The sequence below is a fragment of the Zalophus californianus genome, chromosome 4 (assembly GCF_009762305.2).
Source record: "Zalophus californianus isolate mZalCal1 chromosome 4, mZalCal1.pri.v2, whole genome shotgun sequence".
In the NCBI taxonomy this organism is placed as follows: domain Eukaryota; kingdom Metazoa; phylum Chordata; class Mammalia; order Carnivora; family Otariidae; genus Zalophus; species Zalophus californianus.
The window spans coordinates 19914529-20051523 of NC_045598.1; the positions used below are offsets into that span (position 1 = coordinate 19914529).

General features: G+C 48.8%; 4 protein-coding genes across 13 annotated transcripts; all 4 read left to right on the top strand.

The window, feature by feature from the left end:
- Window positions 1–3333: 3333 nt before the first annotated feature.
- Window positions 3334–69809, top strand: ARID1A (AT-rich interaction domain 1A). Of its 4 annotated transcripts, none has more exons than XM_027598310.2 (20): window positions 3334–5172; window positions 29427–29639; window positions 30972–31424; window positions 31877–31993; window positions 53046–53286; window positions 53570–53662; window positions 54193–54360; window positions 54999–55311; window positions 56636–56781; window positions 56877–56986; window positions 58211–58420; window positions 60916–61123; window positions 62450–62582; window positions 62754–62929; window positions 63276–63426; window positions 63508–63636; window positions 63721–63817; window positions 64291–65182; window positions 65530–65660; window positions 67663–69809. In XM_027598310.2, exons 1-20 carry the CDS (start codon window positions 4033–4035, stop codon window positions 69391–69393), a joined length of 6852 nt encoding a protein of 2283 aa, XP_027454111.1. In that variant the 5' UTR covers window positions 3334–4032; the 3' UTR covers window positions 69394–69809. The 4 variants fall into 4 exon arrangements, with proteins under 4 accessions (XP_027454111.1, XP_027454130.1, XP_027454137.1 ...); XM_027598329.2 differs by having other exon boundaries at window positions 62757–62929; XM_027598336.2 differs by having other exon boundaries at window positions 3335–5172; window positions 53573–53662; window positions 62757–62929.
- A 6915-nt stretch (window positions 69810–76724) lies between these two features.
- On the top strand, window positions 76725–86854 carry PIGV (phosphatidylinositol glycan anchor biosynthesis class V). 4 transcript variants are annotated; one of them, XM_027598659.2, is made up of 5 exons: window positions 76725–77111; window positions 78308–78403; window positions 80174–80315; window positions 83584–84705; window positions 86028–86854. In XM_027598659.2, exons 3-5 carry the CDS (start codon window positions 80238–80240, stop codon window positions 86307–86309), a joined length of 1482 nt encoding a protein of 493 aa, XP_027454460.1. In that variant the 5' UTR covers window positions 76725–77111; window positions 78308–78403; window positions 80174–80237; the 3' UTR covers window positions 86310–86854. The 4 variants fall into 4 exon arrangements, with proteins under 4 accessions (XP_027454460.1, XP_027454443.1, XP_027454470.1 ...); XM_027598642.2 differs by lacking the exon at window positions 76725–77111 and adding an exon at window positions 77256–77296; XM_027598669.2 differs by lacking the exon at window positions 76725–77111 and adding an exon at window positions 80500–80836 and having other exon boundaries at window positions 77267–78403.
- A 12981-nt stretch (window positions 86855–99835) lies between these two features.
- ZDHHC18 (zinc finger DHHC-type palmitoyltransferase 18) lies at window positions 99836–122747 on the top strand. Of its 4 annotated transcripts, XM_027598696.1 has the most exons (10): window positions 99836–100242; window positions 104469–104629; window positions 113933–114082; window positions 115592–115729; window positions 115843–115891; window positions 116431–116533; window positions 117961–118073; window positions 118967–119066; window positions 121354–121431; window positions 122009–122327. In XM_027598696.1, exons 1-9 carry the CDS (start codon window positions 99926–99928, stop codon window positions 121393–121395), a joined length of 1173 nt encoding a protein of 390 aa, XP_027454497.1. In that variant the 5' UTR covers window positions 99836–99925; the 3' UTR covers window positions 121396–121431; window positions 122009–122327. The 4 variants fall into 4 exon arrangements, with proteins under 4 accessions (XP_027454497.1, XP_027454488.1, XP_027454481.1 ...); XM_027598687.1 differs by lacking the exons at window positions 121354–121431; window positions 122009–122327 and adding an exon at window positions 122334–122747; XM_027598680.1 differs by lacking the exon at window positions 121354–121431.
- A 4472-nt stretch (window positions 122748–127219) lies between these two features.
- Window positions 127220–128587, top strand: SFN (stratifin). The gene has a single exon (XM_027619010.1). It carries the CDS (start codon window positions 127315–127317, stop codon window positions 128059–128061), a length of 747 nt encoding a protein of 248 aa, XP_027474811.1. The 5' UTR covers window positions 127220–127314; the 3' UTR covers window positions 128062–128587.
- The last annotated feature ends 8408 nt before the right edge of the window (window positions 128588–136995 follow it).

The following is a 136995-nucleotide window of genomic DNA, read 5'->3' on the forward strand; positions in this document are numbered from 1 at the left end:
GCAGCTCCAGTTCGCACTTGGGGAGAGCTCCGCTGGGTGTCTCCTGCTTTGCCGCGGCGGGGACGCGTGTGGGGCCCGCAGCCCGGCGCTCCACCGGTTCCCCGCGCCTTATTCAGAACCGAGGCACACCCTCACTAGGATCCCGGGGCTTAAAACGTCTTCCCCCGAAAGAAGTGGGTAAAGGAGAGAGCCGAGCCCGATCTTTCGTTTTTTGAGTTTTATTATTTCGGACACTTTGGAGAAGCAAATTGCGAGAAAGGAAGGGCTGTCCTCCCAGCAAACGTTTCCGTCTCTTAGCAAGCCCTCCAGGCCTCGGTTCCACATTTTGCAGTTGACTGCGTGGATTTTAATAGGTTGTTCCCTTACTTTCGGGCCCAATCCGTGCACACTGTAGAAGCCGGATAAAATGAGAGCACATACTCTGCCATTTTCAGTCGGTTTGTCCTGGCAGCCCTGCCCCCCTCCTTGGCTGCCGCAGCCGCTGGAGTTAAAGCTGAGCGCAGAAACTCCGCCTGATCCGCTGGGCGGGAGATCCAGTCCACGTTTGCCAAGTGCTATGCGGTCGGGGATGGCGATAAGAACTCTCTTGTGAGGGAGCAAGCAAGACTTTAGTCCGGTTTCCATGTCAACGATTCAGTCCATATTTGCCATCAGGCTGTTGGTGGCTGAGGCGCTTTCGTGAGGGTAGCGCTGTCCTAGTCCTAGTTCTGCAGTCTGCGCCGGGATTCCTGAGCTGCCTGGGTGTGGGGTTAAAACAGTGGGGCTGTGGGGGAGAAAACTCCACGGGGAGAACCCGCAGCCCCTAACCTGGGTCTTGGAGCTCTGGCCAGCCACGTGCCCAGCTCCTCCCCTCCCCCCCCTTTCCCGCTGCCATTGCCCCTAGGGAAAGCTGTTGGGCCAGTTTCTAAGAAAGTTCCCTTCAACTCGGCAGTCCCTGGGATAGTGGCATGGGGCTCTAAAGGCAGGGGTGGAAGAGGACCCTAAAGGATCTGAGATTTTTAAAAAAATGGTAAAGGAAAAATCCCACATTACCTCCTCCAGCCTTATCTAGCAATAAGGTAAAGTGCACAAAAATCTATCCACTTGGATAGATCTTTGTGCACTTTACCTTATTGCTAGATAAAAATGGTGGCTGTTTTCAAAACAGCGTGCCCACGTGTAGGAAAGGGATTTTGGCACTTTCCAAATTTACAGCCATTGAAAAAAAGGGGATGAGGGCTTTCTCTGGAGACAAATCCATTCTGGCTCCCAGATTTTCACTGGGCTCCAGGTTTCCCATTACACTCCAGCTCTGAGGAAAATGGCAGGGTAATTGCATGTAAAAATTCCTCATTTGTGTGCAGGACTCAGGACTGTTTGCCAGCTCAGAAGCAGTTGATTAAATAGCCAAGCTCCATTTATGAGGCAGCCTATAATTTTGTTTCGAGGACCTAATGCACTGGGAGAGTAGTTGCCCCTGAGGACTGTGAGTGAAATGAGGGCACTGGCCCATTCCAGTCAGAGCCTAGTAGTTTGGTTCTTGGCTTGAGGGGAAAAAAACCCCACCAGGCTTAGATTAACAGGAGGGTTTTGCCTTTTTAGTGTAAGATGATATTAAGTTTTCTTCGGAGTAGGAATGACTTCAGGTTTTTGGAATTATTCACGGTGACCAGTGGCATGACCAGAACTTGTCCAAAGGGCCTGCAGGATCTGGAAGTTCTAAGATAATGGATCTGTGGCTATGAAGTCTCCATTTATAAAATTTGAGGGGAGGGGCACCTGGGTGGCTCAGTCGTTAAGCGTCTGCCTTCGGCTCAGGTCATGATCCCAGGGTTCTGGGATCGAGCCCCGCATCGGGCTCTCTGCTCGGCAGGAAGCCTGCTTCTCCCTCTCCCACTCCCCCTGCTTGTGTTCCCTCTCTCGCTTTCTCTGTCAAATAAATAAATAAAATCTTTAAAAAAAAAAATCTGAGGGGAAAAGAGGCCCTGGTGTCCAGTGACTACACTGGCCTGAACCTCTCCCAAGGCAGCCTTGGGCCTGGTAAGGAGCTGGAATCCCCTCTGGCTTTTGTAGCCCTGTCACGTCAGAGCATTCCAAGTCAGCTTGAGGAGGAAAAGGTTGCTGCTGGGATTTGGTAGGGCTGTGGATCTAGTGTTTTCTATGTATGTCTCTAGCTCAATTGGCATCTTTTGGAATATAATAGTAAACTTTGAAGAATCTTTACACTGGAGGATAGAAAACAAATTTGGTTACATCCATTTCTTCAAGTGGCCTGTGAGACTGCCCCTTTTCTCTCTTTAAGTTAAGGAGAAAATGGTTTCTCTCCATGCGGCCATCCCTTTTCTGCACTGGTTCTTTTGATCACTCGGTTTCCTCCAGTCCCTGGAGCCTCTTCTGTCGACTATTCACAGTCTTACAGGTACTGTCTTTGAAGACTGGGACTATGGTCATTGTGCTCTAAGTTCTCTTAAGAGGAAAAGATTGGGCTTGGGTTCTCCTGCTAGAAGGCTGTCATATGCCCCCAAAGTAGCTTCAGTGGTGAACATTTTATGTTAGTGTCGAGATAATCCAAGGCTGAGATGATCAGCTTTGATCTCAAACCCATTATTATATCCTGATCCCATTGTTGGATATGACACGACTTGATCGCTTTTTTTTTTTTTTTTAAGGCTAAGTGGACGGGGAGGCAGGGTACTTTTTAAAATCACCCTCCTGTGCCCTCTGACAGGGCAGTCCCTTCCCCTCTGTCTTCCAATTCTATAAAATGGGGATAATGGGACCTCATGCCCCCAGGGCCTTATGAGGTCCGGCTAATGAGGGAGAGGAGTGGGAAAACGAAAAGTCTGAACAATGACCCCTCATTCCGTTGGGCTTTGCAAAGGGGGGTAAAATGCAAGGCCCTGCTCGCTCACTCAGCTGGGTCTTTAAGAGCGGGTTTGTAAAAGGCTTTGAAGAAAAGTGCTGTAGAGGTGCTAAGCAGCAGCCAAGAGACCAGGCCCGCTGCCAGGGGGTCAGGCCTGGGCCGAGGCGGCCGCGGTCTCGGGCTCAGGCCAATTTTACAGCCGCGAGTAAAGTTCACGCTGCCCGCTCCCCTCGGTGCGGCCTGGAGGGGACCGACCCGGATAGGAACGCCAGGAGGGAGGCAGCGCAGGCTCCGGAGAGGCGCAGGCTCCGGGCCGGGTTTTCCCCGAAGCCTTCGGCGGCGGCGCTGCCGAGCGAAAGCGGCAGAGGGCCTGCCGGCGCCGCGGCTCGTTCTCTCCCCTCCTCCTTTGTGAGGGGAAGGGAGCGAGTCCGTTCCATGGCCTGCGCCCGCTCCGCGCTCCGTTCCGGGTTTGCCAGGCGGCCGCGACGGCGCTGGGTAAAATGGCAGTGCTGAGCCTCGTGTCGGAGTGAGGGGGACTCGGAGGAGAGTGGGGCGCTCTAGCCGCTCAGTCCGGCCGCCCGCCCGCTCGCCAGCCCACTGCCGCGCAGCAGCCTCGGCCCGCGCCGCGGCCGGGGAGGGGAGGCAGGGCGCCCGGCCCGGTCCGCGCTCCGACTCTGCCTCCCGGCGCCGGGGCTGCTGCCGCGCGCCCTCCAGCCCGCCCGTCCCGGGTCCCCCTCCCCCCGCTCCCTCCCTCCCTCCCCGCCCCCTCCCCCTCGCCTCCCTCCCTCCCTCCCTCCTCCTTTCTCCGGCAGCAGAAAGCGGAGAGTCACAGCGGGGCCAGGCCCTGGGGAGCGGAGCCTCCACCGCCCCCCTCATTCCCAGGCAAGGGCTTGGGGGGAATGAGCCGGGAGAGCCGGGTCCCGAGCCTAGAGAGCCGGGAGCAGCTGAGCCGCCGGCGCCTCGGCCGCCGCCGCCTCCTCCTCCTCCGCCGCCGCCAGCCCGGAGCCTGAGCCGGCGGGGCGGGGGGGAGAGGAGCGAGCGAGCGAGCGCCGCGCAGCAGCGGAGCCCCGCGAGGCCCGCCCGGGCGGGTGGGGAGGGCAGCCCGGGGGACTCGGCCCCGGGGCGGGGTGGGAGGGGGGGAGAAGACGAAGACAGGGCCGGGTCTCTCCGCGGACGAGACAGCGGGGATCATGGCCGCGCAGGTCGCCCCCGCCGCCGCCAGCAGCCTGGGCAACCCGCCGCCGCCGCCCTCGGAGCTGAAGAAAGCGGAGCAGCAGCAGCGGGAGGAGGCGGGGGGCGAGGCGGCGGCGGCGGCAGTGGCCGAGCGCGGGGAAATGAAGGCAGCCGCCGGGCAGGAAAGCGAGGGCCCCGCCGTGGGGCCGCCGCAGCCGCTGGGAAAGGAGCTGCAGGACGGGGCCGAGAGCAATGGGGGTGGCGGCGGCGGCGGAGCCGGCGCCGGCGGCGGGCCCGGCGCGGAGCCGGACCTGAAGAACTCGAACGGGAACGCGGGCCCTAGGCCCGCCCTGAACAATAACCTCACGGAGCCGCCCGGCGGCGGCGGCGGCGGCAGCAGCGATGGGGTGGGGGCGCCTCCTCACTCAGCCGCGGCCGCCTTGCCGCCCCCAGCCTACGGCTTCGGGCAACCCTACGGCCGGAGCCCGTCTGCCGTCGCCGCCGCGGCGGCCGCCGTCTTCCACCAACAACATGGCGGACAACAAAGCCCTGGCCTGGCAGCGCTGCAGAGCGGCGGCGGCGGCGGGGGCCTGGAGCCCTACGCGGGGCCCCAGCAGAACTCGCACGACCACGGCTTCCCCAACCACCAGTACAACTCCTACTACCCCAACCGCAGCGCCTACCCCCCGCCCCCCCAGGCCTACGCGCTGAGCTCCCCGAGAGGTGGCACTCCGGGCTCCGGCGCGGCGGCGGCCGCCGGCTCCAAGCCGCCTCCCTCCTCCAGCGCCTCCGCCTCCTCGTCGTCTTCGTCCTTCGCTCAGCAGCGCTTCGGGGCCATGGGGGGAGGCGGCCCCTCAGCGGCCGGCGGGGGAACCCCCCAGCCCACCGCCACCCCCACCCTCAACCAACTGCTCACATCGCCCAGCTCGGCCCGGGGCTACCAGGGCTACCCCGGGGGCGACTACGGCGGCGGTCCCCAGGACGGGGGCGCCGGCAAGGGCCCGGCGGACATGGCCTCGCAGTGCTGGGGGGCTGCGGCGGCGGCGGCGGCGGCGGCAGCAGCCGCCTCGGGAGGGGCCCAACAAAGGAGCCACCACGCGCCCATGAGCCCCGGGAGCAGCGGCGGCGGGGGGCAGCCGCTCGCCCGGACCCCGCAGGTACACAGCTGAGTGGGGAGGGGGCTGGGGCGAGCGGGGTCCTGGGAGTGGGTGGCGGCTGCGGGGAGCAGGCCACAGCCTTGGGCTACCCCCAGTCCGGGGCCCCCACTGCTGGGGAGCTGCCATTGTCTGGCTCTTCTCTTAAAATGGCTGCCTGTCTGCCTTCCTCTCCTTCCCTCCTTCAGCCTTTGTGTGGGGCTTTCCCTGAGGTGTATGCTCCCCTTCTCCCTCTTCCCTGGTCCCTTCGAACTCCTGGGGTCTTCAAGGGGGTGCGGGGCAGAATGTGCGGGGAAGGGCCTGGCCCAGGGTGTGGGGGGTGCTGGGGGCTCAGGTTAGGGGTGTGCAGTGCTAGGAGCTCGGGAGTTGAGTGAACAATTCTTTGCTCACCTGCCGCTCCTCTCTGCCCGCTCTCCTGCCTTCTTCTAGGCCGTTCCCCATTTGTGCTTTCAAGGAGGGGCCCCTCGGGCTCTGGGGTACCTCGGGGGAGGGCAGGGGCCTGCTTGGGGGCAGCTAGAGGCCGGCTGCGGTTCACCCAGGGCAGCCCGGGCCATCTCCTGTCTTAGTCTCCGTCGGCCCAGTGGCCTGGGCTTCTCCCTGGAAGTGCTGGTAAACAGCTGAGTGATTGGAGTAGTAAGTGCAGATTGCTTTGGTTTGGGATTTGAATTATGGAGGTAAAATCCTTCTGTCAAAGCCAGGAGACAGTTGGTCTTAGGTTGACATCCTATCTGTGATCTGATTGGCTCCCCATCTCCTGCTCTTGGCCATTTATAATTGCCTCTGATGTAATGGTACAACAATCCTGATGAGCTCATAAACTTTTACACTCTGCTTTTCTGCCAGTGATAACCCAAACCATCGCTGCCACTATCTGCCTTTTATTCCAGAGCTGAAATTGGCTGTGACCTTGAGGAGGGAGGTTTAAGCAGCAATACTGTATCAGCAGGAGCAGAGCCCCAGACAGGCTGCCCTTGTTACATTGTGCCGAAACAAAAGAAGAGGCAGTGGCATTTTGCTTGTACCTTGGATTTATTTTGCTTGTTATGTTTTATGCAGCCTGAAATAGATTCTGTGTTGTCAGAACAGTAGCCGAGTTTTTCTCTACAATGGGTTTGCTGTTTGTTTTGGTTTTGTGACTTTCCTGATGGTATAAATGACTTCTTTGATGGCTCTGAAGATGCATTTGTCTTGAGTAATTTTGACCCTGTTCGCTTTGCAGAATTGAAATTATTTTACTGGGCTTTTTATTGAGTGACAAATGTGGGATCTTTATGGGAGGGGTAAGAGAAAACTTTTTTTTTTTTTAAGAACTGGAAGCTTTCTGAGAGAATTTCATATTAGGTTCAAGTATTCTGTTTTAAGGAAGACTGGCCTCATTTCTTTGTTTACATGTTGAATCTTGTTTACACTTTCTTTTGTTAATTGAACTTTGGGAGAGCAGCTCAATTTAAAGAGAAGCTGACATCTTTAATGATCTTGCAGGGACTTTCTCCTAAAGGCCTGGTTTGGTGAAATTTATCATTTGTTCCTGGAACATCAGAAAGGCTAGTTTTCTGTTTTGTCATCATTTTAGAGCTTTGAAATAGAGATCATCTGATTTTTTTCTTTGCATTTTAAGGTATGTTCCACTTTTTTTCCCCCCTATCTTCCAAGATAATAAAGATAGAACCTATAATGGTACTTGATATTTGTTTAGAAATGACACCTTTCAGGTACATTTTTATGCATTCTGTTTTATTTTTATTTGCTCTTAGTACCTCTTCATGTTCTTAAGTGTTTTCGTCAGGAATATTGGGTATTCTGTGGAGTCATGTATCTTTTGAAAGAGGGGAAAAGCTCTTCATGCCCCCCCCACCCCCAGCAGTACCCAGTTGTACCTTCCTGCTATGAGATTTTGTTCACTGATTAGCTGTGTTCCTTCCTCATCCTAGAACTGCTTTTCTCTTCTCTTGAGCTGGGAATTTTTAAAATAGCTGTGTTAAATGGCAGATTTAGAGCTCTGTGCCTTGACTCCACATCGTCTATAATGTTCTGTGTTTGGACAAGAAACGGGAATTTTAAATGGAATTTCTGGTGCAGGAGGATAAGTTTTGTCTTAGGAAAGAGAACATCCTCTTGTCTCCGGATAAGAGACATATTACATTTCTTTCCCCTTGAGGGGAGGGAGTCTGAGCCATTTACCTTTCTTAAATTATTAGAAGAAATAATTTGGGGTAAGTCAAGACTCATTTAAAAGCAAAAATTAATTTGAATTCTGCTGGTTTGGGGATATTCAGGCAAACACTTTGTTTTTTGGGGGGAGGGGGATAAAACCAACTTTTGCCATAGAGTGATTTCTGTTTTTCAGTCATTAAATATTTGAGCACTTTTATGTGCTAGGTACTATGCTCTGTGCAGAGTAAATGGTAGAAAAATAGATGTAGTCCCTGTCTGGAAGCTTGTTGGTGCTGCCTCTGGGTGAATTTTTGGATTCACTTTTAACATCACCATACCTAACACTTAAAACAACATAGGTTCCTGTTCAATTTCAGTTCAGTTGCCTACTCCCCTATGCCCAGAGAAGGGGGTGGTGAGCATTCACTTGTGGAAGAGACAGTACAACTTTCAGTTTTGTGGTAGTCTCCACGAAGGTTGTAGGTGGATAGATTTTGATATGAATTCCTCTTTGCTACTTAAGGATAAAGCTCTTGTCAGACCATGAAGCCTTATTCTTAAGCATTCTTAAATAACAGGGTCTTGCTCTGTCCCTTTCTCAGTCTTGGATTAAGACTGTTTTGCAGAGAATTGATTGACACAGCTAAGGTGGTAATGTTCTCATTTGACTCTGCCTTTATGAAATAAAGATTAGCTAAGTGTTTGTATTGTGGCTCTCTTTTTCACAGGAGCGGGAAGATCCTAGCAGGCAAACTTTTCTTTTATTGCTTTCCATAAGTAATACTGTGTCTCAAGGTGTTGAATCCTGCTACTGATGAAATACTTTTTGCTCACCTATGCACTTGAACCTCATGTGAAGTTTTTTATTTGGGATGCTTTTAGCTGTAGTACCTTGAGAGTAGTATCAGTTCATCAAAGTAAAAAATGAAATAGAATATGTAGTCCAGGGTCAAGATGGATTTGATTGTAGAAGTTTGGCTGTTAGTTCTTGCTATGGAAATATCAAATGATATTTCCGACTCCTGGGAAACAAATACAGGAATCTTGGGCTTATTATGGGAATGCCTACTGGCAGAAATTCTAGGCTGGCTAAAATACAGGACTCTTGGAGCTCTCTCAAGTAGGAGGGACTGGGAAAACCACACTGAGATGGCACTTAGTTTTGAGGCTTCATGTTTCTCTACTGTCCAAGAGAGAACTAAGGGTGATGGGGGTTGGGATGGTGGCAAGAGAAGAGAAAGCAGCAGGACCAAGGTTGGCTTCTTTGTATTGGGCCCTATAAGGACTTTGCAAGGTACCTTCCTTTGTGTGTGACACAGAGTAATCGTGACAAGTGGCACCTGCTGTAATAAGATGTCTTGGATTGCATTAAACATTCATCTGTTGGATTGATTCCTGTAGGGTGTGATGTCTACAGTAGGCTTTAGCAACGAGGTTAGTGAACTTTTTTTAAAATGTGGAAATAGGCTAACAAAGTATGGTTAGGGCCCTTTCCCACCCCACCCCCATCCAGGGTTGTATTGATTGGCTTCAAATCCCAAAATTCTAGAAGCCACTGAACCAAGCAGAATATGTGTTAAAATATGGTATTCAGAATAAATTGGCACTGAATTGTTCTTTCCTGCCGGTGAGCTGGGATACCTCAGTCTCTAAAATGGAGTCCTGATTACCATGGCTTTCTCCTTGTTTGGATTGGTCATTATCATTATTGATGCGCCCTGAGTTGTGTGTAACATAGTGGTGAGGGCTAAAGAGCACAAGACTTAGGAGCAAGAGGCTTTGGTTCCACATGCAGCTCTAGATTAAGCTGTGTGATTTGGGGCAAGCCATTGACCTTCTCGGTTTTATTTTCCCTTCAGTAAAGTGAAGTTGGTGGACTGCATGGTCTTCTTCCTCTCTGATGCTACACATTGGGCTGTGCTTCCATACCTGACTTATGAGGGCAACTTCTTCCTGTACATGTACCGGTAGGGGTCTTGAGACCATCTTTCTTCCCTTGGGCCTGAAGAACTCAAGGCTGTTTTCTCCTGAGGATTTACGGGAACAAGCTCTGAACAGTTGGGTACTACAATGATCTGTGGCCCTTTACAGCAAAAGCCCTACCAGACTATTTTGCTTTGAAACTGTTTATGTTTGTCATTAATCATTCCACCTGGCTGGTGGTTAAAACACTAAACATTAATTGAAAAATTGGGCAGACTCCATTAAAGCAAGACTTGAAAAATAGTTGCTTCAAAATCTCCACGAGGGGAGTTTGGGAGTAGGTTCAGGGTGGGGGAGGGAGTAGACATTCATAACATTAGCACTCTGCTGCTTTCAGGGGGGTAGGAAGGTGGGGAGAGGTAGCTTTAAGTTCTCCAGACTCTTCGGGTGTTTGGGCAGGTCTAGGTCTGGTTTGGGCAGTTGGTTGTAATCTGAGTGCCTGAACTTGCCCTGTAAGTTTTGCTGAGAGAGGAGCAAAAGTTCCTGAGACTGGAACAGGAAAAGCTAAGCATTACAGGGTCAATTTCATAGACCTATTGCCTTTTCTCATACCTTTGGCTTTTTAATCTAGGTGGTGTGATTTGCAAGTGCTCCTGGAAGTGCTATTCTTTCTCTTCTCCAGCACACCTGAATTTCCATTCTTTCTCCTTCTGGCTTAGTAGTTTAGAAGTGTAATTTAGGCATCTTAGAAGTAGGCTAGAAGGAAGCTTCCCTTTATAAAAGGGGAAAAGGTGTTTGATAATTCTCTGCTTGACACAGCAGCTTCTTCCTCTGTGAAGGAACCAAATGTTTCAGAGCTTTGTGTAAATACTTGCTGAGCTGTCAATATGTACCCAGGAGGTTTCTGTAGTAAGATATAAACGGCTCTATAGAATGTTTGACAGGCAAATTAATAAACAGTTTTCAAGCAAAGATAATGCTAGTCTGTTCTCATGCGGTAGAATAAAATAACATTGGAGAAAAGGAAATGTGGATAGAAAAGGGGGTAATACGGGGGTGTGGAGACTTGGAGATAAGGAGAGATGATCTAAAAGAGATTGGAAGTGAAAAGATGGCAGAGAAGCCTCCATGGTCCTGGCTCCAGGCTAAGTTCAGGGCACATGGAGCCCCTGTTCAAAATGGATTGCAGTTTCAGAGTGAAAATAAACAGAAGTTTGGAAAGAAGATCCTAAGTTTCATTAGTGAGGTAAGTGTGCTCCAAAAACTTGGTTTATGAGACTTTGAGTTTTAAAGCCTTGTTCTTTCGGAACGGTTTTGTAGTTTGGTGAGATGTTTTTAGGGTTGGGTTTGCATTTTTGGAATACCAGAAAGGGGGGAAAAAAGATACTACAACTTCAGCGTCGTCCTCAGCCTCTGTTTTGCTGTGGCTCTCAGGATTATAAGCCCACTTTATGGGCTGGGTTTATTTGTATAGTTTTTACCGGACTCCTTCTGTGCATCATACATATATATGTTAAAATTAATGCTCCCAGGTTCCTGGGTTAGTACAAAGTCCAAATGTTTTGGGGACTCACTAAATCCTGCCTGAAGGGTTATATGGGTAGATTCAGTCTTTGTTTTTGAAATTGCCATTTTAGGATTAAAAACATTTCTGGGTTCCTTCAGTGAAACATTCTTTTTATAGAGGAAGAAATATTTTAGAAGTATTTTAGCTGTGTGCCTGTGGCTTTGGTAGCCTTGTGAGATAACCAGATTTATCTTCTCAAAGTTTCTTTTTAAAAACAAAATCCACTGACTCTGACACCAGTTTTCATCACAAGAAGTGTTTTTATAGACCAGAGTCCTGGAAGTGCCTGTTTGACTCAGCATAGTAGTAGGGAATATGAATGTCATTATGGCCCTGACCATAATTTTTTGGTTCTGCTAACTTACCAAAAGCTATCAGCTTGTTTTAAAACAAAATACAAAAACTTGGTTTGACACAGACATTGGTTGCCCAGGCCTTTCTCATTGTTATGGTGGTAAGGGTAGTAGAACATCAGGTTCGTTGCTGAGAGTATGATTTCTAGCTCAGGGGGATTTGGAGATTCAAATGGGAGTAAGAAATAGCCGTATGTGAACACACCAGTTAGATACTAGGAAGGGACTTAAAAGAGACAGTATGTGCTTCAGAGGAATTTCGTTTTCTTGGCAAAGCATGCTTATGTGCACACATCTGGAAAACTTGCAAAGCTTATAAATGGGTATAGACCAAACTAAGAGTATGAGCTGAAGGAATTCAAGAATAAGGAGCAGTCAGAGTTGGGCAGGGTTAACCTGGGACAGCTTTTCAGAGGCAGTGATTCGTGAAGCTTAATGTTCAAGAGGGGGAAAGTTAAAATATTAATTTGCTTTTTCATAATGCTACCCTGAGTGCCATGGGCTTTATAGGATCCACATTACACAACCATCTCCAGACCTGTAGATGCTTCATTCTGGTGACTTTGAGAATTTGGACTGTAACTAAAATTCCATGAAAGAGAGTGGCTCCAGGGTCTTAGTGGTTTTTGTGGTTATGTGGGGACTTTAGTACAACCTGCCAAGTTCTTTGGCCAGTTTCAGGAGCTCTTTTGTAGTAATTTTGGGTTTGGAAGGTTGTGTCACCTTCAGAGTTGTGTGCCCTGGACAACTCTGCAGGGACGGTGGTTCAACTTTGGTTGGAGAGCTTAGGTTTTTTTTCTTTTTTTGGCGGAGTTAATCGATTTTTCTTAAACAAAGTAAGAGCCATGAGGTACCTGTCCAGACACTTAGGCTGTTGCTATTTCTAAAGTTGGTAGCTGTACTGAAGCTGAGTTGCTGATATCAGACCTTATATTGAGGGTAGATGGGTGGGTAAGCCTGCACATATGCAGTTTGCCCATCTGTTCACAGAAATGGCCTTTAATATTGTTTTTGATTAGGTTGGCTGTGGCCAAGAAGCTCATAAATGCTGCAAACACATGCTTATTCCTTACGGGAACCTTTGAAATGGCAGTGATTTTGGTTTCTCTTTATCTGCTGGTCCATGTGCAATGGGACCACACATGATTTCTGGCACTTTTCAAGGGGCTGTAAGTGGATGCTTAACAGCTGAAGATGCATGGAGAGTCCAGTGCCAGGCTACTAGAGTGCTTTCACCTGGAAGAGAAAGCTAGGTTACACTGTTCCAGTGTACAAGTATGGAGTCTTGAATACAGATTCTAGTTTAGAAATCTCTCTTCCAACTTCTTGAGCCTTGCCATTCTGGCATTTTGCAAAGCGAGTTTCCAGTAACTCAGAATTGGGGCACAGTGGCTCATCTGCCATGGATAGCAGGTGAGTAGGGGCCTGAGATGAACTCCTTAGTCTGTCTGGGTTTTAGAGGAATCCAAGTTAGGGTGAATGTTGACTTAACTACCTTGAGTATTCTCCCCCAGAATTGTTCCTCCCCCCATTCAAATGGGATAGAATTAGTTTTTATTGAATGTTAAAGGACATCTGAGTGAACTTACATTTCTTTTTGTTAGTCATTTCTGCATACCAGAAGATGGTCTTGGGACAGGTTGAGTCTTTGCAGTGGCTTCTGCATTTTCCAAGGGTGTACTGCAATGAGAGGTCTAATGCCAAGAATGCATTCCAACACGCTGCAGAGTAGGAAATTTGATCCCTAAAATGTTGACTTAGTGTTGGTTATGGTACATATTAGAAATCACCCAGTAATCCAGGACAGATTTTTGTCGCCCTCCAGGAAGCTAATGTTGATATGAAATACTAAGGGGCTTTGGGCACCGGGGCTATGTGCTCTGCAGGCCCAGAGTGCTGCTTAAATTGCCACCCATATGAAGAGGAAATGTGCCATGTGCTTTTTTTCCTCTTTTGCATTTGGGCTTCCTTATGGCTTCGTTGCTTCTGGGTTCCCAAGTCTGCAATGTTAGATATTAGACTTCCTCCTCCCTTGGCACAGGCACATTCATGATTTTCTGTGGCTCATCACCAGCAGCCAAGATTTTTGTATGCTTTTTCCCTCTTAAACTTGTTAGCTTTCAGCTTGCTTGTTTATAGACATCTCTGTTAAAAGGAACTCCCTGCTCAAGATCTAGCACCAGCATGACGGCAGCAGGGGAGTTTAGGGGTTGGTGTGATATCAGTCATTTAAAAACCCATTTGCTGTGTGCTTGGTTTTTTTTATTTTGCCTCTTGTTTTCCTTGAGGTCACAACTTGCTTACCGGGCATGAGTGCATCTGGGTCCAGCTGTTTACTCTCAATGACTGATGCCTGGTATACTTTGACTTTAAGCAGAGTGTGAGTTCAGCCACGTGGTAGATGATAAAAGACTACATATTGCTGGGCACTTCCTTTTGGAGGAAACAAATGTGTCTTTGGGCTCTTCTTGCACAGTGATTTCCCCCTTTCTCTGGGTGGACCTTATTACGGCTTTCTCTTGTCGTTAGTGAACAAGTCACCTGAGCAAAAATGCTGGGAATTCGTTGCTGTTTGTTACTGTGTCTAGTCTGCTGTGTACAGATTGCTTTCTCTCTCTTCTCATCATCAGGTGGTGGAGTTCTTGGGTTGGTCCAGCAGTAGTAGACATCTAACTTTTTACCTGTTGAGTCTGGCTGCCAAAGATAGCTCTATTATAAAGGATTTGGGGAACAGTTCTATAGGTAGTTGATCCATAACTTTGTCCTGGGCTGGGGATAGGCTTAGAATCTCACTGAGATCCCAATTTTAAAATGATGGCATACTGAGGGTGAATATTAATAGTAATAACCATGCATTTGCACACTTACAATGTGCCAATCTCTATGCTGGGTCTCTCCATGAATTTATTTATTTAATCTTCAAAACCATGAGAGCTGGGTTCTGTTGTTACTCCTCCCACTTTACAGATGAGGAAATAGAGTAAAAATGAGAAATTTGCCCTAGGGTAAAAAGCTAGTAAAAGGTAGAGTTCTGATATGAATCAAGGTTTGTCTGATTCTCTAGAGCTGTAACATTATAAAATACTAAATTTGCTTCTTCAAAATAAATTATTTAAGCACTAAGGCTTATCGGGACATTATTTTTGCAGTAGCCTGGAACTCTTAAATGGGGTGAAAGACTAAAAGCCTTTAGTTACAGTTTAACATTATGCCTAGATTTCTGTCCATCTAGAATTTTATTTAAGTTTCTGATGAATGGCCATGTGATCCCAATGGTAAGAATTGGCAGCATTTGGTCGTCAGGCCACTTTTCTCTTTGGGAGGGATTTTTGAAAAGAGTGAGGGGTAGGGGTGGATTGAGGCTCAAAGACTCCTTCACTTTGATCTAAGTGAGCGTAACTTGTATTATGAGAGTATTTACAGATTGAGTTTACTTTCTATGACTTGGAGCACTTGCAGGAGAGGCAAGGATTATTGTCTTAATTTCCACTTGGGGAAAGTGAGCACATAAAGATTAAGTACCTCACACAAAGTTTCATAGTAGAGTCAGCTCTAAAACTCTAAGGGTTTAAAGTTCCCTTAGGCTGTGTGACTTTAGGCAAGTCACTTTTCTGAATTTATATCCTCAACTATATAATGAGGAAAAAGATCTACCTTGCAGGTTTCAATAAATACTAATAACGGGGTGCCTGGGTGGCTCAGTCGTTAAGGGTCTGCCTTCGGCTCAGGTCATGGTCTCAGGGTCCTGGGATCGAGCCCCGTGTCGGGCTCCCTGCTCAGCAGGGAGCCTTCCTCTCCCTCTGCTGCTCCCCCTGCTTGTGCTGTCTGTCCCTCTCTCTGTCAAACAAATAAGGAAAATGTTTAAAAAAATGTATTAATAATATATGTGAAAGTACTATTATCAAATAAAATTTGAACATGACTCCTAGTTTGTAGAGGCCCCTGCTTGAGAGAGGGGGATAGTACTGAGTGGTTAAGGACAGTTGGTCTTCACTGAATTAAAAGCTATCCCATAGTTCTTAGCTACATGTAAGATATATTAATGCTTAAAAAAACCCAACAAATTTTATTAAGCACCTGTTGTTCTAGTTTGAGAGATAGATTAGTGCAGTGGTTCTCCGTGGGATCCCTAACCGTTAGCATCAGCATTCCCTAGGCCCTGTTTAGAAACGTAAAGGGGCGCCTGGGTGGCTCAGTCAGTTGCAGCTCTTAATTTCAGCTCAGGTCTTGATCTCGGGGTCATGAGTTCAAGCCCCACGTTGGGCTCCATGCTGGGTGTGGAGCTACTTGAAAGAAAGAAAGAAATGCAAATACTCATCCAGACCTACTGAATCCAGAACTCTAGCAGGGTGTTTTAACAAGCCCTCCAGGCCATTGTGATGCACACCCAAATTAGAACTACCAGATTTATGCATTTACAGAGTATATCTGAATTACCTGAGGGACTTCTTCCAGATTACACCATAGGCTGATATTTCAGATGTATCTGCTCTTCCCATGATGTGAGAGAGTTCCTGGATAGAGAAAAGGTTAAAAATGCTTGGGAGAAGAAAAATACTTTTAAGATGGAATCTTCTTTTCGTACTACTTAAAAAAAAAAAAAAGAAAAAAAAGGAATCTTCTACTATGCAATATTGTAAACTCCAGTCACCAAACAGGTCTATTTCTTTATAGGGCTTGGGGACTCCCTGCCTTCCATTTCTCTTTCTCTTAGCTCTTTGGTGACATGCAGCATGAAGATAATCTGAATCCGTGGTACTGGTTGTTTGATGAAGGTGGAAAAGTTCATTTTAGGATTGTGACTGTGTGGTCAGCAGGTATGACCGGCCAAGTAAATTGCCTAAGAAAGTGATTCTTGAAAACGCTGCTCAGGCCAGTTTGGGAGCTTCAGTTAAACGCCATGATGTCCCTTCTGCTCGTGATGGCCAACTGATCTGTGAACAGGGCCAGATCTGGTGGTCTCTTAGTAGGTCGTCCTTAATGACCTCCCTCCCTCTCTCACCACTTAGCCCCTAGTGGCTAGCCAGAGGTTTGCTGTGATTCCTTTCTTTGTGTCCCTTGTGAAGTCCTAGCTTCTCTAAGTCAGTTCCTGACAAGCTGCCCCTCTTTGAAGTGGATGAGGTCTCTCTCAGGAGCGGACATTTGAGCCAAGACCTGTCCCCAGTTGTATAGCTTAATAAATAATGATTGTGCTTGGCACAGAAATGGAAGTTTGAGAAATATCTGGTAATAAACAGTAACAATGCAAAGACCTAGCAGAGAACCAGTGTTCTAGTACACCTGCACTTTCTGAAAACCTGATGTGGTTTCTGTATCGTTCCCATTAAAAACAAGTTTCCTTGTACCAAGCCTCTTTTCCCTCCTGTCTGAAGAGTGAAGCTGTGATGACTGACCCGGCTCTGATGAAGGCCAAGGCTTCTAGGAGGCCATGTGCTGACAGTTTGATCTGTGATTTGACATTTGTAGATACAAATAATTCTAGTAGGGAGTCATACGTTCTTTGTGTGTGCTTGTGTGTTTTAATCTTACTTTAGCATCCCTCTGCTTTCTAGCTTGATTTTCTCTGTTTCTTGTTTTTCCCTTTTTCCATTCTCTCTTTTGATATCTAACTCTGTTGGTAGAATGCAGAGCATATGGAGGCCTAGTAACTTTACCATACTAGAGCTGGTAAAATGTCTTTAAAGTACTGGAGATGCAACTTACACCACTTTCAGATCAACTGGTATCTGTGTGCCTCTCTGTTGGAGGTACCTGCCCTAAGTAGAGGCGGGAAGTGCCTTTGTCTAATTAACTAATAAACAGAAGTTTTCCCTAAATGATCTGTATCTCTTCTATTCTCTTTCCCACTTTATTGCCTTTGGCCTGGAGACTGTTTCTTAGCCCTCCTTAATCTGTTTTTGGGGTTGTGTTGGTACAGGACAGATTGTAACATTTTTGTTTTTCTTTCTAGTCTGTGATTTGAATCCTCTGCTCTCCCAATGCAGCTTTGAATCGGTTTCTTTAAAACCCCTACATAAAACCTCAAGTGACCAATGTGTGGTCTCATTATGGTATTTTGGGTTAAAATAAAATGACATTGAGAAAGCTGGGTTCATCCACCCAGGCACATTTCACCAAAAAGAAATTCCGTGTGCCTTGAGTAAGACAATCTCCAAAGAGTGTATGAGCTAAAACTGAAACAGACTTGGGGATGGGGGGTGAGGAAAAGATAAATTTCAGCTCGATTTGCATAATTCAGCGTGCCAGGTATCCATCTCAATTTGATTATATTGGCCAGAGATAGGAAATAAAGAGGAGAGACAAACTTCAGAAAAGATAGCTTAGTAACTTTGGTCTGGTCCAGGTATATTTCTGGTATAAATGATGAAGCCAGCTGGGGTCTTCTGGTACACATTTGTGTGAACAGTGGTGTAGAGGACGTTGGTACTAATGTACTTTTGGAGCTTTGAAAAGAACTGGAGTATTTATAGGACCGTATGGCTCTTCATTCAGCAAATTGCTGACCTTAAAAACGCCTGAGGATTTGGAGGCACCTATAATCTTAATAAGGTTGGCTGTGCCCTGGGCCATTCTTTAACTTATTTGATTGTTCAGAGTGGACTTAGGGGGACCAGGTGAAAGACTGGCATTTTTGGAAAGTGGTCCAAGGCAGCCCTAGGAATTGAAAAAACACAGTGGCATTGCTGCTTCTCAGCGTCTTTACAGGACTTGATTGGATTGATGACAAACGGAATCTCCGACTGCATGTAAATCAAGTTCCTACAGCTCAGTGATGTGTCACAGATACCTTTTTTAGTACAGAAGGAGAAATTTTGGCAGGATGTAGAACTGTGCACTTAGAGAAATTTAGGATCTTTTTATATAACCCATGCAAGACCAGTCCAAGTTTGGAATTATAGATAAAGGGAGTGGGGGAAAACGAGAGCTTTTAAAGAGAAAGCAAATGAGGCCTTAAAGTTTTGCGACTAGGAGCAGTTTTTGCCTTTGCCTTTTTTGTTTGTTTTTGAGCAGTTATCTGCGAAGCAGTTTAATATGGAAGAAGGAGTATTTTAGAAACTAGGTCAGAAGAAGTAGGTGTGATTTAAAAGTGTTGTCTTTATTGAAAAGTTGCTATGTACCCTCCTGGGTGAAGCTCTGTTTATAAGGTTACATGACCCTTGGCTCTCTGTGTATTCCTTAAGTATACCATATCACCTAATGTTAAGGGACAAGTAAGCAGGGCAGAAAATGTCTACAAAACTGTGCCACTCAGTTGGGCTTGTGGTCCATCCACAGTAAGGTCCTTTCCCTAATAGAAACACCAAAGAATGGTTTGTGGGAGGAAGTACCTTTTCCTGGTGTCAACCCATACCACCTCATGTGGGTAGCAAGGTCTATACATTGTTTTTAATTATTGAGCACTACTGGGATGCAGTATCCCAACCTATCTTTCTTGCATACCATCAAGATTTCCTAGACTTTGATCATATTTCCCATTTCTCAGGAATTTTGGGGATAATAACTTTTTAGCTCACTTAATTGCCCAATCCTGTTACTGACTTACTTGCCAATATAAGAAGTCTTATGGTAGAACTTTTTTTGGAAAACCTGTGAGTACCTACCTTCCATTTGAAGGTTGCTTATAGTAATGCAACAAGTACTTAAATGAGCTTCTACAATGTATCAGTCACTGTGTTGTGAACATAGGATTCATAATTTCTGCTTCCATGGAGTACTTTCTAGTGGGGAAAGATGTAAGTAAATAATTACAAATAACCGTAATTGAATTTTAATAAATGTGCTGGAGGAGAAGTACCACCTTCAGTAAATTATCTTCCAGCTATTTTTTTAAAGTAAATTTTTATTTGTAATTACCTTGGCTACTGGGTGGCTTTATAATGTTGGGCTCTTGGGATGGGTACTGGTCAGTTCTGATTCCCTTTCCCTTCACTGCTCCAGGGTCAAGTGTTACAGGAAATTCTCCATCTAAGATTGGACTTGTAATGGGCTAGAGTCCATTGTTTCTCACCGAGGCTCTTCTTTGTGTGGAGATGCATTGCAGGACATTTGGCATCCTGCTCCCCAGGTAATAAATGCCAGTAGCACCACAGAGTTGATGTGATAACCAAAAAAAAAAAAAAAGGCACTTTCATACATTTATTTCCAAACACTTCTCAGGGGTTTGTTCTGGTTGAAAACTATTGGGCTTTACTGTCAGGATTCTTGGGAGGAGATTCTTTGGGATTCCTTTGGGAGAACAGACTGAAAGTAGGTAGAGGTTGAAAACTGGACTGATCAACCCTTTTGATGTCCGACTTGTGTGTTCTTGATTTTTAAGCAGGTATTTTGAAACTGCTTTCAACCCATTCTGCTTTTTCTCTCATTGAGGGTAAAGGGAAGTAATGTCTGTTGTACGTGTAGTTTATGAACTGGTACGTTAACAAGCATTTCACATATTTGATCATTTCAACTGTCTTTTATCTTTGTTAGACAGTTTTTAATCCCCATTTTACAGATGGTTCTGGTGCCAAGGGAAGTGACTTGCTCAGTGTAGTATCAAAGCCTGTGCTTTTTCTCTTTTTTTAAAAAGCATAATTTCAATTTATTTGTTAGCTAACCTCTGATTGACCACTTTGGGTTTCTGGTCTTGAGTATATGGGACCAGACCTTAAGTGTTCTGCTTTGCTTCTAGAAATTTGGGACTTGTGTAGGATGATAATAGCTAACATTTTGGGTGCTAGAGGATATAGCAGTCAGTTAAACACACATCCACCTCTAGTACCTCTAGACACATACCCACTAGCTTATATATTTTAGTTTAGACTATGAACATTAAACAAGATAAATAGTAAACCATAGAGTATTCTAGTGATACATGCTTGGGAGAAAGGTTAACAATGGACTAGGTCTAAGAGGTGTGCAGGATTGAAATTTTGGGTGGGTTTACCAGGGAAGGCCAAGTGAAAGTGTTACTTGATGTGGAAGAGAGCTATCCTAATACCTGAAGAAAGAGTATTCGTGGTGGAGAGATGGGTGAGGCCAGAGCATGTCCAGCTGGTTTGAAGAAGAGGGTTTTGTTTTAATGTATTAACTCATTTATTCAGCCCGGAGGGTGCTACTACTATTGTCTCTATTCTGTTGATGTAGAAACTAAGGGACAAGAGAAGTTGAAGGCCTTGCAAGGGCAGAGCTCTTAACCATTGTGTAGGACTGGCCACCCAGGGCCAAAGCATTTCCTCTGCACGACCGAGGTTAGGAATTGCAAGGCCTCTAGAATTTCACTTTCTCTTCCACAGTCCCCTTTCCTTTCCTACTTTTAAAGGAGGAAAGTTTGCTTTACACACACATCTTCACCGTCCTGGAGCTTATATGCTAGCCTGGGATACAGAACATGAGCAGGATAAGTAAAGTATATAGTATGTTAGTGATAACATGTTTAGGTGAACAAGACATCGCAGGGACTCGGTATAGGAATTTGGGAAAGCTTGGCTTTAACTGAGAATGCGGCTTATTTAGGAATCTGGGAATCTGAGGTGCATTCCTGGTGGTTTCTCTGTTGGCCACGCTCTGCCCTCTTCAGACCATTGTTTGGCTAAGGAGGCTGAACGTGCATCTGAATTCTAGAGTCACTTGGTACTGGAGATGGGAGGAGTTTTGGAAAGAGGGCACATGGCCCAAATGCTCCCAGACTGGACATGAGAATTGCCTAAGGAGATTCCTGGCCCTGTCCCAGAGCTGCTGATTCAGAATCTGGAGGGCAGGATTCCATTGTGTTGCTGAGGAGGTTAAGGTACAACCTGGCTAGTGCTTCGCTGCCACCCTTCCCCACCCCCCACAGCCCACCCCAGGGAATTGGTCAGAAAACTGGGAGGGGGACCCAGATGTCCTCTCAGTCTAGTACTTTTCACCATGTTGTGCTCCTGCCTTACTCTTGAGATTAAAAAGTTGTAAAGAAGGGGATGTTTAATTTTATCAAATGGCATTTCAGTTCCTGTTTAATCATCTTCTTGGGGCCCTCCTGTTTTTAAAACCTGGGATTGAAGCAGTACCTAAAGAGGAATTCTTTCTCAAGAAGTTGTGTGGTTTCCTCAGAGGCTTTTGTAATTCATTGGAAATGGGAGAGATTGGTTAGCTAAATTTGGTCTTCCAAAAAAGTGATCTTCATCATTTTCAGAAGAGCATTTTCTCTATGAAAGGTGGCTAATGAAAGTGCTCTGGATGAGAAGGACTTTATCATTTGTTGAGTTCATTAGCTTGGTGCTGTTGCTGCACTACTTGAAGGGCTCTTTCTGGAACCAAAGAAGAAATAAAATACCAGCACCTGGTTGTGGTTTTTCTGGCATGCCTCTTTTGGGTGGACAGCTGTGAGGTGGTTATTACAGTTGGCTCTCATAATCTGTTTTGAGTTTTGCTAGATGATTTAATGACTGTTACCCCATTGGTCTCTTTTTTTTTTTCTACCCTTAGTAAGTTTTCTCTGATCATCTCATCTGGAAGGATGGAGCACAGTAGCCTAAATATCTCTGAGCCAGGGAGAGAAGCCCCTTGTTCTCTATCAGTTTTAGAGACAGTATTGGTTGGAAGATCAAGTCTGGTTGCAACCCCTCCTAGGGGTTTGGTCAGGCTGGTGCTTCAGGTGGTGGCTTTGAAATGAGTTCTTTGTCTGCAAAGAGGAACATGCCCTAATCTTCTAGAATTATTTCTGTAAACAGAATAGGGTTGATAGAACTTTTCATTGAGTTTGGATTCTTTTTTAAGATTTTATGTATTTATTTATTTATTTATTTGAGAACACAGGTGGGCAGAGGGAGAGGAGAAATAGACTCCCCAATGAGCAGGGAGCCCGATGTGGGATTCGATCCCAGGACCTCGGGATCATGACCTGAGCTGAAGGCAGACACTTAACTGAGCTACCCAGGCGCCCCTGAATTTGGATTTTTAAATTTATATTCAATTTTGAAAGATTTTTTTTTTTAAATCTCTTTGGAGTGGTAGTTGTTAATTTCTCTCTCACCATAGGCAGATGACCAGTTTATTTAGAACTTGAATGAACTAGAACTAGAATGAATTGTTTTCCATCTCTTGTAAAGTAGAAAATGTGGGGTGTGATTATCAGGTTAAGAAAGCTAAGAATCTTAGGCCGAGTGGGTTTGATTTCCTGGGTCAGGTGCTGGTACGTCTGAAGAGATATTTTTCTTTTCCTGTCGTCAACTTAGCTTCAGAAAATCTAAAATAATGTCTCTGGTGAGGCAAAATAGGTTAAGGAATGTCTTATTGTCGTCCTAGGTCACAGACAGGGAAACCTGACTGTTTAAAATGCAAAACAAAATGAAGGAAGTCTCTTTATTTTAAGAGGCAGAGTCTGGGGATGGAACTCAAGCAGCTTTCTGGGCAGTTTCTCTTCAGTTCAGGTAGGGATCCTTGACCAGTTTTCAAAACTATGAAATACTGGAAGAGTAAGAAAAGGATGAGGAGGCTTTGGATACAGATGTTTGTGTGGCCAGGGAAGAGGGCACCGTGAGAATGATTTATTCTGACTAGCTAATGTGTACCAGGGTATAAAGGGTGATTCTTTTTAGGGGAGTCTACTCTGTCCATCCTAGGATCCCAGTGGAGCCACGTGGAGCTTGGGGGAAGCTGAAAGCGTTGATTGGGAGAGGCCTTACCTTTTATATTTGTCCCTGCCTGGACTGCCCCTCCACAGGGGAGGGTCCCAAACGGGAACTGGATCAACAGCTGCCGCCTGTCCCTGTAATCACAGGAAGCTGAGGCCGGGTGCCTTTGTATGGGAGCTCCGCAGCCAGACAATAGTTTGTGCTGGCGGGGCCATGTGGCGAGTCACGTGACCCGGGGCTGTTTTCTGCCGGGGTCCTTACCCATCTGTTCTCTCGGCTCTTTCTGGGTTATCAGGCGCCAGTCCAAGTCCTCCCAGGCAGCCAGCTTCATGGCCAGAGATTACGAGCACTAACCTTCCTGGCAGGGGCGGTGTGGCTTCGCGTTTATGCAGATTAGCCATGTGTTTCTCACTTCAAGGCGTTCCACAGGAAAAGCCTTTTCCTGTGTTTGGCTCTCAGTGGGCGGTTCCCAGCTTACTGTACTGGGACTCAGCAAGAAGCAGGCGTGCACGAGAGGGATCACAGTACACTGGCCCCCTCCCATTCCACCTCCAGTGCTACGTCACCACAACACAACCGCTCGCGCTCTCATACTGTTGGTGTCATTCATTCGGTGCCAAGATTGCTTTAAAAAATTCCCTTGGCCCCAGTTCAAACAGGAGTACAGCTGGGATGTGTTAGATTTTAGGCAGTCTGCCCTCAATTTGAGATGAGTTATAAATAGCAGTGCCGACTTCCTTAACTACCGCTCTCTGAGGTAAAATGCAGGTTAATTACTGTGGGAATCAATTAGGGGGTTCTTTCGGTTAAAGAGCCAGGGATGCTTTTTTTTTTATTGTTATTATTAAAAGTCATACAACAAATCTGGCCAGGAATGAATTGAAAGCACAAGGAGTAAGAAATAATATTTAGATGTCCAAATTCCAGGTTATGGCACTAAGTTTATTCTGGCCCCAGCTAGTTGGCATTTAGGATGACAGTACAAGTGGTAGTCAAGACTTCTCCTCTCTGATGGACAGCTTTTCCTCAGCCCTGGCCCATCCCTCTCCACTCCTGTTCTTGCCAGTCTTTGGGTACCAAATCTGGCTCCTTAGGTTTGTTGCCTGGGCACTTTCTTCCTGTATCTTTGGATTGAGACCGAAGCCTGGAGCTTTCCTCAGTTGGACTTTTATTTCAAGAAAATTAAGCTGATCTTTCTTGGTGCCACGGGAACATGGTGTGATACATTTTGGTGAATAGTATCTTTCTGTTTGGAAGTTTGAAGGAGAGGGCATTGGGGGTGGTGGTCTCTGCTCTCTTCACAGTCACTCATGGTCAGAAGTTGGAGAATTTGAAGCCCAGTTTGTTATATCTCAGCAATCCTGAGGGTTGTTATGGCTTTCCTTGGTGCAATAAGAAGTTGTCAGGGATTCTATTAGCTCATCGGTCTGGAGGGGCGTGTAATTCCTTCTGCTTGGAATAGGGGGACTCTGTGCAAATGGTTAGTCTACAAGCTGTTCTGAATATATTCAGAGGGTCCAGCCCACTAGGCATCCCTGCCTTTGATGCCCCTAAACTGCATCTTTTGATGCATTTTACTTGGCAGGCGGTTTGTAACACGGCCAGTGATCTGGAAAGAGATAATTGGTGGATGGAGATGGATTTTTTTTTCCTTATGGCTCCTCCCCCCCTCTTAAAAAATTTTTTTATGAATTCAGGAGAGTAGATAGCAAGGGGCCCAACTTCCCTGATCAAGGGGCATCATTTTCCTCTCATTTATGTGTCTTTGTGGCAGAGCCTTTGCTTTTGAAGTATCATCACAGTAATCTACTCCTGTGGTTTCCCATTGAAAGGATTTCCTCTCCATCATTCCCAGAGTGGAATCTCTGGCTCTTTGCAGCCAGAGTTTGGTGTTTCCCATTCCCTGCCTCTTCCTTGGTGCCTGCAGACTGCTGATACTGGCTTTTCTGTCTTGCATGTAGTAGGGATTTTTCTGGCTTGAAATTGCTGTTTTCCAATAAAACTGATTAGTGGTGATTTAAGGCCCCCTCTCTGTTATGAGAGATTGTAAGATGGCATTTCATCTATAACTGCAAATCACAAATCTTTCACAATGGTTTTAAATGTCAGAAGTGTGAGTTAGGTCTCTGCTTACCTCCCCTTCTAATATGAGCAGATGTTGAACTTTGACATGAGACCAGAGTAGCCAGATCGTTTGACCTGAATATGTTTTAGTTTGCAAAGCTGCATACTCTGCTGATTATAAACCTTTGGTGAGGGAGGGGGTAAGAAACCTGATGTCCAGGAAGGGGAAATGTCTTAATTTTATTTTTAAAATTAGAATTTCTTTGAGTTGCATTTATTTTTTGGTCTGCAAAGATTTCCTAAAGTTGACGAAGGAATCCTTGAAACCTTTATTAACTAGCCCCCTCTAAGTAACTGTCCTCCACTGGTAGTACAGGACCCTAGATATGACAGAGGAAAAGGTAACTTGCTTTTAGCCTTTTGTTTCTAAGCTGTGTTTGGGTATGCCTTTGCAGTTTGAAGACCTCTCTGGTATAGCATGGCACATAAGACTCTTCTCAAAAGTGTGCTTGTTCTCCCTTGGCTGTTCGTTCTACCCTGCCCTCTTTTTTTCTTTCAGTTCAGTCCACATTTTTTTTCTTCCCTCAAAGTCATAACCTGGTTTAGGGTGTGTCCCTAACCCTGTGGCTAGATGGTTTGATCTGGGCTTTCTCCCCATAGTATCCCCTACCTACTACTTACAGTAGGGCAGCCTAGCACATTGATGTTACTGAGCCCTAGCTCTGCACTTGGGGTCTGTGGCAGGGGCTGGAGGGGGATGATATTCAAGGTAAAACACCCGATCTCTGGCTTCCTAGAACATAATCTTGAGAGATGCACTCAGTTAACTAGACAACTAAATGCCAATCTTACAATTCTGACTGAATTTACTATAGGAGATTTAGAAATGTGAGAGATCAGTGTGCTGAAGAATGGCAAGTGCCTTCATGTTCAAGGATTGGGTTTCTGCTCGTGGAAGCCATTGTGGACAGGAGGGCAAGGCAGGATACCATTGTGTAGAGCTGAGCACTGACAAATGTGTAGAACTGGAGCACACTGGAGGGCTCTAGAGCCAGGCAGAAGCGCTATTTATTATTATCGATAATAGCCACTATTTACTGGGCATTTAAATGGCACTGTGTGTAGTGTGTTATGTGCATTTTATTATTTTTATTTTTTTTAAAGATTTTATTTATTTATTTGAGAGAGAGAGTGAGAGAGAGAGAGAGCACATGAGAGGGGGGAGGGTCAGAGGGAGAAGCAGACTCCCCGCCGAGCACGGAGCCCAATGCAGGACTCGATCCAGGGACTCCAGGATCATGACCTGAGCCGAAGGCAGTCGCTTAACCAACTGAGCCACCCAGGTGCCCTTTATTTTTAATATTTAGTTATTTATTTATGAGAGAGAGAGAGAGAGAGAGAGAGAGAGACAGATTGCGGGGGAGGGGCAGAAGGAGAGGGAGAGAATCCCAGACTCCCTGTTGAGTGCAGAACCTGGTGCGGGGCTGGGTCTCACAACCCTGAGATCCTGACCTGAGCTGAAACCAAGAGTCGGATGCTTAACCAGCTGAGCCACCCAGGCACTCCAAGTTATGTGTATTTTAGGTGAAAAACTTTTCACTGTTTAGATGGACTTATGCTCAAGATCAGACAGTGATAGAGTTAGGATTTGAACCCAAGTCTATAGATTTACTACATTCTTTGCACTTTTTATGCAGTACTGTACAGGATGTAGACAGGAATTTTGGAGCTATTGGTGAACAGGGAAAGATGAAAATGATTTGTGAGCACTGCTCTAAACTGTGCAGTCTAGTATGATAGTCACTAGCTACATGTGGTTATTTGAATATAATTAAAAGTAAATAAAAATAATTCAGTTCCGGGGTACCTGGGTGGCTCAGTCGGTTAAGTGTCTGCCTTTGGCTCAGGTCTTAATCCCAGGGTCCTGGGATCGAGCCCGGCGTTGGGCTCCCTGTTCAAGTGGAGTCTGCTTCTGCCTCTGTACCGTGCCCCCCACCTTGTGCTCCAGCTGGCTCTCTCTCACTCTCAAATGAATAAATAAAAAATCTTAAAAAAAAAAAATTCAGTTCCTCAGTCACACTAGCCATATATCAAGTACCTAATAGTCACATGTCACAGAAAATTTTATTGGACAGTATGTCTCTAGATCTCACTTAGTAGTATACGTTAGAATCATTCAAGGATCTTAAGGGGTGAGGGGGTCAGGGAACCCAAGCCCTTCCAGACTCACTAACTTGGAATCTGTGGGGAGACACCCAGGCATTTGTGCAGCCTCACAGAAAATTCTGATCTGTAGCCCTGGTTGATAGCTACTGCTCTAGAAGCTCCACAGTAACCATGGTAATGACTGCCCCTCTTGTGTTGTGGGGAGACCTGGATTGACAGAGATACCTAGAGTGGGCTGGTCTTTCTGTTGAGCAAATGTAGTCTCTTCACCTGGGGGCCACGTGGACAGCAGCTGCACTTGGGGATGAGCTGAGGATCTGGTGGCATAATGTGGCTGTGTAAGCCCCTGAGCTCTTTACGGGAGAGACTGGTGATGTTTTGGCTTCATTGCCAGGTGTATCTGGGGAAGATCACATGCTGTTTATTACTTAGTAGTCCAGTTGTTGTTAAATTTGAATTTCCTAAAGAGTCCCAAAAGAATTCATGTAGCTCCAAAATTAATGACTGAGATTTTATTGGAGCTTCTGATACAGAGGCAAGACTTGGGCCAAAATTTGTGGGTATGATTGTTGGAAACAGCACTTTAATAATACTGACATGTAGTAGTGATTTGGGATACAGTTTTACTGTGGTTCACTATAGTTTAGAAACTTAAAGGGTGCGTCCATCCTCCCTGTTACCTTTTTAGCTGACTTTGTTGCAGCCTAAGAATTTTGCCTCTGCTTTTTTTCCTTTTGGTGTTTAGAAGGATAGTTTCTGTGGCTTTTTGTCTTATCTATTTTCCTCATGACAGCTCAACTTTCCCTCCATTATAAAACACTTAGGTAGTACTCTGCCCCCTAAAAAAGACATGTACAGAGGGGCGCCTGGGTGGCTCAGATGGTTAAGCATCTGCCTTCGGCTCAGGTCATGATCCTAGGGTCCTGGGATCGAGCCCTGCGTCCGGCTCCCTGCTCAGTGGGGAGCCTGCTTCTGCCTCTGCCTCTCTCTCTCTCTCTCTCTCTCTCTCTGACTCTCATGAATAAATAAATTTTAAAAAATTAAAAAAAAGAAAAGAAAACATTAAAAAAAAAAGACATGTACAGAGAACCAGTTATCTGAATGTGCCTCCCCCTCCCCTTGTCTTTGAGGGCTTTTGTTGTTTTTTAAGGTCTTATCCACCTTAAATTATAGAATATTAATTACAGAAAAGCAGAACAGGAAGGGACCCTAGGTATAATCCAGACCAGTGGTTCTTAAAGTGTGGCCCCTGGACCAGCAGCATCAACCTCACTGGGGAACTATTACAACTGTGTAGCCTAGGCCCGACCCTAAACCTATAGAATCAGACACCCCGGGGGTGGGTCTCATCAGTCTGTGTTTTAAAAAGCCCTCTAGGTGATTTTGATGCATGCTAAAGTTCAAGAACCACTGAACTCCTTAATTTGAGAGCTAATGATACTCAGGCCCAGAGTGTTAATATCTATTCCCCATTCCCAATTTAAGGTTCAGTTTTCAAGTTTTGTGTTAAGTCCAGGCCTACTCTTCAACTCGGGTATATCTGTTTAAGGTTTTTAGGGGACCCCCCCCCAATAAATATAGGTAGGCATCTCTGACTGGAAAACATGCTGGGCTCTGTCATATATAGCTCCAGTAGGATAGAGTTATGTCAGAAAGTGAATGAGCTGATTGAACCTGTTGTCCCACAAAGAGCTGAAAGAAAGCTATGTTTGTAGCCAAATACTTGTGAAGTGTACTTTGAGTTTCCATTACTGGTGTACCTCTATATCTTGTCCTTTAAGGAAGCAAAAGTTCTATCCTCCTTACACATTCAAACTCTTAGGAGATGAACTTTTCAGTTGAGATGCCCAAGGCTCTAAATTCAGAGTCAACAACTATAACTTAGCCATGTTATCCATTTAGAAGAAAGCATAAATTTAAGTGCTTGTGCCATTTTGCCATAGTGTAAACAAGCTACAGATACGCAAGAAAAAAGGTTCCACTGTTGAAAGAATGGAAGCGTCTGGATGCTTATGTTTTTGAATCCCCAACCACAGTATTGAAGTATTATTAGTTTTGGTGGCGTTGAACAGGGTCATGGCAGAGTATAATAGCAGCACCGTCCTTTCCCGACTGAAGGGCCTTTGTTCTGATTTTCTGCACCAGAGAGTACATAAATTCATGTTCCACACCTGGCCTGTCCCTTGGACCTCAAATAGTACCTCACTTACAAAGTAGTACATAGCTTTCATAGTGGTATTTTCATTTCACATATGGTAAAATCAAGGTTATGAGGAAGGTTAAATGACTTGCCCAAGGATTACTGGGTCTGTACCACTACTTTCTCACAGTAACTGTTTTCCTATGTGGCATACAGACCTGTACGCTTGGGTTTATGTTCATACTGGCCAGAGGCTATCAAAGCTTCAGGTTAATGAAATGCTTTTTATTTTGTAGCCATCCAGTCCAATGGATCAGATGGGCAAGATGAGACCTCAGCCATATGGCGGGACTAACCCATACTCGCAACAACAGGGACCTTCATCAGGACCGCAGCAAGGACATGGGTACCCAGGGCAGCCATATGGGTCCCAGACCCCGCAGCGGTACCCAATGGCCATGCAGGGCCGGGCGCAGAGTGCCATGGGCAGCCTCTCTTATGCACAGCAGGTAGATGGTGACTCCAATTACCTTAACCCTTGTTGCTGTCCATGATCTGGTCTTGCGCTGTAGAATCAGAATGAGTCTTTGGCATCTAAACCTCTCAAAAGGAGCATAGGCCATTGAGCTCAGTTGTCTACAGTATGCTGCTTACAAGGCCGAGGTTGTGGGCATCATCCCATGTTTGCTCGAAGAAAGACTGTTCCCTGGCCTTAGGCTGTACATATCTGTGTCCTTTGATCTGACTGGCCTGCTTGTACCTACTGAGTAGTGATCTCCAAGGGAGGTGGGGGAAAAAAGGCAGGGGCCAGGCACCTATCCACTGCAATCAAGAAAAGCCCTTCGTGCCGTGTGCCCTGGGGATGGAAAAGGCCCTTCATGTTTCCCAAGGCCTTCGATGTATAGCTGTCTGATTTAAAATGAAAGATTAGTAGGAGGGACTGGGAATAGAAGAAAAGGGGAAGATTGAACGGTAGCGATGCTAACAGTGCTGTTATAAATGTTAAGATTTCTCTCATCTCCTTTTGTCTGGCCATCTGCACCATTATCTTTTTATTGTCATTTTTTGTTTTGACAGCATTTTCTATCATTTATATTTGAGTAATACTCATACTGAAAATGGTGATGGACAGAATATAAAACCTAACTTCTAAGACTTTAAAACAAAGTATGCCCTTAAAAATGGAAAATAGGATGCTGTCACTCTGGGGGGTTTTTTTGTTTGTTTTTTGGGGCTTGTTTGTTTGTTTGTTTTTCTAGTGAGCAGATGGAGGAGACATGGGTGGGTATTAGTGGGTTGGTTGTTTTTATTTTTGCCTACTTGCCAGATACACCCCCAGTGTCTAGAATTGAGCCTGGTACAAGTAAACAAGTAGGCTCTTAGATATTTTTTGAATGAAAAAGAGAACCAGAGTAGCTTAGTGATTTGCACACTGTCTGGGTTACTAAACCCGACGTTTTTAGTCAGCTAAGCCAGGCTGCTGTTGACCATTTGTTGTGGCTAGGATACAGATTCCTAGCACTTACAAAAACAGTCTAGGCCATGATAAAGAGGAGGTTCACTGGTGAAAACGGCTGCTCTCGAACTCTTGTAAATTGCCCAAATATTAAACTGTAAGTTTTCTGTAGATGAATGCAGTCCACTTGTAAACAAACCAACTAGTAACCCAGCTGGGCTGTCCTTCCTGGCTCAGTGTAGAGAGGGACAGTAGGAAAGACTATGGGCCTTCTAAGTGGGAAGCTTGGCTTGCCTGCTTCCTGTACCCATCCTCAGGCTGTCTTCTGACAGAATACCTTCGTCCAGAAGAGTCTGTGCTAAAAGTATCCTTTCCTTTCCTACAGATTCCTCCTTACGGACAACAAGGCCCCAGTGGGTATGGTCAGCAGGGCCAGACTCCATATTACAACCAGCAAAGTCCTCACCCCCAGCAGCAGCAGCCGCCCTACTCCCAGCAGCCGCCGTCCCAGAACCCTCACGCCCAGCCTTCCTATCAGCAGCAACCGCAGTCTCAGCCCCCACAGCTCCAGGCTTCTCAGCCTCCCTATTCCCAGCAGCCATCCCAGCCTCCACATCAGCAGTCCCCAACTCCATACCCCTCCCAGCAGTCCACCCCCCAACAGCACCCCCAGAGCCAGCCCCCTTACTCACAGCCGCAGGCACAGTCTCCCTACCAGCAGCAGCAACCTCAGCAGCCAGCCTCCTCGACGCTCTCCCAGCAGGCTGCGTACCCTCAGCCCCAGTCTCAGCAGCCACAGCAAACTGCCTATTCCCAGCAGCGCTTCCCTCCACCACAGGTAAGGTGCTCCAGCCTCCCGCCCTTCCCTGCGTGTGACCACAGACAGCTTGGGGCATGGTGTCAGGAGAACTTTGCCATACAAATTGGGTCTCTAATGTGCACTTAAAAACCAACTAAATAAACTCTGGGTAAACATGCTAACTGGATTGATTGAACTTTATTTTTAAGTTTTTATTTTAATTCCAGCTAGTTAACATACAGTGTCATATTAGTTTCAGGTGTACAGTATAGTGATTCAACCCTTCATATGTCACCTGGTGCTCATTGACCTTCTTGTCTTAAGAGCCACACCTTGTGTTTTTCTGCCTTCAGATTATATTGTGCACAATTGGGCAGTTTCTTGCTCCCACCTGCCCTCTGTGAGATAGTCTTGTAGCCCTTTCACCATGAAGCAAACTTGCCTGGTTTACCAATACCAGGCCTTCACAGCATTTGTTTTTCTTATTTTAGGAGTTATCTCAAGATTCATTTGGGTCTCAGGCATCCTCAGCCCCCTCAATGACCTCCAGTAAGGGAGGGCAAGAAGATATGAACCTGAGTCTTCAGTCAAGACCCTCAAGCTTGCCTGTGAGTATTCTTGCCAACCTCTAAAAGATGATGGGGCAGAGAGGAAAGCAAAGAAAACTGGTTTCTGGTTGGATGTTTTGGTGATATGACCTAAATAAACAATGAGCTATTCCTTGAATTCAGGTTGAAAATTCTAAATAGGAATTTATGGACTGACCTTGTGGAATGTCTGTTTTGGCTGGCTGCCTGGGGAATAGGTTTGGTGATCTCTATTTAGAGTTGTTTGGTTTTGTGTTTTATTTTTTACATCTTGGGCTCAGAGACGTGGACCCAGGTAAGGGACAGAGAAGAAGAAGATATTGTAAGCACTGTCTGCTCTCCATCAAAGTTGAGAGAAGTTTCAGGGTTGTTTTGACCTTATTTTCGAGGGTTTAATTTCTAGGTTTTTGTCTTCATATTTAGCTAGGAGGTACAATCTGGGGTGCATTCAGCATGGATTTTCCCATTGAGCATGGGCTGAGTAAAAGCAGTTTTTCTGATCATTTTTTGTGAATAGGTGCTTCTGTCTAGTAGAGTGCTTGGTGCCCAGATGCTTGATTGCTGTTCATGGATGGACTGACTGTATCCTGAGAAAGGCAGTACAGTCTGCTGATGAAGAGCTAGGGCTCTAGAGCCAGAGTTCCTGGGTCTGCATTTTGACTCAGCCACTAACTCTGTAGCCTTGGGCAAGTCACTTAACCTTCCCCTGCCTTCATTTTTGCATCCGTAAAATGAACCTAAAAGTACCCACTTCATTGAGTGGTTATTAACATGAGATAGGTTAAAATAGAGTGCTCATGCATTGTGGGCACTCCATAAATGTCAGAGATTCTAATCATCATCTCAGAGGGCATAGGGACTCTATTTGATACCTGAGAGCACCAACTAGTTAATAGACTGGTTCTGGGAACATTTACCCCTAGTCTTAGCTCTGGTTATATGTGAGCAAGTCAGGCTCTGAAAATTAATCTGCTGGGCCCAGGAATAAAATGGGCTGCTATAAAATCTGGTAAGACCGTTGGTAGCAAACCCTCCATTACAAATCCTGCTTCAATTAGTATTTAGAAATAGAAATTCAGCCACACATGTCTAAATAAAAAAGTCTTTTGAAAAAAAATTTTTTTTTTAATTTATTTATTTGACAGAGAGAGACACAGCGAGAGAGGGAACACAAGCAGGGGGAGTGGGAGGGGGAGAAGCAGGCTTCTTGCAGAGCAGGGAGCCCAGTGCGGGGCTCGATCCCAGCACCCTGGGATCATGACCTGAGCCGAAGGCAGATGCTTAATGACTGACCCACCCAGGGACCCCTCTTTTGGAATTTTTATTCTCCGATTTGAAGCCTATCTCTTCAGTTATTCTGACTTGGGAGAAAATCGTCTCTGGATCTTTAACGAATAGGTAGGAGGCAGGAACTCTCTTGATCATGAAGCCTTTCTTCATCACGAAGCCTCTCCTGGCTTCCCCTGAAGATCTCTGAGCCATAACCTGCGTAGGGCAAGGTTTCCAGAGTCCCTCAGTACCGTTGTGCAGGCATCCCAGGCCAGAATGAATAACCACTGTCAGATAGGACCCCTGAGATTGTTGACTTTCTCAGTTGAGGAATTGGGTGAGGATGTGTCTGAATAAGGCAATCCTTCTTTGTTGCCTTTTCATTAATGACTGTTGCAATCCTTTTCTGCATCCCAAACTTCACTGGGATGTGTTTTTTAACTTGATTCAGTCGGAAATGTAAAACTACTCCCTCATCATCTGTGGTCTGTAGCTAAATCTGGGTGAGGTGCTACTGTGGCAAGAAACCAAATCAGTGGATTTTTGCCAGTGCTTTAAGTTGCTCCCCATCAGAAAGTTTCTGCTTGCTCCTAGTAATCTTCCAGCAGAACTGTATTTGTTATTTTTCAATCCTGAGAAGCCTAGCATACAAACACATTGCATGTCTTCTCAGGGTTGAGAGCCTTGTGCTGTCAAATCCAGAGCTTCTGATTTGACCCGCTGAAGTGAAGGCACTGGCACCTTCGTGGGCCCAGGGGAGGATTATTCCTGGGCAGCCTATCACAAGGAGCATTCCCAAGCTCAGGCTTCTACTATAGATTCATCCAAATGGGTCATTTGCTCTGTGGTAGAAGCTCTATGTGGGAGGTAAGCTGGCTGGGTTATTGGCGTCTTGTTTGTTGAATTGCTTTTTATCCGTCTGCTATTTGGACTAAGAAACAAAAGGTGGTTATTCTTTGAAATTTTGGTTTGATGCCAGATTTGCCTAGCCAGGCTGGGAAACGGTCACATTTGAAGAAAGGAGAAGTCGGGATTCCCTAGAAGGGGCCCACTCTTTTCTGAAACAGTTGTGTCAAGGGATCCTAGGTTTGCTGGTGTATTCCTTCACTCAGCAGATGTTTATGGGGCACCTCTTCGTGTTTTCTCCAGAACAGAAGCTGGGCTGACTGGAGGACAGCCTCCAGTTTTCCACAACCCCCTCTTCACTCATTCACCTTACCCACTTAGCCCTAAGGGCTTTATGATTGTGACCCTTTATTTAAAGACTCATTATCGTTTCTGATCCTGATCATTACAAAAATTAGATTTTGAGGAGTTTTTGCTCAGCTATTAATGCCAAACCCTTTAGCTGCTATTATCCTGATTATGTTATCCCTCTACTTAAAACCTCTCAACTATTTTTCATTAATCTTAGAATAAAATCCAAAATCCTTAATATTATGTAGGCTGCCCCCCTTTCTGAATGGTCTGGAATGAGGCCTGAGACTTTGCATTTCTAACAAATTCCTTGATGCTGCTGATGTTGCTAGGCCAGGGATGGCACTGTGAGAACCTCTACTTCATCCTTTTTTGCCTTTTGCCTTGTTATTATGACTTTGTCTCAGTTTTTTAAGGCCCCATGCTTTTTTCTGCTTCTAGGCCTCTACACAGACCCTTCCCTTAGCCTAATACACATTTCCTCCTAACTCCTCTTGTTCATATTTCAGACTACATCTTCAAGATTATTTCCTCAGAAAACTTCTTAATCAAATGTCAAAACTCAGCTTAAGTAATTTCTATGATGCCCTCACTGACTAAAGTCAGTTTTTATTTAAAAAACAACAACAACAAAAAACCCTGCAGTATTTAAGACATATTAAAAGGTATAAAGAATGATTCAGTGCCTGAGGACCCATCTTTAGAAAGCAAACCTTGGTAACATAGGTAAAAGCACCTTATATAGCCCTCTGGGATCACTTCCCCATCCTTATACCAGGAGAAACACTATCCTATATCTGAGGTTTCTTTGTTTCACGTCACTAGAGCAATTTGCTGATACCTCTGCACTTGGGTCTCTCCCACTTGATGGTAAGCTTCTGGAGGGCAGTCCAGGCACTGTGTTGCTGACCTTTTTGCCCCTAACATCTTATTTCATGATGCCCCAGACCAGTGGTTTTCTACCTTGGCTGCATGTTAGAATTACCTGGGGAGCAAATATTCTTTAAAAACCAATGGCTGAGGTTCACAGAGTTCTGAATTGTTTGGGGTTGACGGGGCTTCGTCTTTGCTATGGTTAGAAGCTGCCCCTGGTGATTCTGATTTGTAGCCCTGGTAGAGATCCACTAATCCAAACTGTGTCAGGTTCCTTTGCTAAAATAGACTGTCTTAGCACCCATGTTTTTGGTCAGTATTTATCTCAAATGCAATTTCAATTACTTATTTAACACAAGTGCAGTGAGGGCTGACTGTCTTGTTCATGGCCATCATAGTGCCTGGCATAAGTTGGGCTCCAGTTCAGTGAACGAATGAACCTGAGCAGTATTTATTACGTTGTTCATTCAGAAAGTGTATGTCTGACAGGGGACAGCTTGACCATATTGTAAGATTGTTGTTTTCCAATGCGAGGGCAAGGCAGGTATCACAGCCTGTTACGAGAAGGCCTAAACTCCATTTTAGAAGATGGATTAATTCATTTGTGCTTCCTGACAGTGGCCTTAGGAAGAAGTGAGGTTAGGGTTTGTCATCTGTCTTGTAAAATAGCTACTACTTCACCTTATGGTAAGAAGGTTCTTGTAAGGGATGGGTAAGCAAATCTCTAGGTGTTTCATTAAGTCTTTAATTTCCTTTAGTTTGGAGCAAAATCTTTAAGGGTCTCATCTGAAAATTGGTATCTGACTTTTGATTATAATCATTTCTGGGAATGACTTGGAGTTGCATCTTTAAAAGCTTCTGTTTAAGTGATTCATTCAAGTGTATGTGGTTTCCCTAGAATAATGAATGCTTCCCAATTTTTTTCTTACTGAGGCACATTTGTAAATTTACATTATAATCTGAAAGTGTACTTGGGATAGAGTTTCCATTCGGTGGTGGAAAATAGATATAGGATTGAAAGCTCAGCTCTGGAAAGGTTAAGTAGATCGGTGCTTCTCAAACTTTAGCATGCACTGAGAATCATCTGGAGATTAATTAAAACACAGATTCCTGGGGCGCATGGGTGGCTGGCTCAGTCGGTTAAGCGGCTGCCTTTGGCTTGGGTCATGATCTCAGGGTCCTGGGATTGAGCCCTCCATTGTTGTCAGATTCCCTGCTCGGTGGAGAGTCTGCTTATGTCTCTCTCTCTTTCTCTGACTCTCAAATAAATATATCTTTTTTAAAAAATCTGGCAAGTTAACATTATTGCTTTAAAAACCTGGCTACCTGTTGCCAGTGGGTTTAAGCCCAAGTGTGACACAAGTTCTTTTGTGATCTGGAGGATAAGGATATTTAAAAAAAAAAAAAAAGTGGTTAAGTTTCCTGTCCCTCAAGTAAAAGCTAGTACACTGTTTGCTGTGGGTACTTTATAGAAGGCAGACAGGCATTTAGACAAGGGTTAGACTTTGATGACTTCTGAGGTCGCCTGTGATTTAAATATGACATGGTTGCTGCTCTCAAGTATTCTTCTTTGTTTCATTAGTAAAACAGGTAGAAGAATGTATGCCTGAATGTTACAATGGGTGCTTTCCTAGTTTGGTGAAGTTGGTGATCATTTATATTTAAATAGTTGAGGGAAAACATGGCAGAAGTTTAGAATGACCTAGATATGGACATACTTGGGTGGTTGGAAAGGAGAAGTATAGCCAGGGGTGGGGTATAGTATAGATGCTACTGGGGGACTGGTCAGGATCAGGCTTCTAGGGGTTGGAGAGTAACGGGAAGGAAAGCTAGATTACAGGGGTTAGGGCCCTGGTGGGCTAAGTAAGCCATTTGAATTTGACCTTAGAGGCCTGCAGATATGCTGTTAGAGCAGTAACATGATAAAACTAATGTTTAAAAAATAATCCATTCATGTATAGTGTGGTTTGAAAAGGGGAGAGTCTGGAAGCAAGGGGAGAAGTTAAACTGTTGAAATAATTCTGGCCAGAGGTGTGGAGTTGTACCCCTCTGTGTCATTTGCATAGCCAACTAGGCCCAGTTCTAAGCTGTGCAAGAGAGATTCTGTAGAACTGAGAACTGGTAGAAAATTTAATGATCTTGAAGGGGGTGGGGAGAAAGATGTCATTGACAGAAATAGAAAGGCTAATAGGAAAACTCATTTTTGGGGAAAAGTTAAGTTCCATATAGTGAAATGTTTAAAAACAAATGCTTAGCTCCTAGTTGGAAACAGAAGACTGCAACCTGGGTAAGAGCTGAGGCTGGGTTGAGTCGGAGAGTGGTCTGTGGAGTGATTCATAGTTAAACCACAGAATGAAGGAGGCCTCCCAGGCCATGGCTTATGGAGGGAGGAGCCAGTGGGAGCCCTTGACAGTGCCTGTAGTCATCAGGTAGAAGTGCCCAACAGATAGCTGGTGAGCTTGGAGGAGGACCAGGATTGTGTACTGTTTATGGAAGCCCAGTGTGTGGGGGGATGGTCCATATCACATATTTCAAAGAATATAAAGTTGGATTTGTCAGAAAGCAGGTTATGGGGTTCCTTTTTACGTGTTGAGAGGACCTGATTTCTGAGGGCTGGAGCAAAGGAAATGAACAAAGGAAAGGTGTAAATGTAAAGAACATTCTTGAACGGCATTGGAGGGAGGGGGCAGCTGAATCAGCCCAAATTCCTCCGCTTCATCTGGAGACCCGCATATGTATAAGGCAGGCAGATAGAAGGGTGAAGATGCTGGCAGAATATTAGGAGGGTATAAACAGACTTATCTTTCAGGAGTTGTGAAGAAAGGAATCAAGGGCACTCACTGGGTTAGCTCACAAAGGACACTGTACCCTTGACTGGGGAAAGTTGGAGAGGCTGCTGTTGAAGAGCTGCATCATACTTGTTTCTTCTGGTTAGGGTAAGAGTGGAGGTTGTTGACGCTGGGAATGAGGTAGAGAATAGGATTAGGATTCTTCATGTCTATTGAATTATCTACAGATTTTTTTTTTTAATCACTTGGGTTTCCAAGCCCTTCTTTAGATTTCACTTAATAAGAATGTAGCTATTAGCACTCATGTTTTACTACTTTGATGTTCTCAGACCCCGAGAGCTTGGGTTCCAGTGATCTGGAAAGACGAAATGGGAGGGAACTATGTGGTTCCTGTAGAATCCAAATCTTAAGAGGGCAGGAGAGTGAGGCCAGGAACAGAGCTTACAGGCAACACCAATCCTCCTAGAAGAGCAGGAATTGAAATATACTAAGTAACCACTCCTTTTTTATATTAGAAGAAACTAAGGGTCAGAACCAGGATTTGAATCCAGCTCTCTCTGATATTTCAGACGAAATACTTCCTCTGGCATCTCACTCAGCAGAAGAAAGACAATCTGATCCTCTCTTCAAGTTCAGCCAAAAGTCTCAACCCCTTTGCCATTTAATATTTACCAGACTTGTCCTGAAAGGATTTCCATTTCACTTTTGTTTCCCCAGGCCTTCTTGTCATGGAGGCACAGATGAGTTGTGAAAAGGACAGCCGCAGTACAGGGAGGGTGGGAGAGGGAACATGTCCAAATGTTAGGGCAGGTCTGCTGGAGGGGCTGACCAACGGGGGATGCCCTCAAAAAGTGGAAAGCTGACTAGAGTTTGGTTCTTTGGTTCCCCTTGAATTGGACAGGAGCAAGTCCTGTTCTGAGCCTTTCTTCTTAAAGCACAGTGTCCTGATTAATGCTAATGTTAATCAAGTAGAGCCTTGCTACTGAAAAAATGTGGTCTGTTATCTAGCAGCATGGACATCACCTGGGAATTGTCTTAGAAATGCAGGTTCTTGGGTCCTACCCAGCTTTATTGAATCCAACACTGTTAACAAGATCCCCAGGTGATTCATTTGTCTAATGGTTTAGAAGCAAGGAGTTAGACCCTGAGAATGGAGAGTAAAATTTTCAAATGAAATATCAAGCTGGGGACTTTGGAGTACAATGAGTTTTACTGTGTCTGGTAATGTTTAAATAATCTCTGAGTGTGGGGGATGGGAGTCGGAGACCACCACCACTTGCTTTGTGGTGCTTTGGGGGCCCTGGTTCCCCATGCCTACCGGCCAGACCCCACTGTGAGGCCATTGGCAGCTCCCAGCAGACCTGTGCAGCCTCATCTCCAGCTGCCTGGGTGTGCCTCAAGCGCCTCACAACCCCCAGTCCTTCCTGCCAATTGTCTTCGTGCCAAAGATGTCTGCCCATCTACCTTCCCGCTCTCTTAATGCCCAGCAAACTCCTACTTTGGCTTCAAAACCTAGCTGAAATACTTTCTCTGAGACTTCCCCAGTTTCTTATGTTGGCCTGGCATTATGCAGGCACCCTGCTTGTGCATCAGGTCTGCATCTAGCACCTGGGCCAGGCAGCTGGCTGAGCAGCCCCAGGTTCTTGCTGCCCACCTGAGCTTGGAGGCCAGCTTTTCGTTGTCTGTTTACTGGGGGGAGTGACAGAAACCCTCTGAAGGCTTAAAAAACTGGAATGCTTGAAGGATTTAAATTTTACACTGTGTTGCCTTTTGTCACATTTCATGGTAAAAGGAAACAGGCCAGCAGTTTTTGCCTAGGCTTTTGACGGCTTATTTTCAAGGGGCTAACAAAAATGCCACTAGCAGTTTTGGTACTCAGAGAGGCTGGGCCTTTCTGAGCTTGGTGACCTGTTTTCTTTATATATCTGACTGTGCATCTGTGCTTGCTCCCCTTGAACTGTAGCCCAGGTGCTCTCAAAAAGTCTCAGAAAGGAAATCCCCACCCCCTCTGTCATATCTGCCCAGACTGTACTTTGTGCAAGTAGCCGTCCCTGCTCGAGAACGCTGGTTCTCTGGCAGGGCTAGCCAATCCGCTTCTCCGTCTTAGTCACGCTGCTCCGGCCCTGATACCGCCTGGTGCCTGCTGGGGCCCGTGCTGCTAGTGCGCAGTACTGTATGCTTGTTCCTGGGCCCATTTCCTGTTTCTATTCTGGTCACTGGTGGCTCAGCTCTGCTTCCTGCCTGTGTGTCTCACACAGATTCCTCTTGCTAGAACCTTTTGTTTTCTTCAGAACAACTTCAGTCTGAAAACGAACGGAGCCTTACTTCTGGTGTGATGGCTCCTGGGGTCAGTTAGCTCTTCTGAGGACTGGCAGGAAGTACCTCCTTCCCACCAAGCAAACCATACCCTTTGGATTTGACCTTGTTCTTCAGTTTGTCCCCAGCCCTGCTACATACAGGAAGCTGGTGGCTCGTTGCTCAGACCAGAAATTGCTATAAGACAAAGAGCTGGGATCTTTTGCAGCCAAACCTGTCCTCACTCCTCAGCTGCTCAGGATTGTCAGGACTGGTTCTTTTTCACCTGGAGCTTATAAACATATTTCTTGCTGCTGTGGAAGATACTTGGTACCCTTTCTAGCCTAAACCTCCCTAAAGTCCAGAGAATACATATATGGGGTTGGGCAGGTAATGCTATCCTCAGCAGAGTAAAAGCTTGCAGAGAGTATAGAGATGGAAAGCAAGCATGTGCTGACTCAGCCTTCTGTCCTGTGTGAGCAGTCCAGCCCCCCCCCACCCCCACTCTGGGGTTAGAGTGGGAGGGAGAAAGTACAGAGAGGTGTAAAAAAGGGAAGAAGTAAAGGAGCTTGTTCTGGACAACTGTATTTTAAAGTTCTAAGACCCCTCCATCTTGCCCATTTTCCCCAGAAGATGCTGTCTTGGCAGAGAATATGCCTTGTGAATAACTCTGTTCTCCTCTCTCTTTCACAACTATTCTTTTGGGATCATCTGATAATCCTGTGTCAGATGGAGTGGTTTCTACAGGTATGTTTAATAGAGAGGGATTTAATATAGGGTTGTGGGCTTAACAAATTTGCTAGAAAGGTTGAGGAAGCATGCTCTAGGCTTGCCCTTCAGGAGCAGGACCTAAAACTAGATTTGACCCACCAAGGAAACTCCTACCTTTGAGCCACTATCATATTAATTGCTCTAAATCTGCTATCCAGGGATCAGTAAGTAGAGTCAAGAAGGAGCGGCTGCTGCCACCAGAACCAGCACCCAGTTTACTGGAAGAGGAAGCCAGAATGCTGTTGCAGGAACAAGTGAAGAAGACAGAAATATGGTCTCTGCCATACTTTGATCTAATCTTGAGTTTGCTTCTAATTAGTACAACCTGAATTGTATCTAAACCCATTCACAAGGGATTCTGGGAAACATGGTTTTTAGCTTTTTAACCTCTACAATTAAGAAAAGAGTAGAATGGAGACAGCATGAGCTGGTCCATAGAATGTTCACTACACTAACACAAACATCACACCCCCTCCCCCTTACCCCCTAACCCCCTAACCTTACATATGAGGAACCTAAGACCCAGAAAGGGTAAAGGACTTGCCCAAGTCATTCGGTAAACGAGAACATTCAGTTCCTGACTTCCAGTCCAGTGCTTTTACTATTACCAACTCCTATAAAGGATCAGTAAAAAGCTCCTTTGAGAGAAAGAAGAATGCCATATTCTCTTCTGGAGAGAAGGAAGAGGTATGTAGAGATGTGGGGCTGAGATTTCTAGGCAAAGGTAGTGATACTATAGTTTCTGGATTTAGGTCTACTCTCCAGGAAGATGTAGAAGATACTCTGGAAGGAAGAAACCTCAAAAACTAGAATTTCCTGCAATTCCTGAGTCAGCGTATGGATGAACTCAGTTGCCTTGGTGACCATGGCTTTCTTCCACCACCACCCTCCACCCCACTTCCCTTTCTCTCCTATTGGTACTTCTTTTTTTTTTTTTTTTTAAGATTTTATTTATTCGAGAGAGAGAGAGCAAGCGAGCATGAGCAGAAGGGGCAGAGGGAGAAGCAGACCTCCCTGCTGAGCAGGGAGCCCGGTGCGGGGCTCAATCCCAGGATCCTGGGATCACAACCTGAGCTGAAGGCAGATGCCTAACTGACTGAGCTACCCAGGTGTCCCCCTATTGGTGCTTTTATAACCTGCAAAGCTGTTTGGGAGATTACCTCAGTGAAGTACATGCCCTGGCTTCTGCCATTGTCCTTCTCCAAAAAGACCCAACAAAATCAGAAAGCCAGGCCCCAGATGTGTGATGGCCAAGCTGTGTCTCATCTGCCCTAGGGGGCTAGAGGGGTGTTGGGCTTTTTGAACAAGAAATAAACCAAGCCCTCCTAGAAATACTATCCTTCAGAAACCCCTAGGGCCACCCTACACAAGAGTGAGAATCTGTTCCACCAAACTTGGTCCAGAGGGGAGGACCCCTGGGTATGGAGCTATGTTAACATACCTGATAGATCAAGCATAGATTTAGTTCTGTTGTCTTTCTTTCATGTTTCTAAGATATTTGGCATTCAATCTTTGGGGACCAGTGCTTGTTCTCTTGCGCCATCCACTTCCACAGGCTGACCCTCTTCCATCTTCCCCACTTGGTGTCAGCATGAAATAGGCTGGTATTGTGACATAGTCTCTGATTGCCATAGGGTGGAGCTCACCTGCAAGCGGCTTGCTTGCTTCCCATTGACCTTTCCCAAGGAAGCTAAGAAGCCATGCCTTATTGAAAGTGGAAACAGAGTTGAAGGCTCAAGCTGAGAGTCGGCAAACCTGTCCCTTAAGGCCAGCTTTGATGTGGGAGGAATGAATATTTGAATATTGTTTACAGAGATAAGTGAAGGTAATTTCCTTACATTCTGGGGAAGGTGGGAGAAAAATCAAGTTCCAAATAAACGGAATCAGTGTTCAGAGGAACTGTTATTAAAAATATTTGGTCATTTCCCCCTCATCTTCTACTTTTAGAACTTGACTGTGTCTTCCCTGTGTTCAGAGTTGTTCTTCTCGTTTTAAGGCCTTTGGGGTTGATGGCTGTCTATTCTGGTTTAAGATGCTATTCAGTCCAGGGGCGCCTGGGTGGCTCATTCGTTAAGTGTCTGCCTTCGGCTCAGGTCATGATCCCGGGGTCCTGGGATCGAGCCCCGCGTTGGGCTCCCTGCTCAGCGGGAAGCCTGCTTCTCCCTCTCCCACTCCCCCTGCTTGTGTTCCCTCTCTCACTGTCAAATAAATAATAAATAAAATCTTAAAAAAAAGAAAAAAAAGATGCTGTTTAGTCCCTACTCTCAGATCTGTTTGTTGTATACCTTCCCCAAATCTTTGAATTTTATCTAGACCAGTAGGCCATGGTAGGGAAGACCACTGGCAAATACGTATGTAGGGGTTTAAATACCAAACCAAGGAGGCCATTGAGCTCCCTAGACCTTGGCCTAAGCTGTGTTCAGTACAGTGCCAACCTTTCCTTCCCCAGTTGTGCATGTTGTATCCTTGCTTGCTTTCTGGTTGCCTATAATTCTGAGGGGCAGCTAGATGAGGTGGAAGCCTAAGGCCACACCCCATCTCCCTTACACTTCTCATTTCTAGAACTCTGCCGCCTTTTCTGTGTTTCTTTCCTCTCCCCTATTTCCCCCATCCTCCTTGCTCAAGTTCTAGGATTTCAGCTGATGATCATGGTGGAACAAGGTCTATGTGGTTGGCTTTCCTAACAGGAAATGCTTAACTTGGGGAAAAGTAGGGAGTTCCTAACTTCTTTGCTTTCTCAAGCTTTACAGTGCTTGTTTCCTGCTGGGATTAGAACAGCCTTTTCCATAAATATGCACTGTTCTTGACTGCTCTAACTCAGGCCCAGCTCTGACCCAGTTTCAGTTTTTTCAGATTTGAGTCTGTTAGCTAGTGACCCTTAAAACACTGTACATTTTTGGCCAAGAGGTGGTTTCTGACTAGATAAGACATTTCTCTCCTGGCCCAAGTGAGAAGCCTTTGCAGGGGAGGGGTGTGTGTCCAAGGCTGGTCAGGTAGGTAACATGGTATTTTACAGGCCTGGTGGGGACTGTGGCAGACTGGAAAACAAGGTTTCAACTGATGCTACACTGTGGGATCTATTTTTTTCACAAGTTGGGAAATTGGAGTTTTTAATATAAAATCTCAGAATTATTAGAAGGGTCTGTATGGGAGTGTTGTTCAGTGGGTTAAAAGGTTACCTGGCACTTGTGGGTCTGTCTCTGCAGCTTCATGTGGACTGCCCATGTAGCTTGGGCTCCCTTGGAGCTGGTATTTAGAATTTTCTGAGGGTGGGGGCCAGCTGTGGGGAGAGCCTTCTACCCATTGCCGACTCTGCTTGTGTTTGGTGTTTGTTTTATTGGTTTGGGGAGGGGGAAGTGCAGGGGAGATGTTGAGCAGAAGCACTCAATGTGATTAAACCTCTAGCCGAGCAGATCTGTGGGAGCAGAATATCGACCCCTAGAAAATCAATGGCTGCTGCAGTGGCCAAGCTGCTGTTTGCAGGGGCTCCCACCGCAGGAGGGCAGGCAGCCCCACAGTCTTTCTTCTCCCCTGTCTCACCTCAGAAACGCCCTCAGCCCCCACCCAAAGGGGCAGACCTACCTCAAGAGATTTTGCTGAGGTGGATTAGAACAGCAGGTTCTTGTATTTTTGTAATTAGATTGAAATTTCTCCAGTGACACAGAGCCCCGCCTCCCGACAGCCTCCTTTCCAGACGTTCCTTCCCTGCACTGCAGTTCCATCAAGTGCTCTTACCCAAGTGGCCGGGGCCTATTCGGGGTTGTATTTTGCAGTTTTAGACAGGAGAGTTCATTCCCTTGATGCCAGCACTCAAGAGTCCCTCCCTCCATGTGGAGGTCTAGAGCTCAGGTATGGGATTATGGTGGGGGATCAAGGTTAAAGGAAAGAGAGAAAACTAACAGAGATTGGGTCTACGGAGGATGCTTTTGAGTAGATTATTCATTGAGTAGCTTCTGAAACATGTCTTTTGTGTACCTGGCATTTTTCTGGTTACTAATAAAGTAGGAGGATCTAACCTGGTCCTGCTGTGGTCCCACAGGCAGATTCAGCACAGTGCCATCAGTCCTGCCACAGCCGGTCCAAGCATCACCTCTGGGGTGAGGGTGAAGGGCCAGGGAAGTGTGCTGATTGTGGAGGCTTTGTCCCTCCAAAGCTGTTCTTGTCTTTGAAGTCTCCAAGGCAAAAAATGATTTTAGTCTATAGCACCTATAGCTCGATTTCAAGTAATTGGCCTTCCCACCCAGTTCTCTTCAGTGACTGGGAAATGGGCCACCCTGCTGTGTTAGAGGGCTCTGGTGCCTTTCCCCCATCCCCACCCCGGGTGGATCACACCTGTGGGCAGGGGGTTGAAGCTTGTTTGGCCTCTTCCCTGCAGAAAGGAGCTTCCCCACCTAAGAGTTTGGGGAATGGGGCCCCTAAACAAAGCATAATTGTCCTGCAGTTAGGAGGGTGACTGCAGGGCTGGATGAGGGTTTGAAATCGCCTGGGATGAGGCCATCTAGAGGCCACGGGTGTTTTGACTTCTCTCTCTGGGCCACACGCCTGTGCCTGATAATAGGGGTAGAGCACATTCAGTATGAATACCAGCAGAGATCAGATACCAACCTACACGGGACTTAGCTTCCTGAGGGTCTCCCTGGATTCTGAGTCACTCTCTACTTCCCCTCCACACTCCCTGCACATTAAGTACCCTTCTGAAGACCCAGAAGTGAGAAAAAGTACTATACCATTTAGTGTAGCAAAAGTAAGTTTAAGTTGAGAATTATAGATGAAAGGGCTGATTTGAAATAAACCATGAAAGAAGGTTTAGAAAGGAAGAATGGTTTATGGGAAAAGCAACTAGGCAAGAGCGGAGTGTGTAGCATTGTAGACTTGTAGAGTTAAATTATCTAGTTTTAGTCTTTTCTCTACAGAGCCAAGCAAGGCCTAGTGAGGTTAACTTGTTAGAGCCATGGAGGTAGTCCCTCAACATGTCCAGAGGCAGGTTGTGGCCGGGCTTCAGGCTTTGTTTGGAGCATGGAACCTAGCTTCTGATAGTGGCAAGCTTCCACCTTACAGTAGAAAGAGTGCAAGCTCTGGAATCAGAGGAATGTAGGTTTGAACTCGAGTTCTTCTATGTAATAACTCTCTGTCCTTGGGCATGTCATTCAACTTCTGAGCTCTTGCTTTGGCAAAACAGGGAAGATAACTGCATCTAGAAGATGATTGTGAGAATTAAATGTAAGCCAGCCATGTTACCTGAGGGCTAAGCACATGAGAGTCACATATTTGTGTTTGTTCTGCTTCCCTTCAAGAGGGAGGTACAAAGAGACTTCCTTTATTCCTCTTTCCAGCATCCTTTGAATTTGGAGATTTGGTCTCCCTGAGTTTTATTTATGAATTCTGACGTGTATATATAAGAGATTTCCTCTTGGAGGTGGGCCCTTGAAAAGCATTCTGGAGACCAGAAGAGTTCTGACCCTTCTTTACTGTGCATCCCCCATCATGCAGCCAGAAGGTACCAGGAAGAAATGACCCATTATCCTCAGAACAATAGCCTATTGTCAAAAAAGAGAAGAGGGAGTTTAGTTAGGGGTTTTTGGAAACTTGGGGTAGGGGTTAGGAAATCAAGTTCTCTTAGCCTTTCCCAGAGCAGTTTCTGCTATTCCAAACAGTGGGTGTAGTTCAAGTAGGAGATGGTGTTTGGTCCTAAGCTAGAAAGATGGTGCTGTCTTCTGTGTCTTTCCTTTCCCCTTCTCATCCACCTGCTTATTAGCCCATGACTCGAAAGTACCACCAGTAGTAAGAGGCAGCCTGTTCTGTGTATTGATTTGTTCTTGGCATTTCAGCCAGCACAAGCTAGCCTGCTCTCTGAGCAGAGATGGCAGCTCATCTGTTGGGCTGTGACCACTCATCAGAGTTCTGTAACTCTGGAGTCAGATCACCGTTTCTTCCATTTAGCAAAGATTGTGGAAAAGAGAACCTACGAATGAAGCTTTATTGTACTGAATATTTTTTAGAAGTGTTTGGTAGAGGTAGCCTCTTCTCCCCAACCCTTGACAAATAAGTTGCTTAAGGAAGTCCTTATGAAAAACTAGGTCTCCCCAAAACTAATTTGCCTTAAGTAGTTCCTGTGTAATTATGTTTGCCATACTCCTTTTTCCTTGAAGTTTCTCTCCTTTCCAGACAGAAGTGCTGTCTGCCTTTCTTCAAGGGTCAAGTCTCCCAATCTTTTCTATGTTCTTCAGGATTTCCTCCCATTCTCCAGCATGGGAGCAGCCTCCTGCCGTGGCCATGAATCTGTTCAGTACGCTGCAGGAAAAACACTTGAGAAGTGCCAGTGCAGATCTGGTCATTTCAGGCTGTGTATTTGGGCTTTTTTTCATTCAAGGAAGTCATTTAAGTGAGTGTGGCTGAATTGCAAGGTTCCCAACACCCCCCCACACACACACACACCCCACCCCCACCCCCCACACACACACCCCACACACACACCCATAAGTATATATATAGGATTTACCTGGTTCTCTTGGTAGGTGGTTTCCCCACCAGTAGTCAGCACAACTTGGCAAAAGCTCTTCTCAACTGAAAGAGGACAAGAACTCCATCTGGGGGTTAACAAAAGCTCCATTTCTCAAGGACTCATCCAAATTTATGAGAAAACCTTGAATTGAGCATTTCCATGAGCCTGTTCTTTAGACTTGCCTGTTGATGTTATTTAATCTGCTTGGCAGAACGAACTGATGTCATCCTCAGGCTCTGTCAGGAGACCATTTAAACCCCCTTCCTCCAACCCTGATCTGGTATCTTCTGCTTGAAAATGTACTTCATCAGGCAGCCAATTCATGTTAGAACTTGCAGCCCTTCCTGTGAGAGCACTAGCAGGCCTCCCCCAACCTCCTGCCCCCCTCCAACGAGGTATGGACTGTGTGATTTCAGGCATGGTTTTGTTGTGGTGTGAAGAGAAGGTGTTAGCTGCCGAGTTCTGTTTGTCAGCAGAGCCTGACAAACCCATGCTGGCACTTGCTGGGGCTGGGCAACCAATCACAGCTGGAACAGTTATCGTCATGGAGTCCCTATGGGCTTCCTCTATCAGGTCACATCCCAAAATAACATTGGGCAGTATTTCAAGTGAAGAAACGAAGGCTTTCGGGGCTGTAGCCAGCCTGGAGTGTGAGATTCTGTGTGAAATAGTTGGACCTGCTCCAGCGCTTTTGATCTGCATGGTAGATGAGCAATAAAATGCATGAAACACGTTGGAAACACGTGAGGAAATTCTCCCTGGCCCTGCTGCTTCCTCGGAACTGGCAGGGCACTGAGTGGGCTGATCCTCACCTCCCATCGCTCAGCAGGATTATGCTTGGAAAGAGAGCAAACCTGGGAAAAGAGATCTTTCCACTTAAGGGACATTGTTATAATTCTTTCAGTAGACCTCCTAGAAGATACCTGTTAGGTGGGCCCTTTTGGAAGAACCAAGACACCCTGAGTTTTGAAATGCTAAAAGTAGCCCCTGCCAGGGAGAGTAGGGGCTTGGGTTGATTGAACTTTGTGTGATAGGTGTGTTGTGGAAAGCCAGACTTGTTCGGCACATTGAGGTCTGACTCAACAACCAGACATCCGGCTTTTTGTGGAACAAGAGACCTGAAAAACTGGCTTTTTGTGGGGTAGAAAGCAGAGGTGTGTCCTGTGTAATAAAAGGACATGGAGGGGCGCCTGGGTGGCTCAGTCGTTAAGCGTCTGCCTTCCACTCAGGTCATGAACCCAGGGTTCTGGGATCGAGCCCCGCATCGGGCTCCCTGCTCAGCAGGAAGCCTGCTTCTCCCTCTCCCACTCTCTCTGCTTGTGTTCCCTCTCTCGCTCTTTCTGTCAAAAAATAAATAAAATCTTTAAAACAATAAAATAAAAATAAAAAGGACATGGAGTTCAGAGCAATATCTGTTCATGTAGATAGAGGGGAGACACTTCTTTTGGAGTCTCCTCCCCACCAGGCCCTCCCATTTCCCAATGAAGACATTTACTGTGATGAAGCTACTGGGACTGATCGATGATGTCTTACATCTTACACTGCTTGTGTGTGGTCATAGCTCTCATTCCAGGCTGTTACTGCTGGTACTGCATATTCCATACGGCCCCAACCATATGGCACCAGTGGAGTTTCATGCATATGGCCCAGGGTTACCACAAACTCAGATTTGTCCGGTCCCCCTATTGTATAACTGAGAAAACCAAGCCCAGCTTCTTGCTAGCTTGTCTAAGGCCACAAATGATAAGTACCAAGAACTCGGCCTTGGTCTCCTAACTCAAAGGTGTTGTAGTACTTTTTCTCAGTCCATGTAGTATCACAGCAAAATGGAGAGAGAAAGAACATAGGCTTTGGGGTTCAGCAGACCTGGGTTCAAAATCTAGTTTCTGCTACTTACTTGCTGGATGAGTTGGGCATGTAACCCAATCTTTCTGAGCATCAGCATGTACATCTTCAACATGTTAATGGTAGTAGTACCTGTTTCCGAGAATAGTAGAAAAGTAAAGAACTCCATAAAGTGCCTGGCACATTATACATGCTTCAGATGGTAAATGGCACATGATTTGTCCCTTCCTATGCTAACATTCTGGTTCTTTAAAAAAACAAAACAAAACAGAAACAGAAAAACAGGGCAGCCTGGGTGGCTCAGTTGGTTAAGTACCTGCCTTCGGCTCAGGTCATGATCCCAGGGTCCTGGGATAGAGTCCCACATCGGGCTCCCTGCTCAGCAAGGAGTCTGCTTCTCCCTCTTCCCTTGCCCGTCCCCCACTGCTTGTGTTCTCTCTAGCTATTTCTAGCTCTCTCTCTCCCCCACCCCCAAATAAATAAAATCTTTAAAAAGAAAAAAATTTTTCTTTTAAATCAACTACCCCCATGCTGACCAGTTGCCATCTGCTGAAAATGACAGTTTGAGAGATTGGCCTCAAACCAACCAAATCAGAGAGATAAGAAGATTAATGCTGCTTCCTTCCCCACTATTACTCTGTGCCCAGGCATCCCAGCCCACGTGGGGCTGCTCTTGACAGTGGTTTATTTAGCAGTTTTTCTCCAAGGAGCTCAGGGCACTTTACCAAAACTGACAGCCCTCCTCAGAGTGTCTCTGTGAAGAAAGCCACCAGGCTGCCACCACAGATACCTCCAGGGTCCTGAGAGCCCAGTCCCAGGGGTTGCCAGTGTTTTCTTCAGGCTCCTGGGATCTCTCAGCTGGACTAACACATTCACTTATGGATCTGTGGAGAACCTGGTTTTTAACAGAAGTGTGGCTGAAGGGGAGAACCTGGTTTTTAACAGAAGTGTGGCTGAAGGAGCCATCCGTAGGCCCCGTTCCAACCCATAGCAGTGGTTGGTGGGCTATTGTTGGGTTTTTTTTCTTCCCTTCCCCCCCACCCCCAGTTCCTCAGATTCCCAAGGGTATATACTCAGTTGAGCAGGGGTTCCTCAGTTGAAGGCAGCAGAAATAGAGCAAAGGGGAACTTTGGCTTTACCTCTACTATCTGAACTGTTTTTACCATGAGAATATTCATATTTTGTTTAATTAAAAACAAAAATATTCAGGGGCACCTGGGTGGCTCAGTCGGTTGAGCATCTGACTCTTGATTTCAGCTCAGGTCTGATCTCAGGGTCCTGGGATCGAGCCCTGCATCAGGCTCTGCCCTCAGTGGGGAGTCTACTTGAGGATTCTCTTTCCCTCTCCCTCACCCGCCCCCCCCATGATAAATACATACATACATACATACATACATACCGAAGATGTTCAAAACATTTAATTTTCCAAAGCCATTTGAATGGGGCCAAGTTCTTATGGATGGACCTTTGATTCCTATTCTGTTTCAAAATACAGATTTCTTTTTTCTGTAAGCAAGTAGTTGTATTACCAGAAGCTGGCAGATCAATAAGGAATGGGTACTGAAGGAAGGAATGCTGAGGGAACCTACTGGTCCCTAAAAGAAAGCTTTGAGCTGTGGTTTCTGTTACAGGTCAGGGCCTAACAAGTGGCTTTCAAGGTCTACACAGTTGGCTTCTCTTGTCTTCTTGCTGCCTCTTTGAGTTTATTCTCCTTGGCTCAGAAGCCAGGTGTCCCTGGTATAGCTTAGCCCTCAACATGGGGATGGAATTCTCCTTTCTTAGGATGAACCCAGGGCTTTTTATAGCTGCAGGTACTTTAGTCCTTTGAAAGGGAAGACACCTTCTGGTGTTATCTATAGGAGAGCCTTCTTGAGTTCTTGTCCATGCTGGGACTAATTCTTACTGCATATTTAAAGCATGCTATGGTGTGCTAGCATTTTGGAAAGCTAGCATTTTCTGACTTCTGAGCTAACTTTGGAGAGCTGGACACAGGCACAAATGCATACCTACCTGCCTGCCTTGCCTTCAGGGCAAGCTTTATTCCCATAGAACTCTGTAGAATGTTCCCAGCTTAGTGAAGTAACCAGCTGATTTGCAGAAGGTCCAACCAACCTAATACTTTGGGGAGAGCCTAAGAGGTGCCGTCTGGCCTTCAGTGTTATTGTCAGACTCCAGGGTCAGTGTCATCTTGAGCTAATCTTTTTAGGGTGAGCTGCTTGTAGGAATAGGAATAGACTTAGGCCATTTTGGATCTCCTTTCTCTTTGATGTCTCTTTAAGAGAACTTCTTTTTTAAACGTTTGAGCATTAGGTGTTTCCCAGATCTGAGCCCTTACCCAAAGCTCTCATCCTTTAGTTAGTTCCCAGCTTGAAGTTAATGTGTGGTGTTGAACCAGTGGTATTGCTAGAGAATGAGGTTGGGGCTGGGTGTGCATTTCCTGTGGTGAATATTTTTCATATTGAGCTCCTGGTTGCTAATCTCAGGAGTTTACTGACCTCGAGTGAACGCTATACTGATGAATTCAAGGTAAGCAAAGCCCCCCAATAAACATCAAGTTTTCACCAAAAAAATAAAGCTAGGAGGAAAACTGATTTGTTCAGTTGGTAAACATTTGTTCATCCCTGTTGTGGGCCAGTTGTTAGGACTATAGTCCCAGATCTTCTTGGCAGTTAAGGAATTGTCTTATACAATCTGTCCCTTTCCCACGTCCTACCCTTTATGTTTACTGTGTGGTAATTTGGAGCAAGTGCATCCTTGGTAAATGTAGGTTATAATAATCTAATGGAGAGGGGATCTGTGAATGTTGCCCAAACTTGTTTAACATTCTCCTGTAGCTAGCTCCTGGTGCCATCCTGGCAGTGTTTTGTCAAGTTTCCCCATCGGGAAAGAACTAAAGGCTCACTGAAAGAGCAGCTTTCTTGTGACTATAGAAGTTGGGGACAGGAGGGGCGCCTGGGTGGCTCAGTCGTTAAGTGTCTGCCTTCGGCTCAGGTCATGATCGTGGGGTCCTGGGATTGAGCCCCGCATCGGGCTCCCTGCTCAGCAAGGAGTCTGCTGCTCCCTCTCCCACTCCCCCTGCTTGTGTTTCTTCTCTCGCTGTGTCTCTCTCTCTCAAAAAATAAATATTTTAAAAAGGGGTGGGGACAGGAAAGAAGATGAAAGTGCAGGAAGATCTGCTCTGATAGATAGACCATGGGTCAGTAAACTACAGCTTATGGGCTAGTTATTTGTTTTTATAAATAAAGTTTTATTAGAACACAGTCCACCCATTTGTTAATGTGTTATCTATGACTGCTTTAGCACTATGGTTGAGTAGTTGTGACAAAGACTAATGGCCCACAGAGTCTAAAATATTTTCTATCTGACTCTGAATAGAGTTTGCCATCTATAAGCTTTAGTATCATGACTACATAACTTGTGCAGTGTGTTTACTCTTGGTTGGCTAGGTAAAATATTAATTGTGTAGTACAACTGTTGAAAGAAGTCTTTCTGCCTGACATTGCTAATCCATATGCTTATGTGTATGTTTCAGGATCTATCTGGTTCAATAGACGATCTCCCCATGGGGACAGAAGGAGCTCTGAGCCCTGGAGTGAGCACATCAGGGATTTCCAGCAGCCAAGGAGAGCAGAGTAATCCAGCTCAGTCTCCTTTCTCTCCTCATACCTCCCCTCACCTGCCTGGCATCCGAGGCCCCTCCCCGTCCCCTGTTGGCTCTCCCGCCAGTGTTGCTCAGTCTCGCTCAGGACCACTCTCGCCTGCTGCAGTGCCAGGTACCTTCAAGGGCCGGACTTCAGGGAGAGGGAAAAGGGACTGGCCCCCCAGTGATATCAGGGAGCCCCAGCCTTCCACTGTCACAAAGAGCATCTCTGGTTCATGTCTGCAAAGTTTCCATTCAGCGTTTGAAGAAGAGAGATGGGAGCCCCTTGGTGGGGTCCCTCTGTGTATGTGTTATTGGGAGGTTTGGCCTTGGCAGCAGCCATTTCCAGCTCTGAAATGACCTCCTAGCTAGAATTTCCAGGCTTAGCCGTGACTGGCTTCTTTCTCTGTTTGGAGCAGGCAACCAGATGCCACCTCGGCCACCCAGTGGCCAGTCGGACAGCATCATGCATCCTTCCATGAACCAATCGAGCATTGCCCAAGATCGAGGTGAGACCCTGGGCTTTCGGGGAGGTGCAGAAGTCTAAGGGAGCCATTTAATTATCCTGTACAATAGCCTTTGGAAAATTGTATGACCAGGAAGCTTAGGACAATCCCAGCAACGAATTGTGAAGTTAGAGTGGGTTTGACCATGTTGGTGGCTCCAGTGTTGTGTTACCCCCCAGTGTTGTTTCTCAATGTTTGTGCTCTGTTGGATTCCTCTCTACATCGTGTCTAATTTGGTCAGCAAATACTGAAGACTCGGCATCAAATCTTTACCCTTTAAATCCTGTCCCGTTTTGTTGTCATTGCTGTTTGTCTTTTCAGACCCCCATTTAGTAGAAACAGTTGGCATGCCCTGGTTGGTGGCTATGTCACTTTGGAGGGTGCCTAAAAGAGCACATAATTGTATAGCCAATAAGATAGAGACTTCGTAGGTAGTTGCTAAAGAAAATGTAGATGGTGAGGTCTTATGATAAGGGAGAACATGTGTTCTCATTGTACTGAGGTAATAATATATGGACACTATCCACAAATAGGTTACATGCAGAGGAACCCCCAGATGCCCCAGTACAGTTCCCCCCAGCCCGGCTCGGCCTTATCTCCGCGTCAGCCTTCGGGTGGACAGATGCACACAGGCATGGGCTCCTACCAGCAGAACTCCATGGGGAGCTATGGTCCCCAGGGGGGTCAGTACGGCCCACAGGGTGAGTATGCAGCCCAGTTAGGAGTACATAGAGGTGTGTACATATGCTGCTCTCCGGGTTGTAAGAGTAGGACTGCCCTTTGCTTTAAATGCACCAAAGCCAGGCCCTAAAATAGGGCAGGACTGTCACCATGGGAAAGTCCCTGAATATCCCTGAGCCTCTCTTTCATCCGTAAAATGGGGAGAAGGTGTTTACCCCAAGACTGGGCAAACACTTAATGGCAATTAAAGTAAATTAGTCCTAATAGAATGTATCTTTCCTCAAAATGAGCCCTGGATGGATCTAAAGCTGAAGTCTTACACAGAGCATGGAAGAGACGGCAGATTGCCTATGTAGAAAGGAAGGAGTTCTGGGAGTTGAGGGGCCTGGGTAGCAGCAAAGCCTGCCAGCAAGCCTTGCTCTGTGCTGCACTAGCTTTAGGATGAGAGGACAACTGGGGCCTGCCTTTCTTGTGTTTCTGGCCTCCTCCCCCCTTTTTTTATGGGGTGAAGGCTGCCATGAAGTTGGTCTCTTATCAGACCAAATAGTGAGTGATTCCTATCATTTATTATCTTTGGAGTTTTAGAGCTGAGCGAGATTAAGGAATTGCTAGTGAGTCATTAACCAGGTCTCTGCGTCTTCTCTTCTTTCCTTCCCAGGAGGCTACCCCAGGCAGCCAAACTATAATGCCTTGCCCAATGCTAACTACCCCAGTGCAGGCATGGCCGGAAGTATGAACCCTATGGGTGCTGGAGGTCAGATGCATGGGCAGCCTGGCATCCCACCTTATGGCACACTCCCTCCAGGGAGAATGAGTCATGCCTCCATGGGCAACCGGCCTTATGGCCCTAACATGGCCAATATGCCACCTCAGGTTGGGTCAGGGATGTGTCCCCCACCAGGGGGCATGAACCGGAAAACTCAAGAAACTGCTGTCGCCATGCATGTTGCTGCCAACTCTATCCAAAACAGGTAAGGCCTGGGAAGTGAAGAGGGTGTCAGCAGAAGGAAATAAATTGTAAAGTGATTTGGGTTGTTGAGATGCTTCTGGATCTGAACCATGCCATCTTGGTAAATATGTATTTTATTGAGAGCTCTTTAGAAAACTGGGTTTCCCTACAATGGGAAAGAAAACCAACAAAAGTGCTGATTCTTTTTTTTAAAATTTTTATTGTTATGTTAATCACCATACATTACATCATTAGTTTTTGATGTACTGTTTCATGATTCATTGTTTGTGCATAACACCCAGTGCTCTATGCGGAATGTGCCCTCTTTAATACCCATCACCAGGCTAACAAAAGTGCTGATTCTTAAGCATCTTCAGTTGGTATCAAATTTCACATGTCCAGATACTGTATGTAAAGAACTTTAGAAAGCATAGGTTATTTTGATGAGTAAAATAAGTTTTCAGAGTTTCTCCATTTCTTCTGTCAGTCTAGTTTTTTGGTTTCCAAAAGGATTTTAATGATACACATGACTTGGATCTGTAGTGTGAGAAATAGAGGATGGTAAGGTTGTGGTTTGCCATTTCTCTACTGTTCTGTGTGGTTCTTCGTGTTTGAATCTGGCACTAAAGTGCAGAGAGCTCATGTGATTTGGTTTAATGACTTTGAAGATTCATCCATTCTTCCTTGGACACTCACTTTGGTGGCCGTTCACTTCAGTGAATATGATTCTACTGGCTTTTGAAGGCTCTGTCTGTGTACTCCTCTGTTGGTGGCTACAGTTCTTACAGTGACTCTTGTCTTACTGGAATGCTTATGAACTAAGGTAGAATAGGGGGGTTAATGGTAAAGAGATGGGTTTGGTAGTGTTTCAGAATGATGGAAGCATAGAGTTTGCAGTAGGTCCATCAAGAAAGCACCTCCAGGTGCTATGCCATGAGGGGTCCAGTTTGGTTGGGTTTTGACATGACAGAGTGGTAAAATCTAGGCCTTTTGCCATAAAGAGGGCCCTTCAATGGAAACACATTTTGACACTGGAGGTGACTTAGAGGGAGGCAGTACTTAAGAGACATAGTAGGGGTCCCTTCTCCAAGGATTGTATCCTTTAAAATTGAACTATGGTTTCCTGTTTGGAGCCTGAACCATCTTAGAACCTTTCGTGGGAGGTAATAGATAGGAATGTCTGGGTCAGGTGGTACATGGTTGTGGTTTGGGAAACCCATAAACTTTTTCCCTGTAAGCCTTACTAGATGATCTTGGCTCACAAACTCTATTTAGCTCAGGTCCAAATATGAAAGCTCAGTGTGTCTAACTCTTGTCTCTCTGTCACTTTCCATCTTCTTCCTCAGGCCACCAGGCTACCCCAATATGAATCAGGGGGGCATGATGGGAACTGGACCTCCCTACGGACAAGGGATTAATAGTATGGCTGGCATGATCAACCCTCAGGGACCCCCGTATCCCATGGGTGGGACCATGGCCAACAATTCAGCAGGTCAGTCCAAGTCCTTGCTCATCCCAGGAATTTCTTCCAGAATGATCTTCATGTCACAAACTTACTGGACTTGAGATTTTTTTTCTCTTTTATAGGGATGGCAGCCAGCCCAGAGATGATGGGCCTTGGGGACGTCAAGTTAACTCCAGCCACCAAAATGAACAACAAGGCAGATGGGACACCCAAGACAGAATCCAAATCCAAGGTAATGATTTATATCCTGACTCCTCTCAACTCTCTGTCCCATCCTCTCCAGGGATAGGAAGGAAAAAGAAAAGAGGGTGACTAGACTCTAGCCTTTTATGACATGGATTAGATCATCTCAGAAAAGGCTGATCATCTTGAACATGAAGGGTCCCAGGCTAGTAGCTCATTGAATTAGATTTCAGTTAGCCTAAGGGGTCCTGATGTAAATAACACAATGTTCTCACAGCTGTCTGTGATAGAGGAAATGCCAGGCCTGCAGTGTAGAATTCTCTGTAATGCCCTTTGTGAAACTGTGCACCCTGTCCTCATGCATTGATAGGTGGTGTGTGCCATGGGCAACTAGTTGCTCTTCTCTTCCTGGACCTTACTCCAAGCAGCAGGAATGGTTGGTGCCCTGTGTTCTATAGAGAGGAAGATGAGGCAGGTGGGGTTTGGGTCCTTGCTTGGCCTCCCTGTAGGATGGTCCTGAGTGTGCTCTCTGTTGGGTTGTGTGGCAGTCTGGGGACCTGCTCAGTGTTTGAATCATTTGAAACATTTCTGCCCTTTGTCATGCCCCATTTTCCCCATCTTACAAAGTACGGGAAATAAAAATGTACAGCTGCCACGTCCTGTGGACCTTCACCTCTGACTCTCAGACCCTTTTAGCCATCCTCCTGTCTGGGACAGGATATTTAACATCCAAAGCCTTTCAGGCAGGCAGGAGACCCTTCCTTTCTTGAGAGGAGGAAGTTTCTTTTCATTTCAGTCCATCCCATTGTCTCAAAATCAACGTTTTGAGTTTCTTGAGTTCTCTGAAACAGTCTGTAAAATCATGCCCAGCCTCCTGGGTAATAGCATGGAGGTAGAATAGTGACATTGTTGTCAGGTGGATAAGGGTTTGACACTTAGCTCTGCTACTTAAAAACAATGAGATTTCAGGAATGGCCTCCTGTGCCTGCTTCCTTATCTTTGAAGAGGAGGATAATTAATAATGCCTGATATATAAAGGCGTCTAGCACGGCACCCAATGCATAATATATAGGCGGTGTTAGCTTCCTTCCTTTACAGGAAGAATTTCTAGCTCCCATTTGGTCTTTTGACCTTGCAAAGGCAAGGTACATGTTACTAACTACCCCAGAATAAGAAGCTTTACCAATGCCCTAATCAAGGGACTTCTGAGACCACCCTTAGCATAGGCTTTGAATCTGACCGGTTCCTATGAATCTTGACCTGCCCCTTCCAGAAATCCAGTTCTTCTACTACAACCAATGAGAAGATCACCAAGTTGTATGAGCTGGGTGGTGAGCCTGAGAGGAAGATGTGGGTGGACCGTTATCTGGCCTTCACGGAGGAGAAGGCCATGGGCATGACAAATCTGCCTGCTGTGGGTAGGAAACCTCTGGACCTCTATCGCCTCTATGTGTCTGTGAAGGAGATTGGTGGATTGACTCAGGTGAGTGCCTAGCACTTGGCTTCCTCTGTGGTTTCAACAAGCCTCTCTCTAGGTACTCAGTGGCTTCACCTGGTGCCAAGCATCCCACAGGGGCATCACCGTCTCCTGCTCTCTGAGGCACATACTGACAGACTGGAAGCACAGGGCTTCCAGAAGATAAGACAAAGACAGGAGGCTGAGACCTCCCTGGGTGGTAGTAGGAAGTATTAGCAATGAGTTTACCATATGTCTAGGGTCTCACTGGGGTACAAAGATAGGGAAAATGCGGGAGGCAGTTTGACATAGTAAGCAAGGGCACGGTTTGGAGAGATGAGTCAGGTTTTGAATTCTTTCTTAGCCACTTTAACAACACATGTGACCTTAATCAAGGTGAATGACCACTCTGAGCCCTAACATATTTGTAAAGTAGGGATAGTGTATATCCTGCTAGACTGTCAAAAGCTAGAAAAATACGCAAAGCTTGCAGCAAGGTTTCTGCCATATAAATTGGTCTGCAAGATGGTACAGGTGTAGCCGGAGTAGTTGCTGACCCTTTCCTTCCAATCCCAGTGAAGATGGGATTTCAGGAGCTATTTAATAGAAATAGCTTATGAAGGATGAAGTAGGTGGAGAAGTTGTGTTTAGTTATTCCATATGGCATACTTAAGTGAATGCAGTAATCTGTGCTAAAAACCTCTGAACTGAATACCACCCTGAGCCTTGCCCCTGCTCTGATACCTTATAGCATTGCTTTACACTCAGCCCAGGAGGCAAATAGTTGAGGCAATGCTGTGCTTTGGGAACTTTCCTCCTGTGCGTGTTCTGTAGTCATCAGATCAGGAGCCTGCTGTTGGATCTGAGTTTGTGGCTGAGCTCAGGGGGAGGCGTGGCGGGGAGAGACGTGTTCCAAACCTTCTAAATCAGAAGAGGAAAACAGCTGTCACCAGCAGAAAAGAAAGTGATTGGAATGAAGCCAACCAACAGTCAGTTATGAATTCCTTCTCCCTTCAGGCTTTATTCCCCTCCCCCACAAAGGAAAACAAAACAAAACAAGACACGTGCACACCGCCACATAACTGGCGTGGGAAGCAAAGCCACAGCAGGCTTCTGAGGTGACCCTGGGCTTACTCCTGCCATTCTCCCTGGTATTGAGTTCTCCTAGTCGGGCTTCTCCTGCCTGTAAGGAAAGGGAGGGGGCATCGGGTTAGGTTCGGCATACTTTTGATTGGATAGGCTTCTGGATTCACCGAACCTAGGATGCGGTACAGAGGGAATCCCGAAGCCTGCACCTGTCTTCCAGTTTGCAAAAGGACGCCAGCCTTTTAGGTGCTGTGATGTAATTGAATGCTAAAGTCGGTGGGAGTTCAGAGGAGAAAGAGTGCCGTTATAAGTTTGTGAAGCTTCCAAGAAGGCAGAAGATGAGTCCTGAGCTTCTGTGAAGGATTAGTAGGGTGTAGGTAGAGAAAGGGGTCATCCAGTTGACGGGCCTACGTGGCATGGAGATATAGGAGAGAGTCCGGAATATACCCAACCAGCTCCATTCCCAACCTTCAGGCTTCAGCTCAGATGTTAGCCTGCTCTGGAAAGTGTTCCTGGTCACCTCCCCACCATCTAGGTTGTCCCTCTCTTTGCTTCCTTATCACTCTTCTCTCTGGTATCACAGGTACCAGGTCAGTAGATACCACAACATGTTGGGCTTTGTTTGTGCGTTGGGCCTGGAAAGCTGGTGTTCCCAGCCTTTGGGGTGGATGAGTAAGCATAAGAATACATGAAGAAGGAGACTTGCCTGGCTAGAGCAGAAAGACCATCTAATTATAGGGATTGGGGAATGGTCTTGGTCAGTGTGTCCTGAAGCTTAGGAAAGGAGACAAGTATAGGCTGGCCGCTGGGAGGGCACAGAGAAGTTAGAGGGCCTGAGGCGTCTCCTGGACAATCAGGACAGTGACTGGTGAGGGAAGAAGGGGGCTTGTAGTTCGTGACATGTCACTGAGAAGCAGGGCAGCAGTGGCACAAGAATGTAAAATTTGCAAAGAGCCCCACAACGAGAAAACAGCCCACATATGGAAACCTCCAGTTTGACAAAGTAAGTCTAGCAGAGTGGTAGCTGATATTGCCACGTCTCAATCAAAATGTTGATTTTTATTGTTGCCTTTGAAGGGGTTTGGGTCTGATGGTGATTTGCACACCATTTTTCAGTTGTATACTCGTGTAAAGCATCATACCTTCCGAATTCTGTTCTCTCCCATTAATAATGATGTGAAATTTGCCCTCTTTTGAATAAGCACTGTCTGCTAGTTGCAGTGATCTATGGATAGAGCCTCTTGAGGGTAGAGGGCAGCTAGCCATGGATTTAACACTTGTTGTGGAGTCTGCACTGAGGGGGGTTAACTTTGGTCGTTAACTGAGAACTGCGATTCCGTAAGAGATGAGTGCCTGGTAACCTGATGGGGTTTGGGGCTTGTGAGCAGGAAGACCAGGTGGAAGATGTACCTCGACTCTTCTGGTTGGTTGTACAGGTCAACAAGAACAAAAAATGGCGGGAACTTGCGACCAACCTCAATGTGGGCACCTCAAGCAGTGCTGCCAGCTCCTTGAAAAAGCAGTACATCCAGTGTCTCTATGCCTTTGAGTGCAAGATTGAACGGGGAGAAGACCCTCCCCCAGACATCTTTGCAGCTGCTGATTCCAAGAAGTCTCAGCCCAAGATCCAGCCTCCCTCTCCTGGTAAGGATCGGTGAACAGCCCCACTAAGGCTCACCCTTCACGGGGAGCATTCAGGGGTCCAGGCTCCTTATTCAGCAGCGCCTGGCCCCAGGGACACGTGCGCTGCCCTGTCCTACCCCAGGGCTTACCACGCTGGCAGAACTAAAGAGCGGACAGTGGCGACTCCCTTGAGAGGTAGTCTGCAGCAGCCCTTAAGTTTTAATTTTCATTGTGCACCTGGCATCTTGCCAAATGTTTGTAAACTAGCGAGTAGGAGGGACACCAGAGGAGTAGGGAAATCTGACAAATCTCAGTGAGGCAGGGCCATCTGGGAGCTTTGGCCCACTGATGTCAGCGCCTCAGAATGCAGCTCAGACTAGAGCCCTGAATTCCCCAGGGAGCTGAGATGCTAATGAATGGGAAGGAGGGGGTGGGGAGGGGATATGAATGGAACTCTCTGATGGGAGTGCCTCTGCCCACCCTCCTTTCTGAGAGGAGGCTGGGGCCTGGGCAAGCATGGGGAGGGAAGAAGGCCAGGGCTCCTAGAAGGTGGGTGTAAACACATGTGCCCTGGTGTTGACCTCTGAGGATGTAATGAGTGCCTGAGATGACTCATCAGCTGGGGAGGCCTAAGCAGTGGGATATCTGCTGCTGGGAATGGTAACTAATGGAAACATTAATTACTGGTAGTTCTGCTCGGATCAGCTTAGAAGAACATTGGAACCTGAGAGGTGACACTATGCTAGATGCTTGTGACTAGGACCTCCTAGGTTCCTAAAGTACACTGAAGGTTTGGGGCAAGATGGAGCCTTCCTACCTAGGATTCCAGGGGCTCTGACCGGGAACTTGTGCACCAGCATTACAGGGTTTAGTAGGTTAGACAGAGTCCTTGGGGAAGTAAAGAAAAGTAGTCAGGGAAGCTGGCAGAGACGCAAGGAAACACTAGCATGGTGATGGCATTGCCACACTACTCCTGCTCTCCAAATGTGAAACAGTATCAAGGAGCAACAGAACCTCAAATTCCCCAGGGCACCTGGGCGGCTCAGTCAGTTAAGCATCCGACTCTTGATCTCAGCCCAGGTCTTGATCTCAGGGTCGTGAGTTCAAGCCCCACGTCAGGCTCCACACTGGGCATGGAGCCTATATTTAAAAAAAAAAAGAAGAAGAACCCTCAAATTCCCTTTTTATTACCTGGCCTTACATATTCCCTGCTGAGAAGGGTGATTTAGGCTTTAAAGAACCCCAGCTTTAGCCTTATAACAGTCCTTTCCAAAGAAACCCCAGGGCGTTTGTATATTTCTGTGAGAGTTAAACACTTGCCAGCTCACCCCACATCTCTGTCCACAGCGGGATCTGGGTCTATGCAGGGGCCACAGACACCTCAGTCAACCAGCAGTTCCATGGCAGAAGGAGGAGACCTGAAGCCACCAACTCCAGCATCCACACCACACAGTCAGATCCCCCCCTTGCCAGGCATGAGGTAAGGCCAGAAGCAGGGGCAGGTGGCTTGGAGGACCTGGGCAGAAGTGCATGAGCTTCTGTGCAGCCCAGGTGGTCCCTGCTCGGCCCACCCAGCCAGGGACTCTCACATGCCCTGCTTACTGAAGGAATTGCTTTATTTGGGGTTTAATTGGCTTTCCTCACTCTGGAGCAGGAGCAATTCGGTTGGGATCCAGGATGCCTTTCCTGATGGAAGTGACCCCACATTCCAGAAGCGGAATTCCATGACTCCAAACCCTGGGTACCAGCCCAGTATGAATACCTCTGACATGATGGGGCGCATGTCCTACGAGCCAAATAAGGATCCTTATGGCGGCATGAGGAAAGGTGACCAACTGCTTGAGGACAGGGCCAGGGAAATGGGGGGATATCTTGAGAGTGGTTCACAGTTCTTGTTAAGCCATTCTCGGAGATAAGGCCTTTCCAGACCCAACCACCACTCTTCATCCCTACCTCCTTTCTTGTCTCCCTCTCCCTGGCCTCACCTTGTCACACCTTAACAAGTACGTGCTCTTTGATGGTTGGAGCCTCTTTAGATCTCTTCTGAACCCGTCAGGAAAACTGTAGGAACAAACCTGAGCCCTGAAGAGGGCTTGGTCTTTGGGGCAGGCAAAGTGTAGGCTGCAAGGCCTGCTGGCTTACCGGTTTGCTCACACTTAATTTCTGCGCACAGCTCCAGGGAGCGATCCTTTCATGTCCTCGGGGCAGGGCCCCAACGGCGGGATGGGAGACCCCTACAGCCGAGCTGCTGGCCCTGGGCTGGGAAATGTGGCGATGGGACCGCGACAGCACTATCCCTATGGAGGGCCTTATGACAGAGTGAGGTGAGCATGGCCCCTGCTCCTGTCCCACCCCAGCCCCCCACAGCTATTGTGGACTCAATCCACTGCTCCACCTGTGTACAGGACGGAGCCTGGAATAGGACCCGAGGGAAACATGGGCACCGGAGCCCCACAGCCGAATCTCATGCCTTCCAACCCAGACTCGGGGATGTACTCTCCCAGCCGCTACCCCCCGCAGCAGCAGCAGCAGCGGTGAGTGAAGGCTGCTATCAGTGTCGCTGTGGCTCAGGCTTTGCCACTTCCCGCCCTGATCCTCTGATTCTCTCCCTCCTACAGACATGATTCCTATGGCAATCAGTTCTCCACTCAAGGCACCCCTTCCGGCAGCCCCTTCCCCAGCCAGCAGACCACACTGTATCAGCAGCAGCAGCAGGTGAGGAGGGCAGCTGGGTGCGCCGACATACAGGTTCCCCCCCGGGAGCCGGGTAGAGGACTGAGTTGGAGAGTTTAAGGAGGGCTTGCTCTAGATACTTTGGTATGCTCCCACCCACATAGTTCTGCTGAAGAGCCGAGCCCTCAATCTCATCCCTGTTCAGATTCCAGTCCAGTCTCGCTAGTTCTCCAAAAGAGCTAGAAACCGATCTTATTTTGATTTTTGAACTTTTCTACATTTTTCTACCTAGAGCAAGGGAGAACCGGGGGAAATAGGGACTGATTCTTGCTTTCAGAAACAACTTCAAAAGATCATTTGTAAAGGTGATTCCTTTCTTCCCTTGGAGTCCCCGTCCTCCCCTGGACGCACAGAAGTAAGCCCGGCAGGTGTCTGGTGTAGCCATCTCGGCAGCTGTGCATCTTGTGTCCCTGCGTGCAGAATATTAACTGCCCCTCTGCTTGTCCCTGTCTTAGAATTACAAACGGCCGATGGATGGCACATATGGCCCTCCTGCCAAGCGGCACGAAGGGGAGATGTACAGCGTGCCGTACAGCACGGGGCAGGGGCAGCCCCAACAGCAGCAGTTGCCCCCAGCCCAGCCCCAGCCTGCCAGCCAGCAGCAAGCCACCCAGCCTTCCCCTCAGCAAGATGTGTATAACCAGTATGGCAACGCCTATCCTGCCACGGCCACCGCTGCTACTGAGCGCCGACCAGCGGGCGGCCCCCAGAACCAGTTTCCATTCCAGTTTGGCCGAGACCGTGTCTCTGCGCCCCCTGGCTCCAATGCCCAGCAGAACATGCCACCGCAGATGATGGGCGGCCCCATACAAGCATCGGCTGAGGTCGCTCAGCAAGGCACCATGTGGCAGGGGCGTAATGACATGACCTACAATTACACCAACAGGCAGAGCACTGGCTCTGCCCCCCAGGGCCCCGCCTATCATGGCGTGAACCGAACAGATGAAATGCTGCATACGGATCAGAGGGCCAACCATGAAGGCCCGTGGCCTTCCCATGGCACACGGCAGCCCCCATATGGTCCCTCTGCCCCCGTGCCCCCCATGACAAGGCCCCCTCCTTCCAACTACCAGCCCCCGCCAAGCATGCAGAATCACATTCCTCAGGTATCCAGCCCCGCTCCCCTGCCCCGGCCAATGGAGAACCGCACCTCTCCTAGCAAGTCTCCATTCCTACACTCTGGGATGAAGATGCAAAAGGCAGGTCCCCCAGTACCTGCCTCGCACATAGCACCTGCCCCCGTGCAGCCACCCATGATTCGGCGGGACATCACCTTCCCACCTGGCTCTGTCGAAGCAACACAGCCCGTGTTGAAGCAGAGGAGGCGGCTCACGATGAAAGACATTGGTAAGGAAACCTCCCTGGTCAGGTTGCTTCATCTGCCCCTTAAAATCTTGTCCATTTTTCTGTCTCCATCCTAATATTCCGGATGGGATAAGATCTTGGTCCAGTGTTGTCTAAAATAGAGCCAAAGAACTTTGGATAAGAAAAACAGCTGATTTCAGGCTTTACCAAAAGAAGCGCCATGCAGTGATGTCCTAAGGGAGCCTAGAAGCAGATGTGTGTCCTCTCCTAGATAGGAACTGCCTCCCGCCATGTGTTACCTTCAGAGTAGCCTGACTGATGGGCCAGCCCTGGGGGAGCATCTGGCCACCCTGGGCTTGGTAGATGGGCGACATGGAGGTTTATTTCAGGAACCCCGGAGGCATGGCGGGTAATGATGTCCCTCAAGTCTGGGCTGCTGGCAGAGAGCACATGGGCATTAGACACCATTAACATCCTGCTGTATGATGACAACAGCATCATGACCTTCAACCTCAGTCAGGTGAGTACAGGTGCCTGGGAAAGATTGGAAGAATGGGAGGGCCTGGGATCTTGAAGTAGACCGCACTAAGTGACACGGGGAATTAAGCCATCCCCGGCCAACATGGTCTCCCCTCTCTCGCTCACTCTCTGGTATCTTCCGTGCCAGTGCTTTGATTCCATGCCAGTACTGTGCCACTGGCCATGGGCCCAGAACACTGAGAACAATAATAATTTGTGTAAGGTATCAGGATTGACTTCAAAGGGAATTTGGGAGAAACTTTTTGGTATTTATTGGGAAGAAATGCAGATTCTGTTGATGTGTGTGAAGACACCCAACTTTCAAGACTACCAAGAAAAACCTGTGGTCTTTATTAGTGAGCACAGCAGTTTCTTTCTCCTTCCCTGTCTTCATGCACTGTGAATATAGGAGGTCTTTATTGATCCCGTTTTCCTAAGGTGTAGAAGGAGAAGTGAAGTCTGCTTGTGGGTGCTGGTGGTGGTATTTTAATGATGTTCTTGCAGAGGTGATTCTCCAGATGCTCTCTCCACAGGACGTGCACCTTGAGTCTTCCCAATAGCTAGGAAGGGTTTCTGCTGCACCATCCCACTCTCTGTTTTGATCATCCTTAGTGTACCCAGCAACCTATCTATCAAGGAGCTGACTAGACAGAATTGTTAAGAGTTACCCATTTCGTGTGCCGTCACTTTGTGCTAGGTCCTTTATATGTTCTTTTTTTTTTTTTTAAAGATTTTATTTATTTATTTGAGAGAGAGAATGAGAGATAGAGAGCATGAGAGGGAAGAGGGTCAGAAGGAGAAGCAGACTCCCCGCAGAGCAGGGAGCCCGACATGGGACTCGATCCCGGGACTCCAGGATCATAACCTGAGCCGAAGGCAGTCGCTTAACCAACTGAGCCACCCAGGCGCCCTGTATGTTCTTTCATATCATCTTCACAACAGCCTTCTGAGACACATGTGGCCTCCTAGAGAAGAGTAAATAGGCTCAGAGTCTTATCTTTGCCCAAGTTCACAGTCTTTCTGATTCCAAGGCCCAACTTTATGTCCATTACATAAAATTGCCCCGCATGAGGAGGAGAAGGAACAGATTTTGATTGAGCAATTTCCCTATGCCAGGCATTTGGTATATTCCATTTAGACCTCAGAACAGTCATGTCAAGTGTAGGAATTTCCACTGCGGTCAGTGGAAAGATAGAAATGGTATCGGTACAGAGTTAATCACATGGCTAGTTCCTCGAAAAGCCAGAGCGCAAACCTAGATCTTTCTAATTCTAAAGCCCTTATTTTTTCCATTCTGCTTTACTCTCTTTGGCCAGAGATTAATCTGACTGGAGATTAGTGTTTTCTTCTAGAGGTAAATAACCTATACAGGATCCAAGCTGGAACTTGGGTCTACCTAGCACCAGCTTGGACCAATGTTTGGAGGACTGAAGCCTCATCCCACTCATTATGTTGCATGATTGCTTCACGGAGGTCCAGCCTCCTGGAATGTTAGGGAGCTTGGAGAAGAGAGCAGGTCAACATCTGTCCACACTTCTTTCCCTTTCTCAGCTTGTGTTAAAGGGATCATTCCACCATGCCTAGCCTTGGGCTGTACTTGGCAGTGGAATATAGAGAGTGTCTTAAGAGGGACAGTGTCAATGACCAGCAGGTAGGAAACTGGGCCTGGTGAAGAAAAGCAGGAATTGGTTGGGAAGAGGAGGCCGAGAGGTGAGGTGCAGAGCTGTCAGTCAGCACGTCCGTCCTGCTGGAGGCAGGTTACGTGGAGGTAGGCTGAGCAGAAGGAAGAACTGTGCGCTGGGCATAGGAAAGATTCAGTGTCTTACTCTGTGGAGAGCCTTTGGGAAAGGAGCAACTCTGTCTTTCCTGGGGATACAGATGTCTGACCTACAAGGAAAGAAGGGGAGATTAGGTAGAGGACTGTGGGAGTCCTCTCAGATCAGGGATTCTCTCCTTTGGCCCACTTTTCTCCCTTCATTTATTTCCTGTTTTTCTCTTTTTAGCTCCCAGGTTTGCTAGAGCTCCTTGTGGAATATTTCCGACGTTGCCTGATCGAGATCTTTGGCATTTTAAAGGAGTATGAGGTGGGTGACCCAGGACAGAGAACACTACTGGACCCTGGGAGATTCAGCAAGGCGTCTAGTCCAGCCCCCATGGAGGGGGAGGAGGAGGAAGACCTTCCAGGTCCTAAACTAGAGGAGGAAGAAGAGGAGGAAGTAGTGGAAAATGATGAGGAGATGGCCTTTTCGGGCAAGGACAAGGCAGCCTCAGAGAGTAGTGAGGAGAAACTGATTAGTAAGTTTGACAAGCTTCCAGTAAAGATCGTGCAGAAGAATGACCCGTTTGTGGTGGACTGCTCAGATAAGCTTGGGCGCGTGCAGGAGTTTGACAGTGGCCTGCTGCACTGGCGGATTGGTGGGGGGGACACCACTGAGCATATCCAGACCCACTTTGAGAGCAAGACAGAGCTGCTGCTGACCCGGCCTCATGTGCCCTGCCCACCAGTCACCCGGAAACATGTCACAGCAGCAGAGGGTACGCCAGGGACAACAGAACAGGAGGGCCCCCCGCCTGATGGCCCTCCAGAGAAACGGATCACAGCCACAATGGATGACATGTTGTCCACCCGGTCTAGCACGTTGACCGAGGAGGGAGCTAAGAATGCAGAGGCCACCAAGGAGAGCAGCAAGTTTCCATTCGGCATCAGCCCGGCACAGAGCCACCGGAACATCAAGATCCTAGAGGATGAACCCCACAGTAAAGATGAGACCCCACTGTGTACCCTTCTGGACTGGCAGGATTCCCTCGCTAAGCGCTGCGTCTGTGTCTCCAATACCATCCGAAGCCTGTCGTTTGTGCCCGGCAACGACTTTGAGATGTCCAAACACCCGGGGCTGCTGCTGATCCTGGGCAAGCTGATCCTCCTGCACCACAAGCACCCAGAGCGGAAGCAGGCACCACTGACTTACGAGAAGGAGGAGGAGCAGGACCAAGGGGTGAGCTGCAACAAAGTGGAGTGGTGGTGGGACTGCTTGGAGATGCTCCGGGAAAACACCTTGGTCACGCTTGCCAACATCTCGGGGCAGTTGGACCTCTCCCCGTACCCTGAGAGCATTTGCCTGCCTGTCCTGGACGGACTCCTACACTGGGCAGTCTGCCCTTCAGCTGAAGCCCAGGACCCCTTCTCCACCCTGGGCCCCAACGCCGTCCTCTCCCCCCAGAGACTGGTCTTGGAAACCCTCAGCAAACTCAGCATCCAGGACAACAATGTGGACCTGATCCTGGCCACGCCCCCCTTCAGCCGCCTGGAGAAGTTGTATAGCACCATGGTGCGCTTCCTCAGTGACCGAAAGAACCCGGTGTGCCGGGAGATGGCCGTGGTTCTGCTGGCCAACCTGGCGCAGGGCGACAGCCTGGCAGCCCGCGCCATCGCCGTGCAGAAGGGCAGCATCGGCAACCTCCTTGGCTTCCTGGAGGACAGCCTTGCTGCCACCCAGTTCCAGCAGAGCCAGGCCAGCCTGCTCCACATGCAGAACCCGCCCTTCGAGCCAACTAGTGTGGACATGATGCGGCGGGCTGCCCGCGCGCTGCTGGCCCTGGCCAAGGTGGACGAGAACCACTCGGAGTTCACGCTGTACGAGTCACGGCTGTTGGACATCTCGGTATCACCGTTGATGAACTCATTGGTTTCACAAGTCATTTGTGATGTACTGTTTTTGATTGGCCAGTCATGACAGCCGTGGGACACCTCCCTCCCTGTGTGTGTGTGCGTGTGTGGAGAACTTAGAAACTGACTGTTGCCCTTTATTTATGCAAAACCACCTCAGAATCCAGTTTACCCTGTGCTGTCCAGCTTCTCCCTTGGGTAAAAAGTCTCTCCTGTTTCTCTTTCCTTCTCCTCTCCCGCCACCCTCCTCCCCACCTCACACCTTTCTGTTCCTTGTCCTCACCTTACCCCCCTCAGGACCCCACCCTATTTGAAAAGACAAAGCTCTGCCTACATAGAAGACTTTTTTATTTTAACCAAAGTTACTGTCGTTTACAGTGAGTTTGGGGAAAAAATAAATAAATAAAATAAAAATGGCTTTCCCGGCCCTTGCATCAACGGGATGCCACATTTCATAACTGTTTTTAATGGTAAAAAAAAAAAGGAAAAAAATACAAAAAAAAAACCTCTGAAGGACAAAAAAGGTGACTGCTGAACTGTGTGTGGTTTATTGTTGTACATTCACAATCTTGCAGGAGCCGAGAAGTTCGCAGTTGTGGACAGACCCTGTTCACTGGAGAGGCCTGTGCAGTAGAGTGTAGACCCTTTCATGTACTGTACTGTACACCTGATACTGTAAACATACTGTAATAATAATGTCTCACATGGAAACGAGAGAAAACGCTGGGTCAGCAGCAAGCTGTAGTTTTTAAAAATGTTTTTAGTTAAATGTTGAGGAGAAAAAAAAAAAAAGGCTTTTCCCCCAAAGTATCATGTGTGAACCTACAACACCCTGACCTCTTTCTCTCCTCCTTGATTGTATGAATAACCCTGAGATCACCTCTTAGAACTGGTTTTAACCTTTAGCTGCAGCGGCTGCGCTGCCACGTGTGTATATATCTGACGTTGTACATTGCACATACCCTTGGATCCCCACAGTTTGGTCCCCCTCCCAGCCGCCCCTTTATAGTATGACGAGTTAACAAGTTGGTGACCTGCACAAAGCGAGACACAGCTATTTAATCTCTTGCCAGACATCGCCCCTCTTGGCGCGATGCTGTACAGGTCTCTGTAAAAAGTCCTTGCTGTCTCAGCAGCCAATCAACTTATAGTTTATTTTTTTCTGGGTTTTTGTTTTGTTTTGTTTTCTTTCTAATCGAGGTGTGAAAAAGTTCTAGGTTCAGTTGAAGTTCCTGATGAAGAAACACAATTGAGATTTTTTCAGTGATAAAATCTGCATATTTGTATTTCAAACAATGTAGCTAAAACTTGATGTAAATTCCTCCTTTTTTCCTTTTTTGGCTTAATGAATATCATTTATTCAGTATGAAATCTTTATACTATATGTTCCACGTGTTAAGAATAAATGTACATTAAATCTTGGTAAGACGTTTGTGAGGCTTTTTACTGTTTTCAGGCAATTTAACAACTTGATCTTTTGGGGGGAGTAGGGGGTTGCTGGTCCTGTTCTTGGAAATCTCCCTTGGTGTGCTCTCTTCCCTGAATGGTGGCGTCCTGGGCCCTGTCATTTCTGTACCATATTCTGCTCTACCTTCCACAGTGTAAGTAAATTTAAGAAAGCATCTGCAATGATTTCACCTGCAAAAGGAAGTTCTCGGCATAAAAGGCACGTTAGCCTCTTGAAATAAAATGGGTGTAAATAGCCAAAGAAATTTTGATGGTAGTCTAGAAAAAAAAAATTTTTTTTGAAATAGTTGGCTTAAGGGAGGATATCTGCTTTTGTAAGAAAAAAAATTTTTTAAGATTTATTTGACAGAGACACAGCAAGAGAGAGGGAACAAAAGCAGGGGGAGGGGGAGAGGGAGAAGCAGGCTTCCTGCTGAGCAGGGAGCCCGCTGAGCAGGGAGTCCGATGGGCTCGATCCCAGGACCCTGGAACCATGACCTGAGCCGAAGGCAGACGCTTAACGACTGAGCCACCCAGGTGCCCCTTTTCTAAGAAATTTTAACAGTAAGACAAGCATTTATCTCAAGGCAGCCTCCAACTCAACGGTGTGGAAGATTGATTTGAACACTCCCGAGCTAAAATGCCCTATCTTCCCCTAGAAACCTGCTTCTCCCATACCTTCCCCAGTAAACAACAACTCCATTGCTTGACAAAACAAAACAAAAAACTTTCATTTCCACATCTAGTCTGTTCGCACTCCCCAAAAAAAGAACCCTCAGCCGAGCCACTACCACTGTAGTTCGAGAAGCTATCCTATCGTTCTTAAATTCTTGAAATAGCCTTGTTTCTGCTTTGCCTGGTTGAACCTATTCTTGACATTAGCAACCAGAACACTCCCTTTAAAACCTAAGATCAAAATCCTTCAGTCTTCTCACTCGGAGTAAAGTCCAGATCCTTATAATGACCTGCAAGACCCGTGGTTGTCTGGCTTGCCGTTAGATTTCTGGGCCCCTTTTCTCTGCCCCGTTGCTCACTCCCCCCCAAAGAAATGTTTCCACCTTAGGGATTTCGTGTCTACTGTCCCCTCTGTCCAGAATACTCTTTGACCAGATAACTCTGTGACTGAAGTCCTCTTCGTGTCTTTGCTCAAATACTGTGTCGGCGAACCCTTCCCTAGCCACCTTATTTAAAATAGCAATCTCTGCCCCCCTGCCTTATTTCCCTCTCTGCCTTATTCTTTGTAGCCCTTGTTACGTCCAGCCTGTAGTACGGTTGCCCTTTGAACGGTGTGGAGGCCAGGGGTGCCAACACCCTGCCCGGGCAAAAATACTTGTATTTTTTTTTCAAATTTTACAAATGTTGCTTCTATTTATTTTTACTTTTTTTAAGTAATCTTTACCCCCAACGTGGGGCGTGAAACCATGACCCCGAGATCAAGAGTCACATCCTCTACTGACTGAGCAAGCCAGGCACCCCCCCAGAAGTACATGTATAACTTTTGACTCCCCCCAAAACCCACACTAATACCCCACTGTTGACCGGAAGCCTTACTGATACATAAACAGTAGATCAACACCTTTCTTGTATGTTATCTGTATTATATGCAGTGTGCCTACAATCAAGTAAGGAAGAGGGAAAAAAATGTTAGGAAAATCATAAGGAAGAGAGAATACATTTATAGTACTGCACTGTATCAAAAAAAATCTGTTTAAGTGGACCCGTGCAGTTCAAACCCTCTGTTGTTCAAGGGTCAACCATATATTTTACTCACCTGTCGTCTCCCACTAGAATGTAAGCTCTCTGAGGGCATTATTATTTGGTCACTGCTACATCCGGGTCCTAACGACACAGGGTGACCACTTAAGTAGTTGTTGAATGAAACTGTAGATGTTGGCTAGATGCAGTTACTTTTATAAGGTGAATGTTGCCATATACAGCATCTCTGTTCATCTCCTTCCTTAGGGGAACAATGGAAAGACCGGAAGCAGGAGCAGAGAAAATGCCATTGTTGTGGACACTTAGAAGTGAAACTCGAAACAACAGTTTTCTAGTGCGTACCTACTTGTGTACCAGACGTAGCCCATCAAGTAATCTTGCAAGGATTGTGCCTGCGAGTCAGTATTCCGGTTCCCATTTTACAGTTGAGGAAAGTGGTTTGAGCACATACACCAAGCGAGGTCCCACAACTGCGGCCCTCCTTCCCGGGTCAGAGGACCACCAGGAATAACTGAAGCTAGCTGCGGAGCTCAGCAGGCAAGGTTTGTTTTTGTCGTATTCAGCATGAGGTAAAAATTGTCCCAAGAATTTCAATCAAGTGTTCATCGAGCTAAGTGTGGTTGTTAATATTTGGGTCAGGGACAGGAATGAATAATCAGTATTCCTCTATTGATTGAGGGGGAGGGAGGTAGAGACAAGGGCTAAGCTTTGTCAACCAAGATGCCTTCCTAGGACTCTTCTGGAAAAAAAACTACATGGGAAACTTTTCATATCTATATTTTGGTGAGCTGTGTTGCTAATGGCTATGTTTTGTACCGGGCCTCTTGAACTCCATTTTCTAGTGTAGAAAGTGCATTTCTGGGCTATGTGTGGAGCATTACCTAGGAGTTTGGTTTCCTGGGTTCCTTTCATCTGCTCCCCTGCAATGCAGGGGGAGCCTAGCCTGGTCTCCAGTTTCGGACTGGAGTTACCACAGGCTGAGAGAACTGCTAGCCACTGAGCTGTGAGTAATTTGCTTTTGAGAAGTAAATAGAACCTCGCCAGTAGAGAACCCAGGGGTGTGGCCAGTAGTTCTTTTCCCAGGCTCCTCCCTCCACCCCTCCCCCCCCACAAATGACCTTAACCTTCTTTCATAGCTGGAGAGCTGCCAAGTCTGGCCTAAACAATACTCTCAACCTCATTGGCTCTTTTGCCTTGCAGCCACTGCCACCCCCGAGTGGCTAAGGCCCTTCCCACTAGGCCTCAGTCGGGTCAAGGTTTTCTAAGTACTGAAAGGCAAACACCGAAGGAAGGGTGAAAAATATTTAGTGTCCGTGGCCTCTAAAGGATCAGGGTTTGGCTCCTGCAATTGAGAGGCAGGGTGGGGTGTCCCACGGTGGATGGACACCTTCAGATAATACAAGAGAGGCCAAATGGAATGTCCAAAACCTGATGGTGCCACCCCCGATTTCAGGACGGATGTGAATGTCACCCAACACCCTTGGAAACTGCCAGTGAATGCCCACAGAGAAAAGATGGAGCATAAAGTTCTGCCTGTCATCACAGGCTTTAGCCCCTGCCTGCTAAAGTTGGCAGGGACAGAATCAGAAGCCAATGTGGTCACTTTTGTCACATAACGGTGTGGCATCAAAGCCAAGATGAGGGTCAGCTATTCCATCATTCCCATAGGGCTGGGGCCATAGAAAGTCTAGGGTCTGAAACTGAATTACTGAGAATGGACACACTGGTCTGTTCCTCTGCCCAGTCTGCAGCCAAAGCCATCTTTGGATATGGTACCTAGAGCCAGGCAAGGTGCTACAGAAAGAAACGAGTTGTCAGGTTGCTCCAGCATGGTGAGTGCTCCATGAGAACTACCGAACTTCCTTCACACCTCCAGTGGGAACATCGCTCTTTCCCCTTTTTGTTCAGGGAATTACAACAGCCCATCTTCATTGGAGCACTTTGGGCCAAGCGCTATAGAATCCATGAGGTAGATATTACTGTCATCTCCATGAGGACAAGGACTGTGTCTGTCTTGTTCAGTGCTACATCCTCCTCATTCCCTGTCACATGGTAGGCACTCCTATTTTGTGGAGTAAGATGGGAATTTAGTAGAGGAAAGAGTAGACAGGAGCTGTTAAGACGCGGTGTGCACTACGCAGGGTTCTTGGCATAACCTGGTCAGATTCTCAGTCGTGTGGAACAAAAGGAAGAGAGAGAAAGAGGTAAACCTGAGAAAGTTTAAAATAATGTGGAGTGGCAGGAAAAAAAAAAAAAAAAACAGCCTGGAGATCTGAATTCAAGTCTCGCCTTAGCCACCAGCTATGTAAGTTCAGGCTAGCCACTTCCCTTTTCTGAGCCTCGTTCCCACATCCATAAAATATAGGTATCAGGGTAAACAAAACTGATTTATCAACCAAATCTTTACTGAGTACACACAATGTGCAAAAGCACTGGTCTAAGTACTGGTAATACTTTGGTGAACATGGCCCCTGCTCTCACAAGCTTATATTCCATAAGAGGGAAACAGACAATGAAAGCAGTAAAATTCATAGACAAGACAATCAGGTGGTGATAGGTGCTATGGAGATAACAGTTAACAGGGTGATGGGATGGTACAGGGTGCTGCACGTGGCTGGGTAGTGGGAGAAAGCCTCTCTGGGGAGGCCACCTTTCAGCTGAGACCTGAAGGTTGTGGGCTGGCCAAAGGGTGGTCCAGCAGTGAGGCATTTCAAGCAGGGGAAGCAGCAAGAGCAGAGCCAGGCAAGTTCAAGAAACAGAAATGCTGTAACTCTCTTACCTTCTAGGATTCTAGAAACAGTGATGCATTGCTTGTATTGTTTAGGTCAGAAATTTGTATTATGAAATCATTTGTTGGTGGTATGGGACATTTGCTTCTTAATGGAAGTGACCGGGTGGTATAGAGTCGTTCTGGAGCCCTTGGATACGTCTGTCTCCCTGGCTTTCCCACTGTGCTGGTTGCTCAGCTGGCTCCCTGTGTAGATGCAGGCTCCATTTTAGCTGCAGACTCTAAAAGCAGACTGGAGAGAGCTGCCTCCTCAATTACTTGCCCGCAGTCTTGGAGGCCCTTCTAGAACCCCTTCCCATCCCACCTAGTCTTCCTCCATTCTGACAAGCCAGGGCTTTGAGAGCACAAGGTTCAGCTTTCTTGTTTTCCTGTCAGAGCAGGAGCCAGAAAATGAAACAGGAAACAGAGTGGAAGAGGAGGGGGGTGGGTAGCAGAGAAGGAAAGGAAGGAGAAATTGCTGGAAAGTAGAGCTGAAGATCTGGACAAAGTTCTACCTCTAACGGGTGACAGTTGAGCTGTTAGGAAACATTCTGACTTATCACAAGAGACCCCTGTCCTTTTTACAAACAGATTTTTGAGGGAATTTGGTGTGGATGGAGGAAACCTTAAGAATGCATGTCTTTTTCCCTTGTGAATTCACAAAGCAAGTACAGTTCATTGCTCGGTTTTGTCTTTGCAAACAGAGTGCTGCTGGGAGCCTCATGGACTTCTAGAGATTCAAGCCACAACTTCAGGCCCTAGTCACGAGTGTGCACCACAGCTTTGCCAATTCACTGACAGGCTTCTGGAGCTGAGAACGAGTGTGTGTCACTGAAAAAAACTGGGGAAGAGTCTTCTCCATTTTTGTTCCCTTCTCCAACTCAGGACTAACATGTGATTTCTACTTTATCCACCTCACACACAACGGTATCTTAGGGCAGCTTAGGTGTCAGAGCCTGAAATGAGTTAGAATTTAAAAGTGCAGTGCCTGGCCCCCACAGAACTGATGTAGGCTAGTTTTCTTTGCCTGGAGAGATAGCAACCATCCCTTTGTTCCCACCCACACTAGTAGCTGTGGCAGAAGATAAACCCCCTCCCTATCCAGGTCTGTGGCCGGAGGCTAACCCAGACCCCAGCTCCGTTTAGGGGGCCGATAACTGAAACCACAGAAGGCTTTAGAATCCTGAGAAACAAGAAATCCACCAACGGAGAAGGATTTATTATCTATTTCCTTGAAGGAGGGTGCAAAGTTGTTCTAACAGTTTCCGTTACAGGGGTACCCACTGGCCGCTCCTCCCTAACAGCCGGTTTTGTTGAGTTAGCTGCTGCTGCTGCTGCTTTTTTGGCCCCACTTCCCACGAGAGCAACTGCTTGAATGAGGAAGAGTCCTGGGGGGCCTTCTCGGCACCGTCCTCGTTAGCCACCTGAGGTGGGGCTGAGGATCGAAGTCGGACACGAGGTCCCCGGTATCTGGAGGAGGGAAAAGGCAGGGGGATCCCCCACTTTCCTCACACCCAGGACGCTGGGTGCCACTGCTGGCCACAGAAACCCCCAAGACTCCTCTTTCTATTCAGAGACCATCTATTGTGTGCCAGGCCCTGTGCTGAGCGGTTGGTGCCTCAGAGCAGGGAAAGCGCGGCTCTGGCTTCTGCGAAGAGGCCGCGGGGCGGCCCCCAACTCCGAAAGCCTCCTCTGCACACACACATCGGGAACTCAGTGGACGTTTGCGGGATGCAACCCGGGCGAGAGCGCCGACTCTGCCATAGCAGCACGGATGGGCTAACTGAAGGCGGGGAGGGGACCTGAGGCGCGCGAAGCGCCAAAGGGAACTCTTCAGGTGTCACCAAGGCGAGAAGGTGCCAAGGCGGAGGGCACGGAGTCTTGGGGCTACGCCGTCCCCGCCCCGCGCGCCCGGAGTCAACATGGCCGCCGCGGAGGGGGCGGGGCAGCTCCGAGTCCGGGCAGGAGGGGGGCGGGGCCGCCTCGGCGGGGCCGGTGCGCAGGCGCGGGCCGTTCGGGGTCCCCGGATGGAGGAGCTGAGGTTCGGGCCCCGCCTGGGAGGTCGAGACGGGCCGGCGCTGTGGACCCGGCGCCAGCTCCGGAGCCTTGGAGTTTTCGGGGGGAGGGAGGTCGTCAAACGGAGGCCGAGGGAAACGAGGCGGAGGCCGCCGAGAAGCGGGGAGCCCCACCCCTCCGCCATAGCGGCCTCCCGGTGCCGCCACTTCCTTTACAGCCTCTGGCCCTCCCCTGCCTTCCGGCCGTAGGCCGGGTCGGGCCGTGCCCCGCCGGCCGCCTCGGGAGTAACCCCTGCGCCGTGGCCCCCCTTTGGGGAGAGGAGGTGCCCACGGCCCGTTTGGGACTGTGTCCGAAAGGAAAGGGTTAGAATGGGCTTCGGACTCGGCTGGGGTGGCAGAAGGCGGTCCCTGGCTCGCGACAGCCAGCAGCGCCTCTGGCCCCGAGGACCCTGGGTCACGGAGACTTCCCCACTCTACAGAGGACGCTGTCTTACTCCAAGGCTCCAGGGCTCCAATTCAGGCTTACCCAGAGTCTCAGCTAGGGCCCTCCCTTTCCTAAGCATACCCAGTAAGAGCATGCGCTGTCTTTGGACAAGTATTGGGCTAGGAGTTGGTAGTCCTGGGTTGTTACCCTGCCTCTGAAAGAGCACATCCCTCTGGCCCTGTTGAGGGCCGGTGGGAAGACCATGAGGTTCCAGAAGGGGAAAAGATGACATTCTCTTTAAATATAGCCTAGGGTGTGTCACTTGACCCCAATGAGCCTCAGTTTCCACATCCATAAAATGGCGATGGTAATTATACTGGCCTCACAGGGTCTAATGAGATATCGGATGTAAAAACCATGGAGATTTTTATTACTTACCACTCTGGGCATATTTATCTCACGGGAAAATAGAGTAAAACTAGTTGCTTAAAGTGTCCTGCCAATTCAAGAGACTGTGATTTCGCAAAGGCCTTGTTGGGAAGTGAGGTCTTCAACTAGCAGAGAGGGACAACTCAACTGGCTTTATTTTATTTTTACTTGGTTTACCTGTAAGCTAAGTGTAGGTTACAAGTCTCCTGTGGTCGCTGGGGCTAGAGCTTGACTCTGGAGAGAGGAAAGGAAGAATTGGAAGCCCGGTGAAGAGGCAGAGGTGGGTTAAGTGCTTTTCTGTCCCCAACATTTCTAATGCATGTGGGTGGGAAGTGAAGGGAAAAAGTGAATTCACCCTAGGCTAGAGAATCAGCAGCCGTGTGAGGTTGGCCATACTTGTTTCTGCAATTCCTCTTGATTCCGCGAGTCAGATGCTGGAAATGTTGGGTGGATTCACAAACTACAGCGGCTCTCTGGGGTTTTCAAAAGCTTGCCTTTGAACTGAATTTTGATGAGCAAACCGGTGTGGCGTCGACGGCCCCTCCCTTCCTCCAGGCCTCCTGGTGATGGAGTGAGCAGCAGGCGCCCCCTTGTGCTGAGGAAAGTGTACTGTTGCTATTGGCCAATCTTGCTCCCTTGCTGGAGAAATTGTATTTTCCCGTGGCTTCTGTGACTTAGGTCTTGATCTTAACATGAGATATGGTGAGAGGAATACTTATAGCAGTGATTTTTATATCCCGAGCCAGTGAACTGGTGATGCCATATCTTGTTCTTGCCACTTCTGCTCAGTGAGAACACGGGCTTGAAGTGCCTGTCTGTAATGCCAGGCCCTGCAGGTGTAGTTGGGAGCGAGATAGACAGAGTCCCTGCCCTCACAAGCAACTTAGTTAAACAATAGCAGTAAAGACGACGAAGCAGACTGCAATGAGAGCATATCAAATAGTCTAGTGAGCATCAGAGAAGAATTCCAGAGACAAATGGTACCTAAAGGTTTGGTAGATATTAGATAAGAAAGGAAAGTCTTCCAGCCCTCCCTGTTAATTTCTCAGTTGAAATGTTTTTTCCTTTAGGCATAGTTCACCCCAAATCAGTGAACTGCCTCTGGTGCTCTTGCCCCCACTTCTGATTTCCCAGACTGGTATTTGAATGTTCTTTAGGAGCCATTGCTACTTCTTTTAGCCCAAGGAGTTGTGTTAAAAAAAAAAAAAAAAAGCCTTCAAGTTCATTCCTTGCCTCAGAATGGCTTTGCAGTTGTTTATACATTGCTGCCATTCCAACAAAGAGATGGGGAAATAACAGTTTTCTCCATCCCTAGTAGTCAACTCTGTCTTCCCCCTCAGTTTGTTTTAGCAATGTGAGCTGGCTGAAGTCCTGCTGAGTGGTGGTTTTCTTTTCCTTCTCCACTTAATTTAACAGACCAGCTGAACACACATCAGAGAGCTAGGCTAGAGTGTGTAGTCATTATGGTCTTCCAGTTGAGTTCTGTGCCCCACTTCTGGGACTCTGGTTTGGGATCTAGTTTATTATTCTGGGCAAGAGGAAAAGGGCACACACCAAATAATAGCAACCACAACATGGATTCGGTGGTACTTTCACACTTTCGTCCACTTCACCATCATGACAATTTTGTGAGAGAAAATAGTCTTTAAAAAAACAACAACAACAGTCTGATCCCATTTTATACCTAAAGAACTGAGGCTTAGAAGGACTGAATGAGAATTTGTGAGTGACAGAGTCAGGACTTGAACCCAGGTCTTTAGTTTCTGCACAGGGGTACCCAACAGGCTTTTGAAGATTTTCTGTGAGCCTAGCTGCGAACTTCATGCCTATCTGTGTAGAATAGTGCTCCAATACAGTGCTTCAAAGTGACACCAAGTGGTCCCATCTGCCTTCAAAATGCTTTTCCCTCACCTGGGCAGTTAGGCAGTTAAGTTTGCCATGTAATGTTGAAGGGGGAGTCTCCTGTGAAGAATGCTTTCAAGAATTTACTTTTGTGGAAAAAAAAATAATACTTTTGGCCTATGTGTGATGTTTCCTCCTTGGGTTTTAGAGTTTAGAAGCCTGAGGGAACTCAGTCCAGGCAGCAACATCCCTGAATTCCCGGTGGTGAGAGGATGTGCACCCTGGACCCGTCCAGGAAAGAAGTGCTGAGGTTTGCAGTCAGCTGCCGTGTCCTGACTCTGGTGCTTCAGGTCAGTCTCTGATCTTTTGTCCTGAACATGCTGTTGCCACATGACTAGGATAGGCACTAAGAATCATCCCCATATTCTTTCTGCCTCCCAGATGTGCCCTTCCATGTGGTTGAAACACCTACACCTGATAACCAAAAGATGGGCAGGACTCTTAGAAATGGTCTACGTTTTTTTTTTTTTTTAGTAAACTCCGTGCCCAGCATGGAGCTTGAACTTCACGACCCCAAGATCAAGAGTCGCGTGCTGTACCCACCGAGCCAGCCAGGCGCCCCAGAAATGGTCTTTTAATCCCTTGTTTTACACATGAAGCAGCAGAGGCCCAGAAAGATTCAATGGTTTCCCCAAAGTCACATAGCAAGTTAGAGAAGGGCCAGAATCAGACCCCAGCCTTCCTAACACCTGAGCTAGTGGTCTTTCTAGTGGACCATGAGGTTCTGTAACCAGAGATGTTTTTAGGGCGTGACAGCCCAAGGCATTGGCCTGGGTCTCCTTACCAGGAGACGGAGCACAGAGTCAGTCAGGTGAGTGTATTTGGTTAGTCAGCAATGTCCCCGGCTCTTCCCCCAAGTGTCTCCCCTTGCTGCCTCACCCACCACAACCCTCAGAATGCATTTGCACTTTTGCAACTTCCTTTCGCCTCCAAGCTTCCTCTTGATGTATATTTTAATCAAATTTCCCATATATATGAATTCTGTTTGATGTCTAGCACAGTGCCCAGTGGCTTAGTATGTTCTCAGTATGTGTTGTTGTTGTTGAATGTATGTCAACAGTCTAGTGGTGTTATATTAACATAATTACGTGTGCTCTTTTTTTCCACAAATGCCATTTTCTCAGGGTTCTCTTTTTCCTTTCTGGAAACCTCCTTTCTCCCTTCCTGCACTATGAGGCATAGCAGCCTCTGCTGGGCCCCAGGTTTAGTTAAAAGTAGCTTCAGCTTGGAGACTAGGGCTGTTACTGTGACTGTCATTCCTGCCCCATTCGTTTTCACTGTTTAAAGTGGCCTGATAAAGAAACTGACTGGGGCGCCTGGGTGGCTCAGTCTGTTAAGCGGCTGCCTTCGGCTCAGGTCGTGATCCCAGGGTCTTGGGATCGAGCCCCGCATCCGGCTCCCTGCTCAGCGGGGAGTCTGCTTCTCCCTCTCCATCTGCCTGCCTCTCTGCCTGCTTGTGCTCTCTCTCTCTCTCTCTCTCTGTCAAATAAATAAATAAAATCTTTAAAAAAAAAAAAAAGAAAAAGAAACTGACCAAAAAGAGAAAGAGCCTTAAGAATGGGCTTATACCCCGGTTGTGGGGCTGGGGAAACTGACCCAGCGATGGCTTTGAACAGTATCAGATGAGTGATTGGCAGGCCCCTGGGGGCAGGATTGTGAACTGGCATCTGGGATAGGGAAGCAAGACTAATTCAGATAGTGATTTGGAAAGAGTTGTCTCCTCTCCTCTCACCCAGGATTGTGTTAAGTGCCTACTCTGTTCCAAGAACTGCTAGGTGGTGAGAAGGAAAAGTCACGGTCTCTTTTCCTTTGAGTAGCTGACAATCTAACGATGCAAAAAGACATTTAATGATAATGCTATTTCATTATCCCTGTCTCTCCCCCACCCTCCTTCCAGCCTTAAAGCTCATGCCATCAGATGATCTCCCCAGTTACCCTTCACTGTTGCTGTCATCTCTGTTAGTGACAGCTCGTTCCTCTTCATTCCTTAAAGGTTTTAGCTCCTGATTCACTGTTGCACTTTCCAGCACTCCTGTTGATCTTTTGGTGGTTTCAGTATTAATAAAGCTGATACAACCAACCACTATCTCCTATCTTTCCAGCTCACTCCCTCTAGTACCCCAGTTCTAACGGCTCTTCCACCCCCTCAGGACCTATAATCCACTGATCCACCGTTTTGCTGTGCCTCACCCACCTTCTAGCTTCTGCACCCCTTCTTAGATTCCATGATCCACCAGGCACACATGCACAACTTGCTTGCTCCCTGCTCCCCGGCTTGGTCACAAGACAGAAGCCCAGCCATGGTTCAGTTTCGTTCTCTCTCTACTTCTCATCATGCCCAGAGAGAAACACACAGCTGTATTGACTGGTCTCTTTCTCTTCAAGATCTTTGGCCCAAGTGAGTCTTTAGTGCTACCTGGTGATCTTACTGCCCTGGCCCATTCACCCTGCCATTCTCTGAAATGGTTCTGCACATCAGAATCACCTGGGGGAGCTTTAAAAAAAAATCTCAATGCCCAGGCTGTATCCTATACCAGTTAAATCATTAATCCTGGGGGAGGGACCCAGACATCTAGACATCAGTATTTTTGAAACTCCCTGGATGATTCCAGTGCACAGCTATTTTGAGAACTGGGGGTCATAGATGACTTATTTTACATGTTTATCTTTTTATTCAAGTACCTAACTAACACCTTTTCCCCAACTTGCTTTTCTGAGCGAAAACTCACAAAAATAGGTCCAATCAGAAGTGACCTTGTGCATGCTCCCCCCACATCCATCCCATGCCTACGTCTGCACCTGTGTACCTTCACTACTGAAGCAGTGAGGTAACCTATACATTTCTAAATCCAGCGGTCACTTTTCAGTCCCCATCTTCCTTGACCTACTAGCAGAACTGATCACTCCCTTCCTTCACCTGGTTCTAAGACACCCTGCTCTCCTGGTTTTCCTCATACCTCAATGACTGTTCCTTCTTTATCTTCATTCTGGATCCTCACTCTCCTTCAAGCCTCTAAATGTTGACACATCCAGGGCCAAATTCTCAGATCTCTTTTCTCTAGCCCTGCTTCATCCCTCCCCAGGTGATCTCATTCAGTCTCATGCCTTTAAATACCTTTTGTGCACCTATGACATCTGAATTTATGTCTCCAGCCCCTGATCGCTCTCCTGACCCTCAGACTCATATCTCACTGTCTTGTTGACCTCTGCCCTGGAATATGTAACTCAAACTTAACTAGTCTAGAACTGAACTCCTAATTGTCCTCCAACAAGTCTGTTCTTCCTCATTTTTTTTTAAAGATTTTATTTATTTATTTGAGAGAGAGAGAGAGAAACAGCATGAGAGGGGAGAGGGTCAGAGGGAGAAGCAGGCTCCCCACTGAGCCGGGAGCCTGATGTGGGACTCGATCCCAGGACCCCGGGATCATGACCTGAGCCGAAGGCAGTTGCTTAACCAACTGAGCCACTCAGGCGCCCGTGTTCTTCCTCATTTTATTAAATGGTAATTCTTTCCTTCCAGTTGCTCAACCGAAATCCTAGTTCTCCTTCATCCCACAGGCTCTCTTCAATGCCATCATCCCTGATCACCATGCAGAAGCCTTCTCTCCTCCTCGCCTCACCCCCTCAGGCTCTGTGGACCAACTTGTGGAAGGTCTCCTGGGTGGCCTGTCTCACTGGGATGCCGAACACTTCCTGTTCATTGCCGAGCATGGCTATCTGTATGAGCACAACTTTGCCTTCTTCCCTGGCTTCCCCCTGGCTCTCTTGGTGGGAGCTGAACTGCTGAGGCCCCTGCAGGCATTACTGAACCTACGGAGTCGCCTGTTAATCTCAGTAGCATTGCTCAATTCCTTGTTCTCCTTGCTGGCCGCTGTCGCACTTCACGACCTGGGCTGTCTGGTTTTGCGCTGTCCCCGCCAGGCCTTTTATGGAGCCCTACTCTTCTGCCTCAGCCCCGCCAACGTCTTTCTGGCAGCTGGTTACTCAGAAGCTTTGTTTGCCCTCCTGACATTCAGCGCCATGGGGCAGCTGGAAAGGGGCCGAAGCTGGACTAGTGGACTCCTCTTTGCCCTTGCCACTGGCGTACGCTCCAATGGGCTGGTCAACATTGGCTTCCTCGTGTATTCTCAGTGCCAAGGCTTTCTGTCCTCTCTCATGGTGCTGAATCCTCTGAGACCACTCTTGAAGCTGATGGGCTCTGTGTTCCTGTCTGTGTTCACGCTTGGCCTTCCCTTTGCCCTCTTTCAGTATTATGCCTATACCCAGTTCTGTCTGTCAGGCTTAGCCCGCCCCATCCCTGAGCCCTTGCTGAAGTTAGCTGTGGACAAGGGCTACCGAATTGTGGAGGGAAATGAGCCACCTTGGTGCTCCTGGGAACTTCCCCTAATATATAGCTATATCCAGGATATCTACTGGAATGTTGGCTTTCTGAGATACTATGAGCTCAAGCAGGTGCCCAATTTCTTACTGGCTGCACCAGTGGCTATACTGGTTGCCTGGGCAACATGGACATATGTGACCACCCACCCTTGGCTCTGCCTTACACTTGGGATGCACAGGAGCAAGAACAGCAAGACCCTAGAGAAACCTGACCCTGGATTCCTCGGCCCTCGGGTGTTTGTGTACCTGGCCCACGCTGCGGCGCTGTTGCTGTTCGGCAGTCTATGCATGCATGTTCAGGTGAGGTGGGTTCCTGACTGAGGTAAGGGTGTGAATACAGGCAAAACCCCTTGGTCAGGGTCAAGGAAGACTGCCAGCTTCTCCCGTTTGTGTGACCTGTACCTAATTTATTCATTCACCAACTATTTGGGGGCTTTCTTTGTCCAGACCCTGGGTCAGACCACTGAGGAATGGAACATGAGTGAGGCTGCCCTAGTGGGTCTCTTGGTAGAAATGGGGAGACGGACACTTAAGAGATAAAATTCTAGTACAGTGGGATGGAAGAGGAATTGCTGTTTTGAGATAAAGTATTGTGGAAACCCAGAGGAAAAAGTAGCTAATGGACTGAAGGAGTTGAGGAGGGTGTCCTGTTAAGGCTGGGTCCTAAAGAGTGAGAAGAAATTGCATTTAAGAAGCAGAGGAAGAGGATTCTGGGCAAATGAAGGGTGCATGCAGAGACACAAGAGTCATGGAAGGACCTGAAGTGACTGAGATGAAGTAGCTAAGCACAGAGGAGAGCGCGGGTCCTTCCCGACTGTACGGTTACCCCGAGGGTCTACTTGGATGGTGACTTGAGGCACTCTCAGCTCTGGCAGGTGCCCAGTCTTTAGAGGAGATCCCTTGTGTAATGTTTGGGGTGGGAAGCCTTTGATATTTCCATTTTTTTTATTCCTGGCTACGACCCCAGTTCCCACATAACCCAGAGGAAGTGGTTTCCTCTACGCCGGCCACTCCTTAACAGCTTCTGCCTCTGGGAGGCGCACACTGGCTGTTTGTAAATTCTCTGAGCTGTGTGAGTAAGAGGCCCAGGGGAAATAGAAAGTAGCATTCTGTGTTTGTAGCTGGATTAACTAGTAGAGCGAGTGCCAGCACAGCTTCGAGTTTCCAGCTCAGATGAGGGAGGCCATGTGGAGGCTTGGCTCTGAATTCCCCTAGGAGGGAAAATGTTGAACCACAGGATCCCCTGCCCCATTTCCCTCTGTTTTGCCGCCCCCAGGGGATGAGGGAACCCCTTCAGGTTCCCAAAGCCCCATGTCACAGCCTAGCGGTTAGAGTCCAGGCCCTAGGCTCAAGTTGGACCCCATAGTTTTTAGTATTGATTGGCCCATTACTGTGGTAATTAGTCTGTAGCTCTGCTTGTTTGTAACATTGAGGTCATCTGGCTGGTGTCACAGCTCTTTATAAGGCAGATCCTAAGTTCTGCTGAATCTTTTATCCAGAACAACACATTTCTAGTCATGGGGCTGTAGTTGACCGAGCAGCAGGGAAGCCCTGGGCTGGTCCACTGTGAAGCAGTGATATTCCAATAAATGTGTGGGTTTTCCCCCTCTTATGATTTCCAGGTTCTCACCAGGTTTCTGGGTTCCTCCACTCCTATTGTGTACTGGTTTCCAGCTTACTTGCTTCAGAATCAAGAGCCACTGCTGAGATCTCTAGAGACTGTGCCTTGGAAGCCCCTTACAGGGGACTCCGTACCAGGACAAAAGGTCCCCAGAAATTCTATCATGGGACTTTTATACAACTGGAAAACCTATTCTCTAGTCACACGATGCATTCTGGGCTACTTCCTGTCTTACTGGCTCCTGGGACTGCTCCTACATTGCAACTTCCTTCCTTGGACATGACCTGGAGTCTCAGGGGTCTGGAAGTACAGATAGACACTGGGACTGTCTGTGCTGCCCGGGGACCCTTGCTCTGTCCTTTAGGAACCCCTAGTCTCTCCGAAGGTTGGTCAGGAATGGGAGAAGCATGAGCCACTGGGAAGCCCCCCATCTGGTCCTGGCTATGGCAAATTTTAGAGTAGTACCTATTTTCTCTGTAAGTGAAGAAATCTTCCTCTCCAAGTCTAAAGTACACTTGCATTTGTCTCGTCAACCAAGCATAGCAGAGATAGTTGTAAACTTAAATGTAAAGTATTTAAATGTCAATGTAAATGTGAGTCCTTCAAATGTCAGTTTCATCAAAGGCTCTAGCTGACAGGCTGGTAATAGTCCACACATGATGGTGGAGGCCTGAACAGTGTACTGGCAGTAAGAAGCAGGACCATCTTTTTTAAATGGGACATTGTTTCTGATTATTGTCATGATTTGTTCATTTATTTATATGAAAAATCTTACAAAGATACACAAATTAAACAACTTTTGGTTATGCATGCAATGAATTATTTATTTATAAGTAGGCTTCACGCTGGGCAGGACTTGAACTCACAACCCTGAGCTCAAGACCTGAACTGAGATCAAGAGTTGGACACTTAACCGGCCGAGCTACCCAGGTGCCCCTGAATTACGGTTTTTAAAATAATACAAAATACTTAGGGAAAAAGTCATGGTAAAAAGAACACTGCACAAAGAACCAGGAGACCCAGATTCTAGTCCTCTCAGTAAAACCCCACTTACCAGCTGTGTGACCTTGGGAGCGTTTTCACAGCCTTAGTGACCTCTTCTGAAACTGGGGGAAATGACATTCCTGGGAGAGGCGAGGGGGGCAGGCCATATAACCTAGTAGGTCCCTTTCTGCTCTAAGATCTTAAGAGCTGCCTTAAGCAATGGCATCATCCCAATCTAAACACTTATGTAGAGGCTCAAATGTGATTTTAGGAGAAGGTATCCAGTTTTCCTGCTTTCGGTACTCGGAAGAAACTCTCCCTCTTCAGGTGCAACTCTGAGGAGTAACTTAAGTGACCTTTCCTTTGAATGAGGGAAAGCAGTGACACGTCGCAAATCAGGCTCCCTGTTCTGTGTAAGTAAATCTGTGCCAGGCAAGTAAATGGTCAAAGCGGTGACTGGTTTTCCTGCCGTGCCCAGGTGCCTGTGCTTGCTTGATTGGTAGACATGGGGCAGAGGAGCCAACAAGGCAGCATGAATTGATAAATTGTGGCTAAGTCCAAGGTTGAATGAAATGGTATCTTCCTGGCCCCCATTTGGTTATGAGCCCATCACTGTACTTGTAGTAAGAGCATTGACTCCTGCTGAGCTATTTGTGCTCATTCTTTGAGGGGGGTAAGAGGCTCTGCAGCGTCACCACTCATTCCCTATTTGAGCCAAAAATTCCAACAAGCAGAAACTTCAAAATAGAGGGGTAATCGTAGCTTCTGGAGAGCACTGAGAATTGGAATTTTGACACACTCCCTCTGACCATGACAGAAAGCTGAACCTGCCAGCTGAAGGGAAGCTCCTGGCTGAGCCCCAGCACCCTCTGTTGGAGCTTCTAGTCAGCCTGGCCAATAAGCATTTCCCATCCATCGCCCTAGCTTTAGCACAGCTGAGAGCATTTGGTCCAGAGTCAAATGCTTCTGAAAATGTACACACAGATCGGGGCAGCCCTCTGCCTTCTGCCAAGACACCCGAGTGCCCTTCTTGGCAAAAGAGGATAACCCCTGCCCTAGTGTCCCTCCAGTTGGCAGAAACTGTTCCCTCCCTCCTCACCAACAGCTGCAAATCCAGGGACTTCTACCCGGTGTGCAGGAAGACTGGAGGTCCTATTTCAGCCCTGTATCACAGAGGTAGGAGCACTAGATCCTTCGCTCTCATGTATTCTCCTCTTTACCTCTTTTTGGCGGATAATCAGGACGGATCGCCCGTGAAACAAATAGTTTCAAGAACCAGAAACTCTGTAAGTGGAAATCCCACCTTCTCAGCTAATGCCAAGGAACCAAACTCTGGTATCCTGCAAAGGCCATTATGGTTACGGCTAATCATAGAAGAGATAACTGACGACCCCAGCTAGGTGGACGCACCTGGTGTGTGACCTGGAGACAGACAGTTTTCTCTCTGAACTTGGAGGGATCTAGTTGCAATTCTCCAAGGATCTAAGGAATGGGCTGATTTTATGGCCAGCAGCTGTCCTTTTACCATCCTATTAACAGTCGTTAATAGTCTGGGAGAGGGACATGAAGGGCCCAAGGCAGGAAGCTTCCTGTTTACCCTGAGGCCTAACAATGCTGCAGCTGGGTTGGGTGTCTACAATTTCAGAGAAAAGTCATTTCCTTCTGAGACCCAGCTAAAACAGAAACCAGACGCTTCATACACCTAAGAAGTAGATGCTTTTTTGTTCTTTAATGAAGGTGGGAGGAGAGGGAGTGTTTGACATATCTTTACCAGTCCTCTTGGGGAAAAATCACTTCTTTTCCTGAACAGACCTTCTCACCTTCATCTAAAAATGTAGTGTGTGCAGGCTCAGAGGATTTGAAATCGATCAATTCTTTCAACAATTGTTTATGAATGCCTATTTTAGGGACTAAAGATGACTCGCTGCATGTTCTGTACTCCAATAATTGTCTAATAGAGTTGGTAGCAGATACACAGAAACTTTAATCAAGGTAGAAACTGGTAGGGGCGCCTGGGTGGCTCAGTCAGTTAAGTGTCTGCCTTTGGCTCAGGTCATGATCTCGGGGTCCTGGGATCGAGATTCGCATCCAGCTCCCCACTCAGCGGGGAGTCTGTCCCTCTCCCTCTGCTCCGCCCCCAACTCATGCTCTCTCTCTCTCTCTCTCAAATAAATAAAATCTTAAAAAAAAAATAGAAACTGGTAAATTCTGGGGAACCGAAGGGCCATAAAAACTTCGTGCTCTGGGCACCTGGGTGGCTCAGATGGTTAAGCGTCTGCCTTCGGCTCAGGTCATGATCCCGGAGTCCTGGGATCGAGTCCCGCATCGGGCTCCCTGCTTCCTTGGGAGCCTGCTTCTCCCTCTGCCTCTCTCTCTCTCTCCGTGTCTCATTAATAAATAAATAAAAATCTTAAAAAAAACTTCTTTCTCTGTACCTCTCTCCTTGAACTTTTTATGATGAGGAGGGATTAAAGTTTTGCTTGTATGGTTACAAAAAAAAAAAAGTGAGGTACAGAGTAAGTTCTCTGTAAATTCATGGAAGGTGGAGATCCCTTCCAGCTTGGAATACCCAAACAGACATGGTGGGGAAATAGCCTTTGAGCTGGACTCTGAAGGATGGGGACGATTTGAAAGTTAAGGGCAGAGAATGAGTATAGGAAGCGGGCAGCAGAACAGGACAGGGAGAGCTCAGTTTGAGTAGAACTGAGGTCATTGAGAGCTGGTGTGTACTCATGCATGAAAGTGAGCCAGGTGCGGAATCTCTGAGCCACAGTTCACTCGTCTGTGAAATGTGGGTAACGCTGGCTACCTTGTAGATATGAATAACATCTATCTCAGGATTGTCGTGGAAGTTAAATGAAAAGTATTTAGAACAACATGACACTGGAGTAGCTGCACAAGTTTGCAATGCCATCAGCACATTCATATGCCAGAAAATGTGCAAGTGGAGACAAGGAGAGAGGTCAGGGAGCCGTCCACACAACACATGGTCATTAGGGCAGCCGTGATTAGATGGGACTGTCGAAAGGAAAAGTTTAGAGAGAGAGAAGGACCCGAAAGACCTTGGGCAAGTGGTTGAACTTCTCTACACCTGTTTTCTCACCCTGAAAATGGGGGTGATTGCACCTACCACACAGAGTAGTTAGGAGGATTACATGAGATACTAGATAAAGCACTTAGCACAGCACCTGGCCCATAGTAAGAACTTTGTGAATGGTGGTTAATCCTCCTTCGCCTCCTCCTCCTGCTCATCATCATCATCGTTAAAGCACTAGAAAAAAATAGTATCGGAGAAGGGAGAGTTTCAAAAAGAAAGAAATGGCTACCAAGGTCAAAGGCTCTTAAGGAAAGGATGAGAAGAGCTATTGAATTTAGGGATTAGGGATATTATTCAAGATAGACTGCTGTAGGGCGCCTGGGTGGCTCAGTTGGTTAAGCGACTGCCTTCGGCTCAGGTCATGATCCTGGAGTCCCGGGATGGAGTCCCACATCGGGCTCCCTGCTCGGCGGGGAGTCTGCTTCTCCCTCTGACCCTCTTCCCTCTTGTGCTCTCTATCTCTCATTCTCTCTCTCTCAAATAAATAAATAAAATCTTTAAAAAAAAAGATAGACTGCTGTAATCAACAACTTCAAAAACTCAGTGGCTTCATCATACAAGTTCTTTCTTGTTTACATCGTGGTCTAATGCAGGTTTGAGGAGGGAGGGCTGTTCTATCCAGTTATTTGGGACCCAGGCTCCTTCCATTTTGTGACTCTCCCCTCCTCTAGATGCTCAAAGTCCTCTGCTTTTGGAGAGGTTTGAAGAGGCCAGGCCTGGGAGAGATGCACATCATTTCCATTTCATGCCACTGGCCAGACCTCAGTCATACACCGCATCTAACTGCAAGGGAGGCTGGGAAGTAGGGTTGCCAGATGAGATACAGGATGCTCAGTGAAATTTAAATTTGGGGTAAACAAATATTTTTTTCAGTATAATTATGTCCCAAATGTTGCACAGGACATACTACTTACACTAAGAAATTCTTTGTTGTTTATCTGAAATTCAAATTTCACTGGGCATCCTGTGTTTTTATTTGCTAAATCTGGCAACCCTACTGGGACATGAAGCCTGAATATAGGTTTAGGAAGAAGAAAACACAGATTTTTGTGTGTCTCAGTCTGCCTCAGTCTGTCTCTCTGAGCCAAATACCTGTTTTTTTGCTCTTCTCACAGAGAGAACACATCCCTTCCCAAGGGAGATAACCCCAAATCCCATCCAGTGACTATATTCAGCTCCAAGTCTCTCAGTCAGCTTCTGATATCATTCCTTATGAACTAAAAAAAACAAAATATACAATGGTAGAGCAAGAATAACCTCAATACAAACATCTATCTAAGAAAGGAAAGAATTGAAGACAAATAGCAGTCTCTGGTCCAAAGCAGTTCTGAATCCCCACTGGTCAAACTGACAAAGCCCTCTTCCTTGGGGCTGGAGAACAACAACATTCCTTGATTAGACACCCTGATTAGTTCTAGGAGGGACTCCTTTGTCCAGTGTTCTCCATGCCTTCTGGCTGTGCCCTCTGGCCGCTTGACTGTCCTTCATGGCCACATCTGAGATGGGCTTTGGGGAGTAAGACCTCCTTGGAGAATGTGCAGCTTTCACAGTTTACTTCCTGCTGGTGCAAGCATGGGGGCCTAAATCTTAGCCAGCCAGAGGCACCCATGCACGTGTGTGTAGGGGGGGTGTTAAAATAAATATTTTATAATATAACATAAAATTTACCATTTTAATCACTTTTAAGTGTAAAGTTCAGTGGCATTAATATATTCACGTTGTCATGCAACAGTCACCGTCATCCATCTCTGGAACTTCTTCATCTTCCCAAACTAAAACTTGATACCCATTCAGCACTAACTCCCCATTCCCCCTACCCTCCCAGACTCTGGCAGTCGTCATTCTGCTTTCTGTCTCTGTGAATCTGACTACTCTATCACAATCTTTGTCCTTTTGTGATGAGCTTATTTCACTTCACATAATGTCTTCAAGGTTCATCCATATTAAAAAAAAAAAAAAGGTTCATCCATATTGTAGCATGTGTCAGATTGTCCATTCCTTTTATGGCTGAATAACATTCCGTTGTAGGAATACACCACATTTTGTTTATCCATTCATCTGTCAATGGATATTTTGGTTGCTTCCACCTTTTGGCTATTATGAATAATGCTGCTATGAACAGTGGTAGACAAGTATCTGTTCAAGTCCCTGCTCAATTGTTTTGAGTATATACCCAGAATTGGAATTTCTGGATCATATGGTAATTCTATGTTTAATGTTTTGAGGAACTGTCGTGCTGTTTTCCACAGCAGCTGCACCATTTTACATTCCCACTAGCAATGCACAAGGGTTCACGTTTCTCCACATCCTCACCAACACTTGTTTTATTTTTTTAAATAGGCTGCACACCCAACATGGGACTTGAACTCACGACCCTGAGATTAAGAGTGGCATGCTCTGTGACTGAGCCAGCCAGGCGCCCCTGTTTTGTTTTGTTTTAAATAGTAGCCATCCTAGTGGGGTGAGGTGGTGTCTCATTGTCATTTTGATTTGTATTCCCTAATGATAAGTGATGTTGAGCATCTTTTTTTTTTAAGATTTTATTATTTATTTGAGAGAGAGAGAATGAGAGCCAGAGAGCACGAGAGGGAAGAGCATCAGAGGGAGAAGCAGACTCCCCGCTGAGCAGGGAGCCCGATGTGGGACTCGATCCCGGGACTCCAGGATCATGACCTGAGCCGAAGGCAGTCGCTTAACCAACTGAGCCACCCAGGCGCCCCAATGTTGAGCATCTTTTCATGTGCTTACTGGCACATAAAATTTGTATCTTTGGAGAAATGTTTATTCAGATCCTTTGCCCATTTTTAAATCAGGTCACTTGTTTTTTGTTGTTTGAGTTGCTGAAGTTCTTTATATATTTTGGATATTAATCAGATATATGATTTGCAAATATTTTCTCCCATTCCGTAGGTTGCCTGGTTGCCTTATCACTCTGGTCATAGTGTCATTTGATGCATAAAAGGTTTTAATTTTGATGAAATCCAATTTATCTATTTTTCTCTTGTTGCCTGTACTTTCAGTGTCATATGCAAGAAATCGTCACCAAATCCAGTGTCATGAAGTTTTGCTCTTTGTTTTCCTCTAAGAGTTTTATGGTTTTAGCTCTTATGTTTAGGTCTGTTATCCATCGGGGGTTAGTTTTTGTATGTGGTGTGAGATAAAAATCTAACTTCATTCTTTTGCACATGGATCTCCAGTTTTCCCAGCACCATTTGTTGAAAAGACTGTCTTTTCCCCATTGACTGGTCTTGGACCCCTTGTCGAAATTATTTGACCATCCATGCAAGGGTTTATTTCTAGGCTCGTTATTTTATTCCATTGGTCTATATGTCTGTCTTTATGCCAGTACCATACTGTTTTGTTTCCTGTAGCTTTGTAGTACATTTTGAAATCAGGGAGTATGAGACCTCCAATTTTATTCTTCTTGTTCAAAATTGTTTTGCCTATTCAAACGTCCCTTGAGATTTCATATGAATTTTAGGCAGACAAAGGCTTTTTTTTTTAAGATTTTATTTATTTATTTGACACAGTGAGAGAGAGCACAAGCAGGAAGAGCAGCAGAGGGTGAAGCAGGCTCCCTGATGCAGGACTTACTTGATCCCAGGACCCTGGGATCATGACCTGAGCTGAAGGCAGACACTTAACTGACTGAGCCACCCAGGCATCCCAGACAAAGGCTTTTTAAAATTTGGGCTCATGGTTTCTCTGGCAATACAGTTACCTCAAAACCTTTTTGATGTATAAGTCAGCATTCTCCAGAGAAACATAACTAACAGGATGTATGTGTATATGTGTGCGTGTGTACATATATATGAGTGCAGGGGAGATGACTGGTTCGTGATTGTAGAGGCTGGCAAAGCCAAAATCTGCTGGTAGGCCAGAAGCCAGAGACCGTGGAGGAGCTGATATTGCCATTCAAGTCTGCTGGCAGAATCCCCTCTTTCTTAGGGAAAGTCAATCTTTTTTTCTATTAAGGCCTTCGACTGATTGGACGAGGCTTACCTACTTTATGGAGAACAGTCTGCTTTACTAAAGTCTACCGATTTAAATGTTAATCTCACCTTATGGGGCGCCTGGCTGGTTCAGTTGGTGGAGCATGTGACTCTTGACCTTGGGGTCATGAGTTCGAGCCCCACATTGGGTGTGGACATTACTTAAAAATATATTTTAAAAAATGTTAACCTCACCTTACAAATACCTTCACAAAAACACCTAGAATAGTACTTGACCACATATCTGTGGACTGTGTGGCTTAGCCAGACTGACCGAAAAATTAATACAACAGGTTTCTGCTGTGTTTGCTTCCAGTCAGATCCATGTGACACTAACCACCCTTAAGCTCTTTCCTAGACAGAATTCTCAAGCTTCTATATTTGTTTTGATACCCTTGCCTCTTCTTTTAAAGATTTTATTTATTTATTTATTTATTAACATTTAATTTATTTATTTGACAGAGAGAGACACAGCGAGAGAGGGAACACAAGCAGGAGGAGTGGGGGAGGGAGAAGCAGGCTTCCCGCGGAGCAGGAAGCCCGATGCGGGGCTCCATCCCAGGACCCAGGGATCATGACCTGAGCCGAAGGCAGACCCTTAACGACTGAGCCACCCAGGTGCCCCTATTTGCTTATTTATTGAGAGAGAGAGAGAAAGAGCACGGGTGTGTGTGAGTGGGGAAGGGGCAGAGGGAGAGGGAGAGAATCTCAAGTGGACTCTGCGCTGAGCACAGAGCCTGACAGAGAACTGGATCTCACAACTCTGAGATCGCAGCCTGAGCTGAAATCAAGAGTTGGGTGCTTAACCTACTGAGCCATCCGTGGTGCCCCACCCCTTGCCTCACTCTTTTTTAAAGATTTTATTTATTTGAGAGAGAAAGAGAGAGCACGAGCGGGGGTGGGGCACAGAAGGAGAGGGAGAAGCAGGCTCCCCACTGAGCAGGGCACCTGATGTGGGGCTCGATGTGGGGCTCGATCCTAGGACCCCGGCATCATGACCTGAACGGAAGGCAGACGCTTCACCAACTGAGCCACCCAGGCGCTCCCCCTTGCCTCACTCTTAATGTAATGATGGCTACACCAAAGTCATGTGAAATAATAAGCTGATATTTGCCTTACAGGTGTTCACATCTTTCAAGACCTTTTTCAATCTTAGACTACTTGTTGTCTAGAAGCGGTCAGCTTTTCTGACTCTGAAAGGCCCATTATCTCTGGACTTTATTTCCCTTCCATCTCTGCTTGAAAACCAGCCAATTCTCACCTAAGTTCACCTCTTTCTCCTAATGCTTTATAAAAGCGCCCATGCTAGTTAGTAGGTTATTGTCTCTCAGCTCTAAACACACCCTTCTGCTTTCTACTATGAGATACTGGAGCTGGGACTCAGCAAATCCATTTCTGCTTTGTCAGCTGGCTTTGTGTATGGCTCTGCCGGTAAGGACCACCAGAGGGAGATAGTGAGTCCAGAGGAGGAAGAGAAGCTCCCGCCCTCTGTTTGCTTCCTTTTCCTGTGAGGTCACTAGCAAAGCTCCTTCACCTGGGCAGCAGCCGGGCCTTCCTGTAGCAGCAGCTGAATCCACGCTGCAGAGTTTTCACAACAGCTGGTTTTGCAGAACCAGCTTCATGGTGTCGCAGTCAGAGACACCAGCCTCAGCCCGGTGGCACTCTCCTCAGCGGTGTTGGTCCTTCCTCCCTCTCAGACACCAGACACCAGCACCAGACTTAGAGGTCTGAGTTTCAGCTCTGTGGAGCCCCTCTTCTAAGTTTTCGTAATTCCAGATGCTTCCCTTTGTTCTCCTAGCTCTGTGAGTTATATAGATGGCTCCTGCTGTTGCTGCTCCGTGATATCTCAGAGTTGTCTTTTTACCTTTTCAGTTAGTTAACAGCTTTATACCTAGTTAACTCTTCCAACTATTCTTTATATTAAACTCCCTCTGTCCATTGGCTAGACCCTGACTGATACAGAAATTGGTAATAGGAGGGGGTCCCAGGAAATAGACCTCAAAAGATGGGAATAGGGATCTGGTTTGGTTGTGTCATTGGGTTTCAATGTGCTGAGCTCCTTGCCAATGAGAAATGCAATGCAACTAATCCACGGCTGTGGCATCATGATTAATCAGATTATCACTTGTTATTTGGGATGACTTGCCAACTCAAGCAAGTGCCTTGGGGGGCCCAAGTGTTGCACTAGACTATTATGGCGGTGATGATGACTATGGGGACTTGGTATGGCAGGAATGCTTGTGAATGCATCAGAGTCCTTGCACAAAGAAGATGACAAGCTTGGGTCTTTAAATTTTCAACCTAAGTCATGGTCAGAGAGTCATAGAGCTTCCAGGATAACCATAAGAGAATCTCTTATTTCTCCTAGCCCCAGATTTATTTGCTACAAATAAAATATTGTACATGTTGCAGATTTACAATAGTTGAACTCAGTCTTATTTTTTTAAAGACTTTATTTATTTGACAGAGAGAGAGCACAAGCCGGGGCGGGGGGGGGAGAGTGTCAGGCAGAGGGAGAGGGAGAAGCACACTCCCCACTGAGCAGTGGGCCCGACATTAGACTTGATCCCAGGACCCTGGGATCATGACCTGAGCCAAAGGCAGATGCTTAAACGACTGAGCCACCCAAGTGCCCCTTGAATGCAGTCTTATTAAGTCTTTCCAGTGATGGAGGAGGAGTGGGACCCTGAAATTTGGAATGGGCACATCTGGTTTGACTCAGTCTCCTTCATTCGGCTAGCAGGTGGGAACGGGAGCAAAGATCAGCACCTGGGAGTTTTATGAGCCAGCTTGTCACTTTCACTTGCATTCTATTAGCCAGAATTCAGTCACTTGGTCACACCCATCTGTAAGAGAGGCTGGGAACTGTGAGTGTTGGTGAGAATGAGTAGTTTATGTCACACTAAATGGGCCACTAGTGACATTTAAGATAGAAGGTGGGTTTTTTTTAAAGATTTTATTTTTAAGTAATCTCTACACCCAATGTGGGGCCTTAAGTTACAACCCTGAGACCAAGAGTTGCATGCTCTACCCACTGAGCCAGCCAGGTGCCCCAAGATAGAAGTTTTAGGGGAGTGATGTAGACAGAGGCTAAATTTAAAAAGTAATAAGTGAGGGGTGCCTGGGTGGCTCAGTTGGTTAAGCGACTGCCTTCGGCTCAGGTGATCCTGGAGTCCCGGGATCGAGTCCCACATCGGGCTTCCTGCTGAGCAGGGAGCCTGCTTCTCCCTCTGACCCTCCCCCCTCTCATGCTCTCTCTCTCTCAAATAAATAAATAAAATTAAAAAAAAAGAATTTAAAAAGTAATAAGTGAATAGGTGACATGGAAGTGAAAGCTACTCTTTAAATGAGAGAGAAAAAGATAAACCTGACACTAGAGTGAGGAGGCAGCCAACATGGAATGCTGTTTCTGTTGTTGGTATTTTAGTTTAGTTTTGCTCTTTATTTATTTGTTTATTTTTAAAGATTTATTTATTTATTGAGAGAGAGCGTGCGTGCATGCCCATGCACAAGTAGGGGGAGGAGCAGAGGGAGAGGGAGAGAGAATTTTAGGCAGGCTCCATGCCCAGAGTTGAGCCCAATGTGGGGCTCGATCTCAGGATCCTGAGATCATGACATGAGCCAAAATCAAGAGTCTGAGGCTTAACCAACTGAGCCACTCAGGTGCCCCCTGCTTTTTAATTGGGAGAGTATGGAGTGTGTGTTTGTAGTCTCTATGAACAGAGAGAGAGGTAGGACATGAATGGAGGGCTGGCCATGGGCAGAAAGAGGCCCACATCTTTAAGATGAGAGGCAAGGATCGATGCAAATAGGGAAAAATTATGAGGTAGAGAGGAGGGAAGCTGAAATCAAGCAAGATAGTTTGAGTTTCTGTAAAATGACAAGGAGCAAGCAAAGGTTTGAGGTTGCAAAAGAACCCAGTTGGGTGGGACAACAGGAATCTATACTGAAACCAGTATGTCCAGTTTTTAACTTTGTTCTACAGCCAAGGAACAAGAGGGGAGGAAGCCCACAACGTGGTTCACTCCAAGGTGGGGCTCATCAAACCCAGAATCTTTGGCACGAAGGGCATGGCTGGGCAGCCTCTGGCATGTATAACAATTAGTGATCCTTGAGGTCACTGTTGTTACCTTTCTATCCCTCTGCATTATGTATTTTTTTTTAAGATTGATTTATCTTAGAGAGAGTGAGAGGGCGCAGGGGGGAGGGGCAGAGGGAGAGGGAGAGAGAGAGAATCACAAGCAGACTCCATGCCAAACGTGGAACCCGACCTGGGACTTGATATCACAACCCTGAGGTCATAACCTGAGCTCAAACCAAGAGTCGGATGCTCAACCAACTGAGTCACCCAGGTGCCCCTGCATCATGTGTTTTGATTTTGTTTCTTACTCTCTCCTATACTAGTCTCCAGCTCGCTCTTTTCTTATCCTTTTCATTAGGTTTTCCAGTAATCCCAGTGTGATGGACAGAACCTAAGGTAACCCCCAGTGATTCTGGCCTCCTGATATTCACACAAAGGTGTGATCCTCTTTTTGAGTTCAAGTGGGACCTGTGACTTTCTTCTAACCTATAGAATATGGCAGAAGTGATGGGAAAGTAATCACTCCCACTGCATACATAGTAAGTTTCATTATGTGAAACCCAGTCTTAGCAGACTGGAACTAGAGACTCTCCTTGTGGGCCTGATAAAGTAAGCAGCCATGTTGGAGAAGCCCACATGGCAAGGAACTGTGGTAACCCCCCGGGGAACTGCAGATGGCCTCTGGAACTATTTTGCTGCTTTGCTGACAGCCAGCAAAAACCCCAGGCCCTGAGTCATATAGACAAAAAGGAAGTAAGTTCTGCCAACAAAACCTGAATGGGCTTGCAGGTGGATTCTTCCCCAGTTGAGTGTCCAGATGAGGATGCAGCCTTGCTGATACCTGGATTACAGCCTTCTGAGACTCAGGGCAAAGGATTCAGCTGACCAGGCTGGCGCTCCTGAGCTGGAACCTATGAAACAATAATGTGTGTTGTTTTAAGCCACTAAATTTGTGATAATTTGTTACACAGCAATTTGGAAAATGAATACACCCAAAATTCTTGAAAAATACTGTGGCATCAACCCTACATCAACCCGGATATCTAGAAAATCCTTGGTCTGGGTCCAGATCACAGAGCTGGGTGAGGGAGGCCAGAGGATGTGCCGCACATACCCCCTAGACACTCTGAACTTCAAGATAGTAGTTAACAGGCCCCTGGTTTTGTTTCACAGCAGACGCAGACTGTCCCCCCACCCCTACCCCTGCCTGCCTGCCCCCCTGCCCCCCGAAATACCTATCCGGTCAGTCCTCAGAGATGGGTGAAGCCTGGCCCTGGAATTACAGATTGTCAGAAGTAGATCAAGAAGTCCACCCCTCGAATCTCGGCGCTTGGCAAGGTGCCTGGAGCCCAGGGGACGCCCAACAAATGCTTTCATTGCAAAACAACAGAAAGCTCCCGGGAGCGCGCATCTGCAGCCCCGTCGTTGTGCAGAGGGGACCGCCGCGGCTCAGGGTCGGCAGGGACAGCGCAGGGCCCCGCAGCGGAGCCGGACCCGGCTGCGGGGCGCAAGCGCCATCCCGGGCCCAGGCGGAGGGGGCGCTGCGGCGGGAGGCCGCGCCGGGCGGCTGCGCCGGGCGGGGGGCGGGGCGGGGCGGCAGCGGGGCCGCCCCCAGCGAGCGAGCGCCGCGCGCCGCCGCCGCCGCCACCGCCACCGCCACCAGCACCACCTCCGCTGCTCGGCCCCGGTCCCGGTGCGGCCCGGCCGGCCCGCGGGGCGCCGAGCCGAGGCCCGCGGCCGGCCGCATGAAGGACTGCGAGTACCAGCAGATCAGCCCCGGGGCCGCCCCGCCGCCCGCCTCCCCTGGGGCGCGCCGCCCCGGCCCCGCCGCGCCCCCCGGCCCGGGCCCTGGGCCCCCGCCGCCCGCCGCTGCGCCCCGCTGGAGTAGCAGCGGCAGCGGCAGCGGGAGCATCGGCCGCCGCCCGCGGCGCAAGTGGGAGGTGTTCCCGGGCCGCAACCGCTTCTACTGCGGCGGCCGCCTCATGCTGGCCGGCCACGGCGGCGTCTTCGCGCTCACGTTGCTGCTCATCCTCACCACCACCGTCCTCTTCTTCGTCTTCGAGTGAGTCCCGCGGCGCCCCCGGCCCCGCCCCCTCGGCCGCCCCGTCCCCTCCGGTCCCCTCCGCCCCCTGCTGCGCACCCCACCTGCGCGGGTCCTGCGTGGGCACTCCAGCCCCTCTGGGCCCCCGCTGGGCCGCCGCTCCTCTCCCACGTCCCCCGGCGCTCCACCCTTCCCTGCACCTGCCAGGCACCCTCCCCTCCCAGCTCCCCCGGGGCCTGCGTCCTCCGCCCTCCGCCCTCCGCTCGGGATCTGCCCCCAGGCCTTCCCAGTCTCCTGGCCTATCTCTCCTCTGCCCTCCGGAGCCCTCTCCACCTACCCACCCCCATCCTCCGCCCATCCCGATGCCCCATCCTCTGTGGCCCGCCCCCCCATCCTTCCCTGCCTTTCCCTGGCACCCAGCCTGTGCCAGGAGCACTGCCCTCCATGGCCTTCACAGCCCCACTCTCTGTGCCCTCTCAGAACCTGGCTCAGGCCTCCCGGACCTCCTTGCCCACTACCACCCCCTCAGCTTCTTTCCGACCCCTCGAGGCGTCTTTGTTTTCTGTCCCTTCCAGATAACTTCTGGATTTCTTCCGTGTCCTTTGGCTTTATGCTCCCCATTACAAATCTGGCTGCCTTTGGGCCCCGTCTGGGATCCCCTGTTATCTCTCTAGCACAGACCTTTCCCCCTTGCTTTCCCCTCAGTCTTTCTCCCTCTAGGCCCTCAGGCAATCTTCCCAAACAGCTCTGGGTCTCTCAGGCCTCCCTCCTCTCTCCAACACCTTCCTTAGCTTCCCCAGCACCTCTCAGCCTTCCCTCAGACTCCGCCAAGCCCCTGCCCCCCACCTCTGACCTCCTGGTTTTCTTTGCCTTCTCAACATTCTGGAGCATACCCGGGCCTGTCCCACAGCAGGAACAGCCGCAGGGCCTTGTTATTTCTCCAGAGTCCAGAGTGCTTTGGTGTGACAGGTTTTATTTGCCCCCTTGGGGGCTTTTGATCCCCAGTGACCCAGGATTGGTCCACACAGTATCTCCATTTTCTGGTTGGAAGAGGGGATGCTTGTCACTTCTCAGGGTCGCATTTTTGTATCGGAAGTTTTCCAGCTTGGAAAACTTGGGTCTCTAGCTTGAGCCATCTGCTGTGTGAGTCTTTTGCACACACACTCACACCTCCCCTCCTAGTTCAGTCCATCCTTTGTGGTCTTCCCTAACTGTGGTGTAGTGAACAACTCCTCTGGAGCCAACAGACCTGGTTCTAGCCCCAGCCCCAGCCCGCACCACCTGCAGACTGCATGACCTCGGGGCAGTCCCTTCACCTCAGAGCCCCAGTGCCCTCATCTATAAAATGGGGTTTATAATAGGTCATCATGAAGGTGGCACAAGGTCATGTATGTAAGCTTTTAATCAGGAACAAGCACTTAATGCTGGATGCTGCTGTTAGCTGTTGGCTTCACCATAAAGCACTTCCTAAGGGCCTTTGGCCACACTGAGACTTCCACAAAGACACCACCCCCTTTCCAGCTGCCAGATCATGTATCTGCAACCCTGGGTTTCCCCTTGAAGCAAGGTGAGGACTTCGTACGAATTAGCTTCTCCCTTTCCCCCTTCCTTTCTGAGTCAGGGTGGGTAAGAAGTTCCAGGATAATATAACAAGCAGAAGCTCTGGGGAACCCCCAGCCTCCAGCATGTTCCCTGGGCGGAGTTGCAGATCCATCTCACTGGGCTGACCCACATAAGTGTTTTGAAAGTTCCTTTTCCAGTAGCCCCGGGGCTGCAGCCTGGGCAGGAGGAAGTTGACCCCTGTGACCCTGCAGCATGGGGTTCAGTTCAGAAGCGGGATTTTCTGGGCTCCGTGGGTATCTTGACTGGTGACAGATTTGTTGTCCCCCAGAGAAGGGAGAAAGGAGGACTTCTGGGCTTGGGAGGGCTTGTGAATCATCTCGCCTTGTCTCTGCTCTTCCTCACTTGGGCTGGTGGAGTTGGCAGGAGGGTTTGGGTTTGGGCTGAGAGCTCCCCTGAGTCTCAACTGGGGTGAAACCTCAGTAGGGACCCGACACGGGGAAACACTGGAGAGCGAGCGAGCTCACATTCTCCCGTTGCTCTGGGGAAAGAGAGAGTGGCTCTCTAGGGCTTTTTCTTGCTGAGAAGGGTTTTGCTTCATTGTTTGGTTTGGTGGATTATTGCACAGGGCTGTCAGCAGGGTGCCTGGCTTCTGTCCCACTTCCCATGCCACACGGAGACCAGAGTGCCCCTTTAATTCTAAGTCAGATCCCAGCCCCCCAGCCCCCCCCCCCCGGCTCTCCCGAATAAGAGCCAGCGCCCTGATAATGGGCTTCCTTCCTGTCCCTCTCCTCCCACCCCCCCACCTCCCCGTGCATCCTCCTCCAGACATACTGGCCTCCTTGCACACTCCTGCCTCAGGGCCTTCGCACTGATTGGAATACCCTTCCTTTAGCTGGTCTCAGGGCTCCCTCCCTCACTTTTCCTCCCTCACTTTTCTTCCCTCCTTCCCTGACTGTCAACATAAACTAGTCCCCTCCCTCCTATTCCTCTCCCCTGACTGCTGGTTCTCTGGAAGCACTTGCCACCATCTGAACATACTGGTGCATACGTTCTGCTAGTTTGTTGCCTGTCTCAGTTCTCCTCACTGTTATGTCTCCAGTGCCTGGAACAGGGCCTGGTGTGTAGTAGGCACTCAATACAGTAAATGTTTGTTGTAGAGAGTATTTGCTGAGGGCCTGGACGCCCCAGTCCTGTCGTTGGCTGGCTAGGCGATCTGGGATGTAGCTGTGGGCCTCAGAGTCCCCCTCTACAAAATCAGGAAGCCAGGACTTGGTGTTTCTGAGGGTTCTACAAGTCTCAGACTTGCAAGTCCCCATCCCGCAAAGAGTCTGGCTGTCCACGAACTGGCTGTTTGTCATGTGGGTGACACAGAGAGCCCAGCTTTGTTTGAGGCTCGGACCTAGCAACCACTGAGGTGTTTGGAGCAGAATGTGTGGTCCCGTTGGAGCCCTTGGTCTTGGCAGCCTCTGCTCTTCAAGGGAAGGGCCTCTCTGGAGGCCAGAGCCTCTGGCAGTGGAGGCTCTGGGAGGAGCATGCGGGTGTCCACAGGTCTGCCTTCTGCAGCTGTGCCAGCTCCTTGGCTGATTCTGGCTTCCCAAGTAGCAACTCCTCCCCCCATCAGGTGGCCCTCTCACTCCGGGAGGGAAGACAGCAGACGACAGCAGTTAATCATGTGGGCCGGCCTCAGAGTCAGCCCGTGCATAGGCTGTTCTCCAAACCAGCTAGGCTCGGGCCCCTGAATGCACTGACTTGGGATGCCAGCCCTTGGATGACAGTGGCAGTGACTGGACCATGCTCTTCCACCTAACCCCCTTCACCTGGCTGACACTTTTCATTCCTCAGATTTTAGCTTAGGCATTATCTCCTTCAGCCAGACTTGCTGACTGTTCGGCTGTCTTCCTCTTTCCCGTGTTAGCACACACAGCCCTGTGTGGCTCCTGTCTGTCCACAGGTCTGTTTTCCCCACCAGACCAGAGCCTCATGGCGGGTGGGGAACAACGCTCTTGTTCACTGCTGTTTGGGGAAGGTGTTGCCTGGCGTATGTAAGACCTCACTAAATATTCGTGGAGTGAGTGAGTGAGTGAACATTTTCATGGATGGTCAACTCACGTGAGTTGGTAGTGGCTGCCTGAAGCTTTGTGTTTGGAAGGATTCTGAGGCTGCAGCTAAGTGCAGGGGTTAAGAATGCTGGGATCTAGGGCGCCTGGATGGCTCAGTTGGTTAAGCGACTGCCTTCGGCTCAGGTCATGATCCAGGAGTCCCTGGATCAAGTCCCGCATCAGGCTCCCTGCTCGGCAGAGAGTCTGCTTCTCCCTCTGACCCTCCCCCACCATGTGCTCTCTCTCTCTCTCTCATTCTGTCTCAAATAAATAAATTTTAAAAAAATCTAAAAAAAAAAATGCTGGGATCTAGATTCCTCTCCTTAGCTCATTTAAAAAAAAAAGTGCTGGGATCTATTGATCATGTCTGCTATTGGCTCAGAGGGAAAGCGCAAGGATCAATTAGTGATGGCTGCCCGAGGCCCTGGCCCAGGAGCTGTGCCTCTTCCTCAGGGAAAGGCTCTCTGCACGAACAGGAATGCGGGGTGTTTCTGGGATGACAACACCTGCCTGGTGCTGTAGCCCTGTGCCGCAGGGGGCTCTCTGGGTATCTGCTCATCTCTTCCCCCCCCCCCCCCCCCGCAGCTGCCCCTTCCTGGCCCGCCAGCTGACCCTCGCCATCCCCATCATCGCTGCCATCCTGTTCTTCTTCGTCATGAGCTGCCTGCTGCGGACCAGCTTCACCGACCCCGGGATCCTGCCCCGGGCCACCGTCTGTGAGGCAGCCGCGCTGGAGAAACAGATCGGTGAGGCTCCTTCTCGGGCTGAAGCTGTGTCTGCCAGCTCCGCGCTCCTTGATTTGAGAGGAGGCCTGAGTTTCTCTTCCCACACCTTGCCAGACCCTGGGGGCACGGCAGTAAGTAAGGCCGGCTGGAGCGGACACCAGAGTGGGAACACGTGATGAACCAGGGAGCAGCCGAGCAAGCAAGAGATGCTGGCAAATGAAGGCTGTGGTGGCCGCCAGCTTAGTACTGAGCACTCGCGGGGGGCCAGGCGGGCTTTTCACCTCTTTACATGCATGATCTTATTTCATCCCCCAGTAATCCCATGAGACAAGGACTGTTGTTATTCTCCTTTTACTGGTTACATTGAGTCTCAGAGGAGCAAAGTAAGTGGCCCAAGATCACCCAGTAGGCGGAAGAGCTGGGATGAGATCTCATACAGTCTGACCAGAGTCTCTGCCCTTAAACATTCGTGTACTTACTCATTCTCTCATCAGACATTCGTTGAACCCCTGTTATGTGCCAGGCACTTTTCTAGGTGCTGACGATACAATAGTGAACAGATAGGACAATAATCCCCTGCCCTCTTGGAGCTGACGTTCCAGCAGGAGGAGAAGGACCGTCAATAATTAAACATCTGGGATGTCAAAGGGGAAAACAGGGAGGAAGGATGAGAGCTGGGGGAGGGTATATGGTTTTAAATAGGGTGATCAGGGAAGGCTTTGTGAAGGAGGTGACTTCTGAGCAAAGAAGTGAAGATGGGAAGAGATGAGGAATTGAGCTGTGCGGGTATCTGGAGGAAGAGCACAGTAGGTGTGGGGAGTGGGCTTGTTTAGAGTAGGTGATCTGGGAAGGCTTCTAGGAGGAGGTGGTCCTTGAGAGGAGCCCTGAATGATGTGATGGGAGCCAGTAATATGCAATCCAGAAATAGTAAAAGCGAAAGCCTGGAATGGTGAACAAGCTGGCATGTTTAAGGAACAGCGGGAAGGCCAGTGTGGCTAGAAAGAACCTGTGCTCCCAGGCACCACAGACAGCCCTTGATTCCTCCCAGACCAGTGTGGGTCCCCCTGGGAGGCCGGGTGCTGGGGCCAGCGTCTTAATCTCAGCTTGCTCCACCCCAGCTCCTTCCTGGGGAGAAGTGACGTGGCTGTTTGCACACCTCAGGGGTTTCCGGTCCGTGGTCAGTTCCTTCCCCTAACAGAGTGGCTTTCAGACAGGCTTTTAAACATCTAACTGGCCTTGAAGAGAACCGGTAGCCTGTAAATGTCAGAGCCTGCTGCATCCATCACTGGAAGTCGGTCCACTGACTCTTTGGAGCGACTCAGGAGGGTGGGCAGGAAGGGGGAGGATATTCTCTTGCTCTTTGTTCTTGGTCTCATTCCTCTGCCTAGGCCTGTCCTCGGCCACGCCCTCGGTTGCTGTCTTCCTCTGCCTGCCGCCAGCTTCCTCCCCGCTTGTAACCCTGGGCGGCTCACCGCTTGGCCTCCTAGACCCGACTCTGCTCCTTCGGAATCCTGCAGTCTGACCCGGGCAGTCCACCTGACAACGGGGGAGGCCTGGTGGCAGCCCGTTTCTCCTCCCTCCAAGCTGGGGCTAATCGTGGGCAGGATTATGATCCAGCTCAGCCTGAGCTTGGAAATCTGGCCGCCTGGAATCCTCTGGCCCCCTGTGAGCAGTGTGGGTAATAATGACAACCGTAATCCCCCATGTTTGGGGAGCGCTTGACTGTGTACTGAGTGCTTCCCATCCGTTATCCCCACAAGACCTCCCCACAGCCCCGCTGCATTCGTGCAGAAACTGAGGTAGATGAACACACGGCCAGGGAGTGGAGGCATGGAGATGGACTGTGCCTTGACTCCCAAACCCCTTGCTTTCTCTTCTGAGATGGCCACAGGGACACGTCTCTGGTCTTCAGTGGCCACACTGTCTTCATTCTTATGTCTCAACCCAGGTACTCTGTACTCTGAGATGCTTTCATGACCCCAGTTGGGCCAGACCTTCCATGACACATTCCCAGAGCTCCTTGTCCTTCTTTTTTTGGCCCCGTGCTGCACGGTGATGGTTAACAAAGTTGTTGGTCAGGCCCAGCAGCCTCTCCTGGACAGTGAGGGTCTTGTTCACCTAGTCTGCTGCTTGAGGGTCCGGGGATGTTGGCTGAATGGATGAGCCTCTGTAGAGGCCCTCCTTGCTGTCCCCAGGTGACCGATGGAGAGATAGTTGGAACTTCTCCCAATTAGGCATTATGGCTTTAGTCACTTGTGTGTTAATTCTATATGCTGACTCCTGAGTACAGGCAGAGGAGGTGGGAGGCCAAAACCAAATCTGATGTGGCCCCTGCCTTCGGGCAGTTTCCAGGCTAGCTCAGTCCACCGCGGCGTGTGACCACACCTGCAGGGGTGACCAGCTGCCCCAGGGACGAGTAGGCTTTGGAAGAGAATCAGAGAAACCAGGAGCATCTTCTGCCTGGAAGAGGTGGAGAGGCTTCACAGAGAGATGCCTTGAGCCAAAGCTTAAGGTTTGGGTGGAGTTCAAGCATGGGAATATGTGTGAAGGGAGCCCTCCCCGCAGGTGGAACAGAGGAGGAGAAGACCGAGGGGGAAGGAGCAGGGACAGGCATGGAACCCTGAGCAGGCCATATCAGCTGGAACAGGAGGAGTACTTCAGAGAATTAGAGAAATTCTGGTTGGTGAATGGGGTGGAATTCACTAGTCACTTGGGGCCCTAAATGTCAGGGTTGGAGACTTCCCTTTGAGAACAGCTGCCATGCCTGGAAAGTGACATCGTTGAGGCCTTTGAACTCTGAAACTTGAACAGGAGCCAGATTTGAGGGTGGGGCCAGGAGGTTTCTAATCAGGGTGAAATATATTTTCTCGAAAAGGACTAAGGTCACTGAGCCTTTTTGAGAAGGCTGGGGACCAGCTTCGAGGTGGATGGTGCTGTTCATGTAAACACGAACTGATGATTACCGGGGCCCATGCAGACTGTGGGCTTCTCACTTCGGCCCCGTAGGCCAGCAGCTCCAGCCCAACAGGCTCTAGCCCAAGGCTGCCACCCTGCAAGGACCATCTGAGGTGGGCTGACCAGCTCCTTCCAGTCTCGTGTCCTGGGAAACCCCTCAGTCATAGGCAAACCAAGGCGGTTGGTCACCCTGGTCTGAGATCTTGACTTGTCAGCTGGTGAGCCATGCAGCTGGGTCTCCCTACAGGGCCATACAGAGTCCAGACACTCTGGGAAGTTGGAAAAGAGGTAAGGGGTGCCAACATTGCCCCCAAGAGGCTCCCAGTCTGATGGGAGACAATAGAAAAATCCAGATCAGAGCGACAGACACTGACCTAGACGCGTTTACAGCTCACAGAACAGACATAAGGCTGCCTCTCCCATCGCCACCACCCAGCAGGTCACAGACTGCAGCCTGTCTGTGCCCAGAGTGTCTCCCCGTAGGTCCTTCTGAAGCCCACCACCCTCGGGCAGACCTGCCCCATTTGCTACCTGCATTGGCTCTGCCGACCGGGCACCAGCACCCGGCCTCTGCCTGCAATCACAGTTGTCTCTCTAAGGCCCTGGTGTGGCCCTAGCCCTCCCTGCCTTAGGCTTTGGGTGATTCCCTTGTGGCCTCCGCAGCATTTCCTGAAGTTCGGTCATTTGGGTCCAGCCTTTATGATGTTTACACTTTCTGCACCTCACCTTGTACCTTCATTTCCTTAGTATTTTCCTTTAAGCGCTTCGTTTTTAAATATATCTTACAAAGAAAGTTTGTATCACCCTTGTAAGTGGAGAGCCTCTTACTCCGAATAGAAGATAATCATCAAAACAAAACAACGTTACAGATTCTTGGTGGTTACACTTGCCTGCAGAAATAGTCACTTTAAGGCCTGATCACAGCTATTAGGTATTAGAAGTCAAGCGTTTTCCCCTTGATGGAGTCAAAGACTTGAAAGAAAATTGAAAAGGACTAACTTTCTGATCCCATGAATCAATGTTACTTAGTCTTGTGGCCAGGAAACAGATCATCTTCCACCTTCCTGAAACTTGCCCGCAGAGGTGCACTTGCTTGCAAGCTCAAGGCCAACCCCAGCCTACCTGCCCCCGCCCCCTGGAGCCCCCAGCCACGCTGTGCGCGTTCATGCCTCTGTGCCTTTGCTTTGTTCACGCAGCCCCCTCTACTGCTGTCCCTCTCCCTGGTGAGTGGGACGGCTCGTTCCTCCTGATCCAGCTTAATTGTGCTTCACCTTTTGTTGCTTCCTTGAATGCCGCCTCCAGCCCCGACCCCACACATTCCTCCTGGGATCGAGTATAGACGCCAGTCATACCATTAATCCTCAAGCTGTGGGTTAGGCCTTTCTATCTCTCATTCCCATCACTATCTTACAAGTCTCAGATGGTTATTACCGAGTGAGGAACTAAGGCTCAGAGAGGTTAGGCAGCTTCCTCAAAGTCACAAGCCAACAAGTGGCCAGGCCAGGTTTCAAAATGAGATCAGGCTGTGGCCCCAGAGTCACCAGACTTGACCCATAGTGCCTCTTACACGGACTCGGTGATTATCCACTGCACCCGCTCCCTCCACCCTAAGGCCAAGCTCTTCCTGTGTCCTCAGTCCTGTCCCTCAGCTGGTAGGTGGTGGGTGCTCCATAAGCCTCTGGCATGAACAGAAATGGTCAGGTGGGGGTTACAGTGACCCACGGCCTGGGCACCGTGGCCGACCTTGCACTGACCTAGAAGCTGGAGAGACCACAGCCCTGCCACTGTTTCCTCCACAGGTGGGGGCAATGGAAGGCCAACAGTCAGGACCCAGCAAGGCGGGTGGCGATCCCGGCCTTCCCTCACTAAAGCCTGCTTGGTAGCTCATGCCAGCCTATGGGGCCTTCCCCGCCAGCCACAGGGCTTCAGTCACAGACCCAGCCATCTGGCTCTGACTGCAGAATGCTGGCCTGCTCCCCTCCCTGGGCTGTGGTTGCTGTGGAGAGACCCATAGTATGGCCCTTGGTGAGGGAGGAAGTGTGGGGAGATTCATTTGCTTCTCACAGGTGTTCAGGGGGAAGAGCCTTGCCCCTCATTACCACATCCCCAGGGGCTTTAGAGCCCCAGCTACGTGCCTGGGGGCAGCAGGAAGGCCTTGCTAGCAGGAGAGGCCTTTTTACTTCTTGTGGGAAAACCCGAAGCAGAAAGCATTGCAGTAGATCTTAGATTCCCTTAGGGCAGAAATAGCATCTCTTATCACTCTTTCTTCCTTCTTTTCCTTTTTTTTTTTTTTAAGATTTTATTTATTTATTTGACAGAGAGAGAGACAGCACAAGTAGGCAGAGCAGTAGACAGAGGGAGAGGGAGAAGCAGGCTCCCCGACTTGGGACTCTATCCCAGGACCCTGGGATCATGACCTGAGCCGAAGGCAGACGTTCAACCAACTGAGCCACCCAGGCGCCCCTCTTCCTTCTTTTCTTCAACAGATATTTTCTAGACTAGGTGAACAAAGCAAATGTGGTTTTTTGTCTTGTTTAAAGGAAGCACTAGGCCCAACGTGGGGCTTGAACTCATAACCCCGGGATCAAGAGTTGGACACTCTCCTGACTGAGCCAGCCAGGCACTGCCCATTCCCCCCGTTTTTCCCTAATTTTTATTTTTAACTTACGTTTAAATTTTATTTTTTTTATATATGTTTTCTCATTTGTAAACTGAAGAGGTTAGAAGAGAAGCAGGCAGTGAAGGGACAATTTTCAAGTGTTCACTCTGTGCTAGGGGCTGTGTTATATGTTCTTTGAGGTTCTTTCCAGCTCTTGGACTGTGCCACTGGCAGAAATAAGGAACCAGGCAGGGTTAAATAACACTCACTGTGACACTTTAAATTTTAAAAAAGACCTCAAACCCAAGTTTTTGGAAACTTGGGTTCACATCTAGGTTCTGCCACTTCCTAGCTGGGAGTGGCCTCGAACACCTCACTTCACCTCACTGAAAAGTCTCCTTAACTGTGACCTAGAGGTGGTAATGATAGCCTTAACCTCCTGGGATGTTCTCAGGGTTCAAGAAGATAATGTATGCAACGTGCTCAGCATATAGTCGACGCTCAGTGAAGTGTTTCCTCTTGCTTGTCTCTTCCTTTCTTTCTCTTTATAATTCTGTGCGCTTCTTGAGCGTTTACTTTGTGCCACTTAATGTATATTAACTCATTTAACCCTCACAACAACCCTATGATGGGGGTACCGTTATTATCCCCATTTCAGTGATCAAGGAGACAGAGGCACAGAGAGATTAAATGATTTGCCTGGTCGGACATCTAGCGTATGCTGTCGTTAGGAGAAGCCCAGCTAGTAAGAGGTGGAGCCGGGAGGATTCATGCTCCATTCTACCCATTCCTTCCATCTTACAGGTGAGAAAACCGAGGCTCAGAGAAGTTCACTTGACTTCAGCAAGTCTGGCAAAACCAGGTTTCAGAGTGTGTCCACTGACCTCACACCCCCTGCCCTTTACCCTGCTGCCGGTTTTAAGAAGAAACGTTGGGGTGCTGAGCTCCATTTTAAACACAAGGTGGTTGGGGTGATGGTGAACAGCCTAGCAAGAGTCTGTTTGGTAACTGGAATGTGAGACCCAAGTCCGTTTGCTTCATTGGTGCATGCCAGGCGCCTAGAATAGTGTCTGGCACCTGGTAGGCACTCCGTAGGTTATTGTTGGAGGCACATGGCCAAACTGGAGATGCTATCTGGGGAGTGGATTCAGTAGAAGCAACAGCTGGGAACATTGCTAAGGGCTGGGGATCACAAGCAGCCTCATGGGACTGTCAGAATTCTGTCCAGGAAGGAGCCACTGCTTTGGGGACTCTGATCCTTTGTGGCCTGGGGGACCAAGAGGCTCACTGGGTAGAATTGTGGGCTTTTGCATATGGCAGACCCGGGTTCGGATTCCTGTTCACCTGCATCTGAGCTTCAAGACCTCGGACAAGTTACTTAAACCTCTTTTTGTTAAGTTTTCACTGAAGAATAATGGGCTTACAAGATGTGTACAAATCGTAAGTGTTCTGTTTGTTGAGTGTTCACAAACCAATCACACACATATAATCGGCACCCAGATCAAGAAACACTATATGAGCAGTGTCCCAGGACCCTCCCTCCCCCTTGTACATGTCAGGTCTGTTTCTGGATTCTCTTTTCTGTTCCATTGATCAGCATTTCTACCCTTGCACCCAAACCAGGCCTTCTTAAGTACTAGAGTTTATCATTAGTCTTGAGATCTAGTCATGTGAGTCCTTTAGCTTTTTCCTTGAAGAATGCCTTGGCTATTCATGGCTCTTTGCATTTCTGTATAAATTTTAGATTGAATTTGTCAATTTCATCTCCCCCCAAAATCATACTGGGATTTTTTTTTTTTTTTAAGATTTTATTTATTGGGCGCCTGGGTGGCTCAGTTGGTTACGCGACTGCCTTCGGCTCAGGTCATGATCCTGGAGTCCCGGGATCGAGTCCCGCATCGGGCTCCCTGCTCAGCGGGGGGTCTGCTTCTCCCTCTGACCCTCTTCCCTCTCGTGCTATCTCTCATTCTCTCTCTCTCTCTCAAATAAATAAATAAAATCTTTGGGGGAAAAAAGATTTTATTTATTTATTTGACACAGAGAGACACAGCAAAAGAGGGAACACAAGCCAGGGCAGAGGGAGAGGGAGAAGCAGGCTTCCCGCGGAGCAGGGAGCCCGATGCGGGGCTCGATCCCAGGACCCCGGGATCATGACCTGAGCCAAAGGCAGATACTTAATGACTGAGCCACCCAGGCGCCCCCCTACTGGGATTTTTGACTCGAATTATGTTGATGTACAGATTGATTTAGGGAGAATAAATCCTTTTCTAATGCTGAGTCTTTTAATCTGTGAATACAATATATTTTTGCATTTCTTTTCCTCTTAAAATTTCTATTATGAAAAATTTCAAACATACAGAAAAGTGGGAAAATACAATGAATTTCTACATGTTCACTGTCTAGATTAAATAGTTATTAGTGTCTCTTATTTATACCGTGTATACTTATAATTTCTTTCTTTTCTCTTTAATTTTTTTAACGATTTTATTTTTAAGGAATCTCTACACCCAACATGGGGCTAGAACTCACAATCCCGAGATCAAGAGTCACATGCCCTTCTGACTGAGCCGGCCAGACGCCCCTATGCTTATAGTTTGTAAACCATTTCATAGTAAATTATAGACATTATAGACACTTTATCCATAAATACTTCAACATGTGTCTTCAAAATCTAAAGACAGCTGGGGCGCCTGGGTGGCTCAGTCGTTAAGTGTCTGCCTTCGGCTCAGGTCATGATCCCAGGGTCCTGGGATCGAGCCCCGCATCGGGCTCCCTGCTCAGTGGGGAGCCTGCTTCTCCCTCTCCTGCTCCCCCGCTTGTGTTCCCTCTCTCGCTGTCTCTCTGTCAAATAAATAAATAAAATCTTTAAAAGAAAAATAAATCAAATCAAATCTAAAGACAGCCTCCTGCATGACCACAATCCCATTATTACAGCTAGGAAAATTAATAGCTCCCAAATTTCTAACCTATATTCCTTTTTCCCCAGTTTCCCACCAAATGTCTTTCTTGTTGCTGTGTTTTGTTTTGCTTTTCAAAACGGGCTCCAATCTAAGATCATGCATTGCATTTGTTCATGTCTCTTTTTTTTTTTTTTTTTTAAGATTTTATTTATTTGACAGAGAGAGACACAGCGAGAGAGGGAACACAAGCAAGGGGAGTGGGAGAGGGAGAAGCAGGCTTCCCACGGAGCAGGGAGCCCGATGCGGGGCTCGATCCCAGGACCCTGGGATCATGACCTGAGCCGAAGGCAGACGCTTAACGACTGAGCCACCCAGGCGCCCCTTGTTCATGTCTCTTAATTTAGAGCCATCTCCCTCTCTTTGTAAGTGACATTGATTTTGTTAGAGATCAGGCCAGTGGTCTTGTAGGCATCCCACATTCTGGATCTGATTGCGTTCTCATAGTGTTGTTTACTTTGTCCTTCCATCTCCTGAACCTCCTGGAAACTGGAACTTAGCTTGAGCTTGACTAGATTCAGATAAACCTCCCTAAGTCTTCCCAGGGTCTCCTTCTCAAAGTTGTACACGACCAGCGGGGTGTGAGCCAGAGCTTTAGCACAGGGCTTGGCACACAGCAAGTTTCGGTAGGCGGTAGCAGATCCTCATAGTTGTCCCCGCCTTGGGCCTGTGTTTTATCCCAGTGGCTTATTCCCAGGAAGCGGTTTCCTGAAAGCTTCTCTTGTCCCTGCTAGGGAGCAGTGGCTTCTCCCCAGGTGGGGCTCTTGGCTCCAGGCTCGAAGATCCCCCATCTCCCTCTCCTCCCGCCCTCAGATAACACAGGCAGTTCCACATACCGGCCACCCCCTCGGACCCGGGAGGTGATGATCAACGGGCAGATGGTCAAGTTGAAGTACTGCTTCACCTGCAAGATGTTTCGGCCACCACGGACCTCACACTGCAGTGTCTGTGACAACTGTGTGGGTAAGTGGGAGGCAGCAGGGAGTGATGCAGGGAGCCCTGGAGACAGGGGAGTCACTCATGGGGATGGGGCTGTGTCTGAATCAGCCAGAGCTGGGCAGGAAGTCTGCTTCACCCAAATTTGCTCGGACCAAGGAGGGGCTATAGGGAGAGGCGCAGAGTGTGACCAGTGCTATCTTGGCTTCAGCCCAGGATTGGTAGATCCCTTTCCCCCAGCTCTGAAGTATGGGGCAGATACAGAGAGGCCCTGGACCCTTCTTCCAGGCCTCAGCCTGGTTCTCAGTAGGTCCAAGTTTCCAGGAACCAGAGACTGGAGCAATAACATTCTAGATACATTTGGGCCAGAAAGAGAATGATTTATCATCCAGTGGCCCAGGGCCAGCTATACTGAATGACTTTGGTCTGATTCCCAGGGTTTGGGAGGGACAAGAATCTGGGAACAGAGGAGTTCAAGCTGGTAAGGTGAAGAGGATGTAGCCAGGATTGGAAACTAAGCTCCTGACCCACAATTGCAATGGTTGCTGGGGAACCAGAGACTGTTTTGTCTCCTCTTCTGGCTCACCAGAGGCCAGACAGCCCTGATGGGGACTGAGGGTGTGCCCCTGGGAGGGTGTCATAAGGGAAATGCTATGTAAGAGGACCCAGGTAAGCTGAGCCATGGTGACTGTGCATGGTCCCCAGGTAGTGAGCTCATCACACTACCTCAGCACTCCCCGAGTGAGAGAGCAGCAGGGGATACCCATGACAGTGGGCAGGGAAGTGGGTGACTCAGTGTTATTCATCCCTGAGGATCCACACCCCCCCCGCCCCGCCCTGTGAAGAGTGCTGGCCATGGTGTGAGGCCTGCAATGGGCTTGTGATCCGTATTCTCACAGAGGACTTTCCTTATCAGTCTGGGTGTGATCCGGGCCTTTCATGCCAGCTCTCCGCAAGTGACAGAGCAGCCCAGCCCCTCCCTGGGCCTCTAGTTCTAGAGCAAGGAATGGGGATCCTTGGTGGTTGGCATGTGGCCAGGGTCATAGGCCAGGCAACAAGTACTTCTTTTGTGGATCTTTATACCAGGCACTGCTGGACCCTTAGGGTTCAGCTCAGTGTGAGGCCAAAACAGGCCCCCTCGTGGAGTTTACAGTTGAGCCGGGGTCCTTGGCCAGGCCGCTAGTTATAAATAACTATGTAACACATGGGCGAAGAGCTGCAGAAGATAAGGAACGGGGCAGATAACAGAGGGCCCTCACCTTGTCTGGGATCAGAGGCTTTCTTAAGGAAGTGGCTTTGCAGCTGAGACATGAAGGGGGAATTACCTTTAACCAGGTGAAGAGACAGCGAATGTGAGGCAGTAGGAACCTGTGCACAAAGGTCCAGAAGCAGGGAGCGTCCGAGGAACTGTGAGTGGGTGGGTGAGTGCAGAGAGCATGGCGGGGAGGAAAGCCCCAGCCGTGGCGTGAGGCCTCTGAACACCTGCGCTGGTCGCAGGCCAGGCACACTAATCCATCGCCCCTGGCCCTTTTCCAGAACGGTTTGACCATCACTGTCCTTGGGTGGGCAACTGTGTGGGGAGACGGAACTACCGCTTCTTCTACGCGTTTATTCTCTCCCTCTCGTTCCTGACGGCCTTCATCTTCGCCTGTGTGGTCACCCACCTGACGCTGCGTGAGTTGGGGTGGGGGTCGGGCAAGCAGGATGGGGGGGCCAGGAAGCTCAAGTCAGGGGGCTGTGGTCACTCTCCCTCCGAGCTGTCCCCTGTCCTGTTTTTTCTTGCCCAGGCTCTCAGGGAAGCAACTTTCTCTCCACTCTGAAGGAGACACCAGCAAGATATCCTTTGTCATTTGGTGGATGCCCTGGTGGGAGCAAGGCCCCCCTTCACTGGGGTGGGGCCCACGCCTCCTATAAACAGAGGGGAATGGTGTAGAGCCAGTGTTTGTCCTCAAGAATAATCCGCTGCACCAGCTGCTTCTGTTCCCGCCCGGGCTAGAACTGATCCTGAGTGGCCTGAGCAGGGGGCTGGGGTGGCCAAGAACTCTCACGAGTCCTGCAGTCCCTGTCTTCCCTTAAGACACCAAGCTCCCTGGACCATGTCCTGTATGGGGTTCTGGGTGCCTGGAATCCTCATTTCCCTCTACTGTCCATCACCCGTCCTGCTCTTGAAGGGGGCTCCCAAGCCCTCCTTAGGGCCCAGGAGGTGATCCCGCTGAGAAGTGGTGAGTGGGCCACAGGAAGGTTACAAACTCCCTTCCTTTCTGAGGAAATAGCTCATGGAAGGATAGGTGAGAAAGGCAGAGCGTGGCAAGCTCCCAGGCTCAAGGGAGGCTCCCGGCCCTGTCCCCGTGTGCATCCTTGACCACCGTGCTCACTGTGCTGGAGTTGGTGATCTGCTTCTTCTCCATCTGGTCCATCCTGGGCCTCTCAGGGTTTCATACTTACCTCGTCGCCTCCAACCTGACAACTAACGAAGACGTGAGTAAGGCTGGAGCCACCCCTTATACCCTGGGCAGGGTCCTGGGAGGGAGGCAGGGCTGAGGGAGCCTGGAGCAGCCACAGTGCAGCCTGACTCTCGGCTGCTGGGGTAACACGGGTGGAGACATTGCCTTCCAGCGCTCACGGCTTGGCCCTGGGAGACCCAGTGCAGGCTTCTAAGCCCCCCGCATGCCTCGGCCCCTCGGCACGGGCTTTCTCGCTAACCCAGAGGCAGTGCTGCACCATAAGCCATTACATTAGCCAGCGTGTGACTGTTTCCAGAGTTCTTTTGGGGTCCTTTTGCCAACTCTGAAGCAGAAGGGAAAGGGATGCTTTTCTCCCGTTCGATGGCTGAGTGAACCCCAAGGTCACACAGCTGGAAAGGGACAGAGCCAGGGCTGTGGCTGGAAGCCACGGCTAAGCTTGCTGCGCCCCCCACCACACTACACTCGGAGATTGTCAGGGTGTCCCCAGGCTCCCTTACTGAGGGTACAGCGGGGATAGGACCGGGAGGCTGTCCGGCAGCCCTCCACCAGCAAGCGTTGTTTGAGCACCCCCTGTGTGCCCAGCCCATGGGCCAGACCGGACCTCCCCTTTCTGTTCTCGCAAACAATAAGGAAGCACACGAGAGCATCTGTGCCTCGGCCGCCATCACATATGCTCAGAGGCCCACGACCAACAGAAAGCACATTTTTTGACCTCAGCCTCTCATTCCAAGAGACAAAACTTAGCACTCATGTTGGGGTATCATGTGTTGGATGATTGGTACAGAGCAGAAATGACATCAGCCAGCATCTCCCAAGGCGGTTTCATGGGTGCTAGTTCTTCAGCATGTTAGTAGGGGTTAGGTAAAAAGATGTGTGGTGGCCAAGTAAGTTTGGAAAACTCTGGGTCAAAGTCAAGCAGGTATCCTTCCTTGCTAAACTCCCCGGTGCCTCTGATAGCTGACTTCACAGATCTAGAGATGGGCAGGATTTCATCGAATGCTCCACTGATGGTGTCAGAGTTCCCTATTTTTCAAATGAGGACTGAGATTCAGAGAAGTGGCCTCCCCAGGGTCGTCAGTGTGTCGGTGGCAGGGCCAGGGTTCACAGCCAGAACAGCCTGAGCCCTGTCTCCTTGCACGACCTTCACTCGTAGGTGGCTGGCCAGAGGAGAGAGGATGCACCCAAAAGGTTGCCTTTGGAGGCTTCTCTGGTTGGGCTCTGTTTTCTGTCCTGATGAGGGCTTCTTCCTCTTTGCCAGGTCCCCCCACATCCAGCAGTCCCCCATACTCGCTGAATAGCCTGGGATAAAGACACATCCCGTCCAATAGTCTATCCAGAATTGGTTTCAGAATTCACCAGTTTTTCCCAGCCTCTAGACCTCCCTCCTAAAAAATGGAAGCAAAGGGAGGTACCTGACTCAGACCTCCTTCCTGCTGGCAGATCAAAGGCTCGTGGTCCAGCAAGAGGGGCGGTGAGGCCTCCATCAATCCCTACAGCCATAAAAGTGTTATCACCAACTGCTGTGCTGTGCTCTGCGGCCCCCTACCTCCCAGGTAAGCCAGGGGTAGCGGCGAGACGTCCCAGGGCCTGGCCTGGCTAGTGCAGGGCAGCCCGGTGAGTCCACACCTCTCAAAGAGGTTCTGGAAGCAGCAGACCTCTCCTCACACCACGGAGACCCTCTGCCCACCATCCCCTGCAGAGTGTACTCAAGGCGTTTGTCACATAAAAGAATTTTGTGTAATTGTTAATAACATATGCTCATTGTAGAAAAAAAAATAAGTACAAAATATTAAGAGTATTAGATATCACCTGTAATCTTATTCCCCAGGGATCACCACAGTTAATGTTTTGGCCACGCTTGAGCAACTCTGCCCTGCTGGTGTTGATGGCCTGATGGGGTGTGGCCTCCATCCTCCCTCCTGGAGGGAGAGCCCTGGTGGCTCAGACCTGCAGGGAAGTGCCCCCTGTCTGCACACCAGGGGGCGCCAGAGCGCCAGAACAGCTGTTAAATTGCCGTGGACTCTGCGGGAATCGTTCGCACACTGTCTACGCCCACCCCACCAGCTTCTCCTGCCTGATATGCCCGTCATGCTTGCCATGGGGGTGGGGGTGGGTGACAGTGGGCATCGCACTATTTCCGAACGCCCTTTCATCCTGCTCTTCCCTTCCCCACAGCCTGGCTCTGTGGCAGCCAGACAGCAAAATGGGCCGCTTTGAATTAACAATGAATAAATCCAGTGGCCAAAACCAGCTGTCCAGAGTGCAGAGCGGGCCCTTCTGGAAGGGAAGGGTCTTGGGCCCCCAACTGGAGATCAACTCCCCTTTCTCAGGGTTTCTAGGACTGGGTCTTTCCTTGGCTGGGAAATGGCCTGTGCCATTCGCCCCCTGGCCTGGATCACTGGTGTCGGGCGGGGGCCCTCACGTGTCCCCTCTTGTGTTCTGGAAGCCTGATTGACCGAAGGGGATTTGTGCAGTCTGACACCGTGTTGCCCTCGCCCGTCAGAAGCGATGAGCCAGCCTGCGGAGCCAAGCCCGACGCCAGCATGGTAGGAGGCCACCCCTGAACTGGGCTCAGTACTTGCCACCTGCTGGCCTGTCCACCCCTCTGCACTCACCTGCCGCCCTCCACACCTGCCGGGATCCTCCCCATTCCACCCACGGGAAGCAGAGCCACCAAAGACTCTTTCGTATTTATTTCCCACCCTGCGTGGCTTTCCCCATACCTCCATGGCTGTACCCTCTGCTCCCCAAACCCAAGTTCCCGCAGCCTTGGGCCCTAGATCCCCCCAGCTGATCAGTGGCAGGAGTGACAGGAGGGAGAGGCCAGGGCCCCCGAGGCCGCGAGGGGACCATGCCAAGTCTCTGCCTGTGCCAGGGCAAGCCCTGTGTGAGTGAGGGTGCCGACTGAGTGCGATGCCTCCCAGGTGGGGGAGCTGCTGGGCTCTGCTCAGCCCGGGTCCTGGGGGTGAAGCAGGGCGCATGAGCATGAGCATTCGGCTCTGGACAGCAGTCTGTAGGAGAGGATGCCTCCTCCGTGGGCTGCTTTGGTTTGTGGGCTCCTTCATTCTCTTTGTGATGATCATTGCTCTTCCATTTTTGTTCTTGTTTTTTGTATGGGGTTGGCCAATAGGATAGAGCTGGGGTTCCAGATAGAAAGGGCAGAGGTGGGGGCGGGTGGGGGACAGCCTGTGTCAGAGGAAGCTACCCAAGACCTCAGCTCCTGCATGATTCCTGGGCAGCACACTAGGAAGTGGGGGCCTTGCCCCCTCGCTACCCATGGAGGGTTCTCTAAGGGATCCCAGTCTGGCCCCCCACCTCTCTCCCAAGTCCGGTCTTGGGCTGGGCGGGTTACACTCATGCTGGCAATACTTGAAACGGGTTTATTAATGCTGGGTATTTTGCACAATTTTATAGACCTCTTTTCTACATAGCATTTTTTAAATGGAAGAAGAAAAAAAAAGTCAGCCACATTGCTCTCTGTGTAGTGCCAGGTTAAGGATTATCAGAAGGCAAGTTGGTTTTAATAAATTTATAAGAGAACTTCTGGCTGGGGAGTGAGAGAGAGTGTGTGTGTGTGTGTGTGTGTGTGTGTTCGCATGTGCCCTTGTACGAATGTGGCTGGCTCCCACTTCCCGACATGCCCTGGGCTGCCCCTCTCCCCGTCATCCCCCTCGGGTGTCAGCCAGCAGCAGCAGGAGCAGCCTGAGCTGTGGCCACAGGGAGCCCGTGCCTTGATCACGAGACCACTGGGTTGCCACTGCAGCTCAGCCCCCATCCGCCTGCCTTTCCTTTCCTCGGACATTAGGAAGCCTGGGACCTGCCCAGACAGGCTGAGGCTGGGCGTGGCGGATGGGGTAATGGCTGGGGGGAGCGGCTGCCGTTCTACAAGTCACACTCTCTCCTCTGGGCTCTGAGTATGCGACCTAGTGCCAGTGGCTAGAGGACAGGGAGTCTCTGCCAACTGGAAGACTCCGTCCAGAGAAAAGGGAGGAAAGAGCAGGGTGGTCCAAGAGGCGAGTGAAGGTCGGCCTAAATCTGGGCCAGAAACTCAAAGGATGTCCCTTCTCTGCTGGAAACTGTAGCTTCTTGTCAAAATAGGAAATTGTTCTATCCCCCTCCTCGGCCCTTCAGGGGGCCTGAAGCCCCGGGAAAGCAGCTTGCCCTTCCTTGCTGCAGAGGCTGGTGGGTCAGAGGCAGCTGAGAAAGGGCAGTCCCAGAGGGTCCCTTCTGGGAGAAGCAGCTCTGCGCTAGTGTCAGGACCCTGGGCCATGCTACAGCGGTACTGGGAAGTGGGGAGGGAGTTGGCTAGAGGAGGGGACTCCCACCTGCCTTTTATTTAAGCCAGTATTCTTGTTCCTGCTTGTAATAAAATTTTTGTTTTTAAGAGTTGATTTGCTTTGGTTTGGTTTTTGTTTGCTCTTTCTTTGCTGAGGCTCCAACTGGCAGCCCTCTGTTCTTTCAGCCAAACTTGGTCTTTCCTGGGGAGGCAGGAGGCAGGAAGCCCGGTGATGTGGCTAACGTTCTCCTCTCCTGGCTGAGTGTGTGTGCTGGAGGCCGAGCAAGGGGGTGAGGCCCCCGTGAGCGTGTAAGAAGAGGCCACCCTGTCCCCTCTTTGTCCCCACTTTCCCCTGCCTCAGGGACTTAGAGACTCCCAAGTTCTCTTTCCTTGCTGTGTTTCTGACCCCCCAGGGACTGCCCAGCTAAGAAAAGGTTTCTGAGACAGTAGATTCCAGTTTGTGAGCCAGAGCCTCCCTGGCCCCCAGCCCCACCTGGGCAGCAGGGCCCAGCCAGACAACTCATAACCCTGGCCCGCCTCTCTGGTATCTCCCCCAGGAGGACACCTGTCAGGATTTTGCCATCTCCTGCACAGCCTGAGGGGAGCTAACAGGCCTCTTTGCAGAGGGTTAGCTGGTAAGACCGTACCTCCCCTGTCAGCCAGCACTGCCCGCTCCCCTCACACACCATCTCATGCTCATCGCATGCCTTGCCAACCCCATGGAGCCCATTCATCTGTCTGGTGTGTGGTGTGGTGTGTGTGCTGGCGGTGGTAGGGCCGCCAGGGCTTCCCCCCCAAACAGAAGGATCGGGGCATGAGGGCAGGGCTAAGAGCCCAGCCCTGCTCTGGACTGAGGAAGTAGCTTCACGCAGAGCAGCTCTCCCACTGGAGCAGGAGGTGAAGGGCGAGGCTGAGGAGAGGGAGGCGTACCTGCTCTGAGCGGCTTGGGCCTGTTCTGGTGGTGGCCCGGTGTGCAGGAGCCCTCGGTCACCAACACTTGGGTCCTGGCTTTCTGTCCCTGCTGAGCTCTCACCCGCCCGTTTTCTCTCCTGCTTCGTTGCCTGCCGCCCAAGCCTCGGCCCTTCTGTGGGGGAAGAGGCAGGTGCTGGGGTAGCACCTGTCCCCGCCAGCGCCCCTGTAGGCCTCCTCTCTCCTCCCCATCCCGCTAACCCTGTCTCTTCTCCTTCTTTGCTGTCCTGCTGGGATCTCCAGTGTGTGCGGGGGCTTAAGGACCTCCTGAGGACCGCTGCCCTCTGCCTCTCCAGGAGCGGCCTGAGGGGCGCCAGGCACCCGGCACCTCCACCTGCCTAACCTGTGGCCCACCTGCCACCGTCTGTGCCTACAGGGTCTGCCCCCAAGCCTGCCCCCCACGTATGCTCTCCAGAGCCCCCCCACAGGGGGCAGGGGCTGGCCTCTTTGCCCCCACCCCCACTCCATGCCAGCCAGAGTGTAGAAAGCCATAACGCAGCTGCCAGCACAATGATACAATACTATGCTGAAACTTGACCCCTTTTCCACTTCCCGTCCCCTTCCCCAGATCCGTAAGGTGTCAAGACTCTTCAGGAATCTGGCCTTACAGCCTGCCCCCTCCCAGAATCAGGCATAGCCATAGTGGAGCTGAGCAGGTTTCTTCAGGAGCCTCTGGGGTGTTGGTGGTTGATGACGCTGCTGAACAAGTTTGGTGACTGTTCTAAGCACAACCGGTTTGACACTGTTCCCACGGCCCCTCCGTCCCCACTACCCCAAGTACCGAAGATGCAAGGAGGATGCTTGTGCCCTTTGCCCCAGGCGCTGAGGGACTGAGCTAGCTCTGACAGCCCCACATTCTTCAGAGGAACTAAAGGAAACTGCACTGGGCCTAGGAAATCGGCTGAGTCCACGGCCGGGGGCTGCTTGTCTGCTGTCCTGTACCTTTTTTAACCGAAATAAAGATTTCCCTCTTCTTGCCATATCCTTGGCTGTCTGGTGCCACCTTTACTTGGGGTCCAGGGGTGAGGCCTGTGATGAGTGTGCAGAACATCTGGCTTACCCTCACCGCCAGCTTTGTTCTAGTTGGTCAGTGCCATTCCGGAGATTTAAAGATTTATTTACTGAGTGAGTGGCGGGGTGGTGGGGGAGGCGGAGGGAGAGGATCTTAAAGCAGACTCCCTGCTGAGCGCAGAGCCTGATGTAGGGCTCTGATCCATGAGATCGTGACCTGAGCCGCAACCAAGAGTCCGTCGCTTAACCGACTGAGCCACCCAGGTGCCCCCGTTCTGGAGATTTAAAAGAAAAGGCACAGTGAAGCCAGAAGTGACACCGGAAGTGTCCTCTTCGCTCTGCTCTTCTAGAACTGGTCTCAGTGCTGGAGACTTTCAAGCCTTAGCTGACCTCAACTCTGAAAAGTCCCACCAAGATGGAACTGTCACCCCTTGAACTGAACCCAGTCCAGGTTAACGATCTCATGGACCTTTCCCTCCCCGCAGCTGCTGCCCCACACTGAGATACACGCACTATATGCCAAGAGCTCACAAATAATTTCGGCAGCCATTTAGCAAGCGCTAGCCGAGGGCCAGGCCCATTTTCTCACCTAAACCTATGAGGAAGGTGATGTCAGCTTTTTTACAGATGAGGGAACTGAGGCGCAAGGAAGGCACAGGAGTTGCGCAGGGTCTCCCAACTGATAAAGCAGCAAATCTAGGATTTGAACCCAATCCCTGCCATAGCCTCTGACCCTTCTGCACTACCCAAGGAATGAATAGGGCTGCTTCAGGAGGAGGGGACCTCAGAGGGAAAACCCAGCTAGAGGCTGTTGTTCATAGCTATCAGAGGGCTTAGAGGTGAATCTGTGCTGGCCTCCTTGTATTGATGGGGAAACTGAGGCTCAGAGGCAGAAAGGGACCCTCCCCTTCCCCTGAAAGTCTTTAAAACAGATTTGGGATGCAGTCCCATAGGCTGACATTCCAATCCCTTTCCACTAAGTGCACACTGTATCCTAGACTGGACTGGTCTAGGAGATGTGGGATACTCTAAACAACAGTGCCTTGAGGAGAAAAAGACGGGATAGCTGAGTCACTTAAAAGTAATCTAATATTCCCTCCCAAAGGCAACTAGTAGGGTGAGCCCTTGGCTGGATAACTGAACTCTTGTTTACAACTAACCAGGGGGAGAGGTGTCATAACCTTCCTCCAGTCACCTGTTTAATTTGATCATTCCAAGACTGGAAAAAGTTTCATAGGAAGTTCTTCCTGGATTCTTTTTTTTTTTTTTTTTTTAAGATTTTATTTATTTATTTGACAGACACAGCGAGAGAGGGAACACAGCAGGGGGAGTGAGAGAGGGAGAAGCGGGCCTCCCGCGGAGCAGGGAGCCCGATGCGGGGCTCGATCCCAGGACCCTGGGACCATGACCTGAGCCGAAGGCAGACGCTTAACGACTGAGCCACCCAGGCGCCCCTCTTCCTGGATTCTAATCACTCCCTCCTTCTGTATTCAGAGTGTCCTGTCTTCTGTTCTCAATGCAGATAGATAGCAACAACAGGTGGCTGCCTTCTCTGTCACAAGCCTGTGATTACCAGCTAAGGATTGGCTGCCTCTTGAACCTGCTGGCGGGATGGATGCTATATGGAAGACAGCAGGCAGGAGGAGGAAAGCCCCCTTGGCCGCAGTCCCGGCTCCTGTCCTGCTGACTCAGGCGACTGACGGTGGGACTCCGTTCCCTGCCAGGGCTTGCCGCCTCCTGCCTGCCTGGGCTCCTGGACTTGGGAAATGGAGGCCTGGAGGCAAAGGGAGGTGTCTGAGACAGGAACTGAGTCAGGATCGACAGGCTAGAGCGGGCAGGGTAGCCTGGCTCCCGGATTCACCCCTAAGCTTCAGCAGGGGCGGGGGAGGAGTGAAGAGGCTTCCTTTCGCTCTTCTCTCTTCTGGCTGTGCCGAGGGCATGGAGCTTGTGGTCTCCACCACCAGGTCTCCTGGCTTAAGTGATAGGAAAAGAATGCTGCCTTCCCTAGGAACAGAGCACCTCCAAAATTCCTAGGCCTGCCAGGCCCTGCCTTCCAGGTTTCTGGTGCTCTGGGATCGCCAGCTTCCCTCCAGGACTTGGGAAAGCCTGAGCCGGATGGCTAGTACAAAGGAAGGTCCCTGAGGGCCTCGGGCCTGCATAGGCCAGAGGAATGTCATCTGCAGAGGGAGGAGCCAGTGCTGAGTGAGCACATCTGACCATTCATCTGTCTTCCCTCTCTTAGGGACACTCAACAGGGCACTCAACAGGGCAGGGTCCAGTCCTCGGCTGAGGCTTGGTTTGGGACCCTTTGTCATTTCACAGAACCCAGCTCCATGTTAGGAAATCCATTGGTTGGATTTTTTCACATGATAATAAAAGTTACCATTCACTCTACTAAGTGCTTTTCCATCAACTCATTTAATCTTCACAATAGGCCCCATTGTACACTTATTTACACTTAGGAAGACAGAGGCTCACAGAGGTTAAGTCACTTGGCCAAGGCCATACAGCTTCTAAAAATTAAACCCAGGCAGTCTGATTGCAATGATGCTAGGCTATTCTATCTCTTACAGAAAAATAATACATATCTACCATTGAACAAAATAAGAAAATCAAAAGGAAAAAAATCACTCGGAATCCCACTACCTAAAGACACACTCTATTAAATTAGTATTTTAATGTATTTCCTTTCCATCATTTTCTGTGTCAGTGATCCCATCTGAGCAAAGCCTTAGAGATGTCGAGCCTAAAATCCCTTCTGCTTCCTCGGATAACCTGTAGTACCTGCCCAGGCATGCTCCTACATTTCCTTCAAAGAGGCAGATCTCATCTTTGGGCCTCAGAGTTCTGGCCTAAGCCTCCCTCCAGGAGGGGAAGGGTGGGTATTCAGACACCAACCAAGAGGAACCAGGGAGGGACAGGCCTGTGAGATGGCCCTGGCGCAAAGATTAAGCTGGCTGGATCCCAGTGAGGGGAGCCCCACCCCTGAGCCCCATCTGAGCTTTCGCTAGGGGTGGGGCAGAGAAGCAGGAACCCACCCTCACGGGCATGGTGCCAACACCTTCAGGTGAAACTCCTGGCTGAATGAGAACAGCATCCCAGCAAACAGGGACAGAAGGCTGGCAAGAGAGAAGTCTCCCATCTCTGAGGCCTCTGCCAGGGGTCAGAGGGAGGGCCATAGTCAAAGGGAGGGGACAGAGAAATTTCTGAGAGGCAGGCTGGGGGAGGCAGCACTCACCTGGGACTGCTACCCCATAAAACAAAATAGTATGTGTCACCACCTCCTTCTTTATCTCGGTCCTGTCTCTTTCCCCAGGTGCTAGCGTCCCCCCCCCCCGCCCGGGGAACCAAATTGGGCTGAGCACCCAAGTGGCCTGCTTCCCAGCCTTTGACAGAGGGCAGGCTGAGTCAGGCAGGAAAGCTGGGCCCCCACCCTGTGGGCCCCACTGATACATGATGGCAGGCGGCTCGGAGGGGGTAGATGACCTGGCGTGGAGAGCCAGAGGGCAGGTCCTCAAACAAGTGGCAACAGGCCACCAACTTGAAAGGGAAAATTGTGCTGTGATGGGGAAGGTGTCCAACAAACCTACTGGGTGACTAATCACAAAGGCTGGGCTGGAGCGTCAGGGGCCGCTCGTTAAACACCTCATTAAGTGGCACCCTGAGCGATGCCACCTGTGCATTCTGGGAACGCAGAGGGAACACTGAGGGGGAGTGATGACCAGGGGATAGAACCATTTCAGGTAGACTCCGGAAGAAGCCTGGATCTCACTTCTAAATACAACCTGGAGCTCACAAGTCAGAGGCCTTGACAAGAGAAGCCAGAGGAAGTAGGATGCAGGGGACTTAGTAGCTGTGTGACCCTGAGCACATCTCATCCCTTAGCATTCCCATCTCTGAAGTGGGAGTAATAGTCACAGTCTGGCCCATCTCACAGTGATGTAGTAGGGATTAAATTCAATCATGGATGTGAAGATGCTTGGGAAACTACAGCCTTACCTAAACATAATTATCTCACCTGAACCAAGGTGGGAAATGTACGTGGTAGGATTAAGAACCCCATCCTCCTGGGTGCACCTGTCTTCATGGGCCTCTAGCTAGGCTGAAGCAGCCAGTTGGTTGAAGCCATCCTTGGCCCCTGGAAGAACACCAGGAAGGAGGATGTGATTTGAGAAACTGGGGCAGCTATGTGGGCATTCATGTATTCGAAGCCCTGAACAAGAGGGGGCAGCCTGGAGCCTGGAAAGGTGTCTGTGCAGGTGGGGCCAACGCCAGGCCGGTTTTCTCCTGCTGACTGCCCTGATGACTCACCCCGTATCCCAGCCTTTTACCTTTAAGGAAGAGCCGGAAAGGGTGTGGGGAGAAGAGGAGAGGGAGGCAGGTCCTGGGCCCCAGCCCCGCCCTCTCTCCCTCCCCACCCTTCTCTGGGGCCAGGCCATCCAGCCAAAAGGCAGGCCGAGAGCTGGAGAGGCACAGAATCCGGCACTGGTTTCAAGGCAGCCAGCTAGCCCGCCGCCTGTCTGTCTGTCACCAGAGCCATGGAGAGAGCCAGTCTGATCCAGAAGGCCAAGTTGGCAGAGCAGGCTGAACGCTATGAGGACATGGCAGCCTTCATGAAGAGCGCCGTGGAAAAGGGTGAGGAGCTGTCCTGCGAAGAGCGGAACTTGCTCTCAGTGGCCTACAAGAATGTGGTGGGTGGCCAGAGGGCTGCCTGGAGGGTCCTGTCCAGTATCGAGCAGAAGGGCAATGAAGAGAGCTCGGAAGAGAAGGGCCCCGAGGTGCGAGAGTACCGGGAGAAGGTGGAGACTGAGCTCCGGGGCGTGTGTGACACGGTGCTGGGCCTGCTGGACACCCACCTCATCAAGGAGGCCGGGGATGCTGAAAGTCGGGTCTTCTACCTGAAAATGAAGGGCGACTACTACCGCTACCTGGCTGAGGTGGCCACTGGTGACGACAAGAAGCGCATCATTGACTCAGCCAGGTCGGCCTACCAGGAGGCCATGGACATCAGCAAGAAGGAGATGCCACCCACCAACCCCATCCGCCTGGGCCTGGCCCTGAACTTTTCTGTCTTCCACTACGAGATCGCCAACAGCCCCGAGGAGGCCATCTCACTGGCCAAGACCACCTTCGACGAGGCCATGGCTGACCTGCACACCCTCAGCGAGGACTCCTACAAAGACAGCACCCTCATCATGCAGCTGCTGCGAGACAACCTGACGCTGTGGACCGCCGACAACGCCGGGGAAGAGGCCGGCGAGGCTCCCGAGGAACCCCAGAGCTGAGCCGTGCCCGCCCCCTCCCTGCCGCGCCCTGCCCTCTCCAGCACCCCGCCCGTGGCAGAGAGGACTAGTACGGGGTGGGGGGCCCGGCCCTTCTCCCCCAACGCTCTGCCCCGCCTGCTCACAAAAGCTCCCAGGAGAGGGACCAGCAGAGCTGAAGCCCACTGGAGCCAGGGGGGCCGGCTCTTCCTGCAGCTGCCGGCGCTCCTCCCCGGTGGTCAGCGCCCCCACCCCTGCTCTCTGCACCCCTCCTCCAGACCCCACCGCCCACCCGGCCACCTCCAGCCCCCCCTTCCCTCCCTCCCGCCCCCGTGTGCCTCTGAATCTTAGGAATTGAGGAGTGTCCCACCCTTGCGGCAGAGAGCCGCACTGTGCGGCAGAGTCTGGAAACGAGTGCGTGAGAGACTGCGAGCGAGTGAGAGCGAGTGAGAGCGAGTGAGAGAGCGCGCGGAGGACCCAGGATGACAGGGAATGCGTGTCTGCTCGGTGTGACCCTGTTTCCTCTCAATAAAGTTCCCCTGTGACACTCCTCCTGTCTCTTCGTTATTGGTGGACGGATGGGACAGGGATTGGCTTATGATTTAGAGACCTTGACTTTTGCTTCTGATTTAGGGCCCTGACCTCTCAAGGGGCTGGCTCAGTGACCCACAGGCAAGACTTTGGAGCCAGTGACTCCAGGTGAGAGGCTGCGGGGTGGGGTCCAGCTCTCCACCAGGGTGGCCCCCAACAAACTCGTCGGTCTGGTCCCAGGAGCGTCAGGAGAGCGCAAAGGCGGCTCTGAGGCTGCTCTGAAGGCGGGGGGCGGGGGGGGGGGGCGGGAGGCTGGAGAACTCCGATCTGAGAGGACAGGAAAGCAGGGAGTCTCGGGTGTGAGGTCCGAGGTCCGTGCTGCAAGGACAGGTTGTAGCGAGCGGCAGGGAGCATCCCAGTTCTGAAAGCGAGGAAGAGTCCCATCAAACGCTCAAATCTGAGACGGGGCGAGCGCAATCTGACAGGGGCATGACGCCGCCATTAAAAGCCCATCTCTGAGGAGAGGGGAATGCCCCCGCCCCCGGCGTTCGGATGTGGGGGACGAAATGAAATGGGCAGGCGAGGAGGAGCCCCGAGCCGGGTGGGAAGGGCCGCGGGGAGCGGAGACACGCCCAGGCCAGCCCAGCTCACCGCCTCCGCCTCCAGCTCCGACACGCCGAGACCTGCGGCCGCCTCGCTCGCTCCCGCCTTCACGGCCCCGGGGCTGGAGGCGGGCCCGAGGCCGATGTCGCCCAATCTCGGGAGAGAGCTGCTCAGGGTACCGCCCCCGGAGCCCGACGGGCCAATAGGGGAGAGCGCGGCGGAACACGCGCGCGCGGGGCGTCTTCCCTCCAACCTCCGGGCCCCGCCGGCGTCGCGACGCGCCGCCGGAGTGAGGGCTTCCCCCTCGCCGTCCGCCAAGCGCCAGGGGCAGCGCTCTCCCGGTTTCACTCAGACGAGTTGCCACTCGCCCAGCCCGAGAGCTCCGCATCCTCGGAGCAGCGGGACGGGGCGGGGCCGTGCGGCAAAAGGAGTCCCCGCCCTCTGAGTCAGCTGCTGTGCTGGCGTGGCCCGACCCGGCCAGGCGGGCAGGGTTTGGCTGCCCGGCCACCAAGGCGTCCCCACTGCCCTCCAGGATCCAGGCAGCCCTGAACCGATGGGCTTGGATTGTGTCCCCGACTGGCTGTGAGACCTTGGAAAAGCCATTATGCTTCCCTGGGTCTCAGTTTCCCCTTCAGTATCAAAGGGTTTGGACGAAAGTCTGACAAAAACTGTGGTGTCTGAACTGCCTGGGTTTGGACCCCAGCCCTCCGTGGCCAAGGCTCTTAGTTTTGCTTTTCGATTGTGCCCTCGCTGTTCGTTTGTAAAGTGGGGGTTAAAAAACTGTACCTTAAGAGTTGCTATGAAGTTTGAGAAAATAAATGCCCGTAAAGTAATCCATAGTGCATGTTTAATACATGGTAGCTATTATCAAACCTTCCAGCATCAATAGTCTAGGGTTTATCCGTTTCTGTGACAATTGTCAGGCCCGGTCCCCAGGAGTAGCTTTATTGCCGAAGCTGGCCTGCATGCTTACTGGGCCACCTGAGGATACTGTCCTGACATCAAGTGGTCACTCCTCTACCTGGCAAGTTGGCGGGAACTCAGTTCAGCCTCATCAGGTTCCCCAGAGTCCAAGTTTGGTCACACCCATGGGACAGGAAACTGAAGGGCTCTTATCAGAGCTACTAATTCTACAGGGGAAGCTGGCAGGACCACTCTGCTGCCTTCTGAGCCCCCGGTTTTCTCCTCTCCTTTCCTGGAAGGGTGTTGGTTTTCAAGGTTCTAAAGCAGGCAGAGACTCTGGGCTAGGGTAAGTGACTCTCCCTCAGTTCTGCAAGTGACCCAGTTTCTCTTACCAGACAGGTCTGGTGACTTTCTCTTAATGGGGTAGGTCCTGGGAAAGGAACTTCTTTCTTTTCTCTCAGTCTCTGACTTTTGTCTACCCTACACCACTCATGGTTGCCCTATATGGGGAAAGAAATGAGCTACCCTAAGGTAATGTGTTGGCGTTGACAGATTTCAAAAGCAGATGCTGTGGATTGGAATATCACCAAATCAGATGGCTAGGTGTGAGCTGGCTTAGGCCCCAGCTTCTGACTATGAAAGTCCCAGACCTTTTTGTTTATGACATAATCTCTCTGAAACTTTCTTACCAGGGTGGAGTCTCGATGAGCATCTCTTGCCATCTCTTCCTGACCTAAATTTGACATTTAAAATTTTTCAGTCCTGCTGTTAATGGATACGGAATTTCTTTTGGGGTGATGCAATGTTCCAGATTCAGATAGTAGATATTGGGGCACCTGGCTGGCTCAGTCCGAAGAGTGTGCGACTCTTGATCTCAAGAGTTGTGAGTTCGAGCCCCACATGGTGTGTAGAGATTACTTAAATAAATAATAAATAAAAACTTAAAAAAAAACCCCAAGTGTTGATATTTGCACAACTTTGTGAATATACTAAAAACCACTAAACTACTCTTGAGGAGGATGAATTTTTTTTAATTCAGTTAACATATACTGTATTATTAGTTTCAGGGGTAGAATTTAGTGATTCATCAGTTGCTTATAACAACTCAGTGCTCATTACATCAAGTGCCCTCCTTCATGCTCATCACCCAATTGCACCATCCCTCATCCACCTCCCCCCTCCAGCAACCCTCAGTTGGTTTCCTATAGTTAAGAGTCTTCTATGGTTTGCTTCCTTCTCTGTTTTTATATTATTTTATTTTTTTCTTCCCTTCCCCTATGTTCATCTGTTTCTTAAATTTTACATATGAATGAAATCATATAGTATTTGTCTTTTGAGAAGGATGAGTTTTATGGCATGTGTATTTTATCTCAGTTTAAGTGTTTTCTCTCCAGTTTTCCAAATTTAAAAGCCCATCTTCAGGTCAGAACATGACTACCTGCCTCCCCTCTCCCTTTAACATGTATACAGAGCTTTGGAATGCTATCCTACCAACTCCTTTCATTTATATAGGGACATTTATTCAGTTATGATTTAAAATCTACTAGACTCTACCTCTGGGTTTGCACCTGTGTCCTGGGTCTATTTCTTATCTCTTCAGACAGCTTCCTAAAAATAGTAACTTTATCTCATGACTTTTCCTTTCTTGCTACAGTGACTTCAGCAAGATTTTTGTCCCGGACAGTGCTCAGAACTTAGTTTCATTTATTTATTAAAAAAATTTTTTTGTTGGGGCGCCTGGGTGGCTCAGTTGTTAAGCGTCTGCCTTCGGCTCAGGTCACGATCCCAGGGTCCTGGGATCGAGCCCCACATCGGGCTCCCTGCTCAGCGGGAAGCCTGCTTCTCCCTCTCCCGCTCCCCCTGCTTGTGTTCCCTCTCTCAGTGTTTCTCTCTGTCAAATAAATAAATAAAATCTTTAAAAAAAAAAAAAAAGTGTTGCTGTTATTTAAGTAATCTCTACACTGTGTGTAGAGCTTACAACCTTGAAATCAAGGGCCGCATGCTCTACTGACTGAGCCAGCCAGGCGCCCCTCAGAACTTAGTTTTAAACCCATGCTCCCAAATGCCTGGAAACCAAGGTTGGTGCCAGACCTATTGTAGAAATGGAAATACAGCTGGTTCTGGGATGAGGCAGGGCTGTCTAGACAGAGATCGGGCTCACAAAGATTCAATAACCCCAGCCCTATCCTTCCTGTACTGTCAGAGTACCCCCCTCTCCCCAGGAAATAGAGGCTAAGGGCTTGCAAAGATCTTCCTCTCCCAAGAATTTGAGGGGTATGGGAAAAATCTACAACCTAAAATTTTCTCAAGAAGGTTTCTACTCTTCTCACATATGTAGTTACTTCAGAGAGCAAAATGCAAATTGGCTGTGTAGATCCGCAGGAGTAGGAAATAAAGGGCAAGGCTTTGAACTAACCAGGCACCCTAGGGAGGCCAACTCACTGGGGTCAGGCAGGCCAGTGTGACTCCTTCCAGAAAGGCAAGATACTCCTACACACACATGTCCAGTGTCCAAATGTCCAGGGCCTTTTTGGATGCTTGCACCAAGATTGCCCGTCTGACCAGCAGTGCCCCACTTTTTCTTCCTAGAGAACAGAGTACAGTAATAATAGCAGTTGGCATGACTGCCATGTGCCAGCCACTTGCATACCTTGGTCCTCACAGCAATCCATATCATCATCTTTGTTTTGCCTATGAAGAGACTGAGGCTCAGAGCAGCTAAATAACCTAATAACCAAGGTTATACAATTACTTATGTGTCTGGGGAGTGGAACGGGTCTAACTCCAAGGCCCATGATTTTTAAACTACAACAGCTGTTTCCAAATTGTGTTCAGAGGGTTCCCCATAAACTGCCACAGGGCAGGAGCCCAGCAGTCTGGGTTTCCCCTGTTCCCACACACATCAGCTAAAATAGCCACACATATGTCTGTTTTGTATACTGGAGTTTCATGAGTTAAAAATAAGTTTGAAAAGAACCGCATGATGTTATGCTGCCCTGCTTGTATCTTGGACTTTCTAAGAATCAAGACAGACTTCATCTAACGCCACCCAGGACCCAGCAGAAAGGAATTGTCTTCAATGAGAAAAGACTGTGTAGTGGGCCAATTTCCTGGCATTTTGACCAAGTTAAACTTTCCTTACCCTGGTTACATCCTTTGTTCCTTTTCTTCACCCTGTTCACAGGGCATTCCCCCCATCCCCTATCCTTGCTGTGGGGGAGGTGGGGGTAGGGAGGCAGGTTTCTGGAGAGTAGGTGCTGCTCCTCTCAGAACCCCCCTAGCCCCACCTACCCACTGAGTCAGGAGCCAGGAATGTCTGTGGGGGCAGCAGACAGGTATGTCACCCTGGGGGTGTCAGAGGCTGATTCATCTCTCATCTCCACCCAACCTTCTTACTGCTCTCTGGGAAATTTAACTCATTATCTGTCTAGAGATAAAAGAGGAAATTCCAGACTCTGAAAAGCACGGAGCCTTCAATCTGTGGCTAGGTATAATATTGAATACATCAGATTATGACATTCAAGCTGTATTTGTTAAAAGAGAAATACTCTTTTACCCCCACCTTCTTCCCCCAAATAAAGAGAATAAGAGAATACCCCCACCAAATAAGAGAATACCCTCACCTTCTTCCCCCAAATAAAGTTAACCTGAAATATCCTAACTGTATAGGGGCTTGACGTTTAGCTCAGAATAGGCTACGCGACCACGGGTATGACTGAAGAGTTGGGAGAAGGGCGCCTGAGTGGCTCAGTTGGCTAAGCTAAGCGTCTGCCTTGGGCTCAGGTCATGATCTCAGGCTCCCTGCTCAGCGGGGAGTCTGCTTCTTCCTCTCCCTCTCCCCCTCAAGTAAATAAATAAAATCTTAAAAAAAAAAAAGTTGGGAGAAATCTTACCCATGTTCCAGTATTCCTTCTCCACTGTTTTGATCATTCCACGACTGTGAAGGCTTCGGGATTAATGCACGGAAAGAGGTGGGAATCCAGTGTGAAGGGGAGCGTAAGGGAACATTTCTTGATGCTGTATTTGCACAGCAAGCAGATATTCCCCCCACACATACACATACACACACACCCTTCCAATATCCAAATGTCCAGTACGTTTTTGGGAAAACCTGATTTCAGATTCTTGAAGCAAGATAGCTGCAGATTTATTTAGGAAAGGGGCTTCTCATTTCCCTCAACTGCTTCAAGGTTTTGGATGGGGAAAAAAAATCAAAACTTCGCTATGTATTCTGGTCCAGAGGATTTTACCAATACTCATATTTTCTCACCTCACTTGGCCTCCAAATCCCCAGCCCATCCCCTCATAGCTCCTCAGTCTTAGGCCACCTGGACATCTGGGGCTGCCTGAAGTTGGATCCTTAGCTGTAAATGAAGGACACAATGGGCTGGACATGAGGCGTATGGCTTTCCCCTCCCCTCAGCAGGCCTGATGCCACTGAAGTATGTGCTAATCCAGACTCTTTCTTCTAAAGGCTGAGGGCTCAACAGCCAGGGATGAGACAGAAGAAAAGTAAAAGGAAAGGAGTAGGGGCTACTCAGCTTGCTAGAGAATTTCCCTCCAGGATTCTGGGGTAGTTGGGCCTCCCTATTGCTTTCAAAAATTTTATTTATTTATTTTCAAAGATTTTATTTATTTGAGAGAGACAGAGGGAGCACAAGAGGGGGGAGCGGGAGAGGGAGAAGCAGACTCCCCGCTGAGCAGGGAGCCCGATGCGGGACTCCATGCGGGACTCGATCCCGGGACTCCAGGATCATGACCTGAGTCGAAGGCCGTCGCTTAACCAACTGAGCCACCCAGGCGCCCGCTTTCAAAAATTGTAAAAACAGGGTGGATCTTAGTAGTGCTGGGATGGGTCTGCCATCACTCCCCTCCCCTTCTCAGGAGCCCTGGGAAAGGAGAGAGAATCTCTGAGATAGACCTTCCCACAGACTCTAATGGGATCAGGCTTCCTTTCTTTCTGGAGGTGGGTGAGCATTTTGCTACTTCAGAAACAGCTGAGAGCAGACTGGCTGTGCTTCAGCTCTGTGGGTTTTAGGGCATCATTTTCACTCCTAAGCCTCTTTGTCTGGGCTGGAAGCCTGTCCAATTAGCTATGGCCTCTGGTAAGTTCCAAACAGTATCTTCCAATTTTGGGGGGAGGTCAGGTCCCCACTTCAGAGCCAGGAAATGCACATATCCTAACATCAGTGGTTAGCAGAGGTGACCAAGAAGGTCTCTTCTAAGGCACTCAGATGGTTTCCTCCTTCCAGAAGTCGGTCATAATTGCCAAGTGAGGTCTGGAAGTGAGAAGACGGCTTTCAGACAGTGCCTGGGAGATGCAAAGTGCTACTTTTCTGGAAGGCATTTTGGCAATATGAATCCAGAACCTGGGAAACATCAGCTGTTTCATTTCTATGACTTAATCATAAGTTAAAAGTCAGAGACTCAAAGATTTGCGTACAAAGATGTAATCACAGCATTATTAACAAGAGCAAAAAATTGGTAATGACTTAGGCTAACCATGGGAGTCTGGACAGGTAACCAATGTCATAGCCTTACCATGGAATATTATCATGTAGGCCTTAAACGGGTCTTTATGCTTTTAATTGCATGAAATAGGGTTAACTAATCTGCTTTTTTTAAAGCAGATTCCAAAGCAAGCAGTACGTATTCCACGCTCATACAAATGCTATAGCTAGCCCTCTGCACGTACAGAAAAATAAGACTGAAAAACACAAAATGTATTCAACATTTGAATATAAAATTTTATTTTTCATGAAATGTGTCATTCTTTCCAGATAGCGTATTCACATTTAAAAAAAAATATTTATTTGAGATAGAGATAGTGAGAGAGAACACTAGGGGGAAGGAGGGGGAGAAGCAGGCTCCCCACTGAGCAGGGAGCCTCACGCGGGGCTCGATCCCAGGACCCTGGGATCATGATCTGAGCCGAAGGCAGACGCTTAATGACTGAGCCACCCAGGCGCCCCGAAAAAAAAATTTTTTTAAAGATTTTATTTATTTGAGAGAGAGAGAATGAAAGATAGCACGAGAGGGAAGAGGGTCAGAGGGAGAAGCAGACTCCCTGCTGAGCAGGGAGCCCGATGTGGGACTCGATCCCGGGACTCCAGGATCATGACCTGAGCCGAAGGCAGTCGCCCAACCGAGCCACCCAGGCGCCCCGAAAAAGTTTTTTTTAAAGATTTATTTGTCAGAGAGAGAGAGTGAGCACAAGCAGGGGGAACAGCAGGGGAGGGAGAAGCGGGCTCCCCTCTGAGCAGGGAGCCCGATGCGGGGGCTCCATCCCAGGACCCTGGGATCATGACCTGAGCCAAAGGCAGATGTTTAACGGACTGAGCCGTCCAGGAGCCCCTACAAATATTTTTGATTATTCATATGTTATGGGATTATGGGTGACTTCATTTTCCAAGTCTTTTACTTTTCTATCAGGAAAGAAAAAAAATCTCAAGAATGGTTGCCCCATGCCAGCCAAATCGGAGGATGGTCTTTCTCATACCCCACGTTTCATGCTGAACAGACAGACCCAGGTGTCTCTTCTTTTCTGCATTGTGCTGTCCCCACACCATGGCAGGGGAACAGAATCATTTTGCCATAACCAAAGGTGAACAGAGCTCCATTTACCGGAGGAGAAAACAGCCCTGCTGTCACACCAAGGCCTGAAAATTAAGTTTTGGATGACTTCCATCTCTCCCCACTCCATGACTGCAGAGAATACTTCCTGAGAGGGCTTGGATACGAGGCCATAAAGTTCAAATGACACCTTCCTTCCAGCTGATTTGCTCTGGTGAGAGCCAGGGTGATGGGGTGAGCGTCAGAAGCCCTGACCACAGCTATTGGTACTATGGTCAAAAACAGCATCCACCCTCACACCCTACCTGATGAGGCATTTGTCCAGCAACCTGGGCGTCAGGATTCTTG

Coding starts and splice junctions, on each gene's coding strand:
- ARID1A (XM_027598310.2), top strand. CDS start 4,033: ATGGCCGCGCAGGTCGCCCCCGCCGCCGCCAGCAGCCTGGGCAACCCG. Junction 62,930..63,275: donor TTATGGCGGCATGAGGAAAG/GTGACCAACTGC, acceptor TTCTGCGCACAG/CTCCAGGGAGCGATCCTTTC. Junction 65,183..65,529: donor GCTCACGATGAAAGACATTG/GTAAGGAAACCT, acceptor GGTTTATTTCAG/GAACCCCGGAGGCATGGCGG.
- PIGV (XM_027598659.2), top strand. CDS start 80,238: ATGTGCACCCTGGACCCGTCCAGGAAAGAAGTGCTGAGGTTTGCAGTC. Junction 80,316..83,583: donor TCCTGACTCTGGTGCTTCAG/GTCAGTCTCTGA, acceptor TTCATCCCACAG/GCTCTCTTCAATGCCATCAT. Junction 84,706..86,027: donor GTCTATGCATGCATGTTCAG/GTGAGGTGGGTT, acceptor TATGATTTCCAG/GTTCTCACCAGGTTTCTGGG.
- ZDHHC18 (XM_027598680.1), top strand. CDS start 99,926: ATGAAGGACTGCGAGTACCAGCAGATCAGCCCCGGGGCCGCCCCGCCG. Junction 114,083..115,591: donor TGTCTGTGACAACTGTGTGG/GTAAGTGGGAGG, acceptor GCCCTTTTCCAG/AACGGTTTGACCATCACTGT. Junction 116,534..117,960: donor ACCTGACAACTAACGAAGAC/GTGAGTAAGGCT, acceptor TCCTGCTGGCAG/ATCAAAGGCTCGTGGTCCAG.
- SFN (XM_027619010.1), top strand. CDS start 127,315: ATGGAGAGAGCCAGTCTGATCCAGAAGGCCAAGTTGGCAGAGCAGGCT.